The sequence below is a fragment of the Pagrus major genome, chromosome 7 (assembly GCF_040436345.1).
Source record: "Pagrus major chromosome 7, Pma_NU_1.0".
NCBI lineage: Eukaryota > Metazoa > Chordata > Actinopteri > Spariformes > Sparidae > Pagrus > Pagrus major.
Window position 1 is genome coordinate 24,829,168 of NC_133221.1, and position 142,688 is coordinate 24,971,855.

Here is a 142,688-nt window from a genome sequence, read left to right on the forward strand (position 1 = left end):
CAGTGTATTATGAACGTGTCATTCTAATAGGACTGAAGAAGAACTTGTTTTCTAACTAGCTTGATTCATTTTGTTTCTATCAGAGGCACATCCATAAAATCATTGCAGCTGCAACATAACAATAATCTGCAAAGAAGATTAGAAAATACCTGCTGTCCCGTTCCCAATTCTTCTTTTATTCTAAAAGGACCTGACAAAGTTTCGACAATTACAGTAAGTACAATGATTGTTCTTAATGGATAAAAATAGTTTTCCAAGAATTGTTTGTTTTTTTAAATGACCACAAACACATATCATGTACATTACAAGTACCTTTTAAAAATACTTCTAAGACTACAATGTTTCTCAAAAATAAGGGGTTGAACTCCATTTGTGATTATAGAGCAGCTCAGTATTGTTTCAAGCTCATTTTTAGAAAACAGTTTATTCAAATCCTTCTCGTCTCTTCATATCATCTCACTGAGTACCACTTATTCTCAAAAAACAGGAATTATATGGACATAAGTTAAAGGAGATCAGTGTGAAACATCCAACACCCTGTACATCAACTAAAAGGAGCTACTTTATGTTACAGATTAGGTGTTCTTTATGTTTTCTTTATGTGTCAGAAATACCAAGATACTGTGGACCAATGTACAACTTCTTTGTGTTTATTAAACATTAGATTCAAGTCATGTGATCGCTCCACATACGTAATTGTGTGCTCCTCCGCTGTATGTGGATTGTAAGTGTCATCAACATAAGAGGACAGCAGGAAAACGTTTCAGTCTTTAAATAATTTGATATTAAGAATAGCCTGGTACTGACAACAGCACCAATGTGAAATCTTTCTCACCTAGATTATTTACAGTATCACTCAATCACATTTACATCATTAAAGTTTTCCAGAGACTTGACAAAACCCCTAGCAGTGTCCCACTGTGTGTGTGTGAGCCAGGCTCTGTGCCTGTGAACAGCAGATGTCAGTAATGCCTCAGAACGGACCAATAGGATCTGACCTCTCTCAGAGATACATGCTGTAAGCATTTATCAGAGATTGTAGGAGATTATGCTAAATCAGATTACTGTACCCCAACCTGCCTATAAAAAGCAAGGTCATTATGAGCTTAGCCTCGTGTAATGTCACTCGTTTTATGAAATGTATGAGCTCATATTAGGCAATATTTGTGTTGCCATTTTGCCTCTTTTTCTAATCTGATTTCTCCTCTGATCTCTCGCTAATACTGTGAGATAGTGCTACTTACCGTCCCAGCTCTGCTCAAGGGAGGTGTGTGTGCTTGTGTGCGCCTGTCTGCCTGTGTGTGAATGCGAGTTAGTGAAAGTGACTTTATAAAATAGTGAAGGAAAATGCTGTACATTCGTAAAGGCCATGCCCGTGTTAAGTATTACTACCTTAACACATACAGACAACTGGTGTGCTGTCCCCATAAAGAATGTGATGCTCAAGTGTTAGTAATAGAATTAATTACACTTTCTTAGAGGGAAATAAAAAACAATTGTTAAATTCTCCTCTTTTTAAAGGTTTCCCTCATACAGATCATCATACTTTTCATGACCTTACACAGAAAGCACATCGAGGTGTGTATTGTTTTCTTTTCCTCTCTCCTCATCAGAAGGCTGAATGCACACAATAAGCCTTCTCCCCCGGGTGGCCCGAAGCTCTGCTAAAGAAGCTTCACAACACATGCATGCAGACAGGCAGGGGTGTATCCAGGGGCAACTAAATCTCACCAGCATTAACCTGGGCAGATGAGTCCCGGTGGAAACCCACACCCAGGACACTGCCTGATACACAAGTGCACAAACAGGGGCAGTGTTTTCAACTCAGTCCATGTGCTGCTGTTTTTCATGAAGTTACAGGTAGTGAATAAATAAAAAAGAATGTTGTGTGGTTACAGAGCGGACCGCCACACAGCAGATGATTGTTCATACAGGACAGCAGGCCAGTTTCCTCCTACAGGTTTGTGTTAACAGAACTGGCAGGAACACACACACACAAAAACACACAGTTGGGTGGAAATTCAAATTACTGACACAGAGTATACATTGATGGGTATTTTTCAATGCCTTTTCAGTCTTTTTCTCTTTTGATTTCTCCCTTTTTTCATCCACTACATTCATACAGGTGATTATGTGTCAATGTAAAAATATACATCGGTATTTTAAGGTCAATATGATGCAATTTAACCCCATTTCACTTCGGCCACTTGAGTGTAAAGAGACTACAGCAAAACAGATCACAAACAAGAGGCTACATCTCTAAATGCAGGGCTACAGCAGAAAGAAGAGCACACTCTCAGGGGCGTTCTTCATCCAAACCATAGCCGATGATGCTCTTGTCTTCCCCCATTGGACCGAGCCCCAGCACGCTTTGTTGTCTCGGAGGACAACAAAGTGTTCCACGTCTCCAAGAAACGCCTTAACCCGCTGAGCATTAACCCCTCCTCTGAGCACTCTACCTAGACTACTGGTGATAATGATCAAGTCATTTCTGTGCTGAGGTGATGGTCCACCCACAAACACTCAGCACTAGAAGTATGTCCCCACTGATTTCTAAGCTGGAACTAGATCAGAGTAACATCAGGTCGTAAACCATAACATGTAGCTAAATTAATATCCAGAGAACATCACTTGTCAACAAAACCTTCCACTGCCAGCTTAGATTGACCACATTTCTGGGGACTGTGGCAGTGTCTGATAACTGTTCAAGGAGCACTGTGTAGTTCTGGAGAAGAAATTCAGACTCAGAATTTCAATGAGGAAATAATACAAACTCAGAAATATTTATCTTTTCCATAACTGAATAAACAAGCTGTTCCCTGAGGAGAATAAGGTCCCCAGAACACTGTTTGAAGCTAGAAAGGTGGCAGGGTCCGCCAAATATAAACAAAGTAAAACAGTATTAAATTATCCTCTATGATTAGTTTGTTTATTCAGTCATGAAAACAGTTTGTTTATTTAGTTTGTTTAGGCATAAAGAAAATCAGTCAATGAAGATCTCTTCTGATTAAAATGTCAACCTCAAAACTACATAGTGCACCTTTAAAAGTGCTATTAGTAAGAAAAGTTGATTTTTAAGTCTCAGTCCCAACTCATCAAATAATGATGCTCTGGGTTTCCCAACTCATCAAAAACTGATGCTTTGAGATGGCGGCTGACCCGTCCTACAATCCCATAGCGTCAGTTTTTGACAAGTTGGGAATGAGACTCAAAACTCAACTTTTCTTACAAATAGCCCCTTTAAGGTATCAATTATGGATACGAAAAAATGTAAAAATATACAAATACAGTACAAATATAAATAATAGTTCATCAAACTACAATATATTGGCCTATTTTTCTTTTATAATTTTGCCCTGATTTTTTTCATTTTAGTCGTGATAATAAAACTACAAGATCAAAATTATATTATACTAATTGTGCCTTTAGTAAAGGTGTATTTTGGCCATGCTTGCTGACGGGGAAGTAAATGCACTTCTGTAGTTAAATTTGTGGCGCAGTCTGTTTTGGTTTGCAAATGAGACAGTATTATTGGCTCGAAGTAGCGGTTGTTGTGCTGACATGAATTCACATTTTCCTGGAGCTCTCAAACATGTTTGCATATCCTACAGACTCACAGGGGGTCACTTTGGGCCATATATCCACTTTATTAAGACCCTGGGGTCTCATGGAGAACCATTTATTTGAGGTTATAGAGTATACATTGTGTATGGAAAGTTAATATTGGTTAAACACAAGCATACTATTTTAATTCTTAATTATTTTAACTATTTATTCCTCTCAAATTATAGTACAGTATCCTGAAGAACCTGTGGAGCTGTGTAAGCCACAGTTTCAAAACTATACCTTACATAAACAGGGCTTGGTGTGTACAAATGCTGTTGTTCTAGCCTCCTGTGGCATGTGAAATTCTCACGCACAAGTCACATTTGATTTTAACTCTTCAAATTTACAAAGTTATAGAATCAAAAGCAGTGTTTTAATAGGTAAATGTTATCTAGGTGTGTTGGTGTTACCAAAAATGGCAGTATTTCCTGATCTGTTGGAGTGGTCGCCGACCCTTCGCCGTGCGTTGTGACGCTGCCGTAACGTGGGGTTTCCCAGACCTGAGTGCAGGGTTACCGCGCCCATCTCTGCTGTTTGATGGCCGGAGGAAGAAGCGACTGAGATCCTGGCGTGAAGGAAGAAAAAAGAGGGACGACGACGGTGGGAAAGACAAGAGGGGATTTTTGCTTTGAGTTGGAATTTGCGTTGAAACGGAAGAACGCTTAAACGGGACTCTGAAACGTCTTTCTGGGTGAACACCGCCTTGTCTCTGCGCCTCTGTGCCGGTGTGTCTCCCCCCTCGGCGGGTCAAAAACTGGGTTCGGGGAGTGCCGCTCCTCGGTAGCTAAACTAGCTAAATCTGAGCGCCTGGGCGGAGAGAGGAGACAAGATTTTGCTGTTTCCAGTCAATGTGATATAAACAACGGATACCCTCGACTGAAAGCGGGTAAGGATTGGTATTGATATTTGAAATTGCGCTTCAGGAAATGCATTAAGTGTCTGTGCAGTTGGCTAGCCTGTCGAGCAGGGAAGATGAACGAAAGGGGTTAAACTGGGTTGAGTGGCTCCTCCGTTACAGTTAGCCTGCTGCTAGCTAGTCGTTGCTGCCAGTAGGGTGGGTGGGGGTCACTGTTAGAGAAACTTAACGCACTGCGTTAACCCAGGTGTCAACTGACCACAACAATATTGAACTGCTTATACATCTAATGTTTCTATCCGGCCAGCTGGTAGTTAAAGACCAGTGTTAATGTTAATAAGGTTAGTTGGTGACAGCTCGGTAGGCTAGCCAGCACCCCTCTCCAACGTCCGGGTATCTCTCTTAAGAAATAAGCCGTCTAGGTTAAACTGTGTCAGCTTTGCTTTATTTGCCATTTTACCCGATAAATATTTAAATTTTGGGTTCAGTCAAGACCTGGCAATGCTCTCAAATACCACCAGCATTTTGGATCTGTAATTCGGCGCACATTTTTTCACATCTTTGCTCTAACGTTATAGATAGCTAGTGATTACCTGGTAAGCTAATTGGTCGCACATTTGCTGCCCTCAGTTTACTGTTGACTAACCCTAGGCGAGCTGTATAGGATGGTGATTACATAGTTGCAACTTCTTACACATGCACACCTCCAACAAACATGAACAGAGTTTGGATTTACTTCCACTCATGTTGAAAATGTGTGGCATAATGCAATTGACAACGATGGGAGTCTAAAAATGGCTACTTCACCAACAGAATCACCACCACCCCCACTATTTCGTAGCCAGTCTATACAAGTTAGCCAGCAGTGGCCACAGCCTACGTTTACAGCCTGGTATGGCCGATCAGGGTGTGTTTATCCCGAACATGGCAGCCAGAACAATTTGCCTGTACCCTTAGTGAATATGAACGGTGTTGTTGTTGAGTGACGCTTTTATGTATAACTCGTGCATTGAAGCGTTAATATTAGCCTTGCTAAAATTATTTACGTAATGCTGATTTTTCCCAGCTGTGGGCACTCATTTGACAAGCTATGTTTTAAACGGGATCGTTAAACTAGCATCGTATAATTCAGTGAATCGAAACCAAACCATCCTGGATTATAGCTACTGTATGTCAGAGCTATATGTTAACATTCCCACGTTTGGTCTGCAGAGTCAGCCATCCAGTCATCCACTGATAGTGCAGAAAAGGAAATGGCTAATTCGTTAGCGCGATTATTGACCAGGATGCATAAAAATGATAGAAATTTGCATCTAATGCCAAGTGGTAGCACAGCTGTATGATCGCATGGAAAAATTGACAATAAGCGCCGCTGTGGACCTGATAGTGGCAATAGCCATTTTAGTTTCATGAGTGTTAGACCAGTAGTGTCAGTTTGTGAACACACGGTTCGGCCTTAATTTGAACTTCTTCTTTTAATGACGTGTAAACGAGATTGTCTAATTGGATTCTGACAATCTGTTTATCTCGATCACGGGTCTGTTGCAGGGCAAGTTGTTAGCAGCTACAGTAACCATGCCCTACCGGGCCGCGCTGCTCCGTAGTATTTCAAGCTGTGTAGCCCGGAAAACGGACACGCTTTGTACACGATGAAGCATCGGATCCTTGTCAGTACACCAGCGCAAGGTGTTGGAGAAGAAGAGCCGAGATCGGAGATTTTTTATTTCGTGGTGAATATTTCGAAAGATGGTTTAGCAACGAGTCAGACGTGCTGTCGCAGGAAGCCGAGCTGAGCGCCTCCTCCAGCACCGAGGCAAGATATATGTAGCCTGCCGCTTTGACGAACTTATTGACCAGCGGTGTTAAGATATTGCATCTTAAAGAATCCGCTAGTCAATAAAGACGATTTCTGGTCGTTTCAGTACATTTTCGATGTTTCTCAAAAGAGCTATTTGTATTTACTGGTTCACAAAGATGAATTCATTTTGCCAGTGTGCCCCCTCCCTCCGCCTCCTCGAATGAATGGGTTCCTGTATTCAGGGCCCAAGCAGCTGCAATGAACAAGATGGCGTTCAAAGCCTTTTTCATCACCGCTTTTTCTCAGACTGAGAGAGACAGCTGCCGAGCATCGGATGAGTCCAGGCTTGGCAGACTAGATTTCTTTGATTTCCCCATCGTAAAAATGTACATAATGTAATCCTATTAAAAACGTTTTTAAAGCTGTTTGGATTCCTGGTCAGATGAATCCAATATGTGCACCTCAGATACAGGACAACATGGTGGGGAAGGGGTGTTGTACATCTTGACTGTGAACCTGAATAGTAGGGAATATGGCAATTATGATGATTTTGTATGATTTATAAGATGTAAAATATTTTATTTATATTTTTTTAATGTTTGAGTTAATGTCTGATTTAAAACATCTGTAACCACACCTCAGGGAAATGGACATAATTATGTCAATCCAGACTAGGGTTCACAGTTAAAGGTAACTGAATAGATTTAAAAATACAAATTTATATGTGTAAAGAAAGTTTTAAGTGCAGTGATTTTTTTACACATTTTTTTTACATCATAACACTTAATTTGAATAAATGTGACATTTATACAACTTTATTTCAAAAACTTTTAAATGTTTTGTGTACGTTTATGTGCATTATAGCCTTAAAGACATGCCTTTTTTGCCAGATTCATGTGAACTTTAGTATATGTAAATGTGTATTTATATTCATTTATTTTGACTGGGTAACTTCTCAGTTTCAGTTAGGGTTAAAATTGTGCAAATTTACAATACTAGTGAATTTCCTAACTACATTTACAATTACCCATAAAGAATAGAATCAAACTTCCAATACCAATTTATTTTTTAGATTTCTTTTTCTGTCAACCACAGGATGGTAACAACACTCCTGAGACAGCTCTGTAACTGCTATCACAGTGATGTGATAGACGGATTTTGCTGTGATTTATCAGACTATTTCTTTATAAAATAACTGCCTCTGCCGATAAAAGACAAAGTGTATACACTGTACTGGGCAGAATATTTTCAGGTTTATATCAGTAATAGTGGCAGTTTGAGAACAATTTTTATGCACATCCAAGAGCATCTAGTTGCCACACTTAGTATAAAAATTGTTAAATTTAATGCTTTTGTGACCCTCACCATACTGACACCAGGAAAGTATTTGACATTCTGTCCAGTGGCCCTTGTGAACAGTGATGACACAATCCACAGGCATTTCTGAAAATCTGCATTGATGTCTATGTGATGATACAGTAAGCATATGACAAGCCTGTCTGAAAGCCTTCGTGGCAGTAATGTGTGTCTGAAGGACATGTGTCCCTGGGTTTGTACACAGCAGAACGTGTCAGTCGGATGAGTCTCACAAGATAAGGACCATGTGTTTAAAACCTGAATCATTAGCCTTTTGAACTGGGAGGGGGGCCTTTTGTTTTGAATGAGGGTTTTCATCCCGCTGATGTGTATTTTTTCTTTTTTAATCTGCAAGTGCTGGATATGAATGGGATTAAATTCTTAGTCTGTGGATTTCTCTCGTTGGGATTATCTGGCTTTGGTCAGTGATAGTGCTGATTTTTCTTCACCTCTGATATGATGTATGTCCACTAGATGTCTTTTAAAAGGCAGAAAAGTGCTAAGCGGCTTTGTGAACAAGCACCTGGAAAGAACTACAGGCGCGGGATAAAATGACCCAACATTTCCTGTTAAGTAGCTAGCTCTGTGCTACTGCAGATATATTTATAGACAAATAAACATACACTTACAAATAAAGTGTTAAAGGACATGTATACCCAACTTTTCAATACAGTGTATCACCTTTCATAGTGTACTATACGCATAGTAAGGTAGGGTCAGTAATAGCTGCCCTAACACATCACATGTAACAGTGCTAAAAGTTCGTAAAGATGCTCTAATATCCTCCAGTGTGCTCAAAATCTACAACTGGTTCCATAGAACAGAACTTATTCATGTCACCATCAATACTTGGTTATAAATGTAGTATAGTTGTATAGGTGTTTCTTAAAAAGACTCAAACATGGCTGCCACAAGTTCACATTGTCCTACTAACTAACAATTGTAGAACCAAAAAGGGTGGCTATTGGGCTGTGACCATAGGTACCAAATAGTAACTTGCCCAAGGATAGGCACTTTATGCAACTTATCAATCTAACGTTTAATGAACCTCAATATTGGAACCCATTGCCTCATGTCTGATGAAGATTTAGCCTTTGGGGGCGACAGCCAGTGTTTTGGGGCTTTCCATGTAGCTAGCACATCCAGATAGTGGATACCTAGGTAAGACTTCCTCTCCCTTGTGGTGGTTAATGTTTACAGTCCGATTAGCTACTTTGAGATGTCCAGAAGACATTTCGGCAAATCTCTCTTAACAGATAGCTTCAAATAAATGCCGATAAAAGATAAACTCGACCAAAGAAATAACGTAATTGTCATCAGACAATAGCCTATGGGTTCCAAAATTGTGTTTGACCACTGTGTTTTGCCTCTCGTACTCTCCAAACGGACTGTTGACTTGCACGAAACCAAAGCCCTCTCAAAAGTGATTGTTCGATACACTGGGACTACAGTCAGAAACATAACACTTCTAATACCACAATCTTCTCCCCTTCCTTACAGATTGTGCATTTCTAAGCAGATATCTGTTTATAAAGATTAGATGAACCTTAACATAAATATATTATACTTAATGGATTCTTACTGACGAGACAGGGGTGTCTAGGGTCAGTCACTTTCATTAGTCGTGTCAGTGAAAGCAGATATTAACATGGCGATTTTCGTCTTTGAGCACCATGCTGCTTGTTACAGTGGATTGGTCTAATAGCTGGTGGAAAGAGAAACTCTGTGTATCACTCCATTTTGAAACGTTCCTGTTTTTATTGACAGGTTTCTTTTTAGGCAGAGTTAACAATATACATCATCAGTCTTTTTTGTTACCCCAGTCCTGTTTAGGATGTTCTTACCAATTGTGTGGCTAAAGGTGCTGTAAGTAGCACCGGTGTCACTACACTACTGACGTCTGGTTAACTACTTTGTGCCCAGAAGCTCTTCTCCTTTAAGATGGTCTATTAAGGTGTTGACAATCAACGTTTTTTAATAGAATCAATCCCGTCTTTCTATCCAACTTTTATTACCAAAACAACATGGTGTTTGGATAAATCAACTAACCCTGCTGTGCCAAGTCAGGGAAGTGCCCGCTCCGGAAACACTGCCATATAATTGGGCTGAAATAACTTCCTCTCTGTTATGAAATTTGCTGTAAATACATTTTCCTAATATGTCACTTATTAATGGTATATTAAAAGTTCAAATTTTCCTATTGAGAAGATGCTGCTAACACAGTATATTGTTTGTGTCACCTAGCCTATTCACAACCCAGGACCATAAACTTTGTATTGGAAGAAAACTGTGTTTACATTTTTCAACCCAAGTTGAGTGATATTACATCCAATACTGTGGCTTTCTTTCAACGTGCTAAGTGCTTTATTGTAGGCAACTGGATTTGTGCTGACAGTCACCCATGTCTGTTATCACAGGATGGCATAGGCAATAGGCATTTGTGGCAAGTATGACTGCAGATATGCTACTATACAAGAGAACAAAGGATGAAGTACAATGTAATGAATGTCCCTGGCAACATGCACAGTTTTGTAATTAAGGGCAGTAATGACATATTTTCTTTCTGCTTTCTTTGTTTCTAGTGCTGTCAGAATTATACCAAACTGTTAACCACCAAGTGTAAGTGCATTTCAACTTACCAGGACATACGATGACCACCTAATGTGTTCTCGTAAAAAAAAGTCTTTGACTTTGTCTTTTAATTTTGCCATTGTTCACAATGATATCAGCCAGACTTATACCCTCCTGTGATGTGACCACTATAGTGGCATTAATGAGCACAGTGCCCTGTAATGCTCTGTACAGATATTGCGGAGGGTCAGAGGTTGGTGTAATAATCTTAATTTTTGACCAAAGGCCTCTGACCTCTTGGATAACATGTTATGGGAAGCATTTCAGGCCAGTGGTGGCTAGTCATCTAGTTTGTCAAGTGCTGCAACACTCCGTTTTTTTTTTTCAAATATTTATTATCTTGGATTGTTATTCTATCATTTTAGTGAGAGAGTAGGAAAGGAAACACCCAAGACGGCATGTCTGCCATTGTTCTTTTGAAGGCATAGCTCTCTTAATCCACAATGGTGTCTTCATCATTAGCTTGTTCTTGTTTCGTAATTTAAATGGACCATTAGTGGTGGCCTCTGCATTATGGCTTCCATTACTTTACTCGTAGGACTGGTGTATTGTGGTTGAGCAATCGAAATCCTTTGTCCTCTTCACTCACTAAGCTTCCTACAGAACATAAATGAAAGAGTGTCATCCTATAGGCAAAATATTGTGTAATTATAGCTGTGTTACTAGGTCTTATCTTTAACAATACCTTGGTCAGAAACTTTCTAAGGAGTTGGTTAAAAGTTTTTGTAACAGCTGTGTTTGATCCATATATAGTGGTGTTGATGGTCCGTCTTGCTGTATTAGCTGCACACCATACACTCTCCATATCTCTGTTTGACACTCACACACACAGTTATTACAAGTTGCAGGTTTATGTGTTATTTTTAACCCCAAGTACCAGGCAAAGGCTCAGGGTTATACTATTTTCAAAATCAAATTTGGCATATTCTCAAAGGCTGCCAATGCCAGTACACTCACAAGAACAGGATGTCCGTCCAACTACACTAGTAAAAGGGGTTTCAGTGAAATAATCCTTACATTTAAAATAAAAAACAAAGACAACACAAGCTTTGATTGCACTCAAAGTTACAGCTGATAAGACGGGAAGAAGAAGCTCTTTCCAATCACAGAAACCATTCCAGGAACCATTGAAACAAGGGCTGTTGCGATAACCACAATAACGATATCTTATGTGCAACACAAGCTATCAAAACTACAGTATTTACATATATACTTGGCTGTAATTGTAATTATGAGTCTAATAAAAGATAAGGACAGGATGTTAGCAACTGTTTATTGTTCCCTGTGCTCGTGGGACAGAATTTTTTCACGCAGAGTAGAAATTCTCCCTCACTGGTTTTAATGTGTGCAGGTTTCAATCTCACTTAAACCACAGCTCTATTCCTGTTTTCTTTATCAGTCTTTTGCTTCTTTTTCGGTGAAACTAATGCCACAACTCCTTCTTCAAACACTGATTTTACGTTGATTACTATTGCGGCGTTAGAAGTTTCTAAGCATTTGGGTCGGCCCTAATTACAGTACCACACAGGAAAAAGTCAGGTAACCTCCTCCTCACTCACTCTGGGACTCCCAACTGGAAACACTGGCATACCTTTAGTAGAAAAGGCTGCTTATTATCCCAATTTTCCAAAGCTGTGACGTTTGTCCCATGGCTGGCCAATAGACCCAGGAAGCAGAAGAGAGTTTGCAGGTGCCACGATGAAACATACAAAGTCGAAACATTATTCCACTGTACCCTTTACAAAGTGATTTGCAAAAACAGAAGTGATATGAACTATAAAACAGAATAGGTAAAATTCCTTCACTACAATGAACTACATTGAACCTTAAAAGGAAGTTGGGGACTTTACCTGTGTCTCAACTGGGGGAACCTAGGTCTAAATTTGGAGATTGCTGTACTGAGTGTTGCTGACTGTTAAAACACAAACCAAGAAGCTGTTAAAACTTATGTACAGCATTCATTTATACAGTAAACTAGTACCAGGTGACAGTAGTGTCAATATATTAGGCTTAGGAGAGGACATTTTTTATATGGCCATTCCAGGTTTCTGTACTGGTTGCCTCACTTCTGCGCTACTGACCAAATTCTGCTGACTGGTTGTTATGAATTAGTCTTATATAATAATCTGTACATGTAGATGTACGACCATGATTAATCTGACCAATATTAGGGCTGAACAATTAATCAAAATGTTATTGAAATCACAATATGCAAATGCAGTATCCAAATCTCAGAAGCCGCTACATCTTTAAAAAGGTAAAGTCTGTCACAGATCCTCATTATAATGAAGTACTGTAGTGCTGCAGGGATGTCCTGGCATACAAATCTTGTTCTCCAGATATAAGATAACATGTTTGTTTGGTAGAGACCAAACATCTCGATTTAATTTTTTAAGTTGTTATTTCAAATTAAATTTGTAAAACAAAAATGATAATTTCCAGTAATCGTGAATCCTATCACAATTGCAATAGAATCTTTTAACCATATCATACAGCCCAAGCCACTACACACACACTTTCTTTTTTACCTGTAAGACACAAAGGCGCTAATTAAGATGATCTGAAGACAGTTAAGTCATTACTGAAAATGCTCTATGCATTGCACATGTGACTTGCTAAAATGTCATTGGACCTAGTTGAGTGAGTGTGACAGTGCAACAAAGCATATTTGCCTCTCTGGGGCCTGAATCTAAGGATAGATTTTAGCCCAACTCGTCTGTCATTGATAAATCATGTCACAATTGGTCCATTACAAACCTGCATTTTTGCCTGTGAGAACAGGGCAGTTTTGGTTTTGAGTGAAGTATACTGCTCTGCTTGCCTTACTGTGGACGCTGCTGTTGAGCGAAAGCCACCAACACTAGCACTACCCTTAACTGGATGACACCAGGAGGTCAAAGTTTATGTGAATACAATTGCATCTTGTCCCATGTCAGGGTTTTTAAGGCATAACAGACAATTCACCAGGTTTCTTCACCTTGATTCCAGAACAGAGGTTACAGGAGGAGTAGTGGACACATTGCACATTGTACTTAGTTTGCCACTATCAGTATTTCCCACACATAGACTTAACCTGGTATATTAACATCCACCCAAGTATATTTGGGGGCCTATTTTAGCGGAATCGCAAGTGAAAATATCCTAAACGCAAGGTGTATTTGTTGGGCAACTAAATAAAACATACTGCTGATGAGGAAGCAGATAACATTGCAGGGAGAGAGAAAACAGAAAGGAGACAGAAAAGGAGAGGCACAGCAAGCCAGTGTGTGTGCATTAAGGTGGACAGTTAAAGCAACCCTATGTAATGTAGGCAAACTTCTAAAGCGATTCTGCAAAAAGATGATTGATTTGTGAACCTCATTCCAAGGTTGTCAACCACTGAAACACCCATCATGTACAGTCGGTTGTATGAAGAAGTATTTTTTGACCAGTTGGCTTCCTAGTTGAAATAATTGGTGAGGTGTTTAGACCAGAGTTGCAACAGTTGGGAACTGTCTCACAGCTGTATTCTGACAATTTTACTAAAGTCACACTTGAACCTATTTGGTGCTTATGTACAGTAACACACTAAATATTTGTTATTTTCTAAAACTGTTTTGCTACGCATGCTTGGTCTGTTTTGATTCTTTCTTTTTGTCTCCCAGTGCTATCCCCAGGGTCAACATTACTAAGGGAACTTTACCTTAAGTTTTCCCTGTCTCTCCATTTGCTTGTAGCTTGACTGTAGGTACTGTTATGCATACATAGCTTGCCACCACTGGCCAAAAGGTCTGGTCCATTGTTTTGAATAGTCAAAGTAAGTGGCACCAGGGCCGCTTAGTGACCCATACACAAGCCTGTCGGCACTCAGACACTGTGTAACCCTGCCGAAAGCCCATCACAAGTCCTAGCAGTGCTTTGCATGTGCATGCTCTGCTTTGAATAGAGACTGTCTCTCTGCCTATTTACATTCTAGGCCTTACATTTGACTGCCACAAGGAAAATGTGGCCAAACCTGACTCCCGAGATGACGGGAACAGACAGCCAGTATTAGTGAGTTTTCTTCCTCTTTAAAGCAAGAAAGGCCATAGTCACTTGAGCAAAAGAGTGGGCTAGCTGTCATGTGACTCTTCACACACACTTGTTCCTCTCTTGGAAGCTTGGAGAGAAAGCACGGGGGGAGGGGTATGATTATTAATGCAATCAAAGGAGTGTATTTTATGTTTTAAATAAAGTCATGCTTTTGGCTTTGGGCTAGCCTGACCTTCCTTTCTTTTTTTCCTTTCCTTTTTTGATTTAACTCATTCATTTATCTCTATGAAAAGCTGGTTGTGCAGCTGTCCCAAGGACAAAACACACCTTTGTTAATGTATGTGACCTTTTTTTTTTTTTCCTTTTCAACATGGATTTCTTAATTGTTTTCATGCCGTGACATGTGCAGACATTAGTGATAGTGATTAGTGCCTGTGGAATCTGTTTTGATTAAGTCTTGTGCTTAGAGTCGCCTGTGTGTGTGTGTGTGTGTGTGTGTGGTGATAGAAGATTGTATTGTAGATCCTTGTTGTTTAGACCTTTAGTTAGTTTTGCCTGTTTGGGTGTCACTTATTCTACAATAGCTAATGGCTGCTATTTCTACCAACTACGCAACAACAATGCATCCTGTCTAGTAAGAGCACACCGCATCATGGAATGTTTCACTAATCAATCAATTAAACCCCACTGTCAGTCCCATTGATGTTATGTCCCCTATCATCAGACATTACAACAGCAGAGAGCCACATTGGAAGAAGCACACAAAAAATTGTGCCTAGTTAAAGGGAAGGTTCACCCAAATTCCACATATAGCTTCAGTAATATTTGCAGGTTGGCCCAAGACTATTTCAAATCATAGTGGAACAGATGTGTTTAAAGTTAGGTGTTTAAAAAATAATGTGTCAGCACCTTATTTTTATTAATATTAAGATGTCTCCTCCAGTATACAATATATAGAACTCATAAACAAGAGTTTTGCATATGAAAAACATAGTGTAGTTATGATTTAATTTACTAAATCAGATCTAAGAGTTAGTTCTTAAAACAATGGTAGATTAATATACCATTTTTATAAGTGCTCTACCGTTTTAATTAAGCTTTACTTAAATGGTATAGCATCATGAGATTTTGTAAATGTATTTATTTGATTAAGTGGATCCCCATTGGTAGCTACCAAGGTAGCAACTATTTTTCCTGAGGTCCACACAAAATACACCATCAACATACATGAACTTTTATCAATGCCACCCAAAACTCAGAATCCCCTCACACCCACCCAGCACTGCCAAACACATGGTACTCTATCAACTTCCACGAAGGGACCTTGCGATTAAAAAAGATAAAAGGTGGTGGGGTACACTCAAGACAAGTCATCAGTCTGTAACATGGCTAACTCTTACAATACATCTTGCAATACATTGATATTATATTGTTATCATGATATGAATCTATATATATCATCTATATTGGGCATGTTATATCGTGATATGGCGTAAGTGTTGTCTTTAACTGTTTTTTAAGGCTGCATCACAGTAAGTTAATGTAATTTTTTTAACTAACCAGACTGTTCTACTTGTTCTAATACTTGTCTTTACCCACTTAGTAATCATATCACCATTACCTTTTGTGTAGAATTCAAAATATCAAGATGTATATTGTGTAATGTGGTATTACCAAAAAAAATCACAATATTGAGTTCATATCGCCCAGCCCTAAAATACAACCACTCTTCACTACAATTACTTACATTCACTTATGTGACTGAGTTAGAGTCACCAATATACCTAACCTTGAGCTCATTAAAAATACCATAAAGAGGGAAACAGAGGGTTTAGAATGCATCGTTTAGCATATTTCCAGTAACAGAAACAAGGTAACTGTATATTGTGTCACTGACAGTACGTTGCAGGTTTTTTTTTTTTTTTTTTTTTGCTTTTTTTTTTTCAAAGCTTTTAGGTAGTGTGACTGCTGTTCAGGAAATGCAAAGGTTTCGGCACACACTTATTGCCCCTGGCTCCAAGTCCGCTGATGTGGAAAGGTTTTTGTGTCACGCATACACAAAAGACATAATGTATCCTATAAAATGCTTTTTTTTTTTTTTTTTAAGCCAGCCCTCCCCCTTTTGATATATGAGGCTTCAATGGACTAGATATCGCATAAATTGATAGCATGTAACGCATATGCGTGTCAGATTTTGTTAATGCTTGGGCCCATGTTTGTCCTGTATGGATGTTTTAGTGGCCAAATGTTGACTTGACATGAATCACTGAACAATAAACTCTCTGTCTGATGTGTTTCTACCAGAATGGAAGGCATCACATTCACCCCTAAATTATTCAGGATAAAGGTAAAGGTAGCCTCTTCAAGATAGGAAATACTGTACAGTTTCAATTTTCTGTCAGATTAATTGTGTGCCTAAACTGAGTGGAACATCATGATCAGAACTGTGTCAGCTTATGCATACTCATTTGTAGCCCCAAGATTTTGCTCTACTTTCAGTGGAGCAAAATGGGTTATGCGGCCCGGGGCTATTCATTTTCAGTTCAGCCATTCTTCTTGAGAATCATAAGGATTTGAAATCTACCTACTCCTCAGACAGTGATTAAGAGAGTAAAGCACAGTTTATTAACCTTCGCTAGTTGCCTGTTGTATATCATTGGGAGGAGTGGCCAGAACATGACACAGGATTCATCGTCACACTCTTCATTGCCACTGCCATCTCAAATTGTTTTTATGGTGATGTAATTGCACAATCACGAAAAACTACACCCATTCTCCTCTTTGCCACTAGGGGAAAGCAGGGCTTGGTTGTTGTTGAGTGTAGCTACTGGAATATCCAGTCATTTGCTATGTTTTTTTACAGCTTTTACTAATGTGTTTCAGAGAGGGAAAACAATAGTTTTGGATAATAAGAGTGGCTTGTATCGTCTGGCTGGGTCATAATCAGACATCATAAACAGTGATACACTTTTACCAATTTAGCATACAATGTTAAATAGAAAAACCTTTTGCAAGCGTCATTTTGTTTTGTCTTTATATTGGTATTGAAATTCTGAGATTTTCTGACACCTTCATGGAAACATTTCACAACATATTCATTCATATTGATGCTAGCCAGACAGAGAGAGTACAGATTTACCTTCTTCTCCTCGATGCCTTCTCTTTGGTTGAAAAACTCCAAGCCATAGAGTGTGTGTTGGAGAGAATGACAAAGTGAGTGAGATTGGATGGGGCTTTTAAGAAATGTCCTGGAGCAATTCCCTTCTGTCTTCTCTTACTGCATCATCAGCCCCCTTGTTCCTGTCTGCTTTGTGACCTGGTTGTGTTTCAGCTACATTTACCATGCATCACTTCCCCACAGCACTTAGACGGACCCTCACCCCTCACCCTCCAACCAGACAAAAAAAACACACATGCACTTACAGTATCATTTCTCCTCTGATTTGTAATATTGAAGAAATCCATAAGGTAATAGTTTTATCAGGCTGTGATAATGTTTATCATCTCAAATTGCAACCAGAGTCCGATTATATTAAGTAACCACCTATACACATTTATCATCTGATTGATGTATGTCTCTACATCACCCAGCGTCACAGTGCACATTTAGCCTAAAGTGGGGCTTTAAAGCGAGGTGAAGTGGCTGTAAGGTTCGGACATCACCTCAGCAGGAAGTTTCAGTGCATTCTTCAAACCAAGAGTTGTGATCCACTTCAGAAGAGTTGGGATTGGATTGGCCGTTATTAAGCCAACACAATCTATCAAAATTTTTTGGATCAGGGCAATTTTCTGTTTATGTACTGTCAGCTTTCTTATTTGACATTTCGTTGACTAATCACAATGTTGCCAGTTTGCTAGTTAGAGCTAGTCAGTGGTTAAGGTGTCGGTACTGGTTAGACTGGAAATGCTGATCACAAAATATGAGTTTGCCTCAGTCAAAGTGAGAGAGTACAGGGGTGGGAGAATGCTTTTAAATATTGCAGAGGATTTTCTTCCACTGGATGGATGGATGGATGGAGAGAAGAAGAAATGAGGTGGCTTCTCTCCAGACAAAGTGCTTTTCTGAGAGCCATCGCAGTTGCATCAAGACCTGAAAGTGCAGTTACATTGTAAGCCAGGAATAGGGGGTTTTCAAGCCATCTGCCATTTCATCGTACTGGCTTTGACCTAGGTACAAAGTGTGTAAGGCTTGTTTAAGTCAGAATGTGATCTGATAAACGTGTTTTCTATTGAGGCTTCTGTGCATATTCACATCATGAGGGATGAGATTTGTTTTACTTTCAGATTTGGATTTGTTTTACACACCTCTCACCATAACTTTAACCGTACATACACAGTGCCTCCCTTTTGTAACCACGTGTGATGCTTAAATGAAACCAGGTTCATATAATATAGTGATGCAGAGCAGATTACTTGTCTGTTCCAAGTTGCATGTTTGGCCATGCAGTGCAAACACCTAATTTGCCTGTAGTGTGACATAAAGTCACCGGTAAAAACAAATGAAAACTGACAAAACATTGTAAAAGAAAAAAGTGTCCTTAGCTGCAGGCCTTGCAGCAAACCACAGCATACATCCAACTACGTTTTATCAGATACTTTGTAAAAGTGTAAGGACTGGGTTTACAATGAAAGGCATATGTCTAATTATTAAACTCCAGTTGTGAGTACATTTCAAAGGTTGCCAAGCTGAGTCGTCCCACAGAAAATGACCTGATCATTACAACAAGCATCAACCACACTGATAGATCACAAATTAAAGTAGTTGGTCCCAAAGAATAGTTGCTTTATTTACACAGTAAATCCTTCCTAATATGACCTTGATTGATTTCAAAGGTTACACTTTATTTGCCCAGAAACCCAAATTCTAAAGCAGATGGGATCGATGTGCAAGTAAAAATTTTTGTTGATTGTAACAGACAGGATGAATCACCGCCACTAAATTTCAATTAACTCTGACCCTATTTTAGAGTAAATTCAGCTAGTGTCTCTACGATTTGAACTTTGAACATATATCAACAGTTCTGTACAAAACATAGAGGCTCTAATACCTTTCATATTTATCAGATTAATTGTGGTTACTGCTACATACCCATTGGTCCCTATTTCATTCAGGAATGTACTCCAAGTTGCTCAGTCACTCAGTATACTCAGCATCTTGCATTCAGTCGGTCTCGATTATTTATAATTATTTATAGATTATTTATTTATAAGTCAGACTGACCTAATTTTGGGTGAAGTGTTAGCCTATCCCCTGGTGTTTCAGTTCCACACACAGCGCCTCCTGCTGATCCTCCACCCTCCTCTCTGATTTTATCCCCACATTTGTCTGTTAGCATAAGCCTGCCTGTCAGGATGTCCTGTGTGACCTGTTATTGTAATGCAGCTGATTGCATAGCCTGGTTCAAAGCCTGGATGGACACTGGCAAGTGCAATGGTAGTAGCAAGAAACCACAGAGCAAGTGTATTTGTAAAGTGTGTGCGCTGTCGCCACATCCGCTCAATGTTTTGACAAAGGGAAGAGAGAGACGAGCACAGCTAGGGAAACACCCTTTAAAAGGAAGCGCCTGCTTAGAGAGGCAATGTACTCGTATTAAGGTGGTGGCAGCGTGCTGACACAGATGATCGGTAGCTGAGGACTGTCGCAGGCTGTTACTGACTGACTTGAAACGAAAACCAGCCCCATCCATATCCTGCTGTACCTCATACTTAATGTTTCTAGGAGCAGTAAATCAACCACAACCTAAATGGCACTCTCAGGCTCTAGAATATAAGATCCCGCAGAGAAGCGAGTAAGTAGGAACAATCAGACAGGGGAGACGGGATGCATCCCTCATGAAGGCAATGGGTGGGGCAGCTGGTATCCAAGCAGGAGGGCGTAAATTATTAAGCCCACTATCTCTGCCCCACCTTTCCAACACTTGTGCTTAATACATGGCTGTCTATCTCACAGCTGGGCAATATGTTAAAACTAATAATAGTTATGATGGTTGATACTGAAAATATTGTAATAGCTAATTACATAGTCCTAAATATTTTTTGTTCACTTGTAACACCACTGCTCAAACTTCTAACATTTAAGCTTGTAATCATTATTTTTCATTGTCAAGATCAGCATGTCAACAAAGAAATGTATAATATGAAAATGATCTTTAAGGTTTGTACTATTAATAGATTTACTCTTTGGTAGTTTTCCATACTGAAAATGCTGGATACATACTCAAATGTGGCTATAGTTGTCTCAAATTAAAAAATGTGGCTTTAAGTCCATTGAGGAGCATTTCATGACATTGTAGAAGGCCTAAACAGAAAAAGGAGGATTGTCAGATTTAGCTTGCTTAGTGTCGACATGGTCTATATAGGAGATGGACAGTAGCCAGGATAAGTATTCTAGTTTACTATATGTGGTATGACAAAATGTCAGTATGAGTCCGTAAAAATACAGTAAAGCAACTTAGGAGTGGAAAAAGAGCATTGCACTCCAAGGGTAAAATGGCAGTGAAAACTTTGACAAATTGTGTGATAATTTGATTTTTGTTGCTGTGCTTATCGTGGCATCACAAAGATGATCATCAAAATATTTACACAGTATTGGGGCAAATGTTATTCTGTCTCCTGTGCATACATAATGCGACTGAGAAGTAGGGCCTTACAATGTAATGTACCAGCAGCACAGTACTTTTTCGTCTAAAAATGAAAATCATACCTCTCACAGTTATTCACAAAAGTTATTCAATGCAGGCTTATTGTAATGGCTTGCATTTTATTGTGTACCTTTTTCTGTGCTGACCCCCTGAGCAATATGTACAATAAGTTGTACAAGTTGTACAAAAACTGTAAACTGAAAACTGTATGAGAAAAGCTATATTTCGGGAATACCAAGAACCCCAGGGTGTAAGTGTAGGCCTCCTCTGCTCAGTCTTGAATGCTGGGAAGCTTACCAAGCCTTGCTCCCCTTCACCAAGGGGTTAATTAGCAGCTCCCCTCCCAATTGTCCTCTGCTTGTTCACTCTCATTAGTTTAATCTGGCTCTGTCCTCCAGCTTGCCTGTCTTGCCTCTATCCTCTTGTGCACCAGAACATCTCACTGCCTGCCCCACTCCTTATGTCATCAGGGTGGAGCCTTTTGTCTACCCCAAAAATCTACCGCCAAACCCCAGTGGACCATCCTGTGATTTATGTCCCTTCACACCTGCTGCCCTACTTTGTTTATTAAGGCTTCATTTACTTTTGTTTTTATTTAACTGTCCTCAAGTCTTATAAAAATATTATTCAAATCTTTTAAGATTAAACGTTTTCCTCAGTCCAATTATCAGAGGTCCATTTTTGTTTATATAGCAATACAGTATCCATTCGCTGATGTAATTGGACATATTGTATTTTTATAAGTTTTGCCACCCTTTTATCTAACAGTGCATATTTATGGTCCCAGAACTATGAAAAATCAGTTTAAGGGTAAAGGTTTCCACCTTTTTCTAAGCTATTTTGTTAAAACTATTTTAAATTGAATACAAATTACTATTTAAAATGATTAAACAACCTTAAAATGTGCTTTCTGAAATCCATGCAGACTGCTTATTTGACAATCTTGATCATCAGTAATAGAATTCTTGTAAAGAAATCCTTTCACATCATTTTTTTTCTCATCCTGTAAAAAGAACACAGAAATGTTATTATAAATCTGTATGGTGTGAAAATGAATGGTGCATGCATGATCATTGCCATACGGGAAGGAGAAATACCAATGAAGTGTGTTTGTATGTGCGTGGAGTCAAATTACACTTCCTCTCTCCTTGTCACTGTGTTGTGCTCGAGATGTCGGAGCTGATAGGAGTGGCTGGAAAATGTGAAGTCTGCTTCCCTCCTCCTCTTTCTCCTCCTCCTCCCCCACCACCTCTCTAAAAATAGCTGGCAGAAAGAGAAGGCAGAGAAGTCGAGGCTCTATCTGTTGGGCTGCCAGTGGTTTCAACACACCCACCACCAGCACAAGAGGAAAAAGAGTCCTCTGAATCACACCTCTAATACTAATTGCCAGTACTGCCTGATTTTATGTTTTTGGTCAGGAGGAGTTCTTTAATATCGCATCAATTTAAAATTAACCTGATCTTGGAATTTTAGCATTTTTGAGGTCAGGTTATTTTTGAGCACAGAGGACACTTAGTAAAACATCAAGATTTTGTAATTCATCCATACAAAGTAGCCAGAAATTGGCACACTCTTTGGACCTTTTTAAGGACCAACCATGGAATGTTCTTGACAGGCTGCATTGATCACCTGACCACAGCCCAACTGACCATGTGTTTCACTTGTTTAAACCAAAAGTATAGACAAAAAGCCCTTAAAACAAGAAATAAGATGGCTGCTCTGCAGGCCTAGGTGAGCATTATCAGGAAAGATAGCAAGCCTTTGCTCATATAATGCATTGTAGACTGCTAGCAATTTTTGATTGCAGAGGTTTTGCAACCACAATATGTGAAAGTGTCTGGAGGCCACAGGAATATAGATGTTTGAATCCCATTTTAGCCTATTTGTTGTTAATGCAGAAACAATAGCTATGTGGAGTTTATTACAGGCTTTCTTTTTTAAACATCCTCCCATTCACTCTTTTATTGATCTAGGTTAAGTGATATAGTAATGAATGACTAACGACCACCTGAATTAAATACCTAGTAAATATGACGTGATATCATATAATATCATGTTATATTTCCAGACAAATTGATCAGGTCATTAAACAAGTCACTACCCCACAAAGGGCTGCAAAGGGTATACCAGTTGCGTCCTCTATCGCATTGTCATTTAAGGCTGGGACAGCTAGTGCTTGCTGACAGATAGAATGGAAGCTGTTCACATGTTGTAGCAGCCACAAGGCCCGCGGGACCAGTCAGCAACCTTCAGCATTGCAGACTCCACCCCCATAGTTCCTGGGCCATGGGAAAGCACTACCTCAGGAGCAAGTATGTTTTTGGGAGCAGGCTCTGTGGCCCTTTGCATTGTTCCTCTGCAGTGTTGGGCAAACGTATCAGGAGAACAAACAAAGACCTCTTTAGGAGCAAAAGTACAAGACAATGTTACTTAAGTGTTAAAAAGCAAAGATTCAACAGCAGTGCCCCAAAGCAAAAACATGGAATCAGAAAATGGAAACAAATCGTTTTGATTTTGGTATAAGGGATCAGGGACAGGGTTTCTTTAGCTATTAGGTTTATAATAATTTGAGAAAAACTGTCAGCAGGAGAAGTGTGGTCGTTGTTATTTATACACTGCAGTGTATGAATCACCCAAAGCGGGACTTCATCAACCAGTGGAACATCCCCTGGCCTATCACACTTTTTTTTATTTTTTTTTTTTAAATACAAATGTTCAGGTAATTACAGTTTCCAAAATCTGTTGACCCAACTGATTGCTGTAAAGGCCACTGGTGGGTTACATTACCTCTTACACAGAGGGCTATTACAGAGAAGACGAGAATTAGCCAGTGATATTACCATGAGACGTTTTTATCACCAAGATTAGGGGTTAAGGCGCCTTGCTTAGATGCAGACACATTTAGCCCCACTGGCCAATCAGGTGACAGGTAGCTAACTGAGATGTGAGGCGCTTGAAGGATAAGGTGTTCATTCAGAAGGTCTCGACACTCACCAGGACAAAGGAGCTATATCGAAACCGAGAGAAACAGGGAGGTAAGGTGTGTTGGCAGGACAAATGGTACGGTAGTTAGTTTGTATCTGACTGATGGGTGCGATGATGCTTACAGTATTTCCTTTAAAGAAATGTTATTTGAAATTGTGAGTGTGATTGGTCCTTGGACAGGAAGAGAAGAGAGCGCATCAAAGGAAGACTTCCTTCATTTACTTCACTGGATGTGGCCACTGAAATTACAACTCCTCCTGGAGTGAACCGTTTCAGTGGACAGCTGTCTTGGAAAGTTTTGTCCGCTGACCTGGCAGCAGACTTAAACAGGCACCTAAAGTAGTAACGATTGTACGACATACAATGCATCTTCCATCAGTGTCCAACATGCCTACAAGCCTATAAGCCAGAGTTAATATTTCTTTCACTAGTATTTTTCATTTTGCGTAGAATTAGTCTTCTTTGGAGAGTGAAAGTGTCAGTGCTAAGAGTGTCAACCAGAGGATTGGGGTCAGCGGGATAGCCACTGCTTTTAGGATCATCAGCAGGTTTTGTCTTAACCGGATTTGGCTGGAGGAGCTGAATCAACTGTGTCCCAGGATTACAGGGATGACATTGGAGGAGAGTTTAGAGTCCAGAGGCCAGAGCATTGACAGCTTCGCCGAACCCTGCCCATCATCGGAGCACCTTGGGTTCCAGTAGTGCAACGAAACCCAAGCCGGTCTCTTGGTCTGCCTCTGCTTTCTTGATATCTGGACTTATAATCCTTGGTCCATAGTAAAGGTCCAGTAGGGGGTACGTTTATGGACTATTATGCCAGAGTGGATTTTTTGTAACTTTTTCCCCCTTTATATTAAGTAATTATTCCTTAGCTGTTGGCAAAAGGTTATCAGCTGTTCGGTGTGGCTAAATGTTTTCCCAAGGGTTTGCTATAGTTTGGAAGGGGATAGAGAACAAATTCAACATTATCCTCAAAATTGTTATCTTAAGCTTAAAGTAGCTGCTGAGTGCTTGTTGCTAGGTAACAGTTTCAAGCTGGCAAGGACAAGTCTTGAGCTGTCTAGAAAGTGTTGGGCTGTTGTGATTCCCTGCGACTTTGTCTGGGCCTTACAGATTGGATTTAGAGACACTATGTGATCCTCGGCTGCGTTTTGTTTAAGTAACCATGTCCATTAATTCATTACAAAAGACAAAACATATAATGATGGCTTATGGTCTAGCATTCTGAGTGAAGAAGTCAACCGGATGAGTTACTTAATTGTACAATTTTTTTTGTGTTACTACCTAAACAAAATGAGCACTATGTGACATTTATGTTGAGGCTCTCCTTTCTTGTCTCCTCCAGATCAGCAAGAGTCTAGGCAGCGGAGCGAAGCACACCATTAGCAGAGGAAAATGAGTGAACTGGATCAGCTACGCCAGGAGGCTGAGCAGCTCAAGAACCAGATCAGAGTAAGTCCTTCAGAGTCCTCAAGTCTGCCTGTTTTTTTGTTTGTTAGTGTGTGTTGTGCACCAAAGACTGAAACTGCTGTTGATGAAAGCAGACTTTTTATGAAAAGCTTCCTATTTGAATGTTTCTCCATTAACATTGACATTATAAAAATATATAGCACACAAATAAAGCCATCTTTTCAGCATTAGCCTGCTGGCCAAAGGTCTATTGTGGTTAAGTGTTAGCTTTTACAGCCCATGAACCATTGCCTACAATGCTGTAAATCAGCCACCAAAGACAGTAATGGGATGACAATATTTTATCATGGGCCACTGTACTACATGTTGTACTACATTTTAAGTTGAATATGTCTGTTACGCATCATTGTTAGCATAATTATAGTGATATGCAACTGAATGAGAATCAACCTTGATGCAGAATTTGCCATTATTTTCACTTCGTATGGTAGCATTTATTTTTTTAAATGTTTACTATTGCTGCAGTGCAGTAAGGCAGATCGCCAAATTGTATATTTATTATTTGATTTGTCACAGCATTTTGATTGATTAGTGACAGCGCCCTCGACATAGATGACATAGTGTCATTGGGGTTAAACTGTCGTCTTTAAATATAATGTAAACTCCACTGGCTAAATATCAAAACTATTCTTTTTCAGTACTGATTGTGCCATAAACTCAACTTGGTTTATTGGTTAGGGCTCCAAAGTATTACACAGACACAGCCATGTTGATTGACTGTTCTTAAACTAACAGTGACGAGTTAGTAGGTTGAAGCAGATTTGATTAATTAACTATTGTGTTTCAGGATGCCAGGAAAGCGTGTGCGGATGCTACCCTGTCTCAGGTAAGGAATATGTTCATACTATGATCTTCACTCACCATTATTTATTATTTAACTATGATAAAATGTTTTTAAATCAGCTTCAATAGTGGGTGGTGTTTTCAGTCAGTTTAAAGATTCCATTCTTTTTATGATTTTGTTAGTCATATCTGTAATTGTTTAGCAAAAAGAAATACCACCTCAGTATGCCACACTACTTGAAGCTGGAGTGCAAACAGCAGAAGACATATTTAGCCTCATGGAAGTGACTTTTTCTCTCCTTTTAATCTTGTTTAGATCACAGCTAACATCGACCCTGTTGGCCGAATTCAGATGCGCACTAGACGGACACTGAGGGGGCATCTGGCTAAAATCTATGCCATGCACTGGGGCACTGACTCGAGGTAATCTCATTCAACTATATTCTGTCCATTAACTAAATATTTCATCCCATCAGCTCAGCCCACTTTGCCTAAATGCAGGAAATGGATACAAAAGCAAGCTTGACTGTCTTTGTGCTAGTTACTTCTCCTGAGGGTTCTTGTCAAATTGTGACATTGCACAATAGCGCTCTCCTGCTCCAAAAGCAGGTCTATTTCTTTACATCTATCAGATTAACATATCTTCTGTGTTGTAACAGTTCAACAGTAGGATGCATGTGCACATGCATAATAGGTGATGCATTTTGTGTTGAACGCACATTGAGCATGCCTCAGCCACTCTATCTTTGAGTGTTTCTACTGTGTTTTGTGTTTGTGTGCATTGGGGGTGGGGTATGTGGGTAGGGAAAATACTCAAAATGGAGTCAGCCTTTGTTGGAGCTGTGTTGAGGCTCGATAGCTGAGGCAGATGAAGCAACACTCCTCCTTTCACATAAAGCCTTTTTCCCTGGAGTTGTACACACCTCTCACCTCAGCAACCAACAAGTTAATCACTGTGGTGCTGCTGTGCGTCAGTCCACAGAGAAGACCATTGCAAACTGCTATGTCACCTCATCATCCTCTCAGTCATATAGCTAAGAAAAAGTCTACCTCTGTGTTTACCCACTGTCAGCTCTTCCTGTTTGTTTGTTAATGTTTTACTGTCCAGAAGAGTTGGGGTATTTATTAGACTACCTGCTGAGAATCAGCCACCCAGAAAGAAGGTCACATGAAGATGTTTTGACCCTGAGTCGAAACTAAGTCTGGTATTTTTAGCCCCATGGAGAAACCACTTGAATTCAGTCAGGGATGTGTTTGCTAACAATTTGAGACATTAACCCATCAGTTTGTTACAGTTAGTTCACCTTATTAGCTATAATATATCGAATTAAATGGTCAGGTTGTCTTACTCTCTGGACCCAACAACCACACAAATGTTTATCTTGTAAAATGTAAAATGCCTTTCGTTGTTGTAATATACTTAAAATAACACTGAAGTCCTGACGAGACATTGTTTCCCAGTAGAAAAAGTGAGCTTTTTACTAAATCCTGTTGAATAGTACTTTGTATTAGTGTCAACAGAGGGAGCTTGAATATAGAACTAGATAATCTTAGTCTTCATGAAATCAGGGCGTCATAACTCATGTCTCACATGAAAAGATTTCTTCAGAACTGCAGTTGACCCACCAGTTGTTCGGTTTTTATTGTTTTTATGATTCTGGTACAAGACTGCTCTTGTTACAGCTTGTTGGTGTTGTCCTGTGTTTCTGGGGCTTGGAATTATTAAGATTTTTGATTAGTGTTGAATTCTTAAGAATCAAGTATTGAGTCATTTTATTATACAACCATTGCAGCACACCTGAAGTACCCATCTGACAGAAATGTTGCGAGCAATATCAGATAGGTATGAGTGAATAAAATGCTATGCACAATTTATATCAGGCCTTTAATTATTGTTTCTCAAAAAAGCTTGGACTCATCATGGATGCCAGCCTCTTAAAGTTGTTCTCTTTAAAACCTTACGCATCACACACCTGTACTGGCTGCTATTCTCTTTAGCTGAACAAAACTACAGCAGAGCAAACAAACTCTTCCTCTGTTTGACTGTATCACAGTTACTCAAAAAGACCTGATGAATGATGAGCAAACTAAGTTTGTATTTGCTCAAAATCAGGTTTTTGTTCAGCTTTAAAAGTGATTTGGAGACAAAAGAGCAATAAATAGAATAAACACGGTTTGATTTGTTCATCTCACCAGACATTGTGTGTCTGTTCCCAACCCTGTTGATGTCAGAGCTTTGTTCTGACTAGAAAGTGAGCACCTCAAAGCATTGCATCATCGTCTTCCAGCTGACACACACACAAACACCCACTCTCACTCTCTCACTCACATTGCACTGGAAGTTAATACGGGAAATAATCAGAACTTTTCCTGTTTTTGACATCGTAGGCTTTGATTATTTGAGCTCAGTGTGTTCATTTTAAGGCTGTGAAGCTGATTCTTCAGTTCTTTCTTTTAGACTAAAGTTCTCAGCACAGACCACTCGGTCCCCTGCTTATTATCTGCTGCAGTGTGCACATGTGAGCGCGTTCCCGCCAGCCCGGTAGTTAAGATTTGCATAGTCCCAGCAGGCCTTGATGTGTTCACTCCTTTTCCTGTTCCTATGTGCATTGGGGCCATCACTGTGGTTACTCTTGGATTCACCCAGATAGCAAAGATGGCCTCAGAGGTACCTGAGAGCTGTCTCTAGAATGAAGAAGCAGGGTTCCTATCAGAATAACTATGCTTACAAGGGGGTACTGCAAACCCCATACAATAACCAGTGCAGCTGTAATTGTTTGCATGGCGACACATTTTCTATTGTGTTAGTCTGTACTTCAGCACGTTGGAGTTTAAAAAACATAAACCACTTGTTTTATTCATATCCTCCCTAATTGTTGTACAGTGCTGCAGGACAAAGAGGGCTACAGTTTCTCCACTGTACATCCAGTATTGATAGAAACACCTTCAAATGAAAGCGAAAGTGAGCACAATGAGAAATGTAACACTAGCCAAACACTTAATCACTGCAGTGTTGTTTCACATTATGCAACGCATTCAAATATTCAGAAAGAATACATTGAAATGTTCAAACAAAAATAAGCCAGACCCTCACATATTGTGCGTCACTCACTGTTATTTATGTCAGTGAAGGTCACGGATGACAGAAGCACACGCATATAACAAACTATTTCTAATATACATAAATATATCAATCACAGAATTAGATAAAGGATTCCATTTTGTGTGTGTGCGTGCATGCGTGTGCGTGTGTGTGTGTGTTAAAGTACATATCCAAAATCATCGTTAATTAGACCTGCTTGCAGTCTTTCTTCAAGCTGTATTTGTCTTCTGTTTCAAACTGAGAGAAAACCTTTTCCTCATGTTTGAAGGGGCTGGTAATTGTATATTGTTCCATGGTTTGATTGTATCTTTCTTTTCATCAGGCTTTTGGTCAGCGCCTCCCAGGATGGCAAACTCATTATTTGGGACAGCTACACCACAAACAAGGTAACACCAACATATTCCAAACAACTGAAACAATCTCATCGACCTGCAAATCTTGTGTTTTCTTTTTTTAAGTGACTCTGTGAACAGTAATAATTCCAAGCTGTATTGTTTGGGCAATGGACCAATAAAGACAAATGTCAGCATTATAATGGAGTAAAATGAGGTGATAAGAGGACATCATAGAATATCAAGCGGCCACCTCTAGCTTATGAGGTTAAAATGCCTGTCAGCACTAGGCATGGGACAGTATGAAAATTTCATGCCATTATTGTCCTGTCCAAAATAATTACTATTCAAGATATTATCCCGTAACCATCCAAATATGCTTTAAACTCTTCAAGTGGCACTTAACCATACTGGAAAACTTAACCATACATTTTGTTAAGAAACAAATAGTTTTATTTGCATTACAACAAGACAATGGAGCTACAACAGGTTTAGGATTTTCAAATGACTTGAAAGAACTGGGCTCCCCTTTTATGGCAATTCAAAATAAGTCAGGAAATCAATGTAGGACTTCTGTTATAGAGCTAGACAGCTTTTTCAAGTGACTCGAGATTTTAAAAAACTTAAACAGACTAGAGATTGATTGATGTTACAATGATGCCTTGAACAGGTCTAAACATGAAAAGTATACGTTTGACTTTCACCAGATTTTCAAATGATAAAGAGACTTGGTTTGCTAAATGGTCATCAGGTGAATCATTGTCTTTACCTCTTCATTGAAGCTTAAGTCAGCAATAATCATTACTCCTCTCATGTCTGGCAGCTATTTGATTCAGATTGACAAAGTACTGAGTTCATTATAAAACAATTCACAAGTGTTTGAGGGTGCCAAGTAATGCTATTTATAGTGGCTATTGTGCCCTTGAAAGGTTAAGTTAATATTGCGGGCAGACTTTGTCACATGCCCTCCCCTCTCTCTCCCATCTGTCACTGCATACTATCTAATATTAAATCCTCCTCCTTCCTTCCAGGTCCACGCCATCCCGTTGCGCTCCTCCTGGGTGATGACGTGCGCCTACGCCCCTTCTGGGAACTACGTCGCCTGTGGAGGCCTGGACAACATCTGCTCCATCTACAACCTGAAGACCCGCGAGGGAAACGTGCGAGTCAGCCGTGAGCTGGCCGGACACACAGGTAGGCTGGACACACTCGTATGCACGGATCAGTCCCAGAATCTGCCATTAGATCATATTTGTTCAGGTACACGGTATCTGCTATAAAATTTAGATATTTGTCTGCAGGAACACTGAATTCTCTAGATTGCTCCCTCATTAGCATTCAGTAGTCCTTGCTGATATTTACTAGTCATACTATGCTTAGCTGTAAGGCTACAGAATACAGCAGAATTTATGGATTTTAATGAATTATAATTAAATCTACTCTAAGATCTGCGTATGTTAGCTCGCCCAAATGACAGCAAGAAGAAACTGTCAAATGTGAAACATTGATAGACAGCACTGGCCATAACCATGTTCACCCAGCCAGTGTGTGCTGCTTTCTACAAAAGGACACCTAAAGGACAAGAGAAGTCCAAAATGTCAAGTTGTCATAATGTTATCATGACAGAGCTTTCAGTCAATGCATGTTTGGAGCCACATTTCACACTTAAGTTTGAATTTGTCTCTTAAAGAAGAGATCGTAGCCAATTCTAGTAATCTAGAAAATTAGGTAACTCTAGGTGGTTTAAGGTATTGAGGATAGGACACTTTAACCAAGTGTATTGTACATATATCCACCATCCACAGACAGCCTGTCAAGTCTAATCCATTTAATTATATGCTCTGTTTTTACTGGTTAACTTCATGTACTGGTGTAAGCCAAATTATTCTAGCACCGACAGATGCCAGTCACATGGTGTGTCTTTCTCCATAAAAGCAGGAGCTGGTCGAGCCGTATCCCAGCTCAAACTAATGAAAGTGTTGAGCTCTTAGGCAAGGAGCATTCATCTGATCAGTGTCACATGATGCAGGAAGTGTGTCAGCATTTTAGTTCTAGTTCCCTTGCTATAGGGAGGGGTACATACACTCGGCCAGCTAGTAAAGGATGAATTATGGGAGCAAGTCATGAACCAGGAGATACCCTACAGCTTTTTTTCTTTTTTTTTCTTTTTCTGGGATTGAATTAGTCGATTCATTCCCCCGAAATCCAGAACACATAGCATTCTCTGATGATTTGCAATAGGATCTCTTCCTCTGTGCGGACAGTAAGGAAATGAAGCTTCTTCCTTTTACAAGAAACACAGTCCAACATAAATGAATTATTCAATCAATGTGTTTTGATTCCTGTCAGGTTACCTGTCCTGCTGTCGCTTCCTGGATGACAACCAGATTGTCACCAGCTCTGGAGACACCACCTGGTGAGTTGTGGTACTGCACCCAGTGTTTTCCAATACAACACCCCACCACGAGCCACCGCCTCAAAAATCACCATAGAGTCAGCTCAACACCAGCCTAACAGAATTATATAAAAAAATGGGGCATCATAAACTTTAATTGTGGTCACAGAGCTAATGTATTTGTTGGCATGACATTGTAAGGGGTTCCTACATGTAGTCCACCCTGTGTAGATTTTTCTGTCAACAATATTTATGGAAACATTCAGTTTTCCATGTCGATATTAAGATTGTCAGTCGGAATTGTTCACTATAACCAGTGAGCTACCATTAAAAGACAGGTCCTAAGCTCCAAGTGTCTGTGTCTGTCTGGGCTACATATACTTAATACAGCGTCACGTATTGGGTCAGTCAGATTCAATCAGCGCTCCAGATGATGTTTTGTATATTGCAGCAGTAGGTTGACACTGTTCTTTCTGCTGTCTTGCAGTGCTCTGTGGGACATTGAGACCGGTCAGCAGACAACTACATTTGCTGGTCACACCGGTGATGTCATGAGTCTCTCTCTGGCGCCCGACACCAGGCTGTTTGTCTCTGGAGCCTGCGATGCCTCGGCCAAGCTCTGGGACATCAGAGAAGGAATGTGCCGACAGACCTTCACTGGCCACGAGTCAGACATCAACGCTATCTGCGTAAGGCCTCACACACACACACATACTTAGATGTTGTATACCAATCATGTCAGGGTGTCAAGTCTCAAGTCAGTCAAGGCATGTCCAAGTCAAGAATGTCCTGAGTTCATAGTGAGTTTTATAAAGCTGAGACCAAGTCCTTCCAGTCAATGGAACTGTAACTGCTACAAAATTGATGCTACACAAAGACAGCACACTAGATAATTGTTACTGAATCGTAATCCATACACTTAATTTTTTCATGATCACAATGATTTCGTTGCACATGTGAATGCATTTAAGTGACTAATAGAACAGAGAAAAAGGTGTGGTTACTGTTGCACAACTTCAGGAAAATAACAAATGTAATCATGATGACTAAATAAAGACAGTCATTCTGTGTATAATTTGCTACAATCACTCACTTGACCTTTGTTGCAGTTCTTCCCCAATGGCAACGCCTTTGCCACGGGCTCAGACGACGCCACCTGCCGGCTGTTTGACCTGCGTGCTGACCAGGAGCTGATGGTTTACTCACATGACAACATCATCTGCGGCATCACCTCTGTGGCATTCTCCAAGAGTGGCCGCTTACTGCTGGCCGGCTACGACGATTTCAACTGCAACGTCTGGGACACTTTGAAGGCCGACCGTGCAGGTAAGCCACCTGGCAGTTGACCAATGTGCTGTACTGACGTACTTCTCCATGCCAAAACATACTTGCATCCAAAACATGTCTGATAGATACTGGACATGACACATATTTTAGGTGAGGCAGATGAGGTAATCCGCAGGCAAATATCCACCCTAAAACAACTTTTTATTAACAGGCAATTGATGGTTTTCCACCTCAAACTCTGTTAATTTCTGTAGGTTTACTGTAATTATCCTGGAGGACAGTGGGCCAAATATATCATGAAGTCAGTATTTCCTGGTCTGCCTCCATTACAGTGGTGGCACTTTCAGCTGCCTGACTAACCAGCCGCAAATGTCAGAGTTCAGCATCAGTCCCGGTTGTTGGTCAGAACTCGATCCAGATGTTAGTCGCTTTCTACATCTCGTCCTTAAAGTAAAGCGGATTGGTCTAGTTCAATAGTGAACACGGACAGCAGAGGAACGTCGAGATCATAATCTACAGCACACTTTGAGCTTTCAGTTTCAACACCTGTGTGCACCTTGCCAGTTGCTGCACAAAGCGGGCGTGGCTCTCACTTCGTTGGTTTTGAGAAGTTAGACATATTGGGTGACCATCCAAACAGCACAGCACAATGTACTGAGGTTTACACTGCATCTTTACTGCTTGCTGAATAACAGCAGATGAGAATGATCGGTTTCGAGGCACGTAGAAAACCATTAACTGAAGGAGAGGTTAGTGATGCATGTTGTGGGAAAGTGTGTATGCCAAAATATAAACTGCAGGTATCACAAAGTCACAGCTGGAAGAGCATCGAGATGTGGATATAACTGCAAGGTGAGGCAGGTTTTAACAAAACATACAAATTAGTTTATACATTTAAACTCCTGCTGTTTGAGTAATATGACAGAAATGACACATGGTTTTGTTCTTTTGGTATGATTGTTAATTAAAGTCTTACTAATTCCCAGTTGTAAAAAAAAAAAACAAAGGTATTCAATTCCTTGTTGTACAAAACAGCAATTCTTCAAACTGTAATTTTAAATTGTGTTTGGGTTCAAGTGCGCACACCTTATAGAGTTAAGAGTGCCTTCCCCCAGACTTTGTCATGATGTGACGTAGTTTTTTGATTTCATTATCTGCATCTGGAACGTTAAACAGCTGGTTAGTCAATTTCCTGTTAAACACTACAACATAAGGCAACTGAACATTTCCAAACACGGTTGTGAAAAGTTTACTGACTAGTACCAGTCAGAGAGAGGATACAAGAAATGTTACAGTCGGCCACCAAGAGATGTGTGAACACTCAGAAGGAGCTGCAGGGCTCCATGGCTGCAATGGGAGACGCTGTCATACAACAACTCTTGTCTGGCTGCTTCACAAGTCGCAGCTTTATGCTTGTTGAAAAAAAACTCACATGACATCTGGACTAGTGTTTGCCAGAAGGCAACTCTGCAACACTGGGAAATAAAGTAGAGGAAAATGTACTGTTATGATCAGACTGTTAGCTGTTTGGCTGTCACACTGAATGCTAAATTTGGTGACGCATCAGTAGATGCACATAGACTCTGCATTGCTTGGTATGGCTTCAAAACAACTTTTAATGTCCTGCAGCAGCCAAGTCTGTGTTTTTGAGAATTTCAGGACTTAAGAATTCCTGTTAACTCACACATGACTGACACAATTTCAGCACTTCTGCAAAGAAGAATGGGGGTAAAAATGTAGTGGTCAGATGTTCAAATCTGATGCAGATCTGTCCACATGCTTGTGATTGGTTCTTTTGTTTTTCCAAAGTGTATTTCATTTGTGGGAAATTTGTGTCACTTTGAATTTAAAGCATCTTTTTGATGGTGACCTGTGTTGGTGAATACTTTTTATTGGTACTTTACCTCCTTTTTGTATTTAATGTAGATATTTAGGGAAAATCGTTGACCATCAGAGGATACAGGAGTTTAAAAAAATGCTTTTATCGGCTAAATGCAGAAATGGTAACTTGGTCCTAAACTGGTCAAAAATACAAGATGGACAATAGATTGACAGTGGATTTCTTAACTTCTTCTTTGGTGGTTGCTGTTTGAGTAGCATTGTCATGTAGTGCCCCTACTTGAAATGGGTCATTACAGCAGATCTAAGCTTCATATTGTGCCACCAATAACTATACAAACACCATTTCATTGTTCTTGACCAAAGATCAGCAGTCAGATATTACTGCTTTACAAGTGTTTACTGTATTTAGTACAATATACAAGTTGATGGTTGTATGATTTTGTATACATAGTATTGTATAGACACTTGGGGTTGTATTGAAATACTTTAAGTGGTAGTAGTAGTAGGCCTCCACACAAAATATTAAGCAGGAAGAAAATTTCCGATTTTGATGCTCCATTGTTGCATATAAAAGGAATTAATGTACATCTGGGAGAGCAGCAAGTGTCACCTGCTCCTGCAGTGAAGACCCCCTCTGGAGGCATGAATACTTTACAGTTATTGACTGCATAGTGGGATAGGGATCAGAGGAGGCCCACATCTGAGCAGGCTATTCCAAATTCACACACACTTATGTGATCAGTTGGTGGGGGGAATATTGATTTTCAGCATATTGGGTCAGTATTAGCCTTTTATAATCGTCTAAGGGCTCAGCTATCAGCATCTGGAAATGTATGCTGCTCTTTGTGGTTTGTACCAAACAGCCAAAACACATCGTCCTTTTGTCACATCATGTTTCCACAATTCCCAATTTAACAATTATGACCTCAGTGTACAGTACATTCTGATATCCAGTGAATCAGTGTGTATGAGTCTAACCTAGCATATGGGATCCATCAGATGGAGCAGGTGTGGTGCTGTGTCTCAACCTCTGGTGTGTTCTGCAGGTGTCCTGGCTGGTCATGATAACCGGGTGAGCTGCTTGGGTGTGACCGACGATGGCATGGCAGTGGCAACAGGGTCCTGGGACAGCTTCCTCAAGATCTGGAACTAGAGTCTGAAGGTAAGTGATGAACTGTGCAACAGTGGAGAGAGTGGGATGCTTCATCAGGGATGATTTAGTAACAGCTTCAGCCACATGGGACCTCACCTAGAGTTTGTATTTACTGCCACCTGGTGGTTTGGATGGAGGGTGCATCATATGAACATTATATCACATCAGTTACACATAGTGGAATTATTGTACCGGTGTTAAATTTTACTGTATTCAAACTGTTTTTTTTCAGATTTAGAAAATTCTCAAAATCTTGAAGCGATATTGAGATAGTACTTGAAATTTAAACCGAAACATGATTAAAATAATGTGAGAACAGTTTTCGTCTGCAGTTGGTGAATATTATATACTAATCAGAACTGGGACTGAGTAATATGCACATATGCTAAATCCCTTGATTGTCTGGGCAATGGGATATTAAGTTGAGTAAGGATAATCAATAATGTGTTTTTCTTTTGTCTGTTTGTTTCCAGATGGCATCTGGACTCCAAAGTTGAGTGGAAGACCATTCCAACATCACAATGTTCAATTTTATTGCATATCCAATCTTTTCAAAAACACCATGATACTGACTCCAAACACCCCAAAAAACTATCAAGGGCAAAAATTCTCTCTCTCTTTCTCTCCTTCTCATTTAAAAGAGCACAATTGTCTGTCACTCATTCAGCTACTCAAAAAGAAAAAAAAAAAGCTCGAGGAATTTATAGTGGTTTCAAAATGGAACGGAGGGGAAAAATTGTGCATTCCTCCCATGACCATGGTCTGGTATTGTAGTAAGTGAAAATACAAACACCCCACCGCCGCTGCCGCCACCACCACCAAGGAAACATGTCCTGCGTCCTCATTATACACAGGTCTGAGTGAAGGTTATTACATGACAGTGATCTAACTCTTAATAGCTTTTTGGCCATGTTTATATTTGTTTCTTTGTTGTTTTTCATTATTTTTTTTTTTTTTTTTTTTTGTTTAAGAGAAGTAGATCAGTGAACTGTCAGTTAATGTTTAAAACGAGGATCAAAGCTTTGTTTTATTTCCTAGTCTTTACACATTTTAGAGAATGTTTTTAAGTTGGAAACTAAAAGAACCTCCAGATCATGTCATTTTAGATCCAGCTTTATCCCACTGGAGAACAAAGCGAGAGAATTGAGCTTCAACAGGGAGTCCTCAAGCCACTTCTGGCCCTTCTGTATATTTAGTCCCATGATACTTTTACTGTTTCTTTTTTTCCAGTGTAGTCCACAAATCTTTGTTTGCACAAAAATTAAACTTTGCATATATAGAATAATGTCTAAAGAAAAAAAAGTTAACTAACCAAGCACATGCTGTTTATGATAATGAATGCTCGTTTTTAAAACGAAAAACAACAAAAAAAAAACAAACCATTTTAACCATTCTTACACCTTTTTGTCTGGCGACAGTGTAGAATAATTAAATGAAGATTAACCCATCGGATCATAATCCACCCCTCCCCACTTTTTTTATTCTTTTTTTTTTTCTCCTTTAATTTAGTTTTGTTTTCCCTGGTTTCTGTTGCCCGTGGTTGGGACCGGTGATGTGATTTGGTCGGGTAGGGAGTACCTCCACTTTAGCCCGGTTACAATCCGGACGTTTCTCTTTTAACAGAGGTGCCCATTCCGTGCTTGGAAATGCAGTTACTACTCTGTGAATGACATGTTGTATAAATCAATGTTTGAAAATAATGATATTGAAACTTTTTAAGTTAAAAACGAAAAAAAAAAGATTTTGGTTGTCTGCCATGGGTGGGTTATCTCTTAGAATCGCATGCTGTAGAATTGCTTAAAAAGGTGCATATGGAATTAAGTCCTTTGATGTTTTTCTTTAAGAAAATAACCTGTTGAATATATCAATACAATGGTATTTATATTTTTCTTTTTTCTTTTCTTTTTTTTTTTTCTTCTTTTTATTTTTGGCTACTCCGTGCATACATGATTCAACTAAAATGTCAAAGCTATGCACTTGAGAAGCAAACCCTGCAACATAAACGGTTACTTGGTCCATTCTTGGGAGGGATTCCACAAATTAAGAAGTATCGTAAATGTTTAAATTGTACACACATGCATACGTACATTCATTCACCTAAACATACACAATCTCAAATGGAACAAATAAATTTTCATTCCTTCTGTAGCAAACAAAATTCCACTTACAAAGAAAAACATTTTATAACAGGTTTTTTTCTGTCCTTTAATAAAAAATGAAAAAAAAAATCTTGCAGCATCTGAATGGCAGAATTTTCTGTTGTTCCCTTCTCCTTGTAAACAGAGACGCTCTTTCTTTAGCAGTAGTGACATTTTTTCCATTCTGTTTTTTCTCTGCGACATTCTGTACAAAAAATGTGCTGTAATTGTGCGTTAGGCCTGGAGTTGGCAAAAAATAAAATGAAATAAAAAATATTAAAAATTAATTAAATTCCCTTTCCTTTTCTCTCTTTCTCCATCAAATAACTGTAGAGCTCTGCACCCCCACTGTTCCCTTTTCACCTTTTGTATTTAATTTTAAAGTCAGTCAGTGTACAACCGAAAGCTGGATGCAAGATAGAAACTATATTAAAATGTACTGTTATTTAAGATGTAATAAAAAGCAGTTTGAGATGACCTACTGTGTTGAGTGTGATTCACTTAGAGCGGTTACCACTGAAGCTAGAATGTTGCAGACTGTTTGGTTTCCTTGTAATTATGTTCAAGTCAAATAAACAATTTCTTATCCACTGTTGAATCAGCCTGGCTTCTCTGTACAGTTATTTGCACATAGTTTTCTCTTTTTATGAAGGTAGCCATGCATTTTGGTAGTTACTGTGAGGATTGAAACTGTAGGCTGACTTGACAACTTTTTCTTGTAATATCAATAAACAGACAGTAAACTGCCAGGTCTAAAATGCCTTGTTTAAGGTCATTTTGCGTATTAGCTTATTTATTCTTCACTTCCTACAGGTGCTGGTCCCTGTGAAACTCTAGGTTGTTGGATTTTTTTAGAAGGTGCCAAATGGTCAGACTTTCACATTCCCCATGTCTGACCTTTAAAGCTCAGGATTTTAATGTGTAAACACATTCTTTTTAAAATATTTTGCCCCCCTTTCTTAATTAGTTTTCATAATGGAAAAAGAAACGTATAGAAAAGTACAGGAAAACGAGTCTGCACCTTTTTAACTTTAGAAGCAAGTTGTCAGTTTGATTCCATAAATTTGCTCTGCTTAAACAGCTTGGGTTGAAACCTTTAAATGAAATAAGTGTACTTTTGTGCTGAGCAAAAGACATAACTAATAAATGGGCTAATCAGCCCACTAACATAATGATCAAAGGGCCATCTGTGGTTACAGGGCTGCATTTGGCCCACGGGCCACCAGGTGAATAGATCTGATCTATCTGCTTCGAAGTGCCCTGACCTTTGTTGCCCTCTATTGGACATAAGTCTGAAATGCAATATGGGAGTGTCCTCTGCCAGATTGGACTTTGAATTTTATATATTTAAATAAAGATAGTATGTAATTTACAGGAGAATATTTAAATTGTTTTAATGTAATGTGAAATATTGAATCATTATCCTGTATAAATGAAAATACTGTTCTTTGTATTGTAATTTTTGTTGTTATAAAGGCAGTCAGAGCAGTTTCACTGTACAGTTTGTCCTTTGTGGAGATAACACTAATCTTCAAGCAGTGATACTGCAGGCTAAATGATAATGTGTAGCATTTACTCAGATGGTCTATGTTAGAAATTGAGAGGACATTCATGGGAAATTAAATTGGTATCACTGAACTGGGTTCTGCACAATGTGATGGAAAGTCTAATTGTGACGGTTCTGTTGGTCGCTGACTAATTTAATGTGCTCAGGTTTGAATTGGCCTAAACAAGATGAGCTTATTTGAAACATTCGTTTGATTTATTCATTCATGTATGGCTGGTAGGTACAATTATTTTAGAACCTGAAATACTCTTCGGGACATGTTGTACACCTTGTAACTCTATTACCCAGACCAACTGCATTTTTGGGAGACAAGAACCCAAAGTAGATCAGATTAGATTACAACCTAAACAATCTGCCCCAAGCCCTAGGTCATACTCCATAAGGGGCCAAAACCAAATTTTTTGCATCAGGGCCCCAAGCAATATATTCTGGCTGTCAGACCACATTCAGTCACTGTGCAGGTAGCAACACTGTTCAGACAAAGTGGCAAGTTGTAGTTGCCACTTTGGAGAACTTTTCTGAAATCACACATAGAAAAACACATTAAAGACACCAAACGTCTGAAGACAAGTCCAAACTTAAACTGAAACAAGTCCAGTTGCCTACGATATGACATTTAGAATTACCATGACCTGGATGACTGAGAACCTTCATCAACACGTCTGAAGACACTACACTTCATGACAAATTAGAATATCAGTTTAAAAACTTGAGGGAAAAAAGTTAAATCATTTAAAAACATCCATGAATTTCAGATTATCTTAGTGTTTGGTAATTCCCCCTTTTGCTTTAATGACAACATATGCATGGCATGGACTCCACTTTGTGCAAAACCTGAAGAGTTATGTTATTCCAGCATGACTCAACAGATTTCCACAAAGCCTCTTGTGATGTCACAGAACACTCAGCTTCTCAGTCTTCAATTAGCCTCATAAATGTTCAACAGGGATGAGGTCAGGTGACGGTGGAGGAAAGTCCATGATGTCATGACTCGTCAGTAGTTCTGTCAAAGCTTTGAGGTGTGTTTGGGCTCTTTATCCTGCTGCAGTATGAATCCTTCTCCACAAAGATCAAACCAGAGGGTGTAGCCTGTCTCTGAAGAATGGAGTGGTGCTTCTCCTTAGGGATCAGTGTGGAGTAAAGTCGGTGCAGGTGTCCAACTCCAGAAGGGGCAAAACGGACCCAGACTTGAATATTCCCACCGCTGTGGGTTTGGACACTTTATATCACTCTCTCTCCTGTTCATTTCCTTACATAAACCCTTCTGTTACAGTCAGACACAATGAAATTCGGATATTTCTCAGTCCACCTCAAGCATTTGGCCTTGTTTCCATCCTGAGAAGTGGCTTAGAAACTGCTACTAGTCCTCTGAGACACCACAAGACGGCCTTCTCTTGACAGGACTTTTGCTGATTGTTGAGCAAATTCTGGATCTGGGATGAAGTTGTTCTATCTCTCAGGGAACTAGACGTATTGACCTTGACGCATCGATCTTCTGATGGTGTGATCGTCTGCCTGCTTGTACTTTGGATGCAACTGATCCAGTTTCTGCAATGTGTTTTGGAGCTACATGCACCACCCTCTTAAAAACCTTTAGTCTCGTCTCGTCATGATTTGACCCATGAGAAAGCCCCTCTTCGACACTTAGTTCTGATGCCATTTTCCACTACCACAGTGCTACATAGTAAGCAATGATCTGCTGGAGACTTAAGGCACAACCGTACCTATAACAGGTGAACACTGGCCTGATATCTGAACACATGCTTCAGTGGATACAATTCAAGGAAATCTGACCTTTTTGTACAAACGAGTTAAACCACAAATTTATTTCAATTTGTTGCCGACCTAGAAACAGTGCAGGTCAGGATCTTAAATACATCTGCATTTTATATGTCATAACATAACTCTGTGAACGTTTCTTAATCCTTAGACTTTGATTATTTCCAGGTTTAAATAAAAATATCAGAGATTTTCAATGTGGTCTCCAGTGTTGGACAGTTACATATGAAATAAAACATACAAACCAAAAGCCAGTGGATTAAGTTGTGAATCCACAACTGAACTGAACTGCAAAACAATTAAAGAGACTTATCATTTAATTCATACTGCAGCTATGACTTTGGTTTGATTAAAAAAGTGTGTACAATGTGACTTCTTTATAATAATGTCATGCCATGGTTGTTTGTCCCTGCCACGCACTGGGAGAGTTGGACATGTTGACACTGTTGATCGCAGGTTGGTGAAGTCGTCCAACATGACATCGACGAGGAGGCGGCCTGTGATTGGTCGCTCAGTATCAGGAAGTGATGGGCTGACTGTTGACAGCTCTCTTGTAAAGTAAGATGGTGTAATATTATTACCTAATAATGGCGAGGCTCTGATCCTACGGCAGTTCGCTGCGCTCCAACTTTGTGTGGTCCCCTGTAACGTTGTGGGTACAAGGTAGTGTGGGCCACAGAGGTGGTTGATATAACGCTTTTTGTTGAACATGCCTAACTACTAGCTTAGCTCGCTAACTAGCTTAACACTAGCGTAGCGAGACAACCTCACTGTGAATGTTCTAGCATCTGGCTCCGTCACCATTCATCCGCTTATAACAGCTATGTGTGTCGGTGGAGCTCTTGTTGTAGCTTATGTTCATGGATAATTATGTTTTCGGGAAAATTACGATTGACAAAGCTGGCTAGCATCAATGACAACGAGACTGCTAACCTCGCCTAGCTGTGACATAGTTATTAAACTGTATGTAGCTAGGTTCTAGCTAGCTATTTATCCAGCCGGCTAGCCAACGGTAGGTTAACCTCAAATGTTGGAACTCGTAAAAACTTCATTATAATCCATGAACTCCGCCATTGTGCTGCTTTACACTGTTCTTAAGCATGACCTTAGAGTTTTCTTGGATTGTTAGACAAATTTCGGTAGCCTTTGTTTTAAAATGATATAATGTTCGACTTAGAGTTAGTTTAAAGCAGCAGTAACGCCATTGCTTTTCTGTAACTAATTTGGAGTGACGCCGAGATCGAAAAGTGGCTGAAGGTATGTCGATTGCTGCTCAGCGGCATATACCGTTCCCTAGAGTGGCATACCGATTCCTAGACTGGCATATACCGATCCCCAGACTGGTATACAGATCCTTGGAGTGGTATATACCGATCCCCAGACTGGCATATACCGATCCCCAGACTGGTATACAGATCCTTGGAGTGGTATATACCGATCCCCAGACTGGCATATACCGATCCCCAGACTGGTATACAGATCCTTAGAGTGTTATATACCGATCCCCAGACTGGTATACAGATCCTTAGAGTGTTATATACCGATCCCCAGACTGGTATACAGATCCTTGGAGTGGTATATACCGATCCCCAGACTGGTATACAGATCCTTGGAGTGGTATGCTGCTATTATGCCGCTGTTATTCCACCGACACATGACGGTATGTGCCGCTTGAGATTGTTATGGCACTGAGTGACAGTTGGGTGGTTGGCTCAAAGTTTCTGCTATCGATTACTCAGACTGGCTACGGTGGCTGGGCTAACATTAGCCATGTTAGCTAAGGCTAGCGCTTTCATTAGTTTAAGTAGTTTATAGGTAGAAATTTAGACATATTACTTTACTATCATATCGCAAGAGTCCCACGTGTAATTACTGTATATATGCTTACATCCCAACAACATAAAATACATACGTTCCTTTATTTACGGCAATGTGTTACGTTAGCATTGTCAATAAAGACTAAAAAAACCCACATATTCATCAGGGGGCGGTAACCACCCAACTGTCACTCAGTGCCATAACAATCTCAAGCGGCACATACCGTCATGTGTCGGTGGAATAACAGCGGCATAATAGCAGCATACCACTCCAAGGATCTGTATACCAGTCTGGGGATCGGTATATACCACTCCAAGGATCTGTATACCAGTCTGGGGATCGGTATATGCCAGTCTAGGAATCGGTATGCCACTCTAGGCAACGGTATATGCCGCTGAGCAGCAATCGACATACCTTCAGCCACTTTTCGATCTCGGCGCTACTGCTAATTTGGCGAAGACATGTTGTAAAACCTACATTATAAGTTGAAAATTTGGAGAAATGTGTGCGGCCTGTTGGATTATATGTGTGCCGAATTATAGACGAATATATATAACTGTCATTTATCAATGTATACTATACGTATAATACTTATTTGTAAGGCTTTTATAAAGCATCAATTAAATTGCCTGTTTTTTCAATTGAGTTTGGAGCTGCGTTCCCACCATAGATGGCAGATTGGATCAAGACTGCCTATCTGTGTAACTAAGTTGACCAATGATTGTATGCCTGTTAACATTAGACTCAAGCTTTGCCAATGATTGGTTTGCCCTGTCAGTTTGCCTGGCTGTTTGAGATGGACGGTGGAGAGGAGGTGAGAGTGGAAGCTGCCCCGTATTGCTGCTCCACCTGTGATGGAGGGGAGGTCCCTGGCCGCAGCCTGGGTAGACGCAACAGGAAGACCCGCAGCCTGAGCACCTCCTCAGCTGGCAGCTCCTCTGAGTACAGGTGGGTGTTGAACAGGGGTCCACACGTTGAACATGATTCTTCTAGGTGATGATAAGCCCGTCATTGTGTTTGGAGGCTATAGGTCATAATGCCATCCTTTCCTAGACCATAAATTAATAAAAATAAAAGCTTTTACTAACTTTACTTTGTTTAATTTGTACATCTGTATTGCTGTTTATGAGGTTACCTAACTTGTCATGTCAGTTTTAGATAATGTGTTGCCTTAAAATGATGAGCTGAAAGAACATGTCTAGGACGGGTAGATTCGTAGATTTAATAGACTACATAGCCACGACACAAACAACTGACTGAGTTATTGCTGTGTGGTACTTGTGAACAGCTGCTGTTGCTTTAGGTTCCATGTAATGAGAAGCATTTTCAAAACAGACTTGTGACATGATCCGTGTTGCACCATCTTAGGATGTCGAGAAATGCAAATGTATGTGTACAATCCCTTTAACCGTCACAGGGATGGCGTCAGGCAAACATAACGCCTGTGGCCTGAAATGTTTGTTCACTGTGGATGTTGCAAGAGCTTTGTTTATGTGTTTTAGCAACAGTGATGGGGTTTCTGTTAAGGAGAAGTGAAAAGGCTTAACATGTCCTGTGGGTGCAAATCATGCCTGTTCAATTATTGATGAGGAAACAAGGAAGTAAACATTTCATTTAAAGACTAGACTTTTCCAAAATGTTGAAACACCCTCCTACAAATACAAATTGATTGAGTACATCCTACTTCTGGAAAAGACACTCATTGTATGACATTTAACAGAAAAGTGTGGTCATGAATCGAGGTCAACAAACTCCTGTCTTAAAATCTGTATAGGAGGGTGATGAATTCTCTAGGGTTACTTCATGACTATAGGGCAGTGACTCACAACAAGAAGTGGGAAGGGGGTTCCCTTGGCTGAAATATGCTATGAGTCTGTGTGTGAGTTTGATTAAAAGCCTGAAATAAAGTCAGAGTTTAGGTCAAGCTGAGCGTAGTCTAACATTTTAATATTTAACATGGCTGGATAACCTTTGATTGTGGGTGATATTTGAAGAATTTCCTTCCCTTTTGTGCGAATTAGCCTGTTATTAGATTTATGGGATGGGATGAAACATTTTAAAACCAAAGAGGAGGAGATAAAAATAAGCTGATGAAGATCTAATTTTGGATTGAAATATTTTTATTCTCTGGGTAGACGGTAAAAGTCTTTCTGTCCGCTCAGATTACTTTGATCCCTCCAGAATGATTATATCAGAATAACATTCAGTGTGGATTTCAAGTGTGAGCATCTGACAGGCCCATATACCTGCCTTTGTATTTGTTGGTACCAGCATCAGAGAACTTTTAGCACATTCTCATGTTCAACAATACATTAGATGGACCAAAGAAATGACCCCGAGTGTATGACAGAGTCTGACCTCAGCTGATGATGAATTGAATAGTGGAAATCCTTCCGCACATGCTCAGTCTCTATGTCTCAATCACTGTGGCCTCACTTCTCCTTTTTCTTTAAAAACCGAGAAATGAAAGTGGGATTTATTTGATTAGAAACTTTGCATTCAAATGTTTATGTAGAAAATGTTAGAGACCTCCATCGGCAGCCAACATCGACAATTCTCCAGTTAGTCCTGTAAATGACGGAAAAGTGATTTTACATATCACAGCTAAAACAAAATTAAGCTTTTACTTTAATTTTAATTAAGCTGTCTTGTTTTGTTCTTCTACAGGTGTTTATTTGCATTGTTGTCTGGCAGTTTCGGTCGTTAAAACCTGAACGTTTGTCTTTGTCATCCTGTCTTTCAGGAGGACTCAGTCTCTTCATGGACCAAGCCCTGTGACCACATTTGGGCCAAAGGCATGCATGCTCCAGAATCCACATGCAGTGATGTAAGTCAAATAGAGCAAACAGGGTATGCATCAGTTGGAATGTGTGTGTGTGTGTGTGTGTGTGTGTGTGTGTGTGTGTGTGTGTGTGTGTGTGTGTGTGCGCGCGCGTGCGTGCGCACGTGTGTTTGTGTGTGTGTGATCATGGCAAAATGTCCTGGGGACAACAATTGTAGCAGAAACTTTGAAGCGGTTTTGATTACTTTGCCAGGTGTTTACATGTCTGTCTGTAGACAGATGTTGTCAACATGATAGCGTCACAACCACAGGATGCAGTCACAAATCTTCAAATGGTGTGTACTTGAGATCATAGTGTAGGCCAAGTTTGAAGATAGATGTGGTAAACAAGTTGATAGTTATTTTTTGTTACAGTCATAAGGCAGTGTAATTTTCAATTTTCAAGTGTCAATTTAGTCCGTGCAACAACAAAAACCATGAAAGCCGCTTGTTGTCTCTTTTAGATCTTGTTGGGCCAGTAATGACTCTGAGGTGTGGGGTCAGTTGTGACACTGTTAATATTACACTTTTCTTTGGATCAGCATTGATGTGCTCACTACCATTTTAACTGGAACAGGTAGCTGTCAGATGCAGATTACTTATTTGGTTAAAACATACAGTTTCCCCAGACTACATAAAATGGTGGAGGTCAAAAAAAACATTCAAACATGCAAATTGTAAAATAGGTGGAACTGTAAACATGTCTTGTTAAAAAGGTAAGAAACTTTACCTCCAACAACACAAGGCCAGGCTGGTACAGCTGACTGCCAACAGAAAAACAAATTACCACATAGTACTTAATGGTTTGACCATCTTAGCATACAGCTTTAACCGGAAGCTTCCTCCCTGTTGAAAGTCAATGGGATGTAGGGTAATGTAACTTTTTTTGTGTATAAATACACATCATGAAAGCCATTCCTTGTCAGTGCTCTGGTGCAGTTTCTCCACATGCTAAAAATAAACAGATAAACACTCTTCTCTTTATTAAACTTCATTAAACTTTATTAAATTAAGTTTTAACGTGGGTTTGGACTGGGCAATATATTGATATTATATCCTGATATAAAAGGATTAAATGTTCATTCACTGGTCATTTTACTACACCAGAGGCCCATTTACAAAAATGTTCTGAAATTTGCACTTTAACTTTAAGACCATTTTCTTACGTTCAATTCATAAAAGATGCCGAGCATGAAAAACCTTGTTTGAGCAGGTTCTAAGAATCCTGTTTGTGACTTACACACCTGTCAGCAACATTTTAATAGATGTTATATATTTAATATCTTTTTATATTTTTCATATTATCTATTCTATTACTATTATAATTTATATTATAAGAATTTAGAACTCCTGTAACTGAATACAGTAAACTGATCTTTACTCTGTTATACTTCTACTAAACTGGTTATTTATGAGAAGCTTTTAACCTCATGAACCCAATCTTCCTCTCACATTTCCTAATATCCTCTTCATGTCACCTCAGTATTGCATACTGTATGGGAACGTTGCATACTGTACTGTCCCATCAAAAAGTAATAAAGTGACCTCTTTAAACCAAGGCTGTGATTTACGGCTGCACTAATACAACTGTCAAAGGCTCCATACTGATATTAAAAATGTGTTTGTCAAGCTAATATGTTACATAACTGCATCTGCAGTAATTCTTTTATTTTTAATATGATGCCAGGTCAAGTGATCGTGAAATTATAAAATATGAAGGCAGTGACGTGTTTTTCATTATTTTAGCTCGACTCCAGCACAGTGGATTTCATCTGCTGCTAAATCTAACTGTGACTGTGAGTTCAGAGTGCAGTAGGAAAATAGTGCTAAACATTCAGAGGCATCCAATGAATTTATAGGGGTTAAACACGCGAAACGGCCCAGACGGTCACCTGATCTCAATTTAACTGAGAATGTGATTGACTTTCTGATTACCAGACTGAAAGCAAAGAGCCCCTGAAACCAGTAGAACAGCATATCTAGGACCTTTCTGATTCAATTTGAAATGTTTGTTGTGTGAAAAGTTTGCGCTGAATGCCTGCTCAGATTCATAATCTTATTTACTTATTTATGCAGATTTAAATGATAATACCAAGTTCATTTTATATTATTATTGAGTTGGTTGTTTTGATTATATTTTATGTATTTTAAGCTCACTTACAGCTGCTTGTACATAAACGTACTACTTTCACCATAGGCGTCTGAAATTTGTAACTTCGATACAATACCTTGAAATATATCATTATTTGATAACATGTTCGATACCACTGTAAATTTTAACACAACCTTGAGAACAGCTTCAAATAATCAGTATCGATATTACACTATCGATACTGATTATTTGAAATTATTCATACTGATTTCCTACACTGTTCATATGGTGTCATATGATCCTACTTTTATATTTGCAAGTAATCCAATGGAAAAGCCCGGCAATAAACATTTCATTGAATACATTTGTTTCCTTCTCACCGACACCGCCCACACCTAGCAATATAACATACCTTGTGTGATGCAATACAACACGAATTACTACAGAATCATATCAAGATCATTCTGACACGTTATCGATAAAAGCTGAACACACCTGCTGGAACTTTTGCATGGATCTACTTAATGAGTCAGTAAGCAGAGTTATAAAAGCCTCTTGGTGTTTTCCCGTCACAGCCAAGTCAGACTGTTGGCCTCTTGACTCCCTCAGTCACATAAGTGGCTCCCAGTGATGTTTGTTTTGGGCAGCGGCAGTTGAAGGATTAGTTTCCTCAAAGCTGCTAGACAGGTTAAAAGTAGCCACCAGGCTATTTTTGTTCCAAACTAAAGTTGACGCTGTAGTAATTTCAGGAAGACCTAGTTCCACTGAGAAATACTGTACCTGAAATTCCATCCATAGTGGAAACTGACCGCTTCAGTCATTCTCTTTGGAAGGTGTGGTTGTGATACAGATGCAGAATTTGTTGTTTGACTACAGAGAGTGTCCGCCCATCACGACTGTCCCCAAACACACCCTGAAACTTAACATAACATTAACCAAAGGGATTATTTTTAGGGCCAGCCCTGTCAGCGAACTATGGTCCACATTCTCTCCCATTAGACATTGCATTATATAATCGGCTTCTTAAACAAAACCATCACGTCATCCCTCTGTGAGCCTACTTGTCATGATGAATCAACATATTCAATATCTTCTGTTCAGTTAATAGATTTTATTATCAAAATATCACCATGCAAAAGAAACTGCAGTGGTTGCCACATTGATGTACCCACTGAATTATAAATTCTAATGCAATTATAACATTTTTGTACAGGACAGGATGTATGCAGGGTCTTAAAAAGTATTAAAAGTTGATAAATCAATTTAGCAAAAATTAAGGCCCTTAAAAAGTATTAAAATCCTTAAATGCCATTTTCCAATGTATACAATTCTATAGCTTGTTTTCAATATGTATATTTATCCAAATAGGTAAAGTTTGCCTGAATTTAATCATTGCGTAACCATGAGTTGTTACCAGACATTTGCCCTCTTAACTCCTCATATGGTTTAATTTAAATAGATATCTGAGGCTCTGAGAGGTCAAACTCTGAACTATTTCACAAAAAAAAGCCAAGATTAGTTCTCAGAAAAATAATACAAATTTGCGTAGCAGAACTTTTTTCCTCATTTTGTACCCCATCAATAATCTCAGCACGCCTCAGATTTATCTTGTGAACCTTTGGAGTGGCCCATGCCCTAGGTTGGGAACCACTGGATGAAACTATCTCATAGTATATAAAGTACTTACAGCTACAACAGAATTGATGCATTATTAATAATCTAATGATAAATTATCTAATTATATATCAGTCACAGGGTTCTCTTTAATACTTTTAGCTGATAATACTTTACTTTGACGTAAGTAGGATTTTGAATGCAGGACTTTTACCTGTTGTGAGGTACTTTTACATTGTTGTATTGCTACTTTGTCTTTAGTAAAAGATTTTAATACTTCTTCCATCACTGGGTGTTTGTGAGGGAGTTCCTACATGGCATGACCCTCCTGAAGCTCACCTCAAGGTTTAATATATTTCATTTTTAATTTTGTCAACTGCTTTGTTTATTGGTCAAATACTGGTTTCTAATGGTGTCTTTCTAATAAACCTTGCATTGGGTTAGTCACTCAGTTCATTCTCTTGTGCTTTGTTCCCACCTCGCCTATTTGAATTATGTCGTATTGATAAGGAGTTATCACAAACCAAGACTGTTTACTGGTGCTATCTTACAATCAATAAATAGTAAATGTAAGTTAAAGTGTGTCGCTGATGAAACCAGTTATACATTGAAGTGGTGATGAGGTCTTAAAATGTATGGAAAGGCTCTTTAAAAAGGTCTTAACTTCAGGATTCCTGAATATACCCTGTAACACTAAAAGTGCTTTTCAAAGTGCTTTTACAGACGAAGTAAAAAATGGAAACTCAGGAAGACAGTAGTATAGAATAAACACTCAACAGTCAAGCCAAACACAGGGAAGCCTAGACTAAGGAGAAGATAATAAAAGAAGACAACACACAAAATGTCAATATGAATAGTAGGAATGGAATGGATTTGTCAGTGTCATGCAAATGTGCAATAATATTTGGGAAGAGATGAAATGGAAACAAGAATACTGGAATTTATTCAATGTTTATGGCATTTTTGGTCCAATTACAGCGAATTACACTGCATGCTCCTTTTTTACAGTACATGACCTCATGCAGGTACTCCAAGTCCATAGTTCTTCAGATAAAGACTGTCAGTAAGTTATACAGGAACAAGTTTATTGTTTACCAATGAACAGAAGTGGCCACGTTTAAGTTATCATGGTGACTGTAGTACGGCAAAAGGAAGCTCAAGTCCATCCTGTTGTATTCCCATAACATGTGATGATGCAATTCACCCACATAGCTCAGCTGATGTATTCTTCCTACCCTGTACTTCCCCTATCTGCACGTCACCTTTTAATAAAATGGGGAATATCAAGCTTTTTAAATAAGTATGAATGTAAACATTTTCGTGATTAATCACAGTGCTACAATGTGCGTTTGCACAGATTGCACAGATAGCTTATTGTGTTATCATAGCTGTCATTACAGTGGATATTCTAGTTTTAGGGGTAGCCATGTGAGAGTTGTATTTCAGTAAATCACACCTGTCTCATAAGAAAAGCCCTTCCCTGAAATGGGCGTGCTCAGCACAGCCTGAGTAGGCGGGGGCTGAGATGAAATCATGCTTTAAGTTCAGTGAAAGCTTTAACTCAGCAGCACAATGCACCAGGAAGGTTTTACTGTTAAGTCCTGAGCAGGGATAAATATAGCCACGGTGAATCCCGCTCGAGGAGTTGTCAGCTGATGCCACCAGCGCATGGAGACACTCTCAGCCCCTCAGAAAACCGGTGGCTGACTCAACAGCTCGACCGCAAGAAGTGATCTGACTCAGTCGCTCCAGCTGCTCTACAATGTGCAGCATTCGAGGAAGTTGTTAAAGGCAGAATATGCTTTTGTTTTGCGTGCGCTTGCCACCGGGACAGAGCCCTGTTCTCCAGCTGAGTTGACCTGACGCAGCATCCTTGTTACAGTACATGTGGACAGCCATGAAGTTCGACCAGTGCATATTACAGGACACTGCTGGGAACAACAGTGAGAACAAAGTGTGGAAATGGTGAGAGGAGCATCCCTGTGTCTTTCTCAACATGTTTTATTGGTGAAATATTTACTGGCAGCACCAGACAGTGTGTGGATTACTCCCACAGATGTCCAGAGAGCTTCACAGCAGTGAGCTAAAAGTAATATTAAACTGATGTGTGATGTACAAAAAGTTTAGACAAAGTTGAAAATAATTTTTGGCTCTTTTTAAATAAGAAAATGATTGTGTGAAAATGGGTGCATGGTTGGACTGATACAGATTCTGGAGGCTGATGTGATATGAAGGTTCAATGGCAGTATCAAAGTGTAATCGCAGTTCTAACATGTTCCTAGTGGCTTTGTTTGCATGTTATCACAGTCCGGCTGTTGTAACAGCCTGTCCCTGTGGTTTGGACAGAGCGGGGTTGCTGAATGAAAGGGGAAGGTCAGGGTTCTGATGCTTTGAGGTTGGTCAGAGGAGAAGTTGTCCATGAATAGATCACAGCTCGTCGCCGCTTCACATGCTAATGAAGTTTTGCTTTGTGTCCCATTGTTTGTCGTTGAAACCAGGCCTGCACACAGATTGTACCTGTTCAGGTTTGGATCAAACAGGTTCACTTCTTTGAGGAAGTGTTTCACTAGAGGTTAATGTTTGCCTCCATCTACGATAGCCTGCACAGTATAATGATTAAGAAGTCATTTCTGCCTTTTGTAAATAATCCCTGGAAATTTTACAGCTTTAGTTTGTAGTGTTTATTATTAAGCTACATTATATCTTTTAGGTGGTTTTGGTCCTTTTTGAGCGGTAAAAGAAACAGGAACAGAATATTTGAATGTTCTGCTTTCTTATGTCAGAACAAACTATGTTCAGGATCATAAAAGAGAAGTTTTTCTTTCAGACATTACAACAGCTGATTTCACTAGATGTAAAATGTTCCCCTGGTAGTTTCCACAGGTGGGGAGAGACTCGCAGGGTCTGGTGGCATTATTTCGCATTAACCTTTTAATCAACCAAGGCAGTTGTATGGAATAAGATTTTGTGTGATAACTATAAGATTTATTTCGAGCTGAGGACAGTAGGAGTCGACCAATATGTTTTAACAGGGCTGATACTGATTATAGTAATTCAGGAGACGGATAACCAATAATTGGAGGTGATACACGTTTAGAGAAAAAATAAAAATCTTTATTCAAAGGTGAGAATAACCAGTGATGAAATGTACTCAAGTACTGTACTTACGTAAAATTTTTAGGTACTTTGCTTCAGTATTTCCATTTTCAGCCTCAAACACCACCTGTTCACTACAGCCTCTACGAACACTGCTTCCCCAGCAGACACTCAGTTTTGTTACTTGTTTGTTTATTTGTCTTTTTGTTTGGTTGTCTGTTTTTTTTCCTACTGTGTAGAGCGTCCTTGGGTCTCGTAAAAGATAAATAAATATATAATATTTTAAAATGTATTTATTTATCTGCAAATAAACACAAAAAACAAAGATACCGATAATCGGAAAAATGCTTCGGCCGCGATAATCGACCACACCAATAATCGGTCTACCCCTAGACAACAAACAAACTGTTTGTCTGAGTAGAGATATCATACATGACCAGAGGGAACAAGTTCGGGGCAGAGCTAAAGTTGAATGAGTGAAATTGTTAGTTGCTTTTGGCAGATGTGAAGTTGGAACCACGTCCTTATTCTCTCTTTACCGTCTTGGTGACGTCCACTGATAACAAGGCTTGAAACTACCATTCTCCACGTGTGATCGGTGTGAATGTCCTCGTGTGATACTGATGCTAATTTACCAGCCATTTGAAGCAAACAGTTATTTTAACATTAACCGTATGAACATTTTCTAAAGCAGTTGTAAAGGTTTATAAACAGCAACTACACAGTATCCATGAACCATTTTTCAAAGTTGCAACCTTAAAAGAAACATTTGATAATCATCACCGTTAATCGATTATTGAGACATGCATGCAGTGGTTCTACCTATTAACACTGACATTTAGCGATACAAAACTTGTCTTTAGAAAATGATTGCTTCAAGGCTGTAACAGTGTCACGAAAATGAATTCTTGTATAAGAACTTGACTGAGCCTGTTGTCCAATCAGTAGCTGCCTAACATGTATGACAGAGCTGAAACTAATGAGAGACATGAACAGACTTTAGTATCAATGTCGGCCCAGACTTTACCCCTTGGCTAGTTCACCTCATTTTCCATATGATTTTATATGTTTCAGCTCTTAGCCTTTCGCTCTCCCTGTTGGTTTAGTCATTCTTGTGTCATGTTTTGAAAATATCTTCACAAGTTTTAAAAGAGATCTTTGCCCCTTTTTTGAATCTCAAAACACCACTCCTGCTTTTCTTGCCTTTGTCTTTGTGTAAACACTTTGCATGGTGCTACTAGTGTCCCTGACTTACTGTGAGGAGTAAGGTTTAGGTCATGACCCTGCAGAAGACACGTAGGTCTGCAGTATCTGGCAACAGAGCCAGACTATAAGCCAAGACGCTAATTGGACAGCTACTTTGCAATCCTGGTTATGACTGATTCTTCAGTTGGATAACAGATCTTACATCAGCCAGGATCTGGTTCAGGTCTTTGCTGATATAAGTAAGGGGGAATCCTTATTAAGTGAGCCTTGAGTCTGTTTTGCCCTCCTGAGGTAAAAGTTGTGTTTGTGTGTTCAGGCACATTCAGGACCCCGCCAGCCAGAGACTGACGTGGAACAAGCCACCCAAAAGTGTCCTTGTCATCAAGAAGATTCGAGATGCCAGTCTGCTGGAGCCTTTCAAAGAGCTCTGCATATTCCTCACTGAGGTAAGACCACGTGTTCACTGATACCACTCAGTGCTGACTAGAGCCTAACTAATAAAAATGGGTATCGCACATGTATGTTGTCTGATGTGTGCCGAAATGAAAACTTTTTTGTGTAGAGATAATAAAGCAGAAAATGAGGCTTGGAGTGATTTATAATTATTACATTTCCAGTGAAGTTTATTGTTTCAGTACACTGATGTAAATTTAGACATTAAAGTTTATTGTTTAATTGTAAAGTTAAAGTCAAATATCCAGCCTCCGTTACATATATTTCTGTGTGTATGTGTAACCATATTTGAGCGATCACTTGTGGTCTGTATATTAGCTGATATAACATATACATTTTTTTAGTCCCAAATATCGTTATCAGCATCGGCCCCAAAAATGGTATTGGTCGTGCTCGGTGTTGACCACAAACTGTGATAGGGAGGCCTTTAACAATGAACGTAATTAGCAGCGTTTGTTGGTGGGAAGCTGGTGAGGGATCAATGTAACACCACTGTGTGTGTTGCCCTCTTGCATTCAGGTCCTCGCTTTAAAATAAAAAAAGGCAAGAAACCTGTTGATCTTGATCAACTTGTAACCATCCAATCACTGAGTCTTCAAACTAGTGAAACACTTACTCATAATAAAACCGTATTTGTGAGCAGAGATACTGTCTTTTGTAATATTTTGCAGTGGCTGTTGCTAATCTTGTCTTTGTGTGTGTGTTGTTGTAGGTGAAAAACATGATTGTTTATGTAGAAAAGAAAGTTTTGGAGGACCCAGCCATTTCAGGTGATGAAAACTTCGGGGCCATTACTAAGAAATTCTGCACTTTCAGAGAAGGTATGAAATCTAACCAGTCTCTTTGCTATGGTTGTTTGGACACTATATATTAAAAATCAGCAAAGATTTTTGATGGGATATTTAAAAGGGTTGTTGTCTTTGTATTTCTCAGATCTTGACGACATCTCCAATCGCGTAGACTTCATCATCTGTCTTGGTGGAGATGGAACTCTGCTGTATGCATCTTCGCTCTTCCAGGTGTGTGTTCACTCTTCCGTGGGTTTTTAGAAAACAGCTTTTGTGGGTATTATTACACGTACTGGTTCGACATAACAATCGTGTCATTCTTTTGTTATTTGTAGGAGAGTGTTCCACCAGTTATGGCCTTCCACCTGGGCTCCTTGGGATTCCTGACACCTTTCAAATTTGACACCTACCAGTCTCAGGTCACCCAGATTATTGAAGGTACAGAATGCTCTTAAATTTGTCTGTCAGCCTCTGGTTTTATACGATACTCCTGATGTGTTTGTAAAGCATATGTTGTGTTCCAGTTTTTTAATCACAAAAGAAACTTTGTATATTCATATAAATATATAATTTGAATAAAGGTAATGCTGCCATCGTCCTGCGAAGTCGCTTGGTAGTCCGGGTGCTTAAAGAGAACTGGGAGAAGAAGGCCAGAATGGAGGAGAAGGGCATCATCCTGACCAATGGGGACATTGAAAGTAGCCGTAAAGCCATGCAGTATCAGGTAACATCTGCACCATACACCACTACTTCAATATGTCTTGACATGTGGACTTTTGCCAATATTAGTAGTCTCACATTCTTTGCCAAGACGTGAGGACAGATCGTTCTGTTCATCAGTTCATCGGGTGATGATTGGCTCCAGTTCTTCAAAAGAAACACACATAAAGTTGTAAATAATGTGAGCAGCCAATCAGGGGATCATAATATAGCAACACATGCCACAATTTTATATCCGTCAACAGCTTCAGCCTAGACTGAGATTAAGTTAAACAGGTTATCTGGGGTTTGTCATAATGACTCGGCTGTACTCACGCTGGATGCTTGCATGCTTTGAACATGTTGTGAAGGGAGCACTTGAGTAAACACTGTCATTAGTGTTTCAGGTATGAGGTTGAAAGTCTTTGACAGTTATATGTTTACTGGTGCAGAGTGTTTTGTTTCGTGTAGACGTGGTGTTAACGATCCACGTTTATCTGTGTATGGTTTACTCACCATCTCAGAATGTTTGGAATTCTGGATATGTTGTTTACAAGCCGCAGTATGTGTGCTTCTGTGGGAGAAGGAGAACATCCAGGTTTCTCAAAGCTCAAAAGTGGACATCACAAAAGTTAACGTGTGTTCCCTGTTTGTGTTTCAGGTACTGAACGAGGTGGTGGTGGACAGAGGACCGTCATCCTATCTCTCCAATGTCGACCTCTTTCTGGATGGACACCTCATTACCACAGTGCAGGGAGATGGTGAGTGGGCACATAATCTGTCTTCATGCTTATCGGTCTGGGAAACTGTAAATAGTAGAGTACATGGGGTCAGTCTGGTCCGCACTGTGCCGCCAACATTCAACAAGTCCAGAGTCTGAGGGTGCTGACATGTAAATCAGATCAGTGTTGTATGTTGATACTGTATGGCTGCCAAGCGTTGGACTGGGTGGTATTAATACACTCTGACAGCCCAAACAAGAAAATCTGTGGACAGGACAAAGTTTAGTATCTGCACCTCTGGCTGACATTTGCCTCCCAGCAAGCAGTTGGACTTTGCACAGAAGTTTCTAGACATTGCTTTTGTGTTAGAGAGGGCATTCATTCAAAATACAAATCAAATCAAAATATAGTGAAGTAATAGATAAATAAAAGAAATAAAAACAGCTATTCTAAAGATTTTAGTCTAAAAAATGGTCACAAGTAAACAAACTTGACGATGATTCATACGTATCGTGTCATGTCCTTGAGTTTCTTCGGCTGGCTGCAGACAACCTGCAGGTTCATGCCGCTTAACAATTACACAAAATGTTTCAAAACAGCATGTAGCAAATTAACACCCATGGTGGGTCAATGGATTGACGTACTTGCAAATGAAGATACACGTCCATCTGTTAAATTGTAAACTCGACGGCAGGGAAGTTACGATTACACTAAACTACATGTAGGTGCCATTAAATAGAAACAATAATACTCTGTTTTTCAAAATATGTGGTATAATAATATATTAAAGTCCCGTAGTAGTTTTGTTATTTAAGAGCAAAACCAAAGAGCTACCCTTTATTTTCTTTATTTATTTGATTGAACCTTTATTTAATTAGGAAGTCCCTTGACATTAAATCTGTGTCTAAATTAGTGCTAAAACAATTACTTAACTAATTACAGAGTAAAATAGGGAGAGTACACTTTTGATATTCAAATAATTAAGTCAGTTATTAAAGCTGTGTCTATAATTTTTTTATGTTTTTTTTTATATCATTTTGTAGCATCCCAGTAGTGTTCCTTATGTATTCAAATCTGAAAAATTCAAATCTTTGGCAAAGTATGTATGTTTTATAGTCAAAATGTCTTCGCACAGGATTGTTTATGTGCTTTAGAAAGTAACCACAGTCTCACAATCAGGAAATAACGTTTAACGGGTTATTAGCCTGCCGTTACTAATGGCTGACTGGGGGCGACCATTTTAAAAGCCCAGAAGAAAACCTGGATGGACTCACTCTTTCAGAAAAATGTCAAATGTTTTCTGGTTGCAGCATGAAGATTTGCTGCTTTACACCATTTTCTAACTTTTCTGACATTTTATAGTCAAAACAATCAATATATTAATCAAAATGATAAAGAAAATAATTGTTAGTTGCAGCACTTCTGTGAATAAAATACATTTTGCTTGAAGCACTACAGAGTGTTAGTGCGAGATGAAAACACTGGCCATCAGGAATACTTTTTAACATATAATTTGTTTTTGTGCCATAAGCTTTTATGTAGTTGACATTTGTGGAGATGATGCTTTTATTGTGAAGGACGACTAACAGTAACTCTGTTTCATGCTTTTAGGAGAAAGGTAGTGTTTGTAACTTCGCCCTGATATCATGCTTTAATTCACTGAGTGCATGTGTCTCTGTGTCCACTCAGGTGTGATAGTATCGACACCTACAGGAAGCACAGCGTATGCAGTGGCAGCAGGAGCCTCCATGATCCATCCCAACGTACCAGCCATCATGATCACCCCCATCTGCCCACACTCGCTCTCCTTCAGACCCATCGTGGTGCCTGCCGGGGTGGAGCTCAAGGTGTGTACATCCACTGTTTATAATTAACGAATGAGGAAATCTCATTTCATATTTTCTCTCAGTGGTAAAAAACAAAATCTTGTTCTTTCTGTGACCTTTCTGCATTCATTGCGTGTCCTTTTTTTTTTTTTTTTATCTAGATAATGCTCTCTCGGGACGCCAGAAACACAGCTTGGGTGTCATTCGATGGAAGGAAGAGACAAGAGATCTGCCACGGAGACAGGTTAGTCCACATACCTGCTGGTCATCGAACCTGAGCCACACAAACAGCATGTGAAGCCAAGTAAATGAAGCAAAGCAAAGCAAAGCAAAGCAAAGCACACAGATTCTGTAATGGATAATAAGTTTAACTGGTCCAGCAGCTGCCTCAACACTTGTAGGCTTTGTTATGTAACCTTATCAACCTGCTTAATAGGCTTGTGGCCAGTCTGTCTTTATGTAACTCCACCAGGTATATTCATCTTCCTGGTGCTTGAAATGAGCTGCCAGTCATTTCCAGTTATTGAACCCTTCTCAGACAAATACTCAGTGTTTCTTCAGAAGGAAGTCAAGTTCCTGAATCTGATGTCAACACCTTCCCTTTGCTTTTGTGATTGCAAATACCTGGACTTTCCTTTCGTCATTCGGCCATTGTGACACAAAACCTCATCTGATTTCTCTTTTTTCCAGTATTACCATCACCACTTCCTGCTTCCCCGTTCCTTCCATCTGTTCCCGGGACCCGGTCAACGACTGGTTTGAGAGCCTGGCCGAGTGTTTACACTGGAACGTGAGGAAGAAGCAGAACTACCTCAGCTCGGAGGACGAGGAGTTCTGAGGCCGTTTCCAAGATCCTAGAGGTCTTCTCCAAGGTCTCCAGGACTCCTGAGGTCTTGGTTTTAGCTTGACCGTGCTCTGTGCCATTTTGTCTTTTACGGATCTCACCAAACTCCATTCAACAAACCATCATATTAATGTTGCTTTTCATAAGAATTAAAATGATAAGAAAAAAACCCCAAAAAAACAGTGGTAAATTAACAAGTTTTTGAGGTGGTAGACAAATGTGGCAATTAGAGGCAAACGATGAAACCCCTGAGTGTTCAATTAAATCAAATGAAAATAACATGAAATGAATAAACAGGTATTTTTTTGATCAATAATACCATGAAAAAACAATATATAAACCAATTTGTGTAGAAATCACTTATCACTTAGCATTTTTTTGTTTTTTTACAGTGGAGTAAGTCCACTCTTCACTGTTGACATTTTGAAATGAAAAATTCTGACATGGCATGAAAACAAAAACCAGAAAATTCTATAATTAATCTAAAAAATGAAAGAACATATTGTGGAAAAAAATGATGAAAAATGTGTTTAGTTTAACAATTTATTGGACATTTCCGGGGCTCTGAACATGAATGTCGAGCCTCATCAAACTCATTCATTCTATTCAAAGAACCGGGGTTACACATGTAACCTACCCAAGTTTCTATGATAGTATGCAACATTATAGAGGAGTCTGTAAAATTCCCCAAAGATATCATGTCCTGCTCTAATGTGAGCATGTTAAAATGGTGGGTTTTTGAATGGAGTTTGGCCACACTATTGTTCGAGGACTGTCCCTGTGTTTTCTTTTTTTAAATTGTAAAAACTAGCCTTTCGAGCTCAGTTTGTAAAGAAACGTTTTTTGACTTTTAATCAAAAGGAAATGCAGGGGTCGGGACACACAAGGTCAGTTGTGGACAGCAGTTATTGCAATACTCTTGATGGGTGTTATCAGGTCTGTTCTAGCACTTTTAATCTTTAAGACAGATTGCAGGGACACTTCCACTACTTACTTAACAACACGATAGTTCTCTCTGTAAAGATGAAGGCCACGTTGCAATTCTCTGGAAAATTTAACAAAAATAATCTGTCAAATCAAAATTTTCCCTATTTCTGTTACTCAAATCAGAAAAAAATGATTTAATTCCATCAATGAATTAAATGTTTTAGACGATTTTAAAGTGGGGAAGAGCAGATTTACAGTGCATCTTCTTGGCAATAGTGGCCCGACTGTACAGACTGTGCCTTAAACACTGGTATCATTAATGTACAGAAATCTTATTTTTCAAGGTTTACATCATGGTAATGTTTTTTAATCATACACTCGCACAGATCTGTGATTTGTGCGTTTTCATTGTAATCACATGTTGACGCTTGATTGGCCAGCCGTATTACGTAGCACGGTCCACAGTGTGTGGTCAGTGCGTTGGATGGCGTGTCAAGAATGAGACAAGATGATCAATTCCAAGCAGAGAGACCACAGTTTGGATGTCTTCAACGTCTTTTTAACGTCTGTGTTTTAAAAATGTCTCCTAAGCCATAGCTGAACTCTGTGTAGGTTTTATAGACCAGCGTGTGTGTGTGTGTGTGTGTGTGTGTGGGCTGTGGGTGATTTAATACTCTGTGTATGTATGTTGAAGAATTGTTATTTTAGATATTGGTGCATCCATTCTCATCAGTTTGCTACTTCACAGTCTTTGCTGAATACTTTAAGGTGGCCTACCTTAACTTTACATATCTGTTCACATATAATGTCTCAATGTTAATATATACATTGGCTCAACTAATTGTGTCAGGGTGAAAACACGTCACCTGTTGTAACTCTCAAGTGGACCAAGTGAGTTTTAAAAGGCAATCATTCCTTTAACACTATATGTGTTCATATATATATATATATGTGATGCTTGAATAGGATGTATTTTGTAAAGTCTATATGTTTATTTACCAGTTTACAATGTATCATTGTTGAAAATGAGTCTATTTGGTACTTTTTTACATTAATTTCTTTAGTTGGTAACTCTGTTGATGAAGAAAAGTCTGTTTTTAGAAATTATCAGTCTCGGTCTGCAGACGGTCAAAGTGCAGTGAGGTCCAATCAGATAGAGCCGAATGCATTCCAGGACAACTTGAATTGACTAATTTTCAGATGAAGTTCTCGTGTCAAAACAGAAACTGGCAACCGATACAGTTTGTTTCCAGTGCTGGTCGTCAGAGTAAAACCCCAGTTCTACAGACAGCTTTGACTTCTCCTTTCTATGAAGCATCGTCACCTCTTCTCTTAAAGTGCTTTTCACTTTTGTAACTCTGAGAGCCTCTTACTCTGACTTTTGTATCGGTGAGTTTGTTAATATTTCTAATATGAATACTGCTATTTTTTTTTTCCAGAGCACTTTAATAAACAGAGAAAACGTAAACCAGGAAGTGTGTGTTCTTGTGTTTGATCAACGTGCTTCACGCCTGAAACCAGTAACTTTGAAACTTAAATCTTGGGAGTGTGATGGAAGTCATGTAGCCTGAAAGCCAAACAACAAGTTAAAAGTATAAAAAAACAAATATGGTAACACTTTATAAAAAACAGCATTAATTAATGATAAATTTACAGTTAATTAAACTTTAGTTAATAGTTATTTTGTTGTTGACAAACAAAAAACGCTTTACCATTAATTACAACATGTATTAAGCAACTGATTTATACTTTATAAATGGTTAATAAATACTGTGTAGTTCATCTATAATCATTATTTGGATCGCCTTTGTTTATAAACCTTTACAATTGCCTAATAAAAAATGAGTGTAATAACTATTAAAGGTGCAATATGTAAAAATTAACCAGCTGTTGTAGCCGTACTAAAAACAAATAGGAGTCAGCATGCTGTATCACCAGACTACCAGCTAACCGCTGCTAACGGTAGCTGCAGTTAAGCTAGTTAGCTTGGTTAGCCATGCATCTAGTGGTCCGGACTGGGAGGTCTGAGCAATACAGGAGTGTTGGTGTTTGTACCGTTAGGACAGGAGGTTTGGACAGGGACAGGCCAGGGCTAGCTGGTTAGCATGCTAACTTCAGTAGATATATAGACATTGTAATGTAAAAACTGTTTCTTCAAAGTCTGTTGATAATTTTAGTTGAATGTTGTTGACTAAAAATACCTTTAACTCAAGTTTAATAACTATAAAATCAGCATTTATTAATAACAAAATAGAAAGTTATCATAATGTAACTTCAGTTCTATGAGTGAATGTATGAAGCCTTTCGTTTAGAGTCAAATCTAAATGGGTTCCAATGGTTTTGTGAAATCCTTGAAGGTTTGTGAATTTAAGGAGATAAATTAAGGCCTTAAATATTCTTGAAAATAATTAGAAATAGACATGGGTCATTGAAAGTGCTTAAATTTATTTATTATGTGCAAGTTCAACGTTTAATATTTCTTAATAGTTGTCTATGAGCTTCTGTAAAGCTCGTTGTTATGGATCCTGAAATTTGAGGGATTGGGACCTGGATAAGTATTGAAAAGTCCCTGAATTGGTAAAGCAGGTGTTGGAACCTTGCGAATAACTCCCTCTTCACTCCCCGTCTTATTAAGCAACAAATCAAAACAGTCGATGTTGATTTGATAGTTTATTAAAAACGATGATGAAAAAAACACTTGGTTAAGTGCATTAAGGTGCTGCAGAAAGTTAAAAATATCCCAGTGTTGCTCAAAGAAGTAGTTCAGATCACAAGATTCAAGTTTGACAATGATGATTTTAAAAAAGCAGACTAAAGTTAGTCAGCTCTGAGTGTAATTTACAGGAAAGAAAGAAAAAAGACCTTTAAAATAAAAGCTCCTTTATAAATGGAGGATGCTTAAAAAAATCTTTGGTGTTTACACATAGAGCCTACAAACACCAAAGGAAAAAGTACAGTGCATAGGACAGTAAGAATAGGAAACCAATATGAATCCAAGTACAAAGGCCTTCGATGGAGTTTCATACAAAAATGTTTAAATGCAGCTAAACTGTGGAGCTTTACCTCATGTGTTCAGGCACGCTGACAAAGAAACGTTGAAATGAAATCGATACAGTAAACAGCACATGGTTGAACAAAATGATGAGCTCCACAGTCAGCTCCACCCGGCTGGAGTTTCTTTTCTTGAGGCCCTCAGCCAGCAGCTGTGTCCTTGCTCCACCACCACCAGATGTTTTATCACTTGCTGGGTGCCAACACTGGGAAAACAAAAGGGAGATTAACGCCAAAATTGTGGTTTTCTGCTGCTTTCTAGCCAGCATAGACAGGCTTAAGGTCAGCCCAGTTAGGAAAAGTCAGGTTTGAAGACAACATAAAAACAGGAAGTAGAGATAGTCCATACTCCACTAACGTAGCGTCTATTTAGTCTTCTGATCAGAGAAACATTTGAAGGACTGAAACCGAGAAAAGAAAAGCGGTTTACTCACTCCTCTCCCTCAGGCCTTGTCCGAAGCTGTGCACCAGTTTGATGAGGCCCCAGAATAAACCCCCTTTAATCAGCAGTGAAATCAAAGCGCTGGTGACAGCAGCCGCCTCCAGGATGTACACGTTGTCCTCGGACCATTTCTTTATCACCTGCAATTAAAGCAAAACAACGTTTTCCAGCTGGAATTCATTCTGTCACTTTATACTTCTACTCCACTATATTCACAGGACATCTGATACTTTCAAGTTACTAGTTACTTTGCTGAAGCCCAAAACACTTGATACCACTTAAATGTCCAGTGGCCTTTAATCAAGTTCTGTGCTCAAGTACAGTTTTGAGGTACTCGTACTACACTTTAATATTTCCATTCTCTGCTACTTTATACTTCCACTCTCCATTCTGGAGACAGATATTGTACTTTTTACTCCACTACATTCATCTGATAACTTGAGTTATTAGTTACATTGCAGACTGCTGCACCAGAGCCAAAAGTAGCACATTTTACAAATAATTTTTTTTCTCTGTAATAAAGAAAAAACGCAAAACACTGGTTCCAAGAATCTGAAAATTCCGGAATGTTGAATCAGATAATGCACCAGGCCGATCATTGGTCAACACACAACATATAGTGTATACATACACGTAAACTGCATGAGTTGTACTTTTGTTACTAATGAGGTGCAATATGTAAGAATTGACCACTGTTGAATTATACTTAAAGCTAATAGGGGGCAGAATATCACCAGAATAACTGCAAACTGCTGCTAACTGTTGCTGCTGTTAGCTAGTTAGCTCAGTTAGCTGTGCAGCTAGAGGTTTGGACTGGGAGCTCGGGGACCAGGAGACTGTTGCTGTTTACACCGCTAGAACATGAGCTTTTTATAACCATGCAGGCCTGAGCTAGCTGGTTAGCATGCTGTGGATATCGCTGTAATAAAACACGTACTTACACATGTTATTTCTTCACATTCTGATTCTGATCATTTGAACTATGTTTTTCAATGATTTCAACTAAAATTCTTACATACTGCACCTTTAAATACATTTAATATCAGATACTTCAAGACTTTTACTCAAGTACTATTGGCTCGTATTTCAACATGATTATCTTTACTTTTACTCAAGTATGTAGTACTTTATTATCCCCTTGGCGAAACTTTTCTCTACTATTTTGACTCGGTCACACATATATCAACCCGCTGCTGTCAATACACACTGAAATATCAAACAAGTATTAATCCTCGGCAGAAAATAGTCCCCAGCAAATACTCTAGTCATGCCTTTTCTAGCAACTTTTGGTAAAAATTACGGTGTCCAGCTGCTTGAGGCTGTTTTTTCAAACAAATTAATACATTTGCTGCCCATATTTAAAGCTATACGTCTTCAGTAGGAACTTAAATTGTCTGTGTTCATAATAGCTGCTTCATAAAGCACTCTTCACTCATGTAGATTCAGAGAGAAGCTCACCATGTACATCAGATAAACAAAGAAGGCGATTTGAGGAAGGTTCTGCACCATGAAGACCCAAACTAACGCCCTGGCTTCCTTTAAAACCTGAAAAACAACAAGTAGTTAATAAAAAAAAGAAGAAAAAAAAAAGACACAACTCAGACTTTTATATTTCACCATGTGTGTTTTCGACTGTTTAGAGCACATCCTGTATGATATTTTCCTCATTGGTTTATGGTGAAGATGATGGATGGATGGATGGATGAGCACTTACTGCAACAGCCCCGACAGCAGCGGTCAGGCAGGCCCAAACCACCCCGACGCCCAGGATGATGTAGTTGTCAGCAGACATGGCAGAGTCCGACGTCGTGATCAAGATACACAGACACAACTGAAACACACCCACAACACATCATGAAGTCAGTAACTCACACAAAGAGACAATTGTTTGCGTCCCGAGCGCTCCTTGTAAACTCGACATTATGTGCCAACACGTGAGGATAAAACGTGTTGCGGAAGCATCACACCTGAGCATCCGCTTTGTGCTCGCTCACACGACACACATACAAACCAGAAAAACTTGTTTTTTGCTGTTTTCACTCTCTAAATGTTACATAATAAGTCAATCAAATGCTGCAGGTATAGAAATGTTCTCTGGAGGCTGTGACTGAGGCTGGAGAGATGAACCTCGGTTCACTGCAAAGGAGGAAAGGCACGTGGGTCCGACACAAGGAAGGCACCAAAACACTCTTGCAGACTTGTACTAACATCAAAAAAAAAAGCACCAGCCTGTCATGTTTTGTATAGTGGAATGAACATGTACCTGAGCCTGCAGGTCAAAGGTCACCATGGAGAAACAGAGGTTAAGCAGGAAGTATTGCTCCTGCAGGCTCTCCAAGGCCCCGCCCACACGGAAGGCCATCATGTTGGGCCTCATGACGAGCAGCGTGGTGCAGACGACGTGGATCACGCCCAGACACATCATGCACACGAAACGAACCTGTGACCCAAAACACACCACAGATGATCTTTGGATGGTCTCAGATGAAGTCTTCATGGTTAATTTAAATTAAAAAAGATGAAAGTGTGTCTAGCAGACAGTAATTTTTTTCTTTTTGTCTTTTTGGGGATGTCATGGATGATATTTTAAAACAAAATGGTGGCAAGTGCTAGAATCTTATGTTGCTGCTTCCCCCTCTGTCTCAGTATACTCCCTACCAAATGTTGTACTCGTATCAGAAAGTATCACTAGCAGAAAACACCCTGAGGGCTGGACCTGGCTCCTGGATTCATAGTGTTTTAATAGTGTCTGCTGCAGGGTGTTAGAGCCTGTGGAACATTATTCAGGCCAGGGGTCAGGCACTATGTGTCATGGACAGTCTAAAGGTCACAAGAGATGAAGCAACTGGTTGTACATTCAAACCTGTTTGGCTTCACATTCCTCTAACAGGAAGAAACACTGCTGCAACTCACGGTGTTGTTTCCTCATCTGTACAAGCCAAAATCAGTTTCTCACACATTTCCATCAGTTTACTTTCACTTTATCAAGACAACTGATAATATGGTGCAGCATTAGCTATCAGCCAAGATACCCAGTCAGAGATATAAAGATGAACTCGTAGTGTTTTTTTAATATTCACTCCAACCACAAACACTTCCACGCTCACGCTTAGATGTGACTCATGCATACAACAATAGCGACATCAAGTGGTGAAACTCTGACTTCTTCAGGCAGGATGAAAGCTGTGGGGATCTACAGTTATTTCCCCTGTCATCAGTGGGATTATTAGAGGAAACCAGCAGCTAGCATAAAATGTTGATAAATTCATCCCACTTCCCTTCACTCGTTATGTGTGCTCACAACAAATAGGCTTGACTAGCAGTGACACTGGGTTTTAGTCATTTTTCAGGCAACACCCAGGCTGGCTATCTTCTTCTATATGCAGTCTAAAAAGAAGCCTACAGACAAAATTTAGGGCTGAAAAATGCTATTAGTCTCTACATGTTTTAGGGCGATAAAAAATTAGTTATGTTTTTATTTGCAGTTGATTTTTGCCGAAAAAGGCCTTAGTATTTAACCTCATAAAGTACAGTTTGACTGCATTAATAATGCAGTAATTCACACAGCATTTTTATTTTTGTATGTGACTGTTATTACAGATAGCTTGATAATTAGTTTCATCATAATTTATAATTTGCCAGATTGATACAAATGTATATAAATGCATTAAATGCATTCACTTTTATGTTGAACATCTGATGTCACTGCATCTCAAACCAAAACGAATATGTCTTAATGTCTTAACTTATATTAAACATCTAAGGGCGATGCGGGAGATAAGTGGTTTCGTGGATTCTTTTTTAAATCCATACGTCAAATCAATAATCCAGTCACAGGAAGAAGAAACTAGTCTTTGAAGAATCTACAAACTGTGTTATTTATTATCAATATGCAGATGATTATTAATTCTAAATATTCCACATGCAGTGTGTTGTCTCAGGGCGTCCGGTAGAGGGCGACCTACCAGCAGCTCCTGCTTGCCTTTTGACCCCAGCACGGAGAAGTTGACCACCGATCGGACCATCAATGCCAACACACTGAGCACGAACGCCACCAGCTCCTGTCTGTTCTCCTGCAGCACGCCCCGGCTGATGTAGTAGATGCAGAACACTGCAGAGGACAGACACACAACGCTCACATACCACAGGATGGATGGATTCTTTATAAAGCTTCACTCTTATATTAGCACTATGACAAGTAGTCATTAATAGTAGTTTTTATTTCTTTAAAACTAATTTCTATAATATTTTTTCTTATCTTATTAACCCCATCATCTCTGTATGTCTGACTGTAAAGACCTTATATTGCAGTGATCATTCATATTTTCTACTTATTATGGCCCTAATACTACAAGTGCCACTTTCTTTGCTTCTTATTAATCTTAATGATCTTCTCTATTAGCCAATTAGTGTATATACATTTGGATAACAATGACAAATGCTTATTACAGGCGACTAAAGCTCATACTTTATTTGAGGGTTTCATAACTTAGTCAAATCAGCAGCAAAAAAACAAAAACAGTATTAATTTCAAATCAAACAATTAATTATGCTCCAGCCCTTCATGACTCTGCACTGTGATTAGTAAGTACAGAGACTGGCTAATTAACAAAAATCAATGCTTTGCTGCTCTTTGACCACATTTCTCCACGGAGTTAACCCCGCAGCACATGTTACCATGGTGATCTTCCCCAATTAAAAGTAACAGAAATCCTGAATTAAGCCCAAAGATAGCTGGCCAACCTACTTATCTCGCTTTGTGATACAAGCCCCAGGTGTCCAAAACCAGGATATAATCTTTATGTGCGCAAAAAACATAAACAGGATAGACCAAAACATGAAAAATATGCGTGATGCTTGTGCACGTGTAGATGCGTAACTGCACTCATAGAAAGATGCATCCTTCTCACCAGCATAGTATAAAAGAAGATGTGAGAAAAATAGCTACATCTGTGTGTATGCAGAAGTTGAACAGTGTGTGTATTCAAGTTTCCGGTCATATGTCTGACACCACAGGCACAAATGTGAACATTTTCTGTTTTTTTCTCTATCTGTGAAACCCAAACTCAGGACTGTTAGTGAGATAAAAAAAAAGTACATTTTAATGGAACAGTTCACCCAAAAATAACCTTCAGTCATTACTCAGCCCAATGCTGAAGGAAAGTCAGGTGACGTTTTGTATTTCTGGAGCGTCACAGTAAAACTGCGCTGCAGCATTCTCCTAAACAGCTGAAATAGATGGGGACTTAAACGTTTTAAAACAGGGGATTTCGTGCACCCACTTCAGGCATACTAATGTTTATAGCTTAGCATTTTAGCATTCCAGTTTAAAAAAGGTGCAAATAATGTCTTTTCTCAGGGCTTCTGGATATTTGGATGAATGTTTTAGGGACTATAAAACTTCACCTGACTTTACATCGGCATGGGGGTGAGTAGATAATGACTGAATATTCACTTTTGGGAGAACTGTTCCTTTAAGACTTCACCATGGGCCAAAAGATCAATGGAGAAAATAATGAATCCTTGGGACATGATGAAATAATTTCTGGGAAATACCAGTTAAAGTCACTGCATTAATTTCCTCCTGTGTCTTCGTCACATGGTTACACCACAAAAACTTCTTCTTTTTGCTAACTTGCTGGTGGGTGTGGTGTGGCATCGACTTCCTGAAGACATTGACAGTAAATGTCTTTCTTTCTGCTGATGGAGTGATGGTACTCACGTATTCCGATCAGCTGGATGAGGGATACAGGGAGGTTGTCCTCATCCGTCACATCTGTGTCCATGTGCTGCTTGTAGACGCTGGACAGGGTGAGGCCAAGCAGCGCCAGCAGAGACACTATGGTGAAGCAGAAGTAGAGCTTGAGCAGACATGAGAGCTCCGACCAGGGCTTTATCTGCAGGAGGGTGGAGATGGAGAGACAACCTGTCATAAGGACAAGTCTAAACAAGACTAATATCCTGAGTTAACACAGTAGTTCAAGTATGAAGACATAAAGACAGCGAGGCGGAGGGACTGGGATTTCTGGGACTTTCTGACCTTCTGTTTTTTCAGTTTATTTTATTTGTAGTTGTATTAAGTGATTATTTAGATGATATTTGAGTATAAAGTCTGTCACCACACCCACAGGATTTGTTTCAGTTTCCCTCTGACTTATCACACTATGGTTTACAGTTCTGTTTTTGCTGCAGCAGCTCACCGGTCCACATGGTGTTGGGATCAGTTCCTGGTGTCTTGGCCTCAGGTTTGGAGATAGAAGATCCGGACCCTCCCGTGGTTGACCAGAGATCTGGTTGCCCAACAGAGGACTGCAGTGCAAAACAAAATAATTATCTAATTAATTTTACACAAGTGACGTTTCTTTAATGCATTGCAAATTAGTCTGAGAAATACAGCACTTTAAAATATTAATTTTGTTCCTTAATTTGTCTTCTATAGCTCTGCATTAGAGATGTGGACAGAATATTGCACCAAACTATGTTGAGAAATTGGGTGATTTAATGAAAATACCTTGTAGAGTCCCTTATGGTTTATTTATGTTTTAATATGTTACTTTTTTTCGAGAACAGTGGCCATAAATCAACACACAAACTGAAAACAGAGATATTAAAATTCTAAATCAAAACGTATAAAAGGAGCAAAGCTACAAAACACAAACCCCAGGGTAATAAACAACAATCAATAGCAGACCATAAGCACAGGGAAAAGAAAAATTATATATGAATGCTTGTAGTTTAGAAATAGTTCAGACTAAGTAAGAGGAAATACAATAGGTCTTTATCACAGCATTTTTACATGTCAGAGCAGGAAAAGCATGGGTGATAATGATAACAAACAATTGCTCGCAGCTGTGCTTCTCCTACTGGGACATGTCAAAATGTCTTCTGAAAAAACGTACAAATAATAAACAATACAAAATGATCATGTACTTATGACACAGTGTGTTACCACTGAACAGATGTTTGAAGACATCTTAAAACAGAATCAAATGGACTTTGATACAATCTAAGCAAATAACTAAGCCTTTATGACAGGTATCTAGAGCGAGTGTCATATAGTGATTGCACAAGCTAATCAAATCAGAGCAGGAGACACAAACACCAACACAACACACGACCTGTCAATAACAGTTATAACAGTATCTGTACAAAAGGATTTCAGGCACTATGTTAACAGTCTACATTGCTGATTGACCCTGTATCTAATAGGAGGGCCCTACAGAGCCCAGGGGCCACAACAGTGACGGCTTAGTCAGGAAAATCCTTAAGTTACATCAGACCCATGACTGACTGTACAGCATGGTGAGCTGGAAGGTTGTGAAATTCGGGGAATTTCTGTTGTTCAAGGTTAAAATAGTGCAGATCTTTTCAAAATCAGTACTGAAATAAAATAAACAGCATACTCATGATAATTTTAAAGACTTCTTGTGAATGATTAATTGAAATATAATCGAAAATCGCAACATGGCCTAATGCAATTTTTAAATTGCTGAGGCTGCAATTTTTTGATAAAGGTAAAATGTGTGACAACAGCTTTATAATGTGCTGTAGAGATGAGCTGGCATACGGATCTTCTTTTCCAGATGCAAGAAAAGATTTGTTTGTTACAGACCCTAGCAAATGTCACAGCATCATGACTTATGTCATGATGATAGTTTTTCAGTAAAAAAGAAAATTGTGATGCAAAAATTATCATTCTCACTAATCGTGAGTCAAATTGCAATATTTGTCAAAATAACTGCAGGTTTTTTTGGGTGATCTTTTGAGATGATTAAAGGTGATTTTTTTTTTTTTGCAGCCCTGGAATTTATCAGGCGTACACCATGAGGCTGCAGCTCTTTGGACTGACACACATTTGTGTGTTTTTATGTTGAATACACAAGTAAAGGCAACCCTATTTAATCTTTCTTTCTTTCTTTCTTTCTGTCTTTCTTTCCTTCTTTTATTTACAAATACAAACTTGGTCAAGGTACCTCAAGCCTTTTGTGTGATTTAGACAGCTCAGTTACTGTAGGACACCACTGACCACACTATCCTTTTTTCAGTAGCAATTCAAATCTTTGGAGGGCTAATAATTAACCTTAACTAGCCTAAAGTATCTATTTGGAAGTAGGAATAAAAAAAGGAGTTATCTGCACACTTAAATAACCACCAAGCAGTAGTTAGAAGGCTAAATAAATATTAAAATGGACTTATCTCTCACTTGTAGATGTTTCCCAGCGTCTTTAAGCGTGTTATGTTTTGTCTATTGATCTACTACACCACTAAAATGAGCATGACAGTAATTCTCTCTCATTTCTATGGCACCATCAGTTTTAACAGCTGGTGTTAGGGTCAGTCCTCCTCCAGCAACATGTGGTACTTTAATAGAAGACAGTCAACAGATACTAAAAATACAGACTATGACATGGACGCATCTTTTTACATTTAATTCAGGTGAGCTGTTGTCTGACACAACGTTGTGTGACTTATAGTTATAACAGGGTAATAACTAAGCGGGGAGCATCATTCAGATTCAATTATCTCGTGACTCAAACGTCCCAATAACTTGGTACAAAACATAAACTGTGATAAATAAGTCAAGAAACTTGTCTGCTGACCTTATCTCGTCCATGTCTTTACGGACAAGACTGTAGGACCAGGAATTTACATTACTGCGACTTCTTCTGTCTGTCCACCTCCAGCTGTCAGAACTTCATTTTCTCTTTCGACAAGGTAAACAGGAACAAGAGCCTCTTCTTCTTCTTCTGCTGCTGCTGCTGCTGCTGCTTCTTCTTCTTCTGCTGCTGCTGTTGCTGCTGCTGATGATGATGATTATTACAGTTCTTCTTCTTTGGTTTGGCATGGCTGCTCCAAAGTGCTGCTGCCCCTCGGCGGAGGACAACAGAGAGGCTTTCGGGACATTAGCTAGTCGGATATGTGTCATTTATATGTCTTTATAACGATTATGAGTTTGGGTTTCTTGTGTTTATTTAGTACTTAGTCACTTCTTAACACACTACTGTTTAATTTGAGTGTTTTATTTTTTTATTTTTAAACTTATTATGGAAAATGTGGAAATGAAGGTTGCTGAATGTGTTTACTGCCATCTGGTGGCCACATGGAGAAACTGCAACTACACATTATTATGTAGGTGTTAATAATCATGTTTGGACTACTAATACTAACAACAAGTCTGTAACAGTTTTAGTAATCACTTGGTTATCAAACAATACAAGTTGATGAATTTTTCAACACTTCTGTAATAAATACCCTAATATCACTGTTACAGTTTTGATTATTTTTTTCAAAGCTGAGTTTACATTGTCAAAACTCTTCACACAGTCAGAGCAGCTGCAGTCAGTGTGGACTAACTGTGGGCCACATTTCATTGCTTTTACACAAACTGGATTCAAATTCAATGAACTGTTTTCTCACTCAAACTCAAACACAACCGAAACTCTGTATTTACATTTCACATTTCGCACATACTGACATACATGCTATTGTCAAAACTGTGAAATCTTCATAAATAAATAAAAACCTAGCATAACAAAACATTAGTGTAATTTGCCACATTCTGCATTTGCATATTAAAATAAAATAAAGACAATAAAACTGCATAAACTCCTAAATGAGATATACTGACTGCCAAGTCAGTGAAGCTTAATCCACAACAATTTTGTAATTATATGGTGTTCGGTTTTACAGCCCATCTCAGGATGGTGTCACTTTTCCTTCCATCTTTCTCTCCATTCCTCAACCCTACTGGGAAATTCTTTTTCTCATGGAGGTGGAAAGTTTGTGACCACCACACACAGGATCAAATGTCCCTCTTGGATGCACTAAATACTGGATGTCTGGAAAAATCTGCAGAAAATTGCAAGGGATTGTTAAAACACTCCCAGGTGTATTGTATAGAGGAGACGTGGGTGTGATGTGGATGACAATTTGTGGCCAAATGCAGAGGACAGGGTTGACGAGCACTGTTGGATTTCTTTACTTCTTAGCTCTCTTATAGAAGTGTCTTGTGAATATGCATAGTTGTATATTGCATCACCAGGAGCATTACTTTTGTTTCATTGTGTGCACTTGGAATTATTCTATGTGATCTAGTGGAGAACTACAACACAGATGTAGTACAGCGCCCGTTTACTTTAGTATTATATTTTTGCTATCAACAACGAAAAATGGAAATTAACTCTTTTTTTTTAATTAACCACACAGCCAGTGTCCCACGGGCTCCTGAAGGCATCTTTTTGAGAACATCTATTGTGTCTCGTGGCAGCTGCGTAAAGTTAGACCCACCGGAAACACAGCGATTGTATCATGTAAAATAAAAGCATGTATGTTTTTTTGTTTGTTTTGTTTTTTGCTCTGGCGAAAGTTACTAAATAAGTGCAAACTGTCACTCGCAATTAAAAATATAACAAAAATAAATCATAGCAATCATTACGTTAAAATAAATGTAATTCAGGGTTAGCAGTGATTTTGTTTCAACAATGGAGGTTTTAATTTGAAGCCCTGTCATTTGCATTCGGTTGTAGTTGGAGGCTAGCTTAACACTGCGACTTTATTGTTTTTAGCAGCCACGTCTCAGGTGGGCAGCTATGGACAGCCCCGATAGATAGCGACATATTTGCGTGTTTTAGGTGTAGCCTCAGTTAACCCTTCCTCGGGTTGTGTAGCATGGCGTGTAGCACGGCGGGCTTTGTCGCTTCCTCTCATTTGGATCCCATGCCCCGAGCTAACGTCAATGCTGAACTTCCTCTTTCTACGCGGCTCGCTGCTGTGGCGTTGACCGGCTGGGTTAGCGGTATTTTATAGTCTTTACTCAATCATCCAGATCCAAAGACGGGTAAGAGTTCGTCTTCCTTAACTACATTTGGAGTTTACATGTCACCATGAAACCCGGTGTTCTTGCGAGAAGAAGCTAGCAACACAAAACTTAAAGTGTCCTCTGTATGTTTATAGTGAACGGTACATTGCTTTGTTATTGATGGCACTTGAGACCAAACCACAGGACGTTTGTACATATTAAACCCAACACAGAGCACTTAGCCTCGCGGTTTGTGTGTGACTCACCTCTAATAGTTGGTCTCTTTTCAGCAACAGGCACAGTTGTGGCTCAAACCCCTGCTGCCTTTCACACGAGGAGCTGCTGTACTTGTGTTAGTTTGAACTGGGAATACAAAATAGTGTTTGTAACTAGGTGTTAGCAGCATCAGTGTAGTGTCACTGTCAATAGCATATAACATAACACAACAGAGCATAGTGAAGAGCCAGTAGGGATGTCAATCCGCATTATACATGGATACAGTAATAATAATAATAATGATAATAATAATAATAATAATACTTTTATATTATATAGCGCTTTTCAGGGTACACAAAGACACTTTACAGGTTAAAAAGCAGAATAATAAAAAGAACACACTAAAAACATAAAAAAGTTACAGGAGTTATTCATTAAAAGCAGTTTTAAAAGGGTGAGTTTTGGTGAGTGTTTTGAAGGTTGTGAGTCTGTACAGTCCAGTAATATGTCAAATATAAGACCAGGGCGAGACGAGAGACACTTTATGTAATATTTTAAAATTTGTTACAAGTGAATGGGCATTCACTAAATGTATGATTCAAAGAATAAGTGACGTTCCAGTGTAAATATCACACTTTTCCTACTGTTGACCTTGTGTTTCACCTGACAGAAAATGATTTTTGGTCTTCCCCAGCTTCTGCAGGACAGGGGACACCAGCACTCAAAGCATTTGCATCATTTCCTGTAAGACTGAAAGCCGGATCAATCGCCAGACCAACCAGAGGATGGACTGACATTTAAAGCTCTCATCGACCCCCTCACCTCCCTCCCATCACCCACCTGTGGGGCCCCTTGGGGCCCTCAGGCAGCAGGCGAGATGCCAGGCAGCAGGCGAGATGCCAGGCACCCGTTGTGGCGCCTCCTGTCGCCGTTCACCACCCGCCAGGAGCGAGTGGTGCTGGCACGCAGCGAGAGCCTGCCAGGGGAGCAGGTGCTGAAGATCACGGTTACAGAGACGACGGTTATCGAGGCGGAGTCAGGGGTGTGGAACTGGCGCTCCATGACCTACCTAGGCTTCTGGTACTTCTTCAGTTTCTGCACCCTGTTCCTCAACAAGTACATCCTGTCGCTGCTGGAGGGGGAGCCCAGCATGCTGGGTAAAAAAAAAAAGAATACTACACTTCTCATTAGACCACACCAGTGTTTCTGCAGGTTTTATCTCTTAAACTATATATTGCGTATGTGCTTCGTGTTACCGCAGAGCATGTCTAAAGCACACCATGAGTTCTAAGATTGACTTACTTATTTTCAGGCGTGAAAACCAACTTCCAGAAACATGAGACTTGAAGTAATTAATTTCAATGAGGAACCTTTGTTAGTCTTGTCATCATGCAGAGATGATTTTGAAAAAAACTCAACTGGTGATGCATTCAGGGACACTTCAATGCCCAGAACTTGCCAGATGCCAAACATTGTAAAGCAAGAATCAACCAGGCTCAAATGATTTTTTCTTTTGGATTTCCTAACTCATGCATTTTTATGTTGCTTGCAAGTTGATTTTAGGTTGTTTGCTGAAATTAATGCAAAGTCATGTCTGTGCTTGAAACATGCACCGCTTTCAGCAGGAGCTGTACTGCAGCAGATTTTCAGGACAAACTTGTTCAGCGTCCACCCTGATTGCTTTTTTAGTGGTAGCTGGATCCATGAGATTACGTTATCATGTGATCATGTGATTCTAGCAAGTACATTTCCCTTTGTTGGTCTTGCTGTGAAAGAACAAAGTAAATGTAAACATTAGGTAACAGTTGCAGTTCCAGTTGGAGAAGTTATTTTTTATGTTCATGCTGCAGGTGTTCGTTGTCTTTCTTATGCTTCCCAGGTGCCATTCAGATGCTCTCCACCACCGTCATAGGCTGCATAAAGATGTTTGTGCCCTGTTGCCTCTACCAGCACAAGTCCAGAACCGAGTACCCGCCCAACTTCATCATGATCATGCTGTTTGTTGGACTCATGAGGTGGGTCCCCGCCCTCTAAAAATATTTATCCATAGAGCAACAAGTGAACGCCCACTTTGAGAACCAGTTCTGTAAGGCATCATTTTCCCATTCATCCCTCCCACTGGTGTTTCAGGCATAAAGAGTTTTAAGGCCAGGGCCAAGCCAACCAACTACAAGGTGAACAGTGACCATAACACATTGATTCAGAGCAATAAAAACAGAGGGGCGGCTGTGGCTCAGGGTTAGAGCCAGCGTCTTGTTATCAGAAGGTTGCTGGTTCGATTCCCCTGGTCTGCATGTTGAAGTATTCTTGGGCAGATACTGAACCCCAGAAAGTGCTCCTGATGTGCTGGTCGGCACCTTGCATGGCAGCCACCGCCATCAGTGTATGAATGTATGAATTACATTCGCATTGGACAAAAGCGTCTGCTAAATGCCCCAAATGTAAATCGAAATCAGGAAAAAAGGCAAAGGTACAAGACTGTTCATAATTATTTAAAGAGTGAAGGACTACTCTCCCTTAAACCATTGTGAGTCAAAAACAGAAATCATGGATGCTGTTTGTTAAATGTAACATCAATGATCTGATCATGGTAGCAGTAACTTGCTAGCCATCATGACTCTTTTGGATGCATTTCCATGGTAACGGTGAGCTCAACCAATCACAGATGTCGCTGTTACACTTTAGGATTGGGGGTAGTGGAGACAACATTGATTTCAAGCGACATTGATATACAAACTTTTGGCTTCTACAGTTGCATATATCATCGTTTCACAATCTCATAGCTCATCGTAAGTCTGTTTTGAATTATGGCCAATAATCGACAACCTCGGTTTAGAATATGAATGGGATTTTCACTTCTGCAACCTCACTGTTGAATTATGCAAAGTAGGTCTTGATCAGGGGTGACGCCATTCTCCAAATCCTCGATTTGATTCGATTCTCTATCAGATGGCTATACAATTTTTAGACTAGTCTTGGATCATCTAGGATCATTGGTTTTATGCCATGATAACTTTTTAATTCTTATTTCAAAAGATGGTCTTCATGGTGTAGTGAGTGATGTAATCTCTATTATACGTTTGCAGTGTACCCCACTAAGGCCTTATTGTCAAATTTAAATAATCTATTAACAATATAAATGTAACAATAACTTGTTTCACCAGTCAGTTGGAAACAAACTGTAAACAGAAGAAGAGAAGTCAAGAATGAAGAGTGCACACTCATGTAGCTCTGTGTTGCTCTGGAGGTCCAGCAATCTGTCATTAAGGCCACTAAATCTTAACTGCTCAGACCTCCAATAACTTTTTCCTTCACATTATCATACATGGAGGGCAAGACCTTTGTGGTAAGATGCGAGCTGCTTGGCATTTCGTAGCGTGGTTCAAGTATGCCAATTAAATGCTTAAATCCAGGGTTTTACACCACTGAATAAGGTTGCATGTCATACCCCTATAGTGCTAGTTATTGCTTTAGTGCAAGTTGAATTTTGGCTCTAAATGAGGACGGAAGAGTTAGCTGTGTTAACGGTGTAGTTTTCTCAGTTAAGTCTACTTATGACTTATGCCTGCGGAGATGTCCTGCCATATCTGTCGTGTTGCCTGTGGACGCATATGCTACATGCGCATAGCATAGCTTAGAAACTGTGGTTTTCTTGTCGACAACGCAAACGTTGTTAACATAACTCACCGGGAACACAAAATATTTCCACACCAGTGATTTCAGGGAAGCAGGAGGGGGCTCGAGTTCAGTTGATGTGTCTCCAGTATCAGAAGTTGCATGGTGTCACATGCTGATGCAAGCTCAATGTTGATGCTTTGTTTTTCCAAAAGTGCAGTATTAACTAAATCTTTGCCTCCATTTGTCAGGTTCACCACAGTGGTTCTGGGCTTGGTGAGCCTGAAGAACGTGGCGGTGTCTTTTGCAGAAACAGTGAAGAGCTCAGCACCCATTTTCACCGTCATCATGTCCAGGCTGATCCTCGGGGAGTATACAGGTACATAGCACACTGATGTACTGGATGTGTAAGGGGTCGGGCGGTAAAATGTAAGGAGGGTTAAAACTGTGTTGTAGGTGTTGTGATGACAGGTCGGTTGACTCTTTGTGTTGCGTGTACTGTTTGCTCTGAAACCTGCAGGGCTGTGGGTGAACCTGGCCCTGTTCCCGGTCATGGCCGGCCTGGCTCTCTGCACAGCCACGGAGATCAGCTTCAACATGCTCGGCTTCTCCGCCGCTCTGTCCACCAACATCATGGACTGGTACTGCAGCACTCAGCACAGCTATTCCCTCAGCAGTGTGGTGCTTGTGATGTTTAACCCTTTGTCTCTTATCTCAGTTTGCAGAACGTATTCTCCAAAAAACTGCTAAGTGGAGACACATACCGGTTTAGGTAAAATGACTGTGAATTCTCCTATTTATAACTGAAAAATGACATCATTTGATGCAATCAGACACTTATTATAAAACTCTGTTGACTTATTTCAGCCCACCTGAACTGCAGTTTTATACGAGTGCAGCAGCAGTCATCATGCTTATCCCTGCATGGGTGTTCCTCCTGGTAGGTCAACGCACAGCTGCTACAGTTATTATTGTATCGAGTTACGTTAAGGAGAATTATGTACCTAAAGTCGGTAGTTATTAAATGAATAAGAGCTGTATGATAGCAGCAGTTGCTATCAGATGTTGGGCAATATAGTAACAACACTGACATAAGAAAACAGGCAGGAAACTGTAAAACAGATTACAGATAACAGATACAGTATGTGGCAGGACTGAAGGTGTAAGGTCGAGGTTGTTGATGTTGATGTTGATGGTTGTTGTGCTCCGTCTCCATGTTTCCAGGACATCCCAGTGATCGGGAAAAGTGGGCGGAGCTTCATCTTCAGTCAAGACATGATCCTGTTGCTGCTTTTCGACGGCACCCTGTTCCACCTGCAGAGTGTCACTGCTTATGCTCTCATGGGACGGATTTCCCCCGTTACCTTCAGGTAGGAGACAGGCACAAAACCTATTTCTAACATAATTCTTAATTTGCACCAATTTGCAACAGTTGACAACCATCAGGTGTACCATTTTATTAAGTACGCCTGCCTAGTGCTGAATATAATCTCTTTAATCTCCAGCACAGTTGAGTTCTTGCTAGGGTTTATCAGCGTGGTAGAAATAGCTTGTGCTTCTGCCATCATAAAGGGGAGCTGCACCAATTTTACACATCAGTGTCAGTTGAACGGTGCTGGGGGGTACGACTGTATATGTCAGTAACCAGTTTAAAACGAGTGTCTTCACCATGTTTCTCGTAACAGATAATGTTCTTGTTCAGGCCATGAATTGTATTAATTTGATGTTGATTCCAGCAGTAACAGCCCTCATCTCTTCCTTAGTGTTGCCAGTACTGTCAAACATGCCCTGTCGGTTTGGCTGAGCATCATTGTCTTCAGCAATGAGATCACCCTCCTCAGCGCCACCGGCACAGTCCTCGTGTTCATCGGGGTCTTCTTTTACAACAAGGCCAGGCAGTTCCAGAGGAAAAGCTTACAGGCCATGGCTGCTGAGCAGAACCACAAGCCACTACTCCAGGACCAGGACTTTCAATCCTCTCAGTCTCACTGAGGACTCAGCACTAGGGACTGAAATGCTGCCTAAAGCAGGATCAAGGTATTTACAGAATACAGTTAGGCTGTCAAGACAGGATGACTGAATATTTGTTTGTCCTTCACCATGCACTCCAATCATGTTTTTGTTTCCCTGTTATCACTTAGTGTCACTGTCATGTCTTAAACTCTGGTGACTGGCTTGGTAAAGGTCAGTGCTTGTTTAACTAAGCCATCACTAGTCCTGTAGAACAATATATACAGTATTTTTTTGTCCCTAACCTGTTAACATAATTTCCCTTTAAGCATCCTTGATCCTTTGTTTTGTCTGTGAACAGTCAGTAAAAGGAGAAGCTCAGGGTGTCCTTCAGCTCTGTGAAGGAAGTGACTTCTGTAAGCTTTTTGTCTTACATTTGCATTCCAGAGTGTGCTGGTTTATCTCTCATCTGTGGTACAGCTGCTTCTGAATGTATGCTATTGTGAATATCTGTAAAGGTGTAGGATTTTAATCATGTGACGGTGTAACCCACACTGTATTAGACAATGTAAAATTGGTCTTGATTGCCTCAGAATATAAGATGTAAAGAGGGCACCAGTGCCTGAGATGAGAGGCCTTGTGGAGGCTCGTCCAGCCAAAGCTTAGACTAGCCGTTTGACACATTTTTTAAATAATGTGTGGAACATTTAAAAGCCACATACTGCATTCTAGGAATGCTCATCGTCTATCATGAACTGTGGGTGTATGTGGGGTTTATGTACCTGCATTTTCTTCTTGTTTTTTCTTTGTAAACTGCATGCTGGGATGGCAACAGGACAGGAAAAGGGCCTCAGAGAATGAATGGAGTGATGAGCTGCTGTATGTTACACATTCATAATCTTGGAAAAATAAGGTTTATGACCACTGGGGTTTAATTTTTGTCTCTGTTGCTTATGTCTAACAGTTAAAAGATAAAACAGGTTTTAAACAAACCCCTAAGGTAGTAAAATAAGAAGGCACATTGTAAAATGTTACACAAGAAGCCAACCACTTTACAAACCAAATACCTGGTTCAACTTTGACCATCTGTACTCATTGTACTTGAAATGAGGGGTCATTAGCAACATGAGCTCACAGTTGGTTCTACTGGTTTAGGAACTGATTGTCTAACTGTTCAGGTTTCTCACTCTGTTGGATCTATTTTCACCAATGTCATCATGGTGATTGCAAAACCAGTGGGTCGTACAACAAAAAATAAAACCCACCGAATAATAAACCAGTTAGGATATCTGTAAAACCAATGACACTGATGAAATTGTCAATTCTATGACTTATCCTGTGGTTGTTGTTGCTACTACTAGCTGTCCATGAATGAGTTCAGGAGTTCACAGTCTTACAGTCTCAGCTCCTGTGATGAATGTGAACTTTCTTCCACAGATGCCTTTCTGTCATAGCAACAAATTAGTGTCATTTTGTCAGCTGCATGGTGCCTATAATCTAACAAATACGTGAATCTTATTCTCACTATACCGCAACAGCCATACTGCCTCTAAACCAGTCTGGTTCAGGCTTCTTGACTAATTTTTTTATTTTTCGAGGTCAGTGATGACAAAGTCCATCAGGTGTCTGATAGGACTAATCTGTGTTAATCATTCCAAGTCTCACAGATAAGTGCTTGATTCTTTTATGTTTTTAATGTTCTACTTTTGCTGCAGTGCCTCAAGAAGCAGTCTTTTTTTTTTCTTTTCCGACACGTTTTGTGCCCACACTTAAACATCTCTTTGGAATGGAACCTTAAGGGTTGTCTGACTTGAATTTTTTTTTTTTTTTTACATTACAAATGTGTTCATTATACCTGGTTGTTTCCCTGTTGTTTCTCAGTCAAGTGTTTATAAAATCAAGGTGTGGGCTTAGATTTAATATTAATTCCCGATAAATCTATCGTTAATCTTCCATATTAAGTCTTGGGAATGCTGCTTCAAGAGGCAAGTTCGAACATGCAGAGTTGTTCCGTGTATTTGTATCATTAAAGGTTTTTAAAGTGGAAAGTGTCGAGGTAGGAGGGAGTAGTCATGAACTGTGTGTTTGGGAACGTGCAAATCAAGGATGTAAAAATATTCATTAAGAAGAGTCTTTAGTGAGGATGTAATGATGTTTAATGAGACTGCAGAGAATAAAATATTTTCTCTTCAGACATTGTGTAAGCCTATTTTGTATTTGGAGGGGTCAGTCAGTACTGATTAACAGTGTTGAGTGCTGATTAACACACACACCATTATCTGGATTATAACTAGTTTTGGGAAATATCCTTACTTATCCTTACCTGCATCATATGTCCCATTTTTCCTATTTGTGCACATGTAAACAACACACTTTTTCATTCTTGACCTTCAAATTCTTAAACCTGCAATATCTGACTTGTTGATGAAGGTTCTCAGTGATCCAGGTCATGGTAATTCTAAGTACTGTATCGTAGGCAACTGAAACAAGTCCAGTTGCCTACGATACAGCTCTTAGAAATATCTGACTTGTTGACCACAGGGAAGCACAAAAAGCTGTCAAGAGATTTGATACAACCTCCTTGGAACACGCTTTATTCATCTAGAGTTACGTTTCTGGTCATCAGGTGTATGCAATGCCCATATTTACTCTCCTAGCTTTTAGTCTCCCTGAACTCTTGAGCAATATATCAAGCTGTTTGCAGCTTAAATGCTTTACTATGTTCACAATTACAAAGACTTAACATGTCAACATAGAGCTGACAACATTTGGAGACTTGCTGATCTTTACCCAAAGGTCACACAGAGTAATGTTCCACCTATTAGTATACACACACAATATGTTGATATATGACATACAAGTGCAAATGATGATGCACCAGTCACACATAATGAAATCAACTATTCTTGATATTGTATGGAAGCCCAGAAGTGCCATGCTGGCAACTGTTTTTTTTTTTTTTAAATAAATTTCATTATCTCAAGATCACAAGTTAGTAATTCTTTAATCGAGAAAATTAGCTTTGTCAGCTTGAGATCAAGAGAGAACAACCTGTTGCCACAAGAAAAGAAAGGTCATCAGATTAACTGGAAATTTTGTAGGTCAAAGTCAAATGTGATCAGATGAACAAGACACTGATTTTGGAATTCTCTATAATTACCCCATGATCGTCAGAAAACACAAGTGGATTTATTGTGATGAATTATTCCGTTCTCCCACGAGACAGCCTTTCGTAAATTAACCTGTCTTCACAAGAAACCAAAACAATTATCTCAAGTTTTGACCTCAAGATTACGGCATGAGGCCATTCTCGGCTTACGTAGAATTGTTTATTTATATGAAAACCGCTTCACAGGAATAAAATGCTTTGAAAAAAAAAAAAAAACTATCATAAAAACTCTTAAAACGTTTACATTCACAATTTGTCTTCTTCCCTCATAAGCGTTTCAAGTCACAGGAGACTCAGCTGGAGCTGAATTTGAACATTTTCATCAAACAAACATCCTTGATATAGTGTGTTGAGGTTTCTGACACTAGCTGTATGAGAGTTGACTTATTCCATTCAGACTGTAAAAGTTTCAAACAGAATTTCAGATTCGATATTTTTAAAAAACTAAAACTGTTTCAACTGGTTATGTTCAAAAACCCTGGAGAATGTCTGACCTACAGTCAGTTTGTGTATTTAAAGTGAAATGTCCACCCCATGGGAAGACCTGCTAGTTTGCAAGAAAAGGAGTGTCATTGTCAAGAGTGAGGTCATGTCGCTGGTGGATAGAAAAGCCTCATCAGACTCTCATAGCTGAGGAAGGTGACGGCGTTGACGGGGAAGGCCCTCAGACTGTTCAGCAGGAGGCCTTTGAAAAAGACCCTCACTCCCTCCTCTCTGACGCTCACTCTCATGCAGTGGAGGACCCCGTTGTACACTCGGCCGCCGGCCCCCGACATCTGGAGCCGGGCTTTTACCACGTCCATGGGTGTAGCGAAGGCCCAGGTGATCACACCGGCCATGCCACCAGCCATCAATATTGCAAATGTACCTGAGGACAGAAAGGTTTTAAGTCATGTGTGTACTGAAGAATTATTGTAGATAACACGAAAAACCAAGATAAATGAAAACCAAACTTTCTCCTGAACAGCAGTTAACAAAAGCTCTGTCCAGAGAAGTCCAGCTTGACTTTTATCAGTGTGGTTTCTTTCATATGGAAACCTGTTTCACCCAAAAAAAGGACAAAACTCACAGTAAATTATGCTAGAGTAAGTTAAAAGTGTGCGATACTAAAACATGAGATACTGAGTAAACAGGTATTATATGTATTAAAATTAGGAGATTTACTAAGTCGAAAGCACAACAAACTGAATCAATAATCTTAGATCTGATGTCTTCTGACAAGTCCAACTTTAGTATCTTATAATTAGTCTTGAATCATTACGATGTGTCATCTCATGATCTTTACTTAAATATCTCACAGTATTCTCATAGAATAAAATCAATTTTACTAAGAAAGTTAAACGTTTGGTTTAGCATCTCATCATTTTTGATTTACCAAGTATTTTTTATTTTGTATTATCTCTAACATTTCATCTATTATTTTTCCTGACAGAAGGAAACTGGCTGACCTGGCTCTTTGCCAGTCTCAGTCAGAGCCTTTCGAGTGACCTCATAAGGCAGGAAATAGAGTCCATAGCAGGGTATGTCCCTCAGGGCGAGAGCCATTCCTCCTCGGTACAGACCCCTGGGTCCCTCCTCCCTCAGGATGACACCAACACAATGAATGGGTCCGCGGTATCGTTCAGCCGTTGTTTGACCCTGCAGACGCACCTTCACCAGGTCGATGGGTGCACATACAAACACCTGAAAGCAGATCAAGTTAAAGGGTCAGTCCACCCAAATTATTACTAGACTTTATCTGTAGAGCATATTTCATACAGCAAAAGTAAAGTGCCTCACACATTGAAAACAGTAACTCTTGTCCAACACTTAGATCTATGACATAGTATCTGAAAGACTAATGAGCCGATTTCCCATAAGTTGCTCTTAAAGTATAGTATTCATGGTTCTCTTAGAGCAAATCCATTGTGCACAGGGCAAAAATACTGTGCGAAGAAGAAGAAGTTGTCCTTCTGGCTGATGCATAGAAACCAGGCTCAAACTGTGGTCAGTGTGGAGCCGGTGCCAGTTCTGAAGGGACTGTTGAAGGCCCGACTGCAGGTGGAACATGCTTATTATCGAATGATGAGGACTTTTAAACCAAAAACCAAGTTTCCCCTTAAACTCATGCACTATTAAAACTTACATGGGTGATTGCTAAACTTTTGATTCTCATGAACCATTTGCCTCTCCAATGATGCCTGTCTCAGGTCAAACACATTCTTAACCCCGTTCTAAACCAAGACTTTTTTTTGTGGGATGTAATGAACATTGCAACCTCTTGGGGTCAGTAGCACTTTACACTTTATGTCTTATTTTCACACAACATCTAAACTCTCCTTAGAGGTCTCTAAAACAAGAACTAAAACTATAAAACTACAAATTATTTGCAGTTCTCTCTGTGAATGAAGAGGCTTAACACCCTGAGAGTGGTCAGTTTCATAGCACTTGTTGTCCTTAAGAGCCCTGACAGTCATCATGCCTGCAATACCTGCACCTATAATCCTGCAAGGTGCCTTGAATGAAACCAGCCAGTGAACGTCAGGTGTTCTTACCTGCACCAGGCCTGAGAAGCAGCCGGCTGTGAAGACCTGTGCAGCAGAGGCCGGTTTGCCTTGACTTCTGTCACTGCGCTGAGACTGAGTGAGGTAATCTAAAGCATTACTGTAACTGCCAAAGACAACGGAATTGACGAGGCCTGTTGTCATCACCGGAAATGCCATGCCCTTGAAGAATCCATGGAGCTGAAATAATAAACAGATAATCATGCATCAGTCCTCTCTCTCATGTGATCTCTAGTGGAGACTGAGTATTTATGCAGTGATATCTGGTGAAACAACTAAAGAGAACAAGACACCTACCCCTTCATGAGAGTATGTTTTAGCAATACAGGGAAATATCCCTTTATACACCTGGGCCTGCAGGCGCACCTACCAATGAAACATGAGGAGTCAGAAAAAGCTAGTTTAGCGTATTAGCCATGTTAATGGATTTCAGAGTGTTATACAACCTTCACGGTGTCTATTGGATGTCCAACTGCCACTCCCGCTGCACCTGCAATAACCAACAAGGAAATGTAAATTCTCCTCATATAAAGGCTACAAATACTACCAGTGTTTCATGCAAATAGCAGCTGTTAAAAACTGACTGCCGCTGTTGAGGAAGACGAGAGGAGGGGAGAGGAGAGTGTTTTATCTCTGATGTTATATTATTTTGCGCTATGGACGCTTCATATCTCGGTCAATTAACAAACCTGTGAGTAAAAGCGAGTAAAACAAAGGAACGGAGAAGAGAGGACTCCAATAACCATGAATTTAAGTTATTTTATCACTGAAATATCATTAAAGTTAAGTAAATCAGCACTGTTTGATAATGCAAATTAATTTTAGAATAAAAGGAAAATTAACAATGAATAATTGGGAGAATGAATTTGTGATAGTGGCACCAGTGACAAACGGTCACCCAGCGGATGTAAATGATCACCCAGTGGGTGATCGGATCACACAAAACAATAACTTGTTTGTCAAATCACATAGGCGTAAATCTCGGGGGGGTTGGTGGAGCACAACCCCCCTCATCCTGGAAAAAAAATTATTTGCCTTGCCAGTATATCGCTGTAAACACAACTACCAGTGTTTGCAGTATTAATGTAGTTTTTCTTATCTGGCAGGGTGTTGGGGAGTGTTTGATATTCACCACTACATTTGGTGTCCTCTTCAAGTCGCTCTTGAGAAAACTTCATGTAGTTGTCCCCTCCAAAGGTGATATTAGATTTTTGCCCGTGTAGATTGAAATTTTCAGATGAGTTTAAAAGACATGCTCATCACAACTCGTATGTACTTTATGTACCTGTGTAATAAATTGCAGGCGTGTGACACCTCCGCTGCTACAACTTCATCCTGGGGGAAACACTCACCACAGTATATTTACTGTCACAAATAACAATTTTAATTTTATATATATATATATATTTTACCTGAAATGCTCCCAGCTATGAATTCCAAAAAAGGCATGACTTGCACAGTTCCACAACCTGCAAAGACCAAGTGTCTGACCTGTTATAAAGATAACACCTGAGGATGCAGATTTACAGCTAGCAGCCTGTAGAACTGGTGTGACAGCCAGGATAGTTAATATATGACTGGAGGTAATGTGCAGGTTCAAGGTGTTAATGAAACCAAAGTACTATTGAGAAGAAGATTTGACAATGACATTTAATTATCGAAACATTTTCCACAACTCGTCGTCATTTCACTTTACCTCCGTTAGTGTTATGCTAGCTTATCCAGTTGTAGCATTCCGGTAGAAAGAAGTTAGCCCGGGCTGACTTTATTCTGTATCTGTAACACACAGCAATGACAGAGCTGAACAGAAATCACACAAACAGAAGACCAAACAATACATTAGCTTAAAACATTAACGTACTCTGCATGCACCGGAAGGTTAGCAAAAACTCAAAACTGTTGGACACATATAAATGCAATAAACATACCTTTCTGGCCCTCACGACTGATGCTAAACTCCCATTACTCTCTCCTTCGGTTATCACCGTCTCTCCCTCCATGTTAATACTTTCTCACTGTTTATATGCCCGCGGAGCACTTTCAAAATAAACTTCCGTTTTAACAGGAAGTAGCACATTTACATATTTATTTACACCCCCACCAAATTAATTAGTCTTTTTAACACAGATAACTCAAAACACAAAATATTTCCTCATATGAAATGGTCCTTTATGGGACACTGACTTACTGTTCAAATAAGGTGACCAGATTTCTAAAATGAAAACCGGGGACATTTCCAGTTTGGTGGACAGTATACCATTAGAATATTCTTTGTTGTATGTAATGTGTTTTTATATCTGATGTTTTTGGATTATGACTACTGCTGCATTGATGCGCATGTGTCATTTTACTGCTCTAGATGTTTAATGTTGAGCTCATGTTATATTAGGTCGGTTAATCTACAGCAATGCATCATATTCTCTGAGATCATTATGTCTGCAGCGTCACTGTCCTGTGAGAACCACATATCTCTATAAAGTTAAAAAAAAACTAAACAGCCTGTTTTCAGGTTTTTTACGATGTATTATCCAGCTAATCCAAGAGGGTTTTTAAAGAGTTTATTTATCTTAAGAAAGAAGATCATCTTTACACAATTCATTACTGGCATTGTGAAAGGATTCTTCAGGTGTGTGGTTGGACTTGTCAGAGGAACACCTGAAGTAACACAAGCTCCAAGCTGATAGTATGAGGTCCACATTCTGGAAGTTTCCTTGGTATTGGAGAAAACACAGAGCCACAGTTTGATATTCCCATATTATGACCATCTCCAGTGCCTCTGATACACCATTTCAATAGACATGGGTCTATCCTGAGAGGGACGGCTGCGAGGACATCAGTTCATGGCTGATATTTGCTTGTGGATGTTTTGCAGGGTAAAGGTCTAACCACAGGTGTGACTGGGCATAGTTCATGGCTGTAGGATGTAAATGTATTTAGGTGATCAAATAACACTCATTTTGGAGTTCATCATAATTATCCTGTGATCTTAAGAAAACAAAATTCGATTTCTTGTGATACATACACTTATCTCGACAAGCTTTCATTTTTTTCAAGAAAACAAGACAAAATAACCTTTTTATCATTTGAAACTATTGTATTGAGTTTATGAAATACTTAACATGTGATCTGAAAATAACATCATGGAAAAAAAATTGCAAGAACGGCCATTCTCAGCTGTCATAGTATTGTTTATTTATAAAGATAATCACTTTTACTTTTTCTGCCCAGTTGACCAGAATAAAATGCTTTCAGGGAAAAAAAAAAAAAAAAAGGTACCGCCTTGCGGTTGTATGCCTCAGCACACTAGTCGAGTTGCTGTTCCTGAGCTATAACGCTGAATAATGACCAGAACATTATTTGCAGAACATTACGATGTCACTGTGAAACTGACCTTTGACCTTTTGGATATAAAATGTCATTGTCTTTAAAAAGTTTAAAACAATATTACAGGTTCAATAACTTAAAAAAACTAAAACTGAGACTGTTTCAACTGATAATGTTAAAAAAATCCAGAGAATGTCCAACCTACAGTCAATTTGTGTATGTATGGGGAAATTTTCACACCATGGGAAGACTTGCTCAGTTTGTAAAACAAGGAGTGTCATTGTCAGGAGAGAGCTCATGTCGCTGGTGGACAGAAAAGCCTCATCAGTCTCTCGTAGCTGAGGAAGGTGACGGCGTTGACGGGGAAGGCCCTCAGACTGTTCAGCAGGAGGCCTTTGAAAAAGACCCTCACTCCCTCCTCTCTGACGCTCACTCTCATGCAGTGGAGGACCCCGTTGTACACTCGACCGCCGGCCCCCGACATCTGGAGCCGGGCTTTCACCACGTCCATGGGCGTAGCAAATGACCAAGTGGTCACGCCTGCCACGCCTCCAGCTATTAATATTGCAAACGTGCCTGAGGACAGAAAGGTTTAGTAGTTAAAATCTTTGAAGTCATGTGTGTACTGAAAAAAGAAAATCTTCACTTACTATATTATTTTGACTTAATATTTTAAATATTGTCACTACTTTTACTTCTTAGGTTAAATTTTTGACATAGTGTCTGACAATATTCTCATAATCTTTATATTAGAAGTTAAAAGTTTGGCAAGCACCTCATCATTTTGAATTACCATATTATCAATTCTTTCTGACTAAAACAGCCTTCCATATTTAACACACTACCCTGGTTACATATTTACTGAGGATCTGTGCTGTTGTCTCTAAAACTGACCTGGCTCTTTGCCGGTTTCAGTCAGAGCCCTTCGAGTGACCTCGTAAGGCATGAAGTAAAGTCCATGGCAGGGTATGTCCCTCAGGGCGAGGGCCAGTCCTCCTCTGTACAGACCCCTGGGTCCCTCCTCCCTCAGGATGACACCAACACAATGAATGGGTCCGCGGTATCGTTCAGCTGTTGTTTGACCCTGCAGACGCACCTTCACCAGGTCGATGGGTGCACATACAAACACCTGAAAGGAAATCAAGTTAAAGGGTCAGTCCACCCTAATTAATAATTATTATCACCCTATATAGTTTCAAGCTATGACAGTTATAACTCAAACTAACAAAGACTCAAACTAACTGACCTCTCCACTGGCTCCCGTCTCAGGTCAAACACATTCTGAACTGACCAAGACTTTTGTTTATTGGTATGTAATAAACATTGCAACCTCTAGTGGCCATCAGCACTTTACACTTTTCTCTGAACTTTTTTTGGAGCTCTTCCTCTACACCTGCCTTATAGTAGGTGGGGAACACACAATGCATGAAACTAGAAATAATTTACTGTTATCTTTGTGAATGAAAATGTTTCACACCCTGAAAATGGTCACTTTCATAGCACTTGTCCTTTGGAGCCCTAACAGTCATTGTGCCTGTAATACCTGCACCTATAATCCTGCAAGGTGCCTTGAATGAAACCAGCCAGTGAATGTCAGGTGTTCTTACCTGCACCAGGCCTGAGAAGCAGCCGGCTGTGAAGACCTGTGCAGCAGAGGCCGGTTTGCCTTGACTTCTGTCACTGCGCTGAGACTGAGTGAGGTAATCTAAAGCATTACTGTAACAGCCAAACACAACAGAGTTGGCGAGGCCTGTTGTCATCACCGGAAATGCCATGCCCTTGAAGAATCCACGGAGCTGAAATAATAAACAGATAATCATGCATCAGTCCTCTCTCTCATGTGATCTCTAGTGGAGACTGAGTATTTATGCAGTGATATCTGGTGAAACAACTAAAGAGAACAAGACACCTACCCCTTCATGAGAGTATGTTTTAGCAATGCAGGGAAATATCCCTTTATACACCTGGGCCTGCAGGCGCACCTACCAATTAAACACGAGGAGTCAGAAAAAGAACATTTTACGCATTTAGTCATGTTTATGTGTTTCAAGTGTCATGCAACCTTCACGGTGTCTATTGGATGTCCAACTGCAATTCCCACTGCACCTGCAATAACCAACAAGGGAATGTTTATTTTCCAAAACAATATTAACTTACGCAGAAAATAAGATTTCTATTTTTATTTATTTTACCTGAAATGCTTCCAGCTATGAAGTCCAAAAAAGGCATGACTTGCACAGTTCCACGACTCCCTGTTATAAAGATAACACGTGAGGATGCAGATTGACAGCTGGCAGCCTATAGAGCGACCTGACTGGTCTGGCAGCCAGGATAGTTAATATATGACTGGACGTATGTGTCCAAACTCAGGTCAAAATCCTTCTAAACTAACAGAAGTGGAAAAACCGAATGGCTTTTTCCCACGCAGCTACTATTATAATGTTACCAACCCTGTTCTCCAGAGGATTTAATAACAACATGTTTTTTTCCACAAGTCTTTATTTGACTTTAGTGGTTGCAACGTTAGCCTGCCCAGTGCAAGCTTAAAAGATACATATATCGCGTGTAAACACTGTTAGACTACACATGTAGCTAACCAGGTTATGTGTGTATTGTTAGCAATATATCATACAAAAAGCGTTTGTTGAATTAGACCACCTTGCCTATCGTCTGAAAGCGTCACCTCATTGAAAGTCCTGAAGTCCTGTCTTTGCCGGTGTCCACATTCACAGACTCAGACTTTGTCCACAGACTTGGAGTGAATCCGATAGCGTTTGGACTGTTGAACCGTCCATTTTGTGCCCTTTGTGGTCATTTTCCGAAAATTCGCATTTCTGCAGACCTTTAAGGGAATTTCCCACTGTTCAGATTCTTGATACTTTAAACACAATCCGGATGTTTTTTTGTTATTCTATATACTTTGCAATGTTTTTTAAAACATTAAAATTACACAGTTTATTAAACCACAAACAAGTAATAAGCTTTTGAAACATTATTGAACTTTTCCCTGAAAGCCCTGACTAAATGTTTGTGTACATGTGCACTCTTGGATTTTTAATTATAAGGCAATATAATTTAAAATGTAAAATAAAAAAAGTGGTGGTGTGTTCAGGGTGCACCTGACCCATATGACATCACTAAAAGATGATTTGGGGTGTCACTTAACAGCACCCACGTTTCTCCCTTGAATTTAGATACAGAGCTTTGGGTGTGTTCATTTGTCGACCCTGTTGATTAAAAAACAAATTATAAAAAAATAAAAATAAAAAAGTTTTCATGAAATAAAAAAAAATTAAACCTGAGGAATACAGTCAGTTACATTGCAGGAGGAAATAAATCGAACATTGAAGTCTAATTAAAATACAATAAAATAGTCGTGCAACTCTGATGGTCTGATTTTGTTTCAGTCATTCACTTTTAACGAGGTTTAACAAATAAATGTGGCTGCATTAAAAAAAAAAAGATGCTTATTTTACGAAATTCACATCCCAGTCTGATGTATTTAAGATGTATTTTGGCGTCAATTGTTTATTAAAACTTCAAATAACCTCCAGAATCACAAACATTCTAAGGTAAGGCCAAGCAACGTCATCACTAGTAGACGTTAAGCATCTTGTAAACACAGTGACGTCAATGTAATGCGCGTCGATGCTCTGAGGTTTTGTAACGGAGGGAAAAAGCCGCGGATCCGTCGTGAAATTAATTATATCCTTAGTTTGTTTTTAAGTCAGTATCAGTGTTTTTTGTAATCCGCCATTCATCTTTGTTTAACCGGGCATTTTTATCTCTCCTTCCCATTGGTTGTCATCGTCGTTCTGACAACTAAAAGCAGCATCAAGTAGATAATGAACGCTTGACAGACCGCTGCTGTGCTAACGTTAGCTAGCTAGAAAATTAGCAGTTTCATTTGACAGCTTTTAGGAAAGAAAATATGACAACTCTAACAAGGCAAGACCTCAATTTTGGACAAGGTAAGACGACCAAACTAGCCACTGGTTTGAAACTGTCAAGCATCCTTCCTCTTGACGTGGTTCATAGCCCCTGAATTGTCAACGAATATCTCGACAAAATCCAGTTGATTTATTTGGCTATTAAATTTGACCCTGCTTATGAGTAGAAAATCCATTAACATAAATAAGATGAATCATGAATGTATGCTGGTTTATTCGGCATAGCTTAATACAAGTGGGCTGTTTATATATGTAAATTCTCCCTAAATTTACTTGCTGTCCCCTGTATTGTTAAGCCAACATCGAGATACTAAATTGCCGGATATTTGCATTGAGTTTGGTGGTAAACTATCATAATACAAGAACAAAGGTCTTGCAGGAGAGATGTTATTATACCGTGAATTCCTGTTTTCCAGTGGTTGCTGACATCCTGTGCGAGTTCCTGGAGGTCGCTATTCATCTCATCCTGTATGTCCGTGAAGTTTATCCCTCTGGAATATTTCAGAAGAGAAAGAAATATAATGTACCTGTGCAGGTAACACATGAATTTATGTGTAATTACTATATACCCATAATTGTAAGGCTTATCTATTTGTATCTTTAATACTGGTCTTTTTGTTTTGGGGCTGGCTATTTCCAGATGTCATGTCACCCAGAACTGAATCAGTATATCCAAGATACACTTCACTGTGTGAAGCCACTCATTGAGAAGGTAAGACATGACCTGATGCTTAGGTTAATGTAAGGATCTCACCGTATTTGTGTGTATACTGCTAAAGTCTTCTGTTTCCCTCCCAGAATGATGCAGAGAAGGTGGTCGTTGTCATCATGGACAAAGAGCATCATCCAGTGGAGAGATTTGTCTTTGAGATTTCCCAACCTACACTGCTGTCTATCAGGTTTTACCACTTCGTCTTTTTTTATCAATTGATATTGAGTATAAACAGCATGCTTATTTTGTGGTACTTTTTTGTGGTTATCATGGTCCTTAACTGCCTGTGGTTTTGTTGTTACAGCTCAGACACATTACTGACACATGTGGAGCAGCTGCTGAGGGCATTCATCCTGAAGATCAGTGTGTGTGATGCTGTTTTAAATAATAACCCACCAGGTAATGCAACTAATGATTTCGTGAAGAGAAGTACATGACAGATACATACGATACACCTGTGAAGCGTAGTTTAGGGTGTAAAACAACTGAGCCTTATTGACCATTCAAAGAAGTAAATGACTTCTCAAAAGCTAGATGAGCTGAAATTGATTGTGTTGATTGAGAAGCAGCTTGTAGTGACAATTACTTGATTAAGGAGATGATATGACTTGTAAATGATTTTCAGGTGTGAATAGACTTAGTTGTGACCTGTAGTTGTTTTGTTTTTTTGTCACAGGTTGTTCCTTTACAGTCCTAGTACATACCAGAGATGCTGCTACACGCAACATGGAGAAGGTTCAAGTCATCAAGGTGAGATTTTAAAATAAACCTCCAGATTAACTCGTGATGTACAACTTCTAATATTAACAGAGCAGCCTATTTATTTATTGATAGTATTGTAATCAGCACTAATGATATATAAACAGTAAATAATTCCATGGATGTGTTGGCTCACATTTTTGCTTTTCCCTATCAAGGATTTTCCGTGGATAGTTGCTGATGAGCAGGAGGTCCACATGCAGGAGCCAAGATTGATCCCACTGAAGACAATGACATCTGACATAGTAAAAGTAAGCAGAAACATCCCACTCACTGTTCAGTATATGTGGTCAAAGACAAAAATCTAAGACACCAAATTTAAAGCGAGGTTTAACTCTAATTCTGTTTTGTTTGTTTTTTCCTTAAATTTAATCTTGTCAACCCATTTGCTCATACTGATTTTCCTGTTGTTCTCTGCCTTTAACAGATGCAGCTCTACGTGGAAGAAAGAGCCCAGAAGACGTAGCTCCTTGCTCTTTAGAAGGAAGTGGAACAAAGTGTAAAACATACCATTTTCAAACAAGTTTTTGTTGATCATCAAGAAGGAAATATGAGGTGTGCACATTATGCTGCAGGGTAGGACTGATGGACACAGCTGATGTCTCATTAAGAATCAAATCTGGCCTAGACTGTTTGATGTCTTCCTGTGATTTGATTGCAGGCCATACAACTATGCATGTACATGCTTGTTTTTTATTGTCATGTATTGTGTTTGCAGATGTTCGGTGTAACATGATGATCCAAATATAGTTGTTGCACCATGACAGTAAAATTACAGGGGACATTGAATATGCTGGTTCAAAAATACTTCACCAGCTTTTACAGCACAAACCACTGGTGTCAGTTTAACCCTCAGCTGTGTGGTACCGTCAATGTAAAAATATCCTCCCTCTGTGTCTCTTTTGCTAATGCTCCCTAGATGTTGTCTTTTCAGCTGCAGAGGGAGTCCAGAGGTTAGATAATCTTGTTCTGTTTGAAGGACAGTTATTTCACCCACTATCATGTCCCACTGAGTCATAGCGTCGGTCAAGAATACAGTGTGAAAGGTTTGGGTGGGTTCCTATGGAATAAAAAGGAGCTTGTTGTGTTTTCTCATGCACATTTACAACATGCAGTAATGATTGTGTCCATTGTGATGTGACAAATTCAAAGTTTTGATGTTTTGACAGAAGAGCAATGTAATTTTTACTGCTGATAATATGTGTCAAATTATTAAATTGTAATAAAAACATCATCAACCTCTGTCATAAGGTGTATTAAAGCAGGGATTCATATTTCTGAGCACAGGCTGAGAGGACCCCTGAACCACTAGTCACAACTACAGTGAGCCCTTGAGCAGTGGACCCTCCAACAAGCCCACAGAAGAAATGACAGTGATTCTAGAGTCAATGGCAGCAGTGTGGTGATGCCACTCTATGAAGTCATGCAACAAAGTTCTTTATACAGTGGTGAATGATTTGTCACCATATAAACTACATGTAAACCAGACTTTACATGCAGTATAGAATGTGCAGTTAATACAACTGCACTTGCAAGATACAATTTGATACTTTTTTCTATTTAATATTCAGTTGAATCTTTGTTGGTGCATGTTGCAAGACTCAATTTTCATTAAGGCAAGAAGAAGAAGAAAAATCTTTATTTATCACATACAATTGTACAGTGTATTGAAACTTGTTATCTGCATGTAACCCATTCCTGAGCAGTGGGCAGCCAGCAACCAGCAAGGGCACTGACCGGAGAATTAACCAAATATACACGTTCTGATGGCTGGGAAACTGGAGCACTCAGAGGAAACCCACACAAACATGGGGAGAACATGCAAACTCCACACAGACGGGCCCAGGACCACTGGGCCACGAATCTGTCTGTATATCATTCAGAATAAATAACGCTTTACAAACATTTATATGACTTTCAATATAATGTATAAAAATGAAGACAATGATGACAGAATGTCAATGAATTAAACAAAAATCCCAAATCAGGCTTCCCTGTGAGCACGCTATTTTTCTAAATCTAAATCGTTCTAAAATGTCTTTTCTCAGCACCTATGGACGTAGTATCCTGTCACGTATCCTATGATGTAAATGGACACCAGTGCAGCCAAAGCTCCTGCTGCCTTCACTGCTGTCCCAGTGCTGCCACCACTAAGTCTGTTGTAGATCCTGTGAATGGATCAGAAAGCGAGGCAGAGTCAGTTCAAGCAGCTTTGATTTACTCCCTGTCTTACTAAGTTAGTTAGATCATCAAGCTTTTACAAAGATTAAAGGGCTGAAGTTATTTGGTAATTTAATGCTATTTTTTTGTAGATGGTAGAATGTTTGTTGTTTCAGAGGAATAATACAACCTTCCAGTGGCCAAGTCCATGATAAAAAATAACAGATTCATGCATACAGTTACAGTATGTGTCCTTGTTGATCAAAGTTCAAAAGGGGGAAGTCTAAATGGAATGGATGGGTGAATTGCATCACAGCCAATAGCCTTATCAGACGTATATAACACTGACTAAACCATATTTGACCTTTAATGAAAGATCAATTTCAGCCCATATTATGAGTGTAATCCAGACATGTGTGTGGTTTGACCTTGTCCACATCTTCTTCTTTTATCCACAGTAGCATCTGAACATTTTCAACTTTATGAAAACTCTATATTTGATCTTTGCATCTTTTTGTCAGCCGTCAGTTCGTCTCACCTCGTCATCGTAGACTGTGATCCCTCTACGTTCATGTTGATGTTGTCCTCGTTCCAGCGATCATATTGCACACTGCCGGCACCATTGGAGTCCGTGTGTGTGGTCATTTCTCTCTCAGATCAGAGGTTTATCTGCTGCCTAGAATCAATGATCACTCACTCAGACACACTGAGGATGAAGAGGTGTCTGTGTGTAACAAAATGTCCGTTAGGCCTTTAAAGGAATCTTGACTAGCAAAAATAAGAAAAGGCAGAGTTGAATATGACCTGATCATGTGTAGAGGTTAAAGGAGACTTCAAGCTGATTAATTTTTGTGCTTTAATCTACATGCAGTGATGTGAAAAGTACCTAAAGGTCACAGACCCTACATTAGTAAAAGTGAAGATATTGTCTTAAAATATTACTTTGATAAAAGTGAAAGTCACCCACACAAAAAGTATTTGATTAAAATACTTAAAGTATCTGATGTTACATTGATTTAAGTATCAACTGTAATTTTATGGCAATAAATGTACTTAATTATCAAATACATACATACATACATGTATGTATGTACTGTACTGTATATCTGAGATCAGTATATTTCTGACTATTCAAATCAGTGTTTTTTAAACTCGTTTTCAGATAAAATAACTTCATTTAAAACTGAGCTACTTTGGCTCTGATGCAGTATGCAATCTGCAAAGTAACTAAAGTTACCAAATAAACAAAGTGAGTAAAAAGTACAATATTTGTAATAAAATGTAGTGGAGTGGAAGTATAAAGTAACAGAAAATTGAAAAACGCAAGTAAAGCACAAGTACCTCAAAATTGTAAGTCTTTTACATAATATGACACTTAAAATTAGTTTTGGTGCAAATTACACAAGTATTCACAGTGTTTAGGAGCTAAATCCACTTGATAAAATTAATCAGATTCATAAGCAGTGAATTAGAGCAGAATTCACTTTATATCCCCACATTCAGATAATTCAAGCTGTGCTCACCTGTATGAGTGTGAAACAGTCAACAGCCTTCTTAGAAAGCTCTGCTCTCCAGCTCTTTTATGTTACCTGCTTGGTATGAGACCTTGACCATAGTTCATGCGTTCACTGAGGTCGTCCTGTCGTTAATCCATTGGTTGAGGTTAAGCTTTCCTCTTTCACCTCCTTATATGAGTCTTATATGAGTGACAAAGGGCAATTAAAACTCTGTGTGGCTCCTTTGTCTCCAGTTTCATCACAGTGAAGTCCAACGCAAAAATACTTGTAGATTTTCATGATGCTTCCTCCCCTTCATGACAATAAATGAGATTTGGTTTAATTCAATATCACTTTGTTGTCTCATAGGTTTGTTCTTTGGGTCCAATGAAGCAGATACACATGTTGCACCTCTGCTCCTGCTGGAATAACAGCGCCCTCTTGTGTTTGAGATAGAAAAAGCAATTGCACAATCTCAGCTACTCACTCATTTCATTACTGTAAATGTACCCACTGGCCTTCAAATGTCACAGGTGCCACCTTCTGAGCAGGAAACCAAAAGGCCTCTGTTCCTTGAGGTTTCAGTATGCATTCACAGTACCCACTTTATCTGCATTACATTTGCACATTGAGATGTGGATGTACCTGAATTCTTTTTCAGGTTTTGTTAGATATGAACACTCAGGAGAAAATCATTTGTTTGAGAAACATTCAGTGTTTTTCTATCCTGGTCCCAGTACATTTGTTAGATTAACAAAACAGGATTAAAAAAAGCAAGAAAGGAAGTTTTCCTCCACTGAATTTCCTTATTAAATAGCAAAATACAACCGTACACCTTCTGAATTCAAGTTTCTCTCTTTTAATGGGGCTCTAGTGAAAGTTCAGTCAGGAACACTTTTCTTTTTGCATGCTTAGGCTTTTAGTTTACACCATCCTGTCATTTATTCCTGTCAGGCATGCTCACTTATTAATTATTTAATTACCTGTCATTATCTAGGGTTGTCAATTGACATATCAGCTGTTCACATTAGCTGTTCACATCTATCCAATAGCAGAGCAACACACACTGTAAGCCTATCATGTTGCTGCTGCAGTCCGACCTGATGTCAACCTCCCTCACACTCCTCTCCCACCTCACAACTTTCCTGTCCCCACCCAAACTGCTGTGTAGTTAGAATATCCTTGGCACTAAATTCCCTGAAAACCTCCTCCTCCCTCCTCGCCAGTCCAAACTGCTAACTGCACAGCTAGCTGAGTTAACGTGCTAATGGCAGCTACAGTTAGTAGCAGTAAGTGGTTACTCTGTGTCATGCTGCCCCCTAGATAATGTACCTTTAAAGATGGCTACAGGTTTTAGGGCCGAAGGTGGAGTTATGGAGGTGAGCTCAGAATAGGTAGGATCAGGCAAAGCAAAATGTATATAACTAATAAGGGTTTCTTGGTGATTCGATGAAGACATTTTGTGGAAACATGACTTTGTGTTGCATGTTTGACCCCAAATTACTTTGTGTAAATGAAAATACTAAACTCCTCTCCTCTTTATATTTTTGTTCTCTTGATATTGTATTGCTGTTTGTCCATAATGTTACTCTACCAGCACTACTTCTAAATGACATATGGCACCTACAGCATGCCTGTTCTGAGAGGAGGTCCCTCATGTGTTGCTCTTTCTGCAGTTTCAAGGTTTCTCCCTTTGCTTTCTGTTTTGTGTGTGTGTGTGTGTGTGTGTGTGTGTGTTGACTTTCTCTTTATTCAAATCAAGTATTTATTTATTATTATTGTTTTTAATATTTTAGATTATACGGCCTTCTGAAATTTGTAATTTGATGATTTATAATAATTGAACAAACTTGACTTGTAATATTGCTCTAGGCAAAACATGATTTTTCAAAGAGATGTGGGAGAAGAACTCCTTTTCAGAGCGAATGAATATTCTAACTTGAGAGCACAACTATCGTGCCTGCCATAATTTAAGAGTCTTAAGTATTTCTCATAGTGCAATAACCTCTATTATCATGTTATGAGTCACAGTGCTGAGGGCCTCTGTTTCACCGACACTCAGACGACCTTTGGTACAGGGCGCAGAACAGGCTTGTGCATGAGCAAAGCTCAGTGCTGAGGCGATGAGATAAACAGAAGAGCTACGCAGATACTTAACGTTACTGTTGCCTGATCTGGAATAACCACAAAATATGGTTCCAGAGTGTGTGATTGTGTGAGAGAAAGAGTGTCAAATTATTTATTACTTTAAGTTAAAGGTGGTACGATGTTTTCGTTTATCACGTCGCTTCTTCCGACTTCCTTCCTACCAGAGTGGTTGACTCTAGAAACAAATCCAGTGGATTGTTTGCTTCAAGGTGAGATCTGTTTATTTTCTCTGGCGTCCATATTGCTACAGGATGTTTCTTAACTGTTTACTGTGGGTTGCTGGAGTATGTTATTGGTTGTTATGTGACCCGCAGGACTGGTAGGAGCATGTGCGATCTCTGTGCTATGCTCCCTGCTGAGAGTGCACTTATTTCTAGAGGAGGAGAGGTGGGGAAATGCTCTTTTAGTAGACCTGTGCATGAATTTGCATTTGGTATTACGTTGCATGACCTGACCAGTTTGCAAGATTTCCACCATCCTCATCTAAATATTTCAGATGCTTATAAGTTTACTTGTATTTCTTACTAGATTTCTTCTCTTCTTGTTACAGTGATCAAAAAGATAAAGACACATCAGATCAGAGGACACCCAGTCCTAAAAGGAAAACTAAAGCTGGACTTCCTGAGACGCTCCAGTTTTTCATCGTGACTGGGCTACTGGCTGTAGTGGGCTCCCGTGTTGCCTCCCTGGTCGTGCTAGAGTTTTGTCTTCGGGCTATCTCTGGATGGGTCACAGCTGGACCAGTAAGAAACCAAACATGATATAAATATGCCTAATACTCAAGTGTATCGCCTGATTTACTTGTTGCTTCTACTGCAAACTTTTGCTGAATTAAAGGTGCAATATGTAAAAAAAAAAAAAAAAAAAGAATTGTTAAAAACATTTAAAAATCTAATTATCAAGAGACTATATAGAAATAACAGTTTTGATGTTAGGACACTCTTGTGTTGCAGCGATATCTAGCTAGCCCCAACCTGTCCCAGTCCAAAGCTCCTGTGCTAGCTGTGAAAACACCAACACTACCCTGGTCCCTGAGCTCCCAGTCCTGACAGCTAGCTGCATGGCTAACTGAGCTAACTGAAAGCAGCTACAGTAAGCAGCAGCTAACGGTTACTCTGATGACATGCTTCCCCCCTATTTGTTCCGAGTGTGAATTTGACAGATGGTCAATTCTTACATGCTGCACCTTTAACTCCTGTGATTTATCATGTCATGTTGACTCATGATATCTATTATAACACACAGTCAATCGTCTGTTTTGATTCATCAATCACTTCTCTTCATATGCTCCTTTATTTCCCAGGAGTCCAAGAAATTTCTGCAGCAGCTGTTAGTTCAAAGCCAGTTCACTCTTGGCTGTGCCCTCAGCTGTGGTTTGCACTTTCTCCATGAGGGGGCGTCCCAGCGCTGGCTATGCTCGCTCCTGGCAGCAGCCCTCAGCTGGCTCCTGGCTCGGCAGGCCACACTCCTGCTGCACCATGTCATGGCTCTGTATAAACTCCACAGCTCGCAGCGCTACTGCGGCATTTGCATCAGCCTCCTCACATCGGGCCGCTGCCTGCTGCCAATGCTGTGCAGGGCGATGATCATTACTTTCTCTGTGGCTGTGGTGGCCGCAATATCAATCATCAATAAACACTTCCTCTCTGCGACAGAGGCCCTCAGGTTCTGGACACCACTGACTATCTGCTACACACTGTTGGTTGTGTACATGCAGGGTGAGAAACATGTCAAATAAATTCAGAAATTAGGGAGCAAAGCTCATAAGATACTGATCAGTCTGGGATATCAACCCTTCTCAGGACAGAAGAAAATTATTCAAAATGCCTCTGTCCTGTCTTGTCTGACAACTAATTCATCCATCATCACTCCTCTATAGACCTCTCCTGAATTGTATACATTTTGACCAAATATCTGCCTTTTAATGCTGCGTCTTGACTCTGCAGAGGAGCAGCACCGTCTGCCAGGCAGCCAGGCTGTCCTGAACACAGTGGCGGTGCGTCTCGGCGGTTTGATGGTCCTGATGCTGACTGTTGGACGCTGGGCCGACGTGCTCCACATCCTAATGTGTTTCCTGGGTGAGGCCAGCTGTCTAATCCCCACTATGGATCTGCTGGATGCGGCAGCCTCACAGGTCAGTGAGTCTCCCCGGAAGCAGCGCGCAGGGCCAAAAGCACTTTCTGTCCATCGGGACCCCAGAACTGGGGCAGAATATCAATGTGTTCATTAGAGTGGGTCCCAGGATGAGACCGAACTTCTCAAACTTGTATCCCAGGTGGAGAAGGTTTAAGATCCCCACGACAGATTCAGGTCAAAGTATTCTCCGATTCAGAATACTGCGCCTACATTGTATTTCACTGCCTGATGAAATAGTTCAGAGTTTTGAATAAAAGCACACACTGTTGATGCAGTGCTTGTGAAAAATGTATATGTAAATTGGCAAAAAAATGTTGACTCATTTCTGCAAATAAATTATTTTTTATGAGAGTAACCTAAAGGACATTTATTCAACGTTACATCATAATTCTGCATCAATATGATTTATATTAATACAATGCATTTTTTGGGTGAATAATGTTAATAATATTGATTATTCTGACTATCCGTAGTCTATGTTCTGCATCTTATCTGTCATATTTGTTATGTGTATACAGGGTGAAGATGATTATACAGACTACGTACAAAGGGACCGGAGACGAAGACCACAGGCACAAGAGAAGCAGCATCACAGATAGCCACTGGGATTTTAAAGACTCGTGGCACTTCTTTTTAATGGCACTAATTTGTGTGAGCCCTATTGGGGCTACGTCAACAATGAATGCTTTTGTATTTACAATGTGATATTTTTTCATTAAAAAGTCCAATATTTTGACTACTTTGGAATTTCAATCTCATAAAAAATGCTTCCAGCTCTTTAATCTTACAGAGAAAGCTTATACAACAAACCCTGCCTGCGTGTGGAATAGTAATATGACCCACACATTACTCACATAGGCCTAAATCTCTTCTCGTCTGTTACATCTCCTTTCCTTTTTTGATTATCAGTGCATTAACACTAATTCAGGTGACGAACGTGCAGTTCTGGATGTTATTCTAGCAGTCTGTCTGAGCTCTGGGATGAATTAACGCTGTAATCTTGGAGAGGTTTTGGCATGCCAGATACTCCTGGAGAGAGCCATTGTTCCTAGATTTTCTTTGTGGGGCCCCAGAGCCGAGGGGGCTTTGTAACCCTTTCCAGGGCCTGCTGATGGATGAGGGTCAAAATAAGTGAGATTTATAATGTCTATGTTATGTTGCTGCAATCAAGTCTAGAAGTCATCTGTTTCTTATGATCCAGCTCTAGCCTATTGTATTTTCTTTAATTCAGTTTTTAACAATAGATTTTTTTCTTTTACCATTAATAGACACTTACGTAGACTATTTGACAAAAAGAAAACATAATACTGCACATTATGATTTAATGTAACCTTTGCTAGACTATCACAAACGGCTCAAGTTGAGGGTTTACCATGAAACAAATCTGTAATTTGCTCGTATTGCACAGAAATGGATTAAATTGAGAAAAACAACACGATTATAAAAACTGTCTCTGCTCGGCTCTTCCACCTGCTGTGTGGAGACTGACAGCTGCAAACGTCAATAACAAACGCAGACATTAACACCATCCCACACAGGGTAGGCACTTGAGGGACGTTTATTATTTTTTCCCGTCATTTTTGTCGCTTATCTCAATTCAAACAACTTCTGAGCCTGTAGATACGATGTTTCGCCTTTGTCGTCTCACTCCTGAGATTGTCTGGTTGGAAAAGAAAAGGCAAAATGGCTGACGACAACGTTCGTGCTGTAAAGTCACACAAAATGGCGTTAGACAAAGGAAAGGCTGTGTTACTCGGCTTCACTCTCACTTTGGTTCCGTCTAAAATTCTTCCAACAAAGAAGATTTTTTTACTAAACTCCATCTCCCACATGAAAACACATTATTCTTTGCTCTGACACCGACTTCTCTTTTACACACGAGACGCTTATATGACAGATTTGTAGCACGGTTAGTACATTTACACGAGTCTCTGCTGTGTTTTTCTCAGTAACGTCAAAGCCTTGCTTCTTGTGACAATTTAGACGTTCTCAGACACACACACACCAAATTAAATCCACATTTTGACGCCGGTATTGTGCCCATGAGATGTGTCTTTATTGAGAGTTGTGGGCTGACAGAAACATATTCCATGAGAAGGTTTTTGTATTATCAGTCCCGTCATTCCATGTCAAAAAAGGCGTGTGAAATTACAGTGGGCACATTAGCCTGGCGGTCCAGCTCCCGAGATAATCCAGGTCTGAGAGTCACTGAAGAGGAAATTTAGTTTTGGTGTCTATAGTCGATCCACCAAAATAGGAAATTGTACTCCCGTAGGTTTATTAGATTTTTAACTGAATATAGTTCCACATCAGGACGAATTCAGTAGCAGACACAGGGAGGACGTTCTCCATGAGCACCCGAATATGGTGAAAATGCCCATTGAAATGACTGAGCAGTTGTTGACACCTCCTCTGGAGACTTCCACACTTTTCTGTTCTCATCTGATAGGCACGCTGCACGCATGCGCAGAGCGTTTTTTTTTTTTTTTTTTTTTTTTTTTTGCCAGTCCCCTGTTACCGCATTTTAGCGCAGGCGCACTTCTGCCCACAGTATACGTGCTTAATATAGCAACAAAAGCAGAATAATGCTGTGGTGTAGTAACAGAGCTTTACTATGCCAAACTTTAATCAAATAATGGTTTTCTATTGGCCGCTCAGTTACAGTATGGACACAATGTGCTGAGGGTGAAAGTGACCTGAGACTCAGTTCACCCACCATTTTATTTACACATGTGGACCCCTTGATTAGGTTGACGTAATATTTTAAGAAATCTCGGCTACACATTGAGCAAGTGTCATAAAAATGTTAGGCGTCTGACAGGGCAGTCATGGAAAAAACACATCAAAATGGTGCAGCTTTTATTTACCCCTCATCAGTGCTTATCACTTCTGGTCTTTTGAACCTTTGGACATGGGCCCAATCACTCATGTTACTTATTAGCTTAAAGCAGAGATCAGACCAGGTGAAATTTTGACTTTAGCCTCCACACCATTTTGTATCCCACTTGTAGAAGTTTTGTCTTGATAGACTACAACAAGCAAATGGCAGACACGTTAAAGTGTAGAGCAGAATCAAACCTCATTGTGATGAAGTGTTTTATGAATGACTTTTGTAATCTCATGTCATGTGGCATTGCTCTTCTTCTCAATCCTGTCTTAATCCTGATTTTGTTTATTGTTTAGTGTCTCCTCTTGACAATCAGCAACATCTTAAACTTGATTGTTTCATTTGAGAGGTGTTTGTTTTATCAGCAGCTACAATGCATTGCTAAAGAATACAAAGGCTTCTTACGAAAATATTAAGTCAAGTCAACTTGTTAGCATGTGAAAGTGATTTGGTTTGAATACTTTGTCAATCCCACAGCTGCCAGACCTTCTTACTTTTTGAGAATATCCTTTTGAATTGGCTCTCTGACATGTTAGTTTTAGTTGGACTGATAGAAAGTAAACCTGACTTCTTCTTTTACACCAGGGCTACCCAAAATGGGGCCCGCTACAAGGTTATATTTGGCCCAGCAGATGTTTCTAGCAAAAACAAAACTAGAAATAAAAAAAAATATATAACATATATATTGCCGTTTGCTGTTTTATTTTGTAAAATGCTCTTTACTAGGTAGCCTACCTAATTATTATTTTTCCTAATCAGAGCACAGCGGGAACAGTGACACACAGGAAGTCATTCAATTAAGGGAACATTAGGAGTTGGTTTAAGACCATGACCGACCAGTCAAGTTTAAGTTTTTGTCCTTCGACGGAAAAAGTTTGGATACCCCTCTTTTATACTAATGCGTTTAGGGCAGCAGTTCTGTGATTAATGGATGAATAAGCTTTGGTGATAAGTCACTAACTACATGATTTTCTCCAGTTCCCCAAAACTAGGCTTAATATAATGGGCTTGTGAGCTGATTCTTTCAGTTTACAGAAGTGGAATATTATTATACGGATAAGTGACAAACTAGAAGGGGAAAATGTGTCACAGTAAGTCATCAGTGCATTTTATTTTGTTTTAACTTTATATATAATTTCCTGTTAATGCTATAGGCCAAAAAGTACAGTTAATTATGAATATAGTAATAGAGATTCACGACTGATATTTCTTACAGAATCATGAAATCGTAACTGAACTTTAATGGAGTTTATACAGATTTTAACTGATGCCTCAGCATATTGTTTTACTGAAGCTCAACACAGCCTCAAATGATCTTCACATAAAGGAGACATGTAATGCTCAATTTCAGGTTGATAATTTCATTTTGTGTTACTACTAGAATAGGTTTACATGCTTTAATGCTCAAAAAAATGCATCAGTTTTCTCATACTGTCCAGTGCTTAAGCAGTGAAATCCCCCTCTGTCTGAAACGCTCTGTTTTAGCTCCTGTCTCTTTAAGGCCCCCCAGTCTCCTCTGATTGGTCAGCTCACACATGCCTGAGCCAGCACTGCCAACAACAACAGAGCAGCTGTACTAAATCAATTCTTACATGCCAAACTAACCGCTGGGCATAAATTATGCAAATGTGCGACTCTCTGACTTAGTGTGATGTCAAAAAGTCACAGAGTTAAAGGCGGACTACTGAAGAGGCGTTTCAGGAGCAGTGTTTTCTGTGGGAGAGAGGAGCTTCTGTTGGTGCGGACTTTGACCTTTTTAACTTGCAAGATTTTTTACATGCACAAGAACCTTTATAACACTGAAGGAATGGGAAAATTTGAAAAGGCATAATAGGTCGCATTTAACATACACAGTCTTTTACAAAAGGCTGTTAGTTTCCTGTTTCTTTCAGGCTGAAGTTTCTGCTTTGCATGTCAAAATCTTCAGCCCAACCTTTTAAGAATTTAAATGGCAGGGGGGCAATTTTGAAAACCCTCAACTATGACCTATGAGTAGCTTATGACTGAATCCTTGCATGTCGTATTGTTTTTACTGATGTAAACCTATATTCTGGAGACAAATAAAGCAATTAGTGGTGACTTAAAGGTAATCAGTGATCAGTCCATCCATCCATTTCTCAAACTGCTCATTCTGTTCAGCTTCAGGGGAGGCTGGAGCTGAGCACACAAGGAGCCCTTCCTTATTACACCCTGTAATTATTAGTATTTAGTCAGAGTGATAAATGGTTGACGTAACTCAACAAACAATGAGCTTGCTACTGTTTTAAAATGTGACCTGATGGCTCACTTCATCATTTTGGGGCGACGTTTTTCTCCTTGTATATAAAAAAAAACAAGCTATAAATATTAAACTTGTGCTCATTTAATTTGACTGTATGCAAAGTGTTCCACCTTGCCATGCCCAACTGTGATGGGAGCCTCCTGTGAGTCAAAGCTTCTCAGATGTCAAAGCACCTTCATTCAACCAGGGGTTTTCTCACGCATGCGCAGCGGCGGAGGACTATCTCATCGGGGAGAAAAAAAGAAGTTCACACACAAAGCCACGCCTGCGCGGTGTGCCTCTCATTACAAGCGAAGTTGCTGCATCTTTTTAGGAAGCTACATGCTTTCTTTCGACACCCAAAGGTCGCATGGTGTCAGGGACGCGCCTAGTCACGGGAACAGTCCGGAGCGCGTTCATGAGGTGCAAGATCGCGCTTTAACAGTGAAGAGTATCAAACAGCGTGCGGGGATCCAACCTAATGGTTTACATTGGGTCACAACGACCAGTCAATGATTTGCGCCGAGTATTTTTTTTCCCCTCGTCCGGCGTTTATTTTGCAAACCTTTTCTATTTTGCACGGGAAGAGACTGACATAGAAAACTCATCTGTATGATAGGGGAGCAGGAGCACACAGTATGGTCCGGGAAACCAGACATTTATGGGTGGGAAATTTACCCGAAAATGTACGAGAAGAGAAAATCATTGAGCACTTCAAGCGGTGAGTAGAGACACTTGTGAGCGACGTGTGTGAGTGTGTTTTGTACCAGTGTGAGGACGAGTGCACGGCCAGCATCTCTCCCTGTGTTGTGTCACATTTTAGTGAAGTCGGGATGAAGCAGGAGGTTCCCCCTGTAGCGAAGTCCCATTTGGCAACTGTGCTGTCAGCTCTCCGTACGCGACAACACCGAGATAAGAAAGAAAAAACGGCTAGCACGCGCCAGCCACCCCAGCTAGCGGACATATGGTTTTGCCATTTTGACACCAACTTGTAGGCTAGGTGATAACTTTACTCGTCCTTTTCATGTCGTGTGGCTTCACATTCGCGCCCTGTAACTGTTTGACTTTTAAGAAGCCGACCTTTCCCACCTGGCGACCGTAGAGAAAACACAGTTTCTGTTGTAACGTAGCCGCTAACAGCACACCGCCAGTGTAAACAAACTTCAGCCTCTACCTGGCGAGCTGCTAGCTTTGTACAAGCTGTGTGCATTTCACGGTCTGCATCTCTGGCAGACTATGAAGTCTGCTGCCTGAGCAGATCGTGGACCCGGTGTTTCACTTGACTCTCCCGTGAGTTTATCAGGTCACAGCTTCCAGCCAGACCCGGTGCACAAAGTATGCTTAATTAGCACAACATGTATATATCTAGCATGGTGCACGGTGGCTGCTGCAAGAACCGGATTGTTTTTATTATTATTTTTATTTGTCCCGAATCTAACACAAGTCGGTGAAACCTCCAAGCTGACGCGACATCACGCCGCCATCCACGCTGCAATTGTCTCAGACTGGCCGTGATTGAACAGGCTGCTCCGTGTTAACACTGATGTGCAGCGTTGCACCGTTGCAGGAGCTACTTGTGTTTACTTTGAGCACAGAAACGATCATCTTTGCCACATTATCACCGCGGTGCCTCCCCCCTCCAGCTGCTGACTCGCACAGCCTGCAGCGCGATCTGATTTAAGTGAAATCAGACAGCATATCGATATTTTAATTACGATATTCAAACTGAGCTCCGCTTGTGCTTCTTTTTTGTGTGTGTGTGTGTTTGGGTTAATGGAGCAGACATATCCTATACGCACTATCCTATATGCATCCTATATTTGTCTAGTTCTTTGTTGTCTTCCTTGGAGGGAGAATAAAAAATGTAAATATGATTTTTTTGTGTGTGCCTGCGCGCTCTCGCCTCTCTTCTCTCCTCGGCTGTCAAGGAAATAGCCCGCCTCTCCGTCCATATGTGCTGGAGAGCAGACTGCTGAAAAACATCAGTCTACCTATATGAGCGACGTCTCCTTCTTCACCGTGTAGGCGTCGCCATATCGGCCGAAAAGCTGCTACATTTCCAACCTTAAATCATTCATGTCTGTTTAGCAACATTGCGACCGAAAGGCACGTTTGTCCCGGCGTGCCCCCCCCCCACACACAACATACGACCGTGCAAAAATATATAAACTCAGGATATTAATGTCGTTCTTCGCATTTTTTATTTACAACAGACGGATGCAGCGAGTGAACTACAAACATGGTTCGTGTCTGATTGATGCAGCCTCGCTGCAGAAAGCACAATAACGGGCTACCTATGTGCCGTTTTATTTACATTAGCCCGATGTGCGTAACGTTATGTTTTTTCTGGGGGTGGGGATGGTGAACTGGCAGCATGTTATTGCAATAGCGGAGAGGGGGGAAAACTGTGTCGGCGGGTCCTTTTTAGCATGCTGCCTCAGCTCCAGCGTTAACCCAGAGGTAGTCAGAGTATGCAGGTGCATGACAGCCCAATGTGTGATAGAAGTCATTGAAGATGGGGGACGGCAGAATGAGTAAGCAGTGTGAACAGCTTTTCTAAAATGGCGTCGGAGGCTGTTCAATGTTGGGAACTGGCATGCCAATAAATTTATGGGCACCCTACTGTCTCTGTCGGACAGTGAAATACACTCCCGAAAGATTCTTGGAGGAGGAGGAGGAGGAGGAGGAGGAGGAGGAAGAAGGGGGGGTAACGCATAAAGATGATAGCAGGCTTTGTAATCCTGGACTGGGCTTGAAAAATTTAGTGTGATAGACTTCGCATCAGTCAATTAAACCATCACTTAACGAGGTATTTACAGGCTTATTAAGAAAATGAAAAAGGATGCCATTGAAAAAAACTTAATTATATCTTGATTTGGGGAGGAAAGAGGGAAATGATGTAATGTATGCAAAATTGTCCCAAAAGCCCTTTGCTTTTAGTGAAACAGAAGGAGCCATATAGACATTATTGATTGTTTTTTCTAAACCCACACACACACAGCCAATCAGGAAATGTCACGTCTCTTTATATGCAGCCCAAGCTTCATCTGTATGCTTTCCAGCAGCTATAAGCATACGACACACCTTCCCCCCCCCCAGAAAACATGCTAATGTCAGAAAATATATGCACTGCATTTATTAACATGCAATGTGCCAAGGTTTTAAGTCCAGTTGCTGGGTTACTGTTGCCTTGTAAGAAAGTACCACAGAGCAGGGGGAAAAAAAAAAAAAGAGTAGCAAAGCCACCTTACTTCCTGCCCCTCCTCAGAGACGCACACATTAACACACACACACGCTGACATAATTGAATCCAGCACTATCCATTTAAAAAAAAAAAAAAGGTGTTTTATTGTCACAAATAATTCAAAGAGAAGAACCTGTTTTGATATTCATAAACACTGATGCAGCATAAAGTGATCACCTTGTCTTCTCCCTGTTTTCTCTTCAGATATGGACGTGTGGAGAGTGTCAAGGTCCTGCCTAAGCGGGGTTCAGAAGGTGGAGTCGCAGCCTTTGTGGATTTTGTGGACATTAAAAGTGCTCAGAAGGCTCATAATGCTATCAACAAGATGGGGGACAGAGACCTGCGCACTGATTACAATGAACCAGGCACGATACCTAGTGCCGCGAGGGGGCTGGACGATAGTCTGTCCTTAGGCTCTCGTGGCCGGGATGTATCAGGGTTCACAAGGGCGGCAGGGGGGGCCGTGTATGGGCCCCCCACGTCGCTCCACAGCAGAGATGGACGCTATGAACGCAGACTAGACGGGTAAGTGGACAAAGTTTCTCTGAAGGCAGGGGGAACCGTGGTTTCTGGTAAACACCTTACCTCCAAGCATCTTCCCACCATCTATTCATTTACTTGTTTGAGGGGGAGAGGAGAAAAAGAGTTCATGCTCAAGAATTCAGTCTTATAGGGATCCCCTCTAAAGTCCTCGGAGCGTGGCCAGCGCTCCCGGATTCATAATTACAGGTAGAGATATTCCATAAGTGAGAGCATGTTTGTTCACGAGTGTATCTATTACTTAAATGAATAGTCAATAGTTTAAATGGCTGTTGGGGATTATCTGTGAGCTTAAATATCTCTGTGAGGTGGATATATCATTTGCGGAAAATGCGGGGCAAAGATTGGATATCGTAAAATTTCCCAGGATTATTGGAGATTGCTGGAGAGAGAGAGAGAGGGAGAGGGAGAGAGAGAAAAAGAGAGAGTGGTCCAGCGGCCATCCCTGGGATTCCCCTAATCTGGAGTTACGTGCCCTGCGCGGTGGATTAATGTCACCCTTTTTTCCTCATGTAACAAAACATCCATTATATGTATAAGGCACCATTGTTTGGATTAGTCTAATTTGGTTTTCAATTATCGTGCACACCTCACGGAGGTGTTCGCTTCGCTCGTGGGCCGGAGTCACAAGGATAACCTTCACAGGATATTTATTCCCCTCTGTTGGATTAACACTGGCCACACACTTTAAGGATATGCTATCATGCTAAAGGTATGGGTTCCTCTCTTGGTTCTTTTGTTTTTTGTTTTTTTTGTTTAATTTGGGATTATATCTAAAATCAGGGCATTACAATTTGAGTGCTGGGAGACCTCTACTGGTGATCCATCTCAGTAGAGACAACAAAAAGAAGTGAGCAAATGACTCTATTTTTCCTGCCTTATTTTTGTGGAGATTATTTTTACTTTTCAACAACTGAGACTAGCAGATTTATTGAGGACCAATACGGACTATGTTTGGATCGTACAATTCAAAGAAGAATGCTGGAGATTGAGACTGGAAAGTTGCTGCTGGAGATAACCTACCTCATGTCTGTGGATTACCTGCTCCTTTCCTGAATGTGGAACTATAATTTAACCTTGGATACAAACGCATACAGATTGAGAGAACGAAGTTGCACCCATGAACTGCATTTCTCACTGACTCAGCATCGGTTTGGACTGCATGCAGGCTCTTCTGCTTGTAAAGGAGGCAGAGAACAGACATGAACATCCACAAGCTTCAAAACTGGACTCCATCCTGGGAATGAATGCTACGAGCAAGCATCTGGATTACCATTAAGAGACATGTTCTTTATTCTTAATCTGTCATGGCCAGATTTCCCTCTGCCAAAGGAATTTGACTACGTTACTGCTGAGCAGAGTGTGACCAAAGAGGGACGTGCTGGACTTCATAAATGAAGATGCAAGACATATTTTTTCCCTGATTTCCTTCATCGCTTCTGGGGAATCAATGGTGCACTACTTCCTGAAGACGGACTCCTGGATATCATGTTGTTTTTTATTTTGCTGTACTCAAGTGCAAATTTGTTTTTTTTATGGATGGATATATCGACTCAAATGGACATTTTCCAGCATACAAAACATCCCAACATGGATTCGTACAAGGCCGTGTTTGTTTACAGCATTTTAATCCAAACGGACACTCCAGCTCATCAAAGTACACAAGGTCCCCTGCCCTGAAGACAAGGATTACATTTTCTAACGTGAACATTTTTGCTTCAATTTTTTTCCCTCTCCACTCAACATTTTTGCCCACATTTTTCTGCTCACAAAGTTCTGTCTCCCTAGATTGTATTTGGAATTATAGGTCAAGTTACCACTCTCTCAAAAGGTTGGTATGTCCTGCCCTGTGTATTTTAGCTGTCCTCTCTAACCCCCTAGTTTGAACCCCTGTCTCTCTCCATTTTCCCCACTAACCGAAGTAGCTGGTACATAGACTGTTATTACTGCCTGTGTGTCTATGCAGAAAGCTTTACCTTGTATTGTTTTCCTTTCTCTTCCCCTCACCTGATCCCACCTTCAGCTCCTTTCCCCTGTTCCCCTTATGATGAATAGAGCCATGTTGCAGCTGCTATTCATGACGAATGATCCAAGTAAAAAAAAAATCCTTCCCTAATATAACACAATGATTGAGCTGTGGAATCATTAAGATTTAAAGATTTGTCACATACTCATCATTTGCAATATGTGCAATAATAATAATACTTGGAATAAGAGTGAAGAATAAGGAAAAGAATTTCCCCATGTCTGAAAAACTAGAGACAAAATGAAATCATTTCAATAAATAAATGAACATTAAGAAAGGGTTTTTTCTTTATGTTAAAATAATCAGTTGATTTATCAACAGCTAATAAATAGCCACTAATTTAAGTCTTTAATCGAACAAAAAAATAAATAATTTGCATGTAATGAATATTTTTAAATGGCTGTTGGTTGGACAAAACCGGAAGAAAAATGTCGACTAAAGCATTTTATAGACTAAATGATTGATCGATTCATTAAAAAAAAAAAAATCTGCATACTCATCAATAATGTAAATAGCCATTAATTCCAGCCTTGCAGTTGCGGTTTTTACATGTCCTCAGCTTTCTTTTTATAGGACAAGAGCAGAATTTGAATGCCATATGACTTGACACAGATTGCAGACTCAAAATCTGATTTTTAAGATTAAATATGAGAAATATAATTTATTTAGGATTATTTTGTGAGCATTTCACTTTTATCAGAGAGTTGAATGTAGTCATAGATGGGAAAAATGCAGGTAGGGGATTACATGCTGTACATCCAAAGTGGATTAAAAGTTGAGCCTGACCAATACTATTTTTGGGGCAGCATTTAGGAGTAAAAAAAAAAAAAGAAATCTTCACATACGTTATTGGGAATTAAATAATTAGAAATTACCCCAAGCATCATTTTCTCCATTATTTTTTGTAAGAAAAAGTTTTAGTATTGGATCACGTATGTGCCTTTACAAACAATTCTCAGATATATAGATCAGGCTCTAATTTTAATGTCTCCATTTAGGGTTGGTTGATAAAATTATTATTGCCATGAGATGGTTGTCAGCTTTTTCTCTGATATTTATGCTGTTGTATCTATGGCCTTTTAGAAATTTTGGGACGATTTGACTGTTGCAGGCAGTTTTGCAAATCAGTGAACAGGACAGGGTCATGGCATTACTGGGATTACAGGATTGTTGCATCAGTTTGATGGGTAACCTTGATTTGACAGGTATTTAATTCACTGGTTTAACCAAAAATGGATTCCAATGAGGTTATTTTTTAATCTATTTTTTTTTTTTTTTTTTAACAGGTTTTTGATTGAGTTTCCAGAAGTTGTTCTGTGTCTCAATATATATCAATATTACGGCTGAACAATTAATCAAAATATTTGCGAAATCACAATATGATCAAGTGCAATATCAAAATCGCAGAAGCTGCAATTTTAGGTTAAAGCCCTGGCAGATAGATCTTATTCTTCAGATGTAATAAACTATGTTTGTTTGGTACAGAGTCAGACCCCAGCAATAGCTTTTTCAGTGAAAATGAAAATTGTGATACAAAAATAATCATTGAGACTAATCATATCGCAATTGTAATTTTTTTTTTTTCCAAAATGAGCACAATATGATTTTCCCCCCATTCATTCATATCGTGCAGCTCTAATCATTATCATGATATGATATATTAGATTTCTGCTTCATGGTTCTTGCTTTAGCCGGCAAGGACAACAAGAAGCTGCACAGCTGCACAGTTCACAGTCGGGATGCATGGCTAAGGGAAATCTAACAATAAACTACTTAAAACAGTTTTGGAAATGATTTTGAATTAAATTGAAATGCATGTATCGCTCACACACGACTGAGCCACCACATAAGACTCCTTTTTAGCATGCTGCTGGAATGCATCCTCATAATTATGCTGTTCACGTAATCCCAAAACAGTTGATGTGCTCAGCATGCACCAGAGCAGACTAATAATCAAACACTGATGGAAATTCAGCCAGAAAAAAAGTCTAACTGAATTATTTTTAAGCTCCATGAATAATGTAGAGCCTGTTTTGTGTAAAGTGAAATTGAAGTGAAATTGAAGGCTATCTATTGAGCAGTGAGCCTGCGCCACCAAATTAGCATTTTCGAGAGCATCTGGGGGTCAAGGTAATCCATCACTTTCACAGCAGACATCGTTGTGCCATAGATGTTATTCATGAATCCAGCACACAGATGATTAAATCAAATAAGCTGAAACAAAATTTGCCCCTGACCCGCTGTACTTTACGTATAGCGCAGTGAAATACAGACATAGAGCTAGTGTCCTAAACCAATTTATCCTCGACATCCAGGAGACCATTCCATGCAGCCTTTTGTTCTTATGACCTGTTGTGCAAAAGCCTTTCATGGAAAGACTTAATGACAGCACCATTTATGGCCTCAAGCAATGTCGGTATCTGTACGTTAGATTTATGTCAGATGTTTACCCGGAGTAATATTTCCAGATTGGCCACATCAGAGAATCCAAATAAGGTATTATCAGATAATTGCACAGGGACTAACCTGCAAACCCTAAATACCGTCAGCAATTATCATTTGGTTTTTGTTTTTTTAAATTTTTTGCTTGGTCAAAAAGAAATTAAGCATATCCTTTCAAATGGGGAAAAAAAAAAAAAAATTGGGTTGGGGAAAGGATTAAAGTTTTTTTTTTAATTTGGTACAAAGGGGTAAGCTTAGGGGATGAATGCGGTCTATCAAAGTCCTCACAAGCATGGCAGTAAATTGTGAGTGGGAATATGCGTAACACATTTCTGTCAGGTGTAAAGGTCAGGTTGGGCATTTTAAGAAACTCATCTTATGGATCATTTACCAAACTGCCTTTCAGGACATCACAGGGCATTAGTGATGCAGAGGAAGACTCTTGTGTCATATATCTTCAGAGAAATGGCAGCAGTCTGCTGCCAGCAGCTCTTGTAACCCGTGTTATGTGGTTTCTGAAGCCGAGACAGAGACATAGGCCATTCACTCTGTAACCATTTTTAGCTACGGAAACTCGCATACAGTATTTGAGTCCTCACATGTTTTACTAAAAACATTAAAATGTGTCCAGCTATTATTCAAAACAACTAATAAAACATTTCTATTGGAAACGCTCCACTACACATCCTTCAAAGTTGTGAAGCACAAGAAAGTTGGAAAATCATAAAACTAAAAATATCCCAAAAGGAAGCCTGTAAAATGTGTGTTGTGTTGATGAAGGAACTAATTACAAACATTTGCTTGAGATTCAGAAAGCCTTGTGCCTTCATTTAAGAAAATGCTAACCAAACGCCTCTTTAATGACATGAACAGTTTCAGAAGTTTCTCCATGTTGCAAATGTCTTTTGATTTGTACTTACAGCTCTTTGTTGCCTTTGACAGCGTAGCAGCATCAGATAGACACATTTTCACACAGATGTAAACAAAATGTCTCTGATGGTCCAAGTCAATCAAAGATCTATAAGATTTGGATGTCTCTATCAATTATCCAGGGAATTTTGACTTTTTAAAAAAAAAATTCATACCTATTTTCTTCCACTTGATATTGTAAAAGTAATAACAGCCTGAGAGGAGGCAGAGCATCATCATCATTTGGGTGAAGCTTAGGTTATGTTAAGTGCTTTAACCAACATTATTTTCATTTTCGATTAATTTGCTGGTCATTTTCATGATCAATCATTTAGTTTCTAAAATAAATCTTCATAATTCCCTACAGCCCAAAGTGATGTCTTCAAATAGCTTCTTTTGTCCAACCAACAGTCCAAAACCCAAAGACTCTTCATTTACTGTCATACATGACAAAGAAAAGCAGCAAATCCTTGCCGGTTAATTTTCTTTTGATCAACTTATCAATTAAACAACTAGTCATCTCAGCTGTAGTTATGCAACACTTAATTTGCTACAATAGTTTTTTCAGTCATCCTTGCCTTTATTGGATAGTTGAAAGTGGGAAGGAAATCTTGGGAATGGGAGAAGAAGGTAGTGAGGGTCTAAAAGAGTTCCGAAAAGGTCCCAGTACCAGGAACCAGAAACGTTTGTTGCTGCCCTGGCTCAAACCAAAGGATATTGTAGTTTGATTTTATGGACATCAGAACACTAGTCCAACAAGACGGCATGTGCATTGGTTGGTTTTCTCGGCCACAATAAATATTGGTTTGAATCCCTAATTTCCTTTGAGATTTCCATCTTTAAAGCTTTGATTTCTATGATTAGATAGGAATATTAATATGTAAGTAGTTTATTCATTTAGTCTTAGATACTGGTAAGGGTAATTGGAAGTTACTTTTTCAAATACATTAAGATATACATATATATAATACAGATGTTTTGCAGTGTCACACAGGTATAAAGCTGCTGTATGTTTTCACAGTAAATTTTAAGATATATATTAATTTTACCATTTTGACAGTTTGCCATTAAATTCCTTCTCTGTATTTCTCAATAATTTTTTCCCCCTTGTTTGAACTGGAATAAGAATAAAACGTAGTCTCTTATTTAAAGAACCAGTTCAATGAGGGTTTGTAACTGTAGTTATATTAAACCATATTCCACCCTGTGTTAGAACATGATGGTTAATTTGCTGATTATAATTTGATCTGAATTCAAACAGTGGTAATTGCTGTCCTGTCCCGCTCATTACGGGGAGTTGGGTAATATGACTGCTGTAATGACACAGCAGTCGTATTACCAAATTAAATTCTGATTGCTTTATTCAGTAAGAGGATGCTCAGGTCTGAACAGAATGTCCTTATTAGCACCGTTTCTTCTGTGCATCTTTTATAAAAGATGCTTTGAAGAGCTTTCAGGAGAACAAGTGGTGTCAGATTGTGTAACATTATAAACAAAAGGCTTGTCACAAGTCACCTCCAAAGACCTTCAACAAAGCCTCTCAGATAAATGATCAGACGCCTTAAAAAGTGGCCTTTGTTACAGTCGCTAGATGGTACAAGACGAGAAAGACTTAAAATCCATAAAGGCATGAATCTCTCATGTAAATCCTTGTGCAAATCTGTTATATCCTGCAATTAAACTCTGAAATAAGCTGCAGATTTCTGTTCTGTTGAACACTAAATGCATGCCTTGTGCTAAAAATCTCTTCAGTGTCCTATCCTGATTGTATCTTTTAATATAGTGTGTTGCATTTTAAAGAAGGGTATACTACTTGTGTATCTCAATGATGCTTGAAAAAATTTAACATCTGTATCCAAAGATAAGTAAAAAAGTAAAAGTTTTAAACTTGTGTGTGAAAGACAGTTACCTAACAGCCTGTTTGTAGTAGAAATAGGAGGTTGATATGATGGCAGAAGAATGGGATTCATTTAATCTCCAAGTCATAAATGGTTAGGCTGAGAAAACATGTAAGACCAGATGCTCAGTTGTCTCTACCAGTTAATTATTTAAATCCCCTTGTAGTTCAGTCTGTAGGCTGGAAGATAATTCTCTTTTCAGATGTTTGAAAACTACCCTTCTCGAAACACTTTACTGTCCCGTCTTCCCATGTGTCTAATTAAGGAAAACCCAACAGAGACACCTGATAATTTTGTTTGTCCACTGTGTGATGCTAACAGCTTTCTTAAATATCTTAAATGTATCTGTAATGTGATGTTGTTCTCTCCTTTCTTGTTTGTTAGGACGACTGAAAGTCGGGATCGGGCGTACGATCACAGTGCCTACGGACATCATGAGCGTCCTGGTAGCAGTTTTGAACGCCAGCGGCACTATGAAACAGACTATTATCGTGATGCAAGAGAAAGGACTCTAAGCACAGCTGGGAGCGGGTCTGGTACCTCAAGTGGAAGTGGCACAACGGTTTCGTCCGGAGTCGTTGGAACTATCGTTAGTGCTGTTGCTGGCAACACAGGGACAGGTGGATCAACAGGGGCCACGACGGGAGGAAGCGGAGGATCTACATCCAGCGGGGTCGGCTTCTACCGCTCCCACAGCAGGAGCCCTTGTCGCTTTGAGACGCCAGAGCCTCGCTATGAGTCTCGTGCCAGGGAACCCTTTACATTGGCCAGTGTGGTTCACAGGGACCTTTACCGGGAGGACAGGGGACGGCGCGGGGAGCGCACGTACCGCCACAGCCGTAGCAGGTCTCCACACTCAACACATTCACGAAATCCCTCTCCTCAGAGACTGGCGAGTCAGGCCACGCGTCCTCCACGCTCCCACAGTGGGTCAGGCTCTCACAGCCGCTCCTCCAGTTCAGACTCGGTCAGCAGTACCAGCAGCAGCACGAGTGGCAGGTGAGTAAAGCTGATCTGGCTGTCAAGATTTCTTCGCTTGTGCATGGCTGTTGTTTACCGTTGTGCATCCCAGTCTTCGGCAGGTGCTGGATAGAGCAGAGAGTATTTCAAGAAAGAAATCTGCACACTGAATGCTGCTTCAAGTGATTATTTATTTCACAAAATTAAGCAGTACATACTTAAGCTTATTGGAGCAATTCAGAAGATTTTTAGTGCCATCTATATATCTTATATTTCTGCTGCTTTCCAGGCCACAGTTGTAGTAATGTTAAACACTTTTTACAGAGATAGCACAAAACTACGGCAACAAAGACCCTTCTTTACCCTTTGTTATTTACGTTAAACGAAAGAATGGCGGTATAATGTTGCCTCAGCATGTGATTTTAGATAGCGTGGCACTGTTCCACAGGCAAAAGAGGAGGGACGTGTAACAGTACAGCCTGACCACATAATGTGGCGTCTTACATACGCATCGTTATATAACATGGAAATAACAATCATTTACTCACGGCTGAATACCCAAAGGTAGGAAGGCAGCACACACACAAATCTTCAGCACAAAGTTTACGAATCTCAATTTTACCTATTCATTTGGGCCATGTCAACCAAATTTCTTTTTCAGTAATTGTCATATTGTCAAAATAGGATGTATGTGGGACCTTAGGAAATTAATTTCTTAATTACCACGTGACCCTTTAAGCCAATTACCTGCCAACTCCAATATATAAATGACATCACTTCCATTCAGGTGTTAGTGTGTTTGTTGACATGGCCAAAATAAAGTGGTGAAATTGAGACTTGTCAACTTTGTCCTGAAGATTTATGTGTGCTACCTTTATACCTTTGGGTATTTAGCAGTTGAAATATACTGTGTGATCATAAAACAAATTACTGGGAGGGCACATCTTTTCAAAGATTAACAATCATTTATTGTTCCTGTTAAACGGCGGTTGATCTTGTACTTGATCTTGTGTTTAGAGGGTAAAGAGCTGCCAGTCCTTGCATTGTATGTCCAATTTGCAGACATTTTCAGTTACTGTTGTTCTTCTTTGAGTTACATATAGTTTTAGAGAGTTCCTGAGCTTTTAAATCCACTATTCATAATTCAATTACATATTTATATTACATTTTGAATAACATTTCTGAGATGATTTTACTTTGGCTTCAGATTTACCAAAAATGTGTTTATGTGGACCACTTTGGATTTTTCAAAGCACGAAAAACATGTAAGCACTGTCACGGTGTTAAATGTTGAACCACTCAGCAATACCCAGTCTGTTTCTTTAGCAGTTACTGTATAGTTTTCTATTCAAGGATGATCAAAACCTTCATTGGTGTAGTATATTAATACTTTATGGAGACATACAGCAGAGCTGACAGAAATGCAGCAGGTGGTTGTCCAGAACAACTTCCCAGGCTTGATTTTTCTGTTTTCAACATTTGGACATACTTGCACCCAGCAGGTGGCACAAATTGCATCCAAGTTACTGCATGTTTAAAAAGATTTTTGTAAGATACACCATGACAAGAAAGATTACTGTATGTGCACTGTGTACTGTATTTCAGCAGCATCATTTCTAATTCAGTAGCATTAGTTGTGAAGTGTGCAGATTTCCACGTTGTTCATTTTCATCTGTTCTTACAAGTTTGTTGACTAAGTAGTAGATGCCGGTATGTATCAGAGCCTGGAAAATGACCTTTGGTGCATGTAACTCCTGGGATGACACACTTTTGGTGCTTTCAAGATTTGATCTGAATTGATTTATTGCCACTGTTCATACTTTGGATTCAGTTAAAGTCCACTTTGCTTATTGTTAAATTCAAACTCTCCTCCAGGACATCATGTTAATACACTGAATGTTTCCCGCTATCTTGTCTCCATCAGGGTGGTGTTTATTTGAGGTTGTTTCTGGTTTCCTTACACACAGTCCATTGATCAGTCTTGAGACTCACAGATCACCATAGTTACTGAGTTTACAAAACATCCTCTTTTAAAAATACATTTGACAAAATTCATCACTTTTTTTGTCCAAGAAATGTAATTTCTGAGGTGGTATTTTACATTTAGAAACATGGTAAAATGTTTTCATGCATAAATTAAGACCCACTCACTTATACACAACCAGTAAGATCACACACATCCTAACCTGAATTTGGATCAAACAGTAAATTTGCATACAACAGCTCATCTAATTGCACTGGATTTCTGTAATTAATTTGTTTTGGTGGCATGCTGTGTTTTAACTACTGTGTTTGAACCAAAAGTCAGTTTGTGAATCTGCTCTCAGCTCTGTTTTGGATTTGACACGCTAATCTGGCTGTTTTTGTGCACTGCTGAGTATTGCTACATTTGTAGTCATCATAGTGGCATTCAGGTTCTTGTAAATACATTGCTTCTTCTTGTTGATACGGGGTGTTGTTGAGTAGCAATTGTACAATGAATGAATAAATAACAGAAGGCCAGGATAACCAAATGCAAAAAAAGGGAAAAAACACAAGCATGTCTGTCCATGGGATTTACTCCACTGCAGATATTCTCCTCACCCCCCATTCAGTTGTGTGTTTTTCGGTTAACTGCATCACCTTTGGACACAGCAAAGTCCACAGCTCTGAACGACATGCAGCGACACATGTGGTTTGACGAGGTAGTGCTACGGGGGGAATTTCAGGAGACGGCTGGTGTATTTTTCTCACTGCCTACCTCTGTGTATGGGTAATGGCTCCCCCCCTCCGTGAGATCCAGTTGGAACTGGAAATTTCTGGCCAGTGCTGGCTGCCTGCCCACTCCCACAGGCCAGGCTCCGTCAGCAGCACTTCCGGGAGTGTCTGAGCACAGGAGGAGAAAGTGAGAAGGAAACAAACAGCAGAGGGCCTAGAAAGCTGAGACAGGCATGGGAATGGTCTGAGAAAAAAGGTGCATGAGGCAGCCGTGAATTTGTCTCTGACGTGCAAATCCATCTTTTTGTACTGATAACGAGTTCCGCTGTATAAATATGAATTGGGGAGAGAGGGGATGTTTTTCTCCTCCTTAGCTGAGAGACGCTGCTGTTTTTGAACAGGAGAAAGACACATTCACAGCGCATTGCACGAGCTTTTATACAAATGCATTGGTGTATATTTATATATCAAATTTGAAATGTGTGCATAATATTGCCTTTTTAATGCAATGTATAATCTAACCTTCCCTTCCTTGCCTGGCGGTTTGGCCACAGCAAACACACATTTTCTCACCTTTTTTTGAATCTGAGTTTAAAAAAACATTTTATCTGCCGTTTTTGAAAAATAGCACGTATTACCAATCTATGAATGATTTCCCAGAGGCAGAGCATCTAGCGCTTTTTGCACCACTGCAAAATGATAAATCTCCTTTAAGTGTGTTCCAATATTTACAGTATACATTGTATATCGATTTATGATTTAATTGAGGTGAAAATGTTAATGACTAGATTGTTTAGTATTACTTGGGTGGGCAAAGGCAACAACCTTTTACTGTAACACACAAAAAAGCCTTTTTCATTGTATATCTGTAATGGTAGAGATAAAACTGTGAGGCTTGCTTTAACATCTAGGTCCATTTTCCTCTTTTACTACAGTGATTCTAGCAGTAGTTCCAGTGATGACTCTCCAGCACGTTCAGTGCAGTCTGCTGCTGTTCCTGCACCCTCAGCACTTCCTTTATCCTCCCTTGACAAGGATGAACCACGTAAAAGCTTTGGCATCAAGGTCCAAAATCTTCCTGTGCGCTCTACAGGTTAGTTAAAAAAAGCTCCAGCAGAGTGAGCACAAAAAGCTTTTTTCTGCAGAAATAGTGGTGCAATTTATTTCTGTGTATCCCTCAAACATTGGCTCATTTAATTAAAATATATTACGAATAGTTTATCATTAAATAACATGTTTCTTTATTCACTACACATACTTAATAAACATTTTATGTGTTTACTACAGATACAAGCCTGAAAGACGGTTTGTTCCATGAATTTAAGAAACATGGAAAGGTAACATCTGTACAAATCCACGGCGCTTCAGAGGAGCGCTATGGGCTTGTCTTTTTCCGCCAGCAAGAGGACCAAGAGAAAGCACTAGGAGCATCAAAGGGGAAACTTTTTTTTGGCATGCAGATTGATGTCACAGCCTGGAATGGCCCCGGTAAGTTCTCATATATAACTCTATTACAGCAAAAACAGAACTGTGGGGAAAATGCACAGGTTTCCAATGAACTTAACTTATTTTTCAGAGACAGAAAGTGAGAACGAGTTTCGGCCCTTGGATGAGAGGATAGATGAGTTTCATCCAAAGGCCACAAGGACATTATTCATTGGGAACCTGGAGAAGACCACCACTTACCATGACCTGCTTAACATATTTCAGCGCTTTGGAGAAATAGTGGTAGGTTAATGGTGTGAAAAGATTGAGAACCAGGCTGTGTACAAGGGTTGCCACACATAGTTTGAGATGATAATGCTTACTTACAGGATATCTCTATTTTCATTATCCCCAAAGGACATTGATATTAAGAAGGTGAATGGAGCCCCACAATATGCCTTTCTACAATACTGCGACATTGCCAGTGTCTGTAAGGCCATAAAGAAGATGGATGGCGAGTACCTTGGTAACAATAGATTAAAGGTGAGAGTTATCATGTTAATTTAATTTAAAAAAATTTCCTTCACACCACTGCATCACTCTTGTCTTTTACAACCATACTCGGTATTATTTATGAGCACAATTTCTGTGATGTTAGAAAAAATTATTGCAATCTTACAATTTAACCTTCTTTTTTCAGCTTGGCTTTGGAAAGAGTATGCCTACGACATGTGTTTGGTTGGATGGCTTAGCGTCAAACACAACTGAGCAGTTTCTTACTCGTCATTTCTGTCGCTATGGACATGTTGTCAAGGTGAGTAAGTTTATTTTCTCTCTCATAGTTGCCCATTGTTTACTTTCTGGCACATTGGGACTCTATTTTCCTCTGTCTTCCGCAGGTTGTATTCGACAGAATGAAAGGAATGGCCCTCATCCTGTACAACAACATTGAATATGCACAAGCTGCTGTCAAAGACACAAAGGGGTGGAAGATAGGGGGCAGTAAAATCAAGGTAAGTGAAACAAAGCTTTGCTTGTTTTGAAATGTTGCTCTGTAATGTTGTGTCTTCTTAATGCCTGACAGGCTGTAAAAAAAAAAAAAAGCAACATAGCCTTTTTTTTTCTTTTTAGGTGGACTTTGCCAATCAGGAGAGTCAGATGGCTTTCTATCGTTCGATGCAGGCATCTGGCCAGGACATTCGGGACTTTTACGACATTCTCTCTGAAAGAAGGTTTGTGTAGTTTGCTTAAGAAATAATGATTTCCCCTCAGTGCTGTCTAAAATTAAATGTAACATTATTGATGCCAAGGTATGGTGAAATTATAATGAACTTTTTTGGTGTTTATTTCTTTGCAGAGATGAAAGACGAACTCAGTATGAGTTTCAAGCAGAAAGACAATATTATGAAAATGTACGGACACCAGGAACCTATACTGAAGATCCCCGTCGTAAATACCCTGCCAGAAGTCGGGAGTTCTACACTGAATGGGACCCTTATCAGGGAGATTACTATGATCCACAGTACTTTGAAGACCCCCGGGAATATCGAGAATACAGAGCTGACCCTTATGAGCAGGACATTCGCAAATACAGCTATTTGCAACGGGAACGTGAAAGAGAGAGGGAGCGCTTTGAAACAGATCGTGGACGTGATCATGGGAGAAGGACCATTGAACGTAGCCAAAGCCCATCTCACATTGCCTCTCGTCGCCCTGCTAGCCCTACTGCATCTCCTTCACTCTCTGAGAGGATACCCAGCGATTCAGACCGCCGTATTTGCTGCCGATCTTCTGAAAGAAGTGGTAGCTGCAGTTCTATCTCTCCACCCAGATTTGAAAAACTTGAAAAGGCACGTACTGAAAGGTACAATAAAGCGGACAAACTTGAGAAGGATCGAGTCTTTGAAGTTGAAAGAGGGAATTTGGCTGAAAAGGAGAAGCGGGCTGGACGAAAAGATCGAGGGGACAAGGACAAAAGTGAGAAACAGCGGCTTAAGAAGCTCAAAGTCGCATCACCTATTATCCAGCCATGTGAAATGGAACCTGAACTTGAAAGAGATGTGAGCCCCGAGTCTGTCCTTCGGAGTAAAAACAGTAAAATTTCAAAGGAAGGCTCGAGCAAAGGAAGACTAGACCTTCTGCCTTGTGTGGTGCAGTTAACACGTGTTAAAGAAAAAGAAGGAAAATTGATTGGTCATTCTGTTCAAGAAAAACAAATACCGAGGGGTGGGAGTGACAGTCCTAGATTGGCATCACCTACTGCTGACCAGAGGAGTCCTCCATTCCGCACAGAACCATCAAAAAGTGATATCTCTAAGCATGGAAAAGTGCCCAGAGACAAAAACATCCACAGTTTAGTTGAGGTTATTGACAAGGATGCTAAAATCAAATCCAAGAAACATGGGAAATCTGAAATAGGATTTGACAGTGGCATTTCTGTGGATATTGACCGTCTTGCTGCAAGGAAAAGGCGTTTTGAAGACTCTGGGAAAACTGACCGACAGAAGAGAACTAGTGAGGAGGACCTTGTTAGACCTGGACTTCATAAAATATGGAACTGTACTAAGGATACAGATTTGGACAAAAATCTTTTGATAAAAGGGGTTCATAAAAAGGAGCACCACAAGGATAAATGTGTCAGGATGGTTTCAGTTAACAGTCCTAAAGATGGAAGAGACTGTGAAACCAACTCATTAGGCCTTTCTCTGGAGCGGCAGTCAAGGATAGGGGAGATGCCTGATGATTCTACAGATCAATTAGACTCGCCCTACCTTAAAATGGATTTAGAAAGCTCAAAAAGTGAAAACAGCTCCAGTCTCACAAAGATGTCAGATGATGGCAGCCTTGACTTGGATGAATTAAAAGAACAGCAGAAACAGATTTTCTCAGAAAACGAACAAGGGAGAGGGAAGTGCAGAGACTCAGATGACGGAGATGAACACTTTGTGCATGTTGACCAGAATAGCATATCAAAACAAATTGAACAGAGTCGATGGCTCCGACCCAAGCTTGGAGATCCCGATAAGTTAGTCAAGTTTGAAAACCCACCAAGTAATGAGATTCGAGACTTTGAGAAGGATTACATCATGCATGATGTTGGAAAACCAATTCAGGATACGCCCAGTGATGACTTCTCTTCCAGTAAACGAAAGAAATTGGAGAATTTTGACTTTGAAATAGTCACTGCAAAAAGAGAGCGCAACTTTGCAAGTTCCCAAAAGTTGAATGAGGACATTTATCAGAGTATAACATCCTCAATAGGACATGGCCACTTTTCTGCAAATGATGAAGATGAAACTGCCCAGCTTTCTGTGTCTGTTATAAACAAAGAAAGAAAATCTCCAACAACAGATGATAAATTTTCACACACAGAGTCATTGAAACACCGTTTGGGCCTGACAGCCACACATTTTCATTCTTCTGACCCTGAACTTCCAAAGCTGAAGACAAACATGCTTGGCTGCGATGAGGAGTTAATGCAACGTTGGGAAAGACGGATGAAGTCTGATTCCCTTAGAATGGAAATGACTTTCCCAAGTGATATTGCAAAACGTGAAAGCATCCGCAAACGCCTTGGCCAGGATTTAGAACCTGGAGAAGTGCAGTCTGATTCAGATGATGATGGAGAAAACAAACACATCTCTCCCAAGTCCAATAGTTCCTTGTCTTATATCCTCAGGGATCGTGATGAGAGGATGACAGACCTGAAGCTTTCAGGCTCCTTGGAAAAGAACAAGTTTTATTCTTTTGCATTGGATAAAACTATAACTCCTGACACAAAAGCACTCCTTGAAAGAGCCAAGACACTGTATTCCTCGAGGGAAGATAATTGGTCCTTTCTCCCCTCACGCTTTCCAACCTCACACAGCTGTTCAGATAAGGACAAGGTAGAGCTAGCCCCTCGACCTATTCCTTCTTGGTATATGAAAAAGAAAAAGATTCGTACAGACTCTGTTGAAAAGTTGCATGACAAAAAAGAGGAACTGAAGCCACAGGACCAAGAGCGTCAGGACCTGTTTGCCTCTCGCTTCCTGCACAGCTCAATCTTTGAACAGGATTCTCGGCGTTTGCAGCATCTTGAACGTAAAGACCAAGATTTAGAAACTGGAGTTGGTAGGCCTTTTGCCAAGCCAGGAGCAACTGAGACACAGCCTGAACCTGGAGTAGGTGACATTCCACAAGAGCCCAAAGTGCTTTTCCATAGTCGGTTTTTGGAGCTTCAACAACAAAAAGACAAGGACCATCCCCCACCTGATACAGAGAATGATTCGATAGTGGTGGAGATTAAAAGAGATGAAGTACAGAATTGTGATAATGTGCTGTCTGACAAAGAATCTGAGCCAGTTCTGAAGGTTGATGACAAATCAACTAGCCCCCCATTAACCTTGTCGGTTTCACCATTTGTTGCTTCCCCTAAAGAAATGTCTCCATCAGAAAAGAAAGAACTTCTGTCTCCATCCTCAGATCAGCCTATGTCAACTGTTAAGGAAGAAAAAGTAGAGCCAGTTCTTGAGGTGAGCCCACCTCATTCTCTTCCTATGGAAGACTTAAAACCAGTTGCTCCTAAGCTAACCATAAGCCCTCCACTTGCTCTTCCAGAGCCAGAAAATGAAATGGAAACAAAAGTAGAGTTAATTGAACCCAAAGTGAAAATTGGAGATACTTTGGTGGTGGAACATAATCCTGTTGTGGAAGATAAGCCTCCCACTCCTGGTGGTTCCCTTAGTGGCTTTGAGAGAGAGACTGCAATTCAATTAACTTACTCCGACTATCCAAAGATTGAAGAAAAATCTGAAATTATTCAGATGGAACCTAAAATAGAAAATCCGGAAACAAAACACTTCGAAGAATCACTTAAAATTGAGGCAGATAGTGAGATGTGTATGCCAGAGCTGGAGGCTGAAATAAAACCCTTAGCAAACCGCAGACAGCCCAAGAGCAAAAGGGCAAAACCACTGTCAGTATTGCGCACTTCACAACCTTCCCAGATAGTTGCCACTGAGAAACCTGCAACACGAAAGAGTGAACGGATTGACAGAGAGAAACTCAAAAGGGCTTCATCTCCTCGAGCAGAAGTACCAAAAGCATCACTTGAGTCTAAAACCACAGCCAAGTCTCCAATCCATGCGTCAGATTCTGAGCAAAACCTTGAGTCAAGTTTGATCCATGGGAGAACACGTCGCAGGAATGTAAGGTCTGTCTATGCCACGCTGCATGAAGACGACCAAGCTGGCAAAGAGGTAGTTGAGTCATCACGCTCCATGCGCAAACGTGGTGCTGATAAAGAACCAACACAGCAGGATGTTCAAATTCCAGCTACCAATGCAAGGCGAGGACGGCCACCTAAAAGGGGTGTCAAACGAGGTGAAGATCTATCACCAGTTAAGGTAGATCAGCAGAAAATGTTGGAGGAAGACACAGAGATCAAAGACACCTCAACTACTGTAGAAGTAGTGAAAGCCTCTGAGGGATGGCGTTCACCCCGGACCCAGAAAGTGCAACAAACACAACTGACCTCATCTGCTCCAGTTAACAAGAAAGGAGGTAGGATAGACAAACAGTCTGGCAACACTACAGTGCTGGCTGAACAAGGTGATCTGGCAAGTCATGATGAGTCAGATTTTAAGTCTAAAGCTGATTCTGAACTGTTTGGAAAGTTATCAGAAAAGGCGGAAAACACAAGCTCACCAGTGCACAGAAAGGAAAAAGACTTAAAAGATTCTGGTGGAAAGAAATCTACTGATGGGGAAATTGAAAAGGTAGACACTAGCTGCACCGAGAGGAGACAACAACCTGAAAAATGTGTTAAAGTGAAAACGCCAAGGCTGAAAAGAAATGCCAAACAGGTCACTGAAGATAAATCGCACAGCTTAAAAAATCTCGAGATCCGTGTCAGCGTTGATGATGTAAAAGGTTTACTTCGTTCAGAGGATGAGCCAGAGTCATTTGAAGCTCCAACTATTACAAAAACCAAGACAGTTGTACAAGAGAATGAGGAAATGAAGATCGTAGGCTTTCCGAAAGAATCAAAAGAACCTAGTGCACAGGAAATGGAAGACACCTTATCAGAACCTGAACTGCCTGCTGATCCAGCAGCTCTCTTAGCGCGGCAGATGGAACTAGAGCAAGCAGTTGAAAATATTGCTAAACTTACAGTAGAGCAACCTCCTCGACCGTATAAGGAACCACCTCCTGAGCAGCCTACCATATTGCCTCCTGTCATAGCAGAACCAGAGGGTGAGGTTGAGGAGGAAAAGCGAGCTAATCCTGCAAGTGAAACGGAGCTAGCAGCTGCCATTGATTCCATTACAGCTGAAGAAATGTGTGCAGATGCAGATAGTTTCACAGCTCCTCCTACTTACACAGCTCTTATTCCTACCCCTGATTCGGTGATATCCTCCTCCTCCTCCTCCAATGAGATTATGGAACCTGAAACACACATGGTGATCAACAATATTCTTGCAGCAGACTCAGATGATGGTCCTCTGACGCCCAGCCCTAAGGGGGTAATAGCAGAGTCTAAGGCAGCTGAAGATACCCCTCTCCCTGAAACACCCAAGAAAACAGTTAAAGCAAGGGCCAAAACCCCTAAGAAGTCGCGAAGTCGTAAAGGTGCAGCTGCCAAGAAAGGGGATACTGTTGAAGAGGTTTCACAACCAGAGCCCTCCCCAGTCAAGTTACCGGAGTCCATCCCAGAAGACCCAGAAACCATTAATTCAAAAGCAGTTACAGTTGCAGCTGGGGCAAGTGCAGCAGCCTCTGTGGTGACTGCTGTTGCAACTTGTAGGCGTGACGTCACAAGTGCTATAACAGTAGACACGCCCAAAGAGGCAGAACAGCCTGAAGTGGAACAGCCTGTACCCAAGGAATCTGCCTTTCATTCAGGCACAAGCAACTCAAGTTCTAAAAAGCATCCCCAAGCAGTGGAGCCATCTCCCCCAGCTCTTGCCCCTGCTCCCGCCCGCTCACAGCCTGTATCCCAGTTCAGTGTACCCCTGCTGCGACCAGCCAAAATGCCCCTTTCACCAGACTGGCCTCCTCGAACTGAAGAAAGTAGAATCTATGTTGCTCCTCCATGTCACGTCACGGTGGTAACTCCTTCTGCACCAGCATCAACTACACTTGGAACCCCATCAGCAAATCCCCCAATGCCTCCTGACACCAAGGCCTCGGATATTGACCCTAGTTCCAGTACCTTAAGAAAAATCTTAATGGAACCAAAATATGTGACTGCATCAAACAGCAATTCTAGACCTACCACTATGGTGACATCTGCACTGTCAGATACTTCACGGATATCAGAAAATGAAAATCCCTCAGATACAATAGTTTCAAGACAGTTACATCCTGAAGATAGACCACCGTTACCCCCCCAACCCATACACCACAAACCCTTCCCACTGACAGAGTCCCAACAGAATTGTGGAGAGAAGCCCCAGCATACTGTTATTTCTCCTGCTACCTCAGTAATAAGTCGTATTCCAATGCCTTATGACACAGAAGAAACTCCAAGAATTTCACTGAGCAACCGAAGCATTGGCATATCCATTCCCAAGCAAAAATTTAGATCAAACTCTAATGAGAATAATCGCTACCATGGCATGGATATAGTAGAAGATGGGACTCGAGGGCGCTCTGTTGTTGAGACCACTCCCTACAGTACAGGCTCCAGTCCTGGCCTAAGGGTCAATACATCAGAGGGTGTTGTTGTTTTGAGTTATTCAGGTCAGAAAACTGAAGGACCTCACAGGATGAGGGCCAAAATTAGTCAAATTCCTCAAGCCAGTGCTGGTGACATAGAGTTTCAGCAATCTGTGTCCAAATCTTCAATGAAGCAAGACCCACTCATCACATCCTCCCAGTCGCCTACTCCAAAAGTAGTCCCAACTCCTTCACCTTATGGGCACACAGGAGTTCTCTTGACAGGTCAGTCTTACAACTCTCAACCTGTCATTTCCAGTACTAAACAGGAGAGTCTGGACAAATCTGATGCTCCGTATCACACAGCATCTCAAGGTGGCGTGGTAAAGATGTTCCAACAGCCGGTTAGTTCTCCTCAAGTCCTGATGTACAACCAAGCTGTGATACAGCAGCAGCATGGCAAGAGAGGACTGGGGACAGAACCTCTACCAAAAAAGATGGACATTGGTAAAGCTGTTCAGCAGTCTAACCTCAGCCCAGTCATGAGTCCACACCACCCATCACTATCTGGAACCCGCATGAGCCCCAGCCCTGGCATCCCAACTGATCGGTCAGCTCTACACCTAAAGCAAGAACCCCAGTCCCCACGAACAGCTGTTCACTCCCCGTCACCCTTTGTCAAAGCATGTCCTCCAAGTGGTTCTCCTAGAGGAACTTCCGTTGTGCTAGGTCATGGCATGCCACCAATGTCTACATATCATTCTAGTATGCATCACCCGCACTCAGAGCAGTCCTCTGTCATAATTCAACCTCACAGTGTCACTCAGTCAATGGCTCACGAAGCAAGGATGAACACACCACCAATGTCTGGGATAAATTATGGGAGGCGAGGTGACTCCCTGTCTTCTCCCCACCAAGGGCCTCCACAGCGCTCAAACACACCGCAACCTAATGTCATCCGAGATCTAGTTCTGCAGTCTCATTCAAGTCCCCAGGGTTCAGTATCAGGTGGCGGTGGCAGCAGTGTAAGTGAAGAAGACCCCAGACACTTTAACCAAGCCCTTAGCAGATCTTCACTGCCACAGCTCCAGTCAGACGTAATGATGATTCACAGTGATCACCGAGGGCACAGTGATCACAGAGGGCTCCACCCAAGCATACGCATGGACCAGTACAGAGACATGCACCAGCGCATCCTCATGCACCAGCAACTGGGAGAGCAGGCCGCTGTAGAAGCAAGACAGTCACGTACCTCAGAGACTGGAACAACATCTTCAAGCAACATCTCTGGGCCTTCGAAGAGTCCTATAGTGGCAAAGAGCATCGACCTTTCTACAAAGGAATCTCACAAACCACTAGAAGGAAAGCTGATACATCCACCCTCCAGCGAGAGTAGAATCAGGGGAGTCCATGCATCTAGTCCTGTCCTGGTGTCTCCTCACCCTCATGGGGTTCAGCTGATGCATCCAGGAGGTGCAGGCTCCTTTCCAGTATACCGGGACATGCGGGGCTTCCCATCCCAGTTCCCAGGACATCCTTCATCGGGACACAGCCTGGTTAACCAAGGCATTACATCTTCACAGGTCACTTGATATGCCTTTATTATTGACTTAGTCCAAATATTCCAACGCTATATTATGTAGCATACAATCACATTGTAAAGCCAAAGATCATGTACAGATACAAAATATGCATAGTACTAATAATTTGGTATGTATTTTCTTCATCAGGTCCCTCCGGAGCCTGAGTTGGGTCACAGGAGTAAAATGTCTCAGTCCCATGGGGGAGGAAGTGATTCCAAACCTGAGAGTTCCCATCTTCGTCATGCTACCTCTACGGACCTCTCACACATTTCTCGAATACAAGGGGATACAGTTTCGCCCTCATACCAGTCTCCAATGACGTCGCCTATGGGTCTTACTCACAAGTCAGATCTTTCTCTACAGAAAGGCCCTCCGGCCTTCCTGCCAACTACTCTGCCAACTACTCTGCCAACAGTACCTACATCAAGTTCGCTGCAGCCACGACCCGAAACTAAGCTGGAACATTCAGGACATCGCTCCATCGACACAGTGCAGCTTTTGACGGTAGGAGGACTGATCGTCCAGCATTGTCATTATACATTGAATACATTTTCAAGATTTAAAACAATTTTCCTGTTTTGTTTTTTTTTCTGTACAGAAATATCCTATTGTGTGGCAAGGTTTGTTGGCACTGAAGAACGACCAGGCTGCTGTCCAGTTGCACTTTGTTTCTGGCAACACCATACTGGCCCAGCGCTCCCTGCCACCCCCAGAGGGAGGTCCTCTTCTCCGTATTGTCCAGAGGATGAGGCTTGAGGCCTCCCAGTTGGATAGTGTGGCACGAAGAATGACTGTGAGTGTTTTGGATTAGACTTCCTCTGAAAAGCAGGTTCTAAAACATATTTAACGAGACGAATCAAATGGAGACATGATAGCAAATTCATGGATTTTAGCAATGAACCGTATTAACACTGTTCATAAAAATCATCATCATAAATAATTTTATCTTAGTTCTCTATGGATATGTTTTTATGTTTTTACATTTATAATTAAGACTTATCATTAATGGCAGGTGGAGAATGACTACTGTCTGCTACTGGCTCTACCCTGTGGTCGAGATCAAGAAGATGTCCATGGTCAAACCCAAGCCTTGAAAAGTGGCTTCATCACCTACCTGCAAGCTAAACAGGCAGCTGGAATAATCAATGTGCCCAATCCTGGCTCTAATCAGGTCTGTGCTCAATTAAACTTTTTCTGTTCTAGCTTTTTTTTGCAAACTTTTGCTGTGTTTCATAACTAAATATCAGAAAGATTTAGTTCCTTCTCTCATCATATTATGTTTATCTTTGGATTTCACAGCCGGCTTATGTGGTGCAGATTTTCCCGCCGTGTGAATTCTCGGAGAGCCACCTTTCACGCCTGGCCCCGGACCTTCTCAACAGCATCTCCAGCATTTCTCCTCACCTCATGATTGTCATTGCGTCTGTTTGATTACCTCCATTTTTCGTTCCTGAACAAAGCCAACACCAGCCCTTTTGGACTTGTCCAGTCTCGTAAACTGGAATTGCCTCATATTTCTATGAGTTTGACTTTTTGAAAAATCTAATTTAGCATGCACTCACTTTTTTCTCCTTCACTTTCACCAAGTCCTTAAGTCACTCAATGACATTGAATTCCAAAAACTATACCTTTACAGAGAGGATCTGAAGGGTCGAACGGGGATTTTTGATGATCATTTCTGATTTGTCATTTCATTTTTGCCATTTTTGGAGGTGTTGTGCATAGCCTTTTCTAATTCATAGCATCCATGAAGCTATGGATTGAGACCTTCCTATGGGATATTTTTTACCTTCATAAAAGTGATTGTGATTTTTTTTAAAAAGACAAAAAGATGTGAGAAGTCATTGCACTATGTTAAGGAAAAAATTGTGAACTATGTACAGATTTGAGTTTAAAATGATACATGTTATGGAATTGCTCTTGTGATCAGCCATGCTTGCGCAAGTGAAAAGAAAAATCATTGCCTGGAAAATGATCAAGGATCATTTCAGTCTGATCAATCATACTGCTTTTGCTCCTTCACCATCGGCCAACTTCTACATCATTTCCGGACTCAACTCTCCATCCCGAAGTGTTCCCTGCCCCAGGAACTCTTGAGGGGACGTTTAGAGTTGTACAGTTTACACTCAATGCCTCAACAGGGGACTATAAAAGATATTTAATTTGTTTATTTTTGTTTGCATCTTCTTTAAGCCTAAGGGTATTGTGGACAATTATGAAACTGTAAATATTATAAATATTTAAAGACTGAAGCAATGTGGAGAGACCAAGTGAATTATTTTACAAGACAGATCATCAAATCTCAATGTTTTCTTTCTTTCTTTTTTTCTTTGGTCAGGGGCAAGAGGGGGGATGGTGGGAAGGATCTGTACAGGATCCAGTGGTAAAATTCACGAAAAAAAAGTTTTTTAAATTGATTCTGTGCCAAATCGTCTTTTGCAAACGCGCAACACACGCAATGTATCTTGAACAGAAATTGATCTGAACCTATTTTCATATGTGACTTTGTATTTTGCCACTCAGCGGGCAGACTTGATTCCTCTTTTTTTTCGGTATTGTTCATCAACCCATCTCTGTTACTACAGTGCTTTTACATTATGAAATTGACTCCTCATTTTGAAGGAACCATTGTATTGTAGGGGTTGCATTTCTGTTTGTGTTCCTGTTTTCCTTCTCCCTGATGTGGTCCTCTACTGCCCCCTGCTGTCTGAAAATCATCCCCTCACATATTAAGGCCTGCACCCTGAGGTCATTAAAGCCGTGACTTCATGGCAGATGTGCTATAGCATGCTTTATTTTCAAATCTTTAAGGGTAAAGTGAAATCATAGAGGCAAAGAATGTGACTTGAACTTGACGTCATGCCGCTAATGGATGTGTTGATCATCTGTCTCTATGTCTCCCCTTAACTGTCTTCTTGAGCCAAGCTGTAAATACTAATCTCCTTAATCTGTGCTCTTGTGTATTTTTCCCCTTTATAATTGTCTTTCTTCAGGGTCCTTATTTTTGTTTTGTGCAACAAAACAAAGCAGTCTGAAAGAGACAGGAGATGAGATGTGTAAAACCGATGCTGAAAGTAAAAACCATGCTTGTCAGTTTTGTGGTGTAAATATTTCTATGACTGCAAGCTGAATACTCTCATGGTTATGTTGAAGGCACTTATAATTTTTGATAAACAAGAAGAAAATACAAAAAACAAACTTAAAACGGTGATTAATATGAAAACTGTCTTTTGATCAATCTTCATTTTGAGTGTATTTTGCTGTTCCTCCATGAGGACATTTTAAACTGTAAAATAAATGGTTGTTTAACTTACTTCTGAAGATCATTAAATGGTCCGTCACTCTTGGTTTGTGTTTTTGTGAGTTGCTTTTCAGAACTGAAGTTATTTCGATGCATTGGCTGGTGGAGATTTATCGAGACAAAGATTTAGACAAAGATTTTGACATTGGTGTAATCTAAGGTTTGCAAGCTACAGCACCTAATGTGGTCTCTATCTGGAAAAGCTGTTTGCCTCTGCATCATGTTTTAACATTATACGTCTGTGTTGTCACTCTTCAGAATCAGTGCTGCAGTCCATTCAGCAGTCAGAAGATGTCAGTATCTGCCTAATTTACATCGCTGAGGTTCAAGCCATGACGCAGCTTTGTGAAGCAAAGCAGGCTGCTACCATAAACTTCAATTTGACATTTCATTTCATTATGAAACTAATTTGTTCTCTGATATTTTGACCCTGCCTTCTGCTTGATACGACTGCCTGTGCCCCTGAGCTTAGTTTGTATTTTTCCCACATCTTTTATTTGAATTTGCCAAAGAAAAATATGCACTCTTGGAAGAAGAGAACCTTTGCTTAGCCCTTAAAAATACCTTTAAGTAAGTAAGACATTTGTCTTTGATTTTATTTTTTTTTGCAGCCAGCAAGACCAGGATTTAATTCTAGTCTGCCACAGAGGATATTGTGGGGGATCTTGTATGCTCACCCTTACAAAACAGAAATTCATTCAAGTCTGTTCCTAGTGTACAGTACTTCTTATAAACTAAAAGTAGAGAGTATTCTTTGTTTACTTATCAGAGATTAATTTAACAAACTTAAGTGTGCTTGGTTTATACTGACAAGTATACAGAAAAGTATCTCTGAATTATTGTATTTTATTATTATTGAGTATATTTTCATAATACTTGTACTTAATTGTTTGATCAAGATGTACTTTAGTAAAGTATAATTAAGTATTCTTGCCCTATACAGAAAGTTTCTAACCATTAAGACTGTATGTATACTGTGTGTTTGTTGGGTTTGTGTACTTTCATAACCCTAACCCCCCCAAAAAATAATCCAACACAAAAAACTGTATTGTAAAAACTGTAAAAATACAAATGTTGTACTCAAATTATACTACTCTTACACATAAAGAATACTAAAAGTATACTTTAATTAACTAAAAGTGGACCAAATTAGTCTCAAGAAGTACTGAAGTAGTAAACTTGCAAGAATACTCCTAGTACAATGATTTTAGTGTACTTACTACTTCAAATAGACTAAGGAAATATACCTGAATTGTACTTAAGTTTATATAATGAGCTTGAAGTATACTCTTTTTTATGGTATTTGGTATTGGGAATGCAGACTCAAGTCACCCTTTTGTATTTAATAATGATGAAACTGACAAAGACAATATGACCAACATTCAGGATGATCTAAGCTACATGTGAGCGCTGTGTTAAATATTTATGAGGTGACAAATTCTAAAAGTGTTTGTCGTGGCTCGGTTTTAAAAACAGTATTGAAATGGCTGTGGAGAAAGACAAATGAGCACCGTGGCTGTCAAAGCTACAGTTATAGACTCATCCCTGAGGAAAACAGCTCCATGGTTTCAGGGAATTTTAAGACCATGGCTTGTACATTAGGGTTTCCGGCTGCGCCCGTCAAAATTCAGGAGTACACTAGTGGGCAGATTCCCTCAGAGGGAGGCCTACGGGGATTTGGTGGTGATTGGAATTCTATTTGGGAACATTTGGTGGTCAGGGCTGCAGGATCTTTCATTATTTTTGGAAGTACTCCTTAGAGTGCAATTAATTACAATCAAATGCAGACGGCCTGTGAGGAGGCACCAGCTTACTGTATGACTTATAGATTATAGTGAACTTCTTATTATCAAAAGATGTTTATGTAACAAAACAACTGTCTGTGATGCATTTTAGACTGTTGCTCTTCATCCTCATCCCACAAGTCTGATGCAGCAGGTCAGTGCTTCCCTTAAACAAAGCATGACACTGAGAAACACCAGCTGCTGCAGCATAAGCTGGTGATTGAGCACCCAAGGGAGGTTAAAGAGGGCCATACCCATGCTTTACTCATTTTTCTCCTGTCATTATGCCTACAGTAGAAAGAAAGGAGTGTGACCACGCAGAAGAGGTGAGGCCTAAATGATTTATTGTGCCCCGACAGGCCAAGACTTGGAATGATAATTGTTGCTCTGTTTTGCAGCGTGAGAAGAAGCAGATCGGACTGGGACACTGCAGTGAAAAGGAAAGACGAGGAAGACTTGAGGAGAAATTCAAGATACTTCCCTGCATGTTGTCCCACCTCACTTTTCCAGATTTGCACTTCTTCTAAGATTACAGGCTCTGCCTTTGGGCGTTGAAGTGAGAAGGAGTCACGTGCCCTTGTCCTTAAAGTAGACTATTCATATTTCTGAGCTATTCTCCTCTTGAATTCTTTGCCACAAGATGACATTTGGAAAGCCCAATTTTAGCTGTAAAACGAAAAGAATGTTGAAAATTCAGAGGTTGGGTTTTCAGACATTGATAAGTGGTTGTTTTCTTGTTTGTGTGATTTTGGCATTGAGCTCCCAGCATTCCTCACTGGTGTTTGGACAATTTGTCCTCAGATGAGAGCACAGAATAAAACCAAGGAGAAGGGTTCGTTTGATTAAAAAGCACTTCCTTTGGTTCGTAATTGCTTTGCTGCATATTTCAGTGTGTGAATGAAGTTGTTCATAAACCTTTAACCAACCAATGCATCCAAAAGGTGATCTACACTAAACACAGTTAAGGGATGTAAAAATAACCCAATGGGATGAGGTTACATTGCTGCTCAATAAACTTAAAGGATAAGTTCACCCAAAAATGAAAATTCAGTCATTATGCTGATGGCAGTCAGAAGGAAAGTTTTATAGTCCACAAAACATTTCTGGAGCTTCACAGCAAAACAGCGTTGCAGCAATTTCCTCAACAATTGAAGTGCATGGGGACTTGTTTTAAAAAAACTATAATAATATGGCTTCATACAGCTTGTCCAGCATAACCCAAGTATATGGAGGCTCTGGGATCTCAGTTTGATCCGTAAAGGCAATATTTACACATGCACTTTAAAATGAGTGCTCGCTAACACTTTTAGCTAAGTAGCTACAGCAAAGATTTTGGCTTTTAAAAGGTGTAAACAACGTCCTTTTTAAAAAATCAATTAGGATCTCGGGGCTTCAGAAGACCACAGATGAGTTGTATGGAGCCATTTTTATGTTTTTTTCAGTTGTTTTTTTTTTTTAAATTTTAAAACAAGTCCCCATCTACTACAGTTGTTTAGGAGAATGCTGCAGCGCTGTTTCTCTGTGAAGCTCCAGAAATGTTTTGTGGACTATGAAACTTCACCTGACTTTCCATCTGCATGACGGGTGAGCAGATAAAGACTGAATTTTCATTTTTGGGCTAACTTATCCTTTAAATGCAAGACGCATCAACATAGTGTTGACAAGCACACACCCATGCATGCGTTGTCTCAGCATTTACCCAAATTTATTAAGCAAATAATTAGCAATTAAGGAAACTTATTTACAGAAAGAGCTGTTGAGAGAAGCACAAAGGAAGCATTAAAGGTTTTAGAGTGAAGCTCTGCTCAACACACAGTTGCCAGGCTGCTTTTCTTGCCAGAAACCTATAAAGGCCTTAACCCTCCGAACAATAGGCAGCAGTAATATCACCATTTAAAATGTCCTGAGGTGCTTCAGCAGTTTTTTTTCTGTTCAGCCTGAAGCCTGACTTGTGTTTGTAGCTGGTTTTACTCACCCTACCGCTGCGTGGGAGAACTTTGATGCAGCAGTGTTGTGATTTGTTCCAGGTCATAGACATTTGGAAGCTTTTGTATTTGTGTGCACTCTTTTGAGGACAGTGACTCCCACATGCGATGCTGGGGTTTGGGCTGTTAATTGCAGTTGTTAGCTGTTGGGAATATAAATCACGCTTTCTACATAGTTTGTGGATTTTTTAGTGTTTTTGTGGATTTTTTTGTATCACGAGACAAATCAAAAGAAACTCTCTTCAAAATATCATTCCATCTTTTCACCTTAGATAAAACCTTACAGCCGACACTTTTCTGTCAGCTCATCCCTTAAATTAATAACTTTGTAAAGAGAAGTCAGTTAAAATAATCAATTAGGCCTAATTTGTACAATGAATGATGTGAAAATACATAAATCCAGATCTTTAAATTACTTGTATAAACTGACGGCATACTGAATTAGTGAACTGCCATTGTTTTCTTTGACAGATAAAACAAACATTGAACTGGTAACACATTTGGGATCATGCTTTAAATGTCTGTTTGTATGTATGCATGTATGTATGTATGTATTTATTTATTTATTCTATCTATTTGAAAAGTTTTCGTGTTTTTTTAAGAATTCATTCTCAAAATAACCTACTTTAATGCTGGCAAATAAATTGTTAATAACCACTTAAAAATATAAATTGGGGCTATCTTTCTCTTTAATACTATAAGAAACCCAGCAAACAACATTAAATGTATACATAAAATTTTAAAATAAAAATCTAAAGTCTGAGATTGAGCCTTTACATTTTACATTTCTTTCATTCGACCACAAAGAAAAAGTTATGTTTATATATCTTGCTTATTTAAATTCTGATATTTTAATGAACTAATATGTAATTCTGACATCAGTGTCATCAGACTGAATCAAGTAAGTAACTGTTTGTGTGTGCTACTTCATACACAAACAGTTACACAAAATGCTACACAGTTACACAAAATGCTACTCCATGGTGGTTACTTTATATAAGACACTTTTAAACCTGTTGGACTTGTTGAGGGAGTTTGGTGAGATGAACAACATTGAACTTTCATTGACAGTTTTTTTGTGAAATTAGAGCACAGGCTCTATCGAGCACTTGGTTCCCTACAAGAGCTAAATCAAGCTATTCACACATACTCTAAGCACATTTGATCCCTCTGCAGCTGGAAAATCACTGTTTTTATACAAATCATAGATGTTTTCTAATAAATAAAAAGGAGTAAATATCTTTTACAGCCAAGTCTATAACTTTTAACCTGTACAACTCAGCTCAAATACGTTTTCATTGGTTATAATAATTGTAACTACCAGGTTTAGATCTGGGCACACAGCCACGTTGCTTCATTAAAGTCCAACAGGGCAGGAAAGATTAGTGGACAATCAGACAGGTTGTAAACAAGTCAACAGTTCAGCCCGACTGTCTAAACTACTGTGGTGGAGTTTGTTAGTGTCATGGATGTATCGAGGAGAAACAACATTCCAAGGACAGTCGCTCAGCGACGCACAAAGCTAAAAAAGTTTGACTTCCTGTTAAGTAATTACAGTTTGTGGATCTTCTGCCCAGCTTCCGGACTGTGGGATAGAGCAGGCACACCAGGCATCCATCGGCCAAGCAGCAATGACTTTGGGTTTTAGCTGTCCGCTACTTTAAATGGGGATAAAATGACTTAATCCTGCGGCTCCTATAGACTTTCCAATTGATATCAGACCCAATTGATCCCACTTCTGATAGTGAAATGAGTCATATAAAAAGGTTTTAAATTGTTTAGGCACCACATTCACTTATTCATCATGGTGACTGTTTCATGCAGAATTATTGTTCAACTTTTTCACTTCACTTTATATTCTAAAGTCACTGAGGTGAGGCGAGACTTCCTCTTGAGATGTTCACTGTCATCAAAGATGGCGCGAGCACTAATGTGGAAACAGGAAACGCACTGTAGCACTTTCTAATGAAACAACCGTGTTCCATATTCCATGTTAGC

The 142,688-nt window shown here is 39.9% G+C and overlaps 9 protein-coding genes across 19 annotated transcripts; 6 read left to right on the top strand and 3 right to left on the bottom strand.

Annotated features, from left to right (window-relative positions):
- The first annotated feature begins 4,114 nt into the window (after positions 1-4,114).
- Positions 4,115-38,864, top strand: gnb1a (guanine nucleotide binding protein (G protein), beta polypeptide 1a). Its single transcript, XM_073469830.1, has 11 exons — positions 4,115-4,492; positions 25,230-25,336; positions 26,142-26,180; positions 26,454-26,560; positions 29,563-29,626; positions 30,604-30,766; positions 31,922-31,988; positions 32,455-32,656; positions 33,077-33,293; positions 36,143-36,258; positions 36,723-38,864. Exons 2-10 carry the CDS (start codon positions 25,280-25,282, stop codon positions 36,247-36,249), a joined length of 1,023 nt encoding a protein of 340 aa, XP_073325931.1. The 5' UTR covers positions 4,115-4,492; positions 25,230-25,279; the 3' UTR covers positions 36,250-36,258; positions 36,723-38,864.
- Positions 38,865-42,246: 3,382 nt separating this feature from the next.
- nadka (NAD kinase a) lies at positions 42,247-62,107 on the top strand. Of its 6 annotated transcripts, none has more exons than XM_073469640.1 (12): positions 42,247-42,396; positions 44,330-44,499; positions 46,295-46,378; positions 54,697-54,826; positions 55,546-55,654; positions 55,767-55,852; positions 55,957-56,059; positions 56,203-56,345; positions 56,982-57,081; positions 58,732-58,889; positions 59,030-59,112; positions 59,559-62,107. In XM_073469640.1, exons 2-12 carry the CDS (start codon positions 44,348-44,350, stop codon positions 59,704-59,706), a joined length of 1,296 nt encoding a protein of 431 aa, XP_073325741.1. In that variant the 5' UTR covers positions 42,247-42,396; positions 44,330-44,347; the 3' UTR covers positions 59,707-62,107. The 6 variants fall into 6 exon arrangements, with proteins under 6 accessions (XP_073325741.1, XP_073325745.1, XP_073325747.1 ...); XM_073469644.1 differs by having other exon boundaries at positions 42,274-42,291; XM_073469646.1 differs by having other exon boundaries at positions 42,316-42,385.
- A 1,189-nt stretch (positions 62,108-63,296) lies between these two features.
- LOC140999312 (uncharacterized) lies at positions 63,297-72,941 on the bottom strand. The gene is made up of 9 exons (XM_073469647.1): positions 72,733-72,941; positions 70,333-70,441; positions 69,855-70,029; positions 68,098-68,243; positions 66,396-66,572; positions 65,847-65,963; positions 65,591-65,677; positions 64,125-64,272; positions 63,297-63,896 (listed from the first exon to the last, which is right to left on the bottom strand). The coding sequence occupies exons 1-9, from the start codon at positions 72,744-72,746 to the stop codon at positions 63,877-63,879; spliced, it is 993 nt and encodes a 330-aa protein (XP_073325748.1). The 5' UTR covers positions 72,747-72,941; the 3' UTR covers positions 63,297-63,876.
- A 1,734-nt stretch (positions 72,942-74,675) lies between these two features.
- LOC141000311 (solute carrier family 35 member E2A-like) lies at positions 74,676-82,903 on the top strand. The gene is made up of 9 exons (XM_073471002.1): positions 74,676-74,969; positions 75,841-76,303; positions 77,026-77,161; positions 79,013-79,140; positions 79,282-79,402; positions 79,480-79,533; positions 79,629-79,701; positions 79,986-80,131; positions 80,525-82,903. The coding sequence occupies exons 2-9, from the start codon at positions 76,024-76,026 to the stop codon at positions 80,751-80,753; spliced, it is 1,167 nt and encodes a 388-aa protein (XP_073327103.1). The 5' UTR covers positions 74,676-74,969; positions 75,841-76,023; the 3' UTR covers positions 80,754-82,903.
- Positions 82,904-83,750: 847 nt separating this feature from the next.
- LOC140999965 (solute carrier family 25 member 45-like) lies at positions 83,751-88,395 on the bottom strand. 3 transcript variants are annotated; one of them, XM_073470570.1, is made up of 10 exons: positions 88,352-88,395; positions 88,120-88,199; positions 87,836-87,892; positions 87,709-87,758; positions 87,556-87,612; positions 86,870-86,913; positions 86,721-86,789; positions 86,415-86,603; positions 85,329-85,563; positions 83,751-84,748 (listed from the first exon to the last, which is right to left on the bottom strand). In XM_073470570.1, the coding sequence occupies exons 5-10, from the start codon at positions 87,599-87,601 to the stop codon at positions 84,468-84,470; spliced, it is 864 nt and encodes a 287-aa protein (XP_073326671.1). In that variant the 5' UTR covers positions 87,602-87,612; positions 87,709-87,758; positions 87,836-87,892; positions 88,120-88,199; positions 88,352-88,395; the 3' UTR covers positions 83,751-84,467. The 3 variants fall into 3 exon arrangements, with proteins under 3 accessions (XP_073326671.1, XP_073326670.1, XP_073326672.1); XM_073470569.1 differs by lacking the exon at positions 87,709-87,758; XM_073470571.1 differs by lacking the exons at positions 87,556-87,612; positions 87,709-87,758.
- A 571-nt stretch (positions 88,396-88,966) lies between these two features.
- Positions 88,967-92,529, bottom strand: LOC140999966 (solute carrier family 25 member 45-like). 2 transcript variants are annotated; one of them, XM_073470572.1, is made up of 7 exons: positions 92,431-92,529; positions 91,940-91,999; positions 91,810-91,853; positions 91,661-91,729; positions 91,355-91,543; positions 90,642-90,876; positions 88,967-90,323 (listed from the first exon to the last, which is right to left on the bottom strand). In XM_073470572.1, exons 2-7 carry the CDS (start codon positions 91,974-91,976, stop codon positions 90,043-90,045), a joined length of 855 nt encoding a protein of 284 aa, XP_073326673.1. In that variant the 5' UTR covers positions 91,977-91,999; positions 92,431-92,529; the 3' UTR covers positions 88,967-90,042. The 2 variants fall into 2 exon arrangements, with proteins under 2 accessions (XP_073326673.1, XP_073326674.1); XM_073470573.1 differs by having other exon boundaries at positions 92,406-92,529.
- Positions 92,530-93,379: 850 nt separating this feature from the next.
- mad2l2 (mitotic arrest deficient 2 like 2) lies at positions 93,380-96,418 on the top strand. Its single transcript, XM_073470574.1, has 8 exons — positions 93,380-93,718; positions 94,114-94,232; positions 94,338-94,409; positions 94,496-94,596; positions 94,714-94,808; positions 95,086-95,159; positions 95,327-95,419; positions 95,596-96,418. The coding sequence occupies exons 1-8, from the start codon at positions 93,679-93,681 to the stop codon at positions 95,632-95,634; spliced, it is 633 nt and encodes a 210-aa protein (XP_073326675.1). The 5' UTR covers positions 93,380-93,678; the 3' UTR covers positions 95,635-96,418.
- Positions 96,419-100,941: 4,523 nt separating this feature from the next.
- On the top strand, positions 100,942-103,847 carry tmem82 (transmembrane protein 82). 2 transcript variants are annotated; one of them, XM_073471073.1, is made up of 6 exons: positions 100,942-101,181; positions 101,287-101,359; positions 101,523-101,715; positions 102,276-102,690; positions 102,919-103,106; positions 103,627-103,847. In XM_073471073.1, the coding sequence occupies exons 1-6, from the start codon at positions 101,091-101,093 to the stop codon at positions 103,705-103,707; spliced, it is 1,041 nt and encodes a 346-aa protein (XP_073327174.1). In that variant the 5' UTR covers positions 100,942-101,090; the 3' UTR covers positions 103,708-103,847. The 2 variants fall into 2 exon arrangements, with proteins under 2 accessions (XP_073327174.1, XP_073327173.1); XM_073471072.1 differs by lacking the exon at positions 103,627-103,847 and having other exon boundaries at positions 100,992-101,181; positions 102,919-103,298.
- Positions 103,848-108,655: 4,808 nt separating this feature from the next.
- spen (spen family transcriptional repressor) lies at positions 108,656-136,967 on the top strand. 2 transcript variants are annotated; one of them, XM_073470795.1, is made up of 15 exons: positions 108,656-108,976; positions 111,704-113,870; positions 119,699-120,313; positions 123,907-124,064; positions 124,259-124,459; positions 124,548-124,699; positions 124,814-124,939; positions 125,097-125,210; positions 125,296-125,409; positions 125,528-125,628; positions 125,754-133,620; positions 133,768-134,124; positions 134,219-134,413; positions 134,633-134,791; positions 134,920-136,967. In XM_073470795.1, exons 2-15 carry the CDS (start codon positions 113,575-113,577, stop codon positions 135,049-135,051), a joined length of 10,587 nt encoding a protein of 3,528 aa, XP_073326896.1. In that variant the 5' UTR covers positions 108,656-108,976; positions 111,704-113,574; the 3' UTR covers positions 135,052-136,967. The 2 variants fall into 2 exon arrangements, with proteins under 2 accessions (XP_073326896.1, XP_073326895.1); XM_073470794.1 differs by having other exon boundaries at positions 111,704-112,024.
- The last annotated feature ends 5,721 nt before the right edge of the window (positions 136,968-142,688 follow it).

Bases quoted from the DNA above. Each gene is read 5' to 3' on its own strand.
- gnb1a (XM_073469830.1), top strand. From the start codon at position 25,280: ATGAGTGAACTGGATCAGCTACGCCAGGAGGCTGAGCAGCTCAAGAAC. The intron at 26,181-26,453 runs GTAAGGAATATG...AATCTTGTTTAG, and splicing joins CGGATGCTACCCTGTCTCAG to ATCACAGCTAACATCGACCC. The intron at 29,627-30,603 runs GTAACACCAACA...CCTTCCTTCCAG, and splicing joins ACAGCTACACCACAAACAAG to GTCCACGCCATCCCGTTGCG.
- LOC140999966 (XM_073470572.1), bottom strand. From the start codon at position 91,976: ATGCCTTTTTTGGACTTCATAGCTGGAAGCATTTCAG. The intron at 91,854-91,939 runs GTAAAATAAATA...TGGTTATTGCAG, and splicing joins CATAGCTGGAAGCATTTCAG to GTGCAGTGGGAATTGCAGTT. The intron at 90,877-91,354 runs GTAAGAACACCT...ATTTCCTTTCAG, and splicing joins GCTTCTCAGGCCTGGTGCAG to GTGTTTGTATGTGCACCCAT.
- LOC140999965 (XM_073470569.1), bottom strand. From the start codon at position 87,872: ATGCCTTTTTTGGAATTCATAGCTGGGAGCATTTCAG. The intron at 86,914-87,555 runs GTGAATATCAAA...TGGTTATTGCAG, and splicing joins AGAGGACACCAAATGTAGTG to GTGCAGCGGGAGTGGCAGTT. The intron at 86,790-86,869 runs GTTGTATAACAC...TTTCATTGGTAG, and splicing joins ATCCAATAGACACCGTGAAG to GTGCGCCTGCAGGCCCAGGT.
- tmem82 (XM_073471072.1), top strand. From the start codon at position 101,091: ATGTTTTCGTTTATCACGTCGCTTCTTCCGACTTCCTTCCTACCAGAG. The intron at 101,360-101,522 runs GTGGGGAAATGC...TTCTTGTTACAG, and splicing joins TTATTTCTAGAGGAGGAGAG to TGATCAAAAAGATAAAGACA. The intron at 102,691-102,918 runs GTGAGAAACATG...TTGACTCTGCAG, and splicing joins GTTGGTTGTGTACATGCAGG to AGGAGCAGCACCGTCTGCCA.
- spen (XM_073470794.1), top strand. From the start codon at position 108,894: ATGGTCCGGGAAACCAGACATTTATGGGTGGGAAATTTACCCGAAAAT. The intron at 124,940-125,096 runs GTGAGAGTTATC...TTCTTTTTTCAG, and splicing joins TTGGTAACAATAGATTAAAG to CTTGGCTTTGGAAAGAGTAT. The intron at 125,629-125,753 runs GTTTGTGTAGTT...ATTTCTTTGCAG, and splicing joins GACATTCTCTCTGAAAGAAG to AGATGAAAGACGAACTCAGT.
- nadka (XM_073469640.1), top strand. From the start codon at position 44,348: ATGGACGGTGGAGAGGAGGTGAGAGTGGAAGCTGCCCCGTATTGCTGC. The intron at 54,827-55,545 runs GTAAGACCACGT...GTGTTGTTGTAG, and splicing joins TCTGCATATTCCTCACTGAG to GTGAAAAACATGATTGTTTA. The intron at 55,655-55,766 runs GTATGAAATCTA...TGTATTTCTCAG, and splicing joins ATTCTGCACTTTCAGAGAAG to ATCTTGACGACATCTCCAAT.
- mad2l2 (XM_073470574.1), top strand. From the start codon at position 93,679: ATGACAACTCTAACAAGGCAAGACCTCAATTTTGGACAAG. The intron at 93,719-94,113 runs GTAAGACGACCA...CCTGTTTTCCAG, and splicing joins AGACCTCAATTTTGGACAAG to TGGTTGCTGACATCCTGTGC. The intron at 94,410-94,495 runs GTAAGACATGAC...TTTCCCTCCCAG, and splicing joins TGAAGCCACTCATTGAGAAG to AATGATGCAGAGAAGGTGGT.
- LOC140999312 (XM_073469647.1), bottom strand. The intron at 65,964-66,395 runs GTACATGTTCAT...GGTGTGTTTCAG, and splicing joins CCTTTGACCTGCAGGCTCAG to TTGTGTCTGTGTATCTTGAT. The intron at 64,273-65,590 runs GTGAGCTTCTCT...CTTTAATTGCAG, and splicing joins TTGTTTATCTGATGTACATG to GTGATAAAGAAATGGTCCGA.
- LOC141000311 (XM_073471002.1), top strand. From the start codon at position 76,024: ATGCCAGGCAGCAGGCGAGATGCCAGGCACCCGTTGTGGCGCCTCCTG. The intron at 77,162-79,012 runs GTGGGTCCCCGC...TCCATTTGTCAG, and splicing joins CTGTTTGTTGGACTCATGAG to GTTCACCACAGTGGTTCTGG. The intron at 79,702-79,985 runs GTAGGTCAACGC...CCATGTTTCCAG, and splicing joins CTGCATGGGTGTTCCTCCTG to GACATCCCAGTGATCGGGAA.